Consider the following 103,959-nt stretch of genomic DNA (forward strand, 5'->3'; position numbering starts at 1 on the left):
CTGCCACAGGGAACGCGTGTCTTCAGAAGAAAAATCCTATTATGCTCTTATTTTTCTGGCACAATCCAAGCTATGTTCAGTGCTTGCAGCGTGACTGCTTTCTGCAGAGCACTTATCCACTTGCATGGGCAGAGCTTGGCTTTAAATTCTCTGCACTGGTTTTGCAATTATTCATTTTTCAGCTATGCACAGAGCCAACTGACACAGTTTCACTTTGAAAATCAATGAGACAGTGCTATGAGGGCAGAAACGTCTTCTCTGTGAACTTCATATTGTTCAGAGCTGCCGAACTGACAGCCCTGACTGACTTCTGTCTTCATGGAGCTAATCAGTGACGAGTGTCTGAACTCCCCTGTGGCCCTCCTCACCCACCAGGCTGTACCCTAACAGGAGCTTCTGAGCTAGTGCAGTCTGCAGCCAGAAGTAAGTTGCAGAAACACATCCTCCCCCATTTGGAATGGCCACTCTGCAGCCCCAGCCCTCCCCTAAGGGACTGCTCTGCCTGGGGGTAAGCGCTTCCATGGCAGTGACAATTAGAGCTGCTGGCTTGCTCTCAGCAGTGGAGAGGACAGAGGGGTTGGCATCAATAGGAAAAAGACAAGGGCTTTGTCTTAACTGGGCTGAATCCTGATAGTATTGGAAGGGGTGAACTTGACATTCCTGTTTGGTAATAGACTGTAAAAGTATAATGGAAGAAAAAATAGTTCTGTTAAAATGTGTTCGGAGTGTAAGTTAATTAATGAAAATTACAGCCATCCAGGTTATTAAATTAGCACGAGACTGCCAATAGAAGATACAGATTGCTCTGGAATAATTTTAAATAATTTAAAGCATGTTAATAACGAAAACCTCACAAAGTCTCCACAATGCAAAACATAGTTCTGATTTTGTTACTGAGTTGTTCTTTACATTTTCATTTCCACTCTCTGATCATTAAAGAAGGAGCTTTAAGGACCAGGAGCTGCAAAAGCTGCTAAGAGGGAGCAGCTCAGAGGTGTCTGGAGGTGAGCTGCAGTATTATCCATGGCCAGCTGAAATCAGGTAAAGCCAAGTGACTAACTGCAGTCCGTGTGTGCAGAATGATAGATCAAATCTTCAGGCCAGTGTTGGTGCCCAGATTACCCAGCTGGGTGTTCAGAATTAGCTTGCACTGCCTCGATTACTTGGGCCATTATTGACGATGCATCCCCTAAGTGAGGAGGATCAGTCCCCTGCCCCTTGGCACATGTGCTGGCACTCCTGGAAGTGCCAGTGCACACAAACAGAGCAGGAGTGATCCACCTCCCCGGCTGCAAATTTCAAACGAACTCATAACACAGCCCTGACTCAGCATATTCCTCAGGGCTGGAGCTTTTTGGAAGACCAAAGCTGTATGTACTTGCAGCATGGCCAGGTCCTTGATGAACTGGTTCTGCCTGTGGGTGCTGAGTGTCTAAGAGTCTTTAGACAATCTGCCCTCTTGGCTAAAAGGGGCAGAGGGGAAATACGTGGACTTAAGAGGAGAGATTCACGTTCTTCCTGGCAACTTCTGGGACTGGCTGATCTCTATAGAAGGATAGTATGTTCAGCATGGCAGAAAGCATTAGCTGGCTCAGCCCCAAAACCTCAGAACGTTGTGTATGCAACTTAAATCCAGTTTAGTCATTGCTAGAGGGTGGCAGGGCTGCCCTGCTAGAAAATAACCCTGACACACACCTGTGCTTTGCCAAACAAGAAGCACTGAATGATTTTTCTTTAACTATCTTCATCTCCTTTTCTTTCTTTTTTTGTCATTTCTTGCTGAAGTTGATATTTCCCTGCCTTGATTTCTTTCTGACTGGTCCTGGGTGAGTCACGCAGCTCCGCATGTCTGTACATCGATTGGGACTGTGGCAGGCAGACCTGATTAATGTCCCCTACAAGGAGAAAATGATAATTGATGCTTTTTAATTACAAGTTTGCTGCATTATGTTCTAGTTTTTCAGCTCATAATCATTAGCAGTATAATAGAGACTTAAGCAAATTGCTGCCTTTTCCTTTTGGTACTAGATATAGGTCAGATTTTCAAGTTTAGTGGTTATTAACTCTGACACACTAATTAGTGCACTGACTTGCTGACAGAGGTCACGTCTGTGTTTTCTCGGTTGGGTACAGACATGAATAAGGCCACATATTCACACCAACTGATTGTCCTAATTGCTGTGCTTCTGGAGCCATTTCCACCGGTGCAAGCCGCCCGCTGGGTAGCTGCTTTACACCCACTTGTACTTAAGGTAGTGAAGGGCAAAGGAGTGTCAGAGCTGTTATGTCCACAGCACACGTGCCCTGTTCTGCACTGCATACATCAAAGCAACCACACTTCATGCACCCTTCGCTTTCCAAGCTCTGTGCAGTTGCAGTCAAAAGGATAAAACTGCTGCTTTTCCATGAGGAAGTGAGTAGAGCTTTTATTCCCCGCTTTGACCAAAGCACTTAGATGGTTTTAGGCTCAGCAGATTGTTTCTAATAGCGGGCAAAATTGATCACTCAAGTACTTTGATGCGGCCTTTTTTATTTACAATGAAAGTACTAAATTCCGTTCCCTCGAACAAGAGCGGGAATCAGACAATAGGAGACACTTTTCTGCATGCAATTTCAATCCTTTCAGCCAGCACTTTATCCTGAAGCACTCCACCTGCCTGCTTTCTCAAGGTCGTTCTGGTAGAGTTTATCTGGTGCTGCCTGGTTTTGAGAGACGCCCAGGAGCACAGCTGCTCCAAGCTCTGCCCTCCCCACATCTGTAAAGTCCAACTTTTCAGCCCTTGAATGCATTGGCTTCTCCTCATGTCTGGCAACTACTTTCTTAGGATGACTGCTCCCACATCAGCTGCCTGCTTCTGAAGGACAACTTGTTTGCTTCTGATTCAGGATATTTCATGAAAGAACATTAAATCTGTTGTAGTCTGTGAGCATTTGCCTGAACACTGTGCCTGGGCTGTGTTAGGGCTGATACGTGTGTGTCTTTGTGTTAATGAAGAGAAATACGTTTACACACAGTGTCAGAGATGAGGAGTGACAACGTGCTGGCATAGGGGTGAGGTAAGATTCTCACTGCTCAAGTGAAGTTTTGCTAAGTGCTCTCCTTGCCACTACCGAGAAGTACCCTGCTGACCAATAAGCAAAATGGATTGCAAGTACTGGGCTGCTTTTCTCAGCATTTCTTACCTTACTCACATTTAACCTTGAATTTATTTGTAAAGAACTGCACAGAAAATCCTGTCTAAGACAGGAAGAAGCAGAAAGCAAGCCTGGACATCACGTGTTTTATTGCTGTATGGTCTTGGACAGCTTCCAATCTGTTAATGAATGAACACTGACATCTAAATCATCCTCAGGGGAGGTTCAAGATCCATGTGAGTTCAGTAAGAGATTCCTAAATAGCTGTAAGAAGCCCATACTTCAAAAGAAATACATTTTACTATTTTTAAAACATGAGAGTTTGGAAGGCTTTGATTATCAAGAATGTCTGTCTAAATGCAATGTAAGGCAGCACTGAGTAGTTGGGGCGTCTTGCTCAAATTCCTAAGTTGTTCATATTCTGAGATGTGATTTGATGCTCTGAAGAGTTAACATATGGCTGTGTTTAGTTTCCTTTTTTTCTGAGCAGACTGTGTATGTATTTATTAGACTCTTTAGTATGTCTCAGTGGATTAACGTGAAAAATATATTGTCAATGAGCACTTGAAACTGACTCAGGGATACTGGCTGGATAGATTACTGAGCAATGCTTAATTGAAAGACTTAATGATAATCTGAACAAGACATGACTCACTCTTGAACAGCAGGGAACAGCTCTTAAGGGTGAAAAAATAAGGTCATAGGTAGCCCTATGAAATCATACACACAACATGAAACTGTTTGCATTAGATAGCAACTTGAGGTGGCTGTGAAAGCTGAGCAGCAGGGACAGGCAGCTGGGCAGGTTTGCAGGCTGGGTTATGGACCAGGTCACTAAATGACAAAGTGAGTGGGGGTACCCTCACTGCCTCACAGCAGACATCTACCTTGGATGTCTGAGCTCAGAGGCTACCCTGCTCTCGAGTACCATCATGGAGAGTCTTGTTCTGAACTACCCTTTGGAGGACATTCACTGCCTATAAGAAGTAGTCTGGGAAGCACAGTGAGATATTATTTAATACGTCTCAGTGCTGAAGTTTTCATCCCAAACTGGTGTACAGATAATACTACTGGAGAGAAGGACAACGTGAAGTCCAGAACAAAAACCCAATTTTGGAAGCACTGAACATTTGGCTCTGGATGCTGGGTCCAAACCTGTCACAGAAGAGGACAGGACAGAGCTGTCACTGGTGTTTGGTTGGTTGTAGAGGGAGAAGGAAAGAATTGATTCTGGCTATAATCATTTTGAGTGAATGGGCAAGTACTGAACGGTCTGTCGGGGGAAGTTTAACATGGGAAAATATCAGTGCTGTGCTTGGTTACAAAGCAGTGCTCTTTTTTTTCCACAATCACATGTGGAATCATTTGTTTTCTCACTGTTATGGACCTAGCTTCTCTTGAATACTGGACAAGATGGTTTGGAGCTCTGAATCTTAAGGCCGATGCTCATTTTTATTTTATAGCCAATGCTCATTTCTCTCTATTAACCATTTCTATTAAGTGTAGAGCCTGAACATCTGTCCAGGCAAGAGCAGGAAGGCACTGCTGACTGCTGCTAAAGCCATGTGTGTGGAAAAGTTGCTGTGTATCTGCCTGGTTTAAACCTGTGACTTCAGCTGTTCTGTATCAGGAGCACTAAATTTAGTTGTAGATTTAAAATAGGTGAACAATTTGTCAGCTAAAAGGTCAGGATGCTTGCTGTTAATTTTGTGCCTCGCTTTTTCTGATTAATAGAAAATTGTATCATCTGCTGTTACTGCCAAGGACTTCTGGCTTGTGTCTGTGCAGGCAAATGTACAGAAGTGTCATTGTATCCTGCGTGCTTCCCCCCAGCTTTGTGTTTTATCACAGTTGCACTCCCAAGTGCTCCAGCACTCAGCCACTATACCCTAATTCACAGAGGTCTCTGCAGAGGGAGAGGTATTGACTTCTCCATCATGTACAGATCAGATTTCAGGCTTTTAGAGTTTTGTGCAATTGCCAGGTACACTGAAATCCAGATACCAGCTCCTGCAACCTTCATGTGACTTTGGCTGCATGGACATGGCTTTTCGAGTGCACATGGGTATTCACTGGAGCTCACGGACTCGCCTCTTCCCCGGAGATGGCTGGCACCACACAGGGCTGTACAGCAGCCTGTGTATCTCCACTTCTGTGGTCTCAAGCATGGCCAGTGTACCAACACACGAGCACTGTGGAAGAGGAGTGCTTGTTTGGGAAGCAGATGCTGCTCACAGCCGCAGTCAGAACCGGGTGAGGCCCAGCAGGAAGCCCTGGCCTTGCACCGAGTGGGCAGTGGCACTGCTTGTTTTTCTGTGTTATTTTTCTTCCCTCCATTGCTCTTCGTGCTGCACACATGAGCCACCAAAGTAACAGTAAAGCTGTTCTCATGCATACAAAAATGTCACAGTTCATGTATGCAGGCACAGCTGCTGCCTCGTTTGTTTTAAAGTTCTGCAGCACAAGACGTTGAGCAGGCCTTCCCTGGGAGCACACTGCCTGCACTGACCCTGCCCAAAACCCCCTGCAAAACCCAAAGCAGAACCCACCATGTTCTCTTCTCACAAAAGCACAAACTTCAAACTGTCCTGAGCTGCGAAATTCTGAGGGGAACGTTACAGAGAGCTGAACTGAGTCTCGCAGTAGCTCTGGGAAGGAAATATGACTTCTTTACAGCCTGCTCAAGCTCTGCTTTTAAAAGGCGTTTAAATGTCTCCCTCACATATTCTGAAAGATTGAAGTCATTATTTTCAAAAGCAGCTCCTGACTGGAGATGCCTATTTCCAGCACCTGCAGGCCTGTTGTTTCTCAAAGTGACTGCATATTTACATGCGGGATACGGAAATATTAAAAATACAAAGACATGACTTTATTCTCTCATCTTTTTATAGGATGTATGGAAAATAAATTATCCAACAAAAGGATTTATTCTCACAACACAGAATGACTGTAACTCTTCTTTTTGCCGTGTGACTGAGATTTGCCCTCAGAAAAGGATTCCCAGCTGAGATGCACCGTGGAGCTCCGGGGCAGGTAACAGCTCGTGTCTCAGCTCCCTGCTGCCCAGCTCACCCTTTGCTTGGGCTCTATCCCTCTCTGGAAGAAGCCTCTACCAAGTGCTCAACTTCAGATGGGATTCTTTTTCTCTTGTGGTCAGGCCTTTCAGGGCACGTGTTGCCTAAGTTAGGTGCTACGGAGGGTACAAAAAGCTTCAGGACTTCTCGTGGATTGCTCACAGTTTAACACAGCTGAAAACAAACCTTTGGTCAGTCTCAGCCCTAGCTTCTGTTCCTGCAGGGAAAACCTCCTATAAAGAAAACAACCATTATCTTATCTTCAAACTATGGAAACACTAATACCAGCTCTGTATAATGATTCAACGGCCTGCCTATTTACTATGAGAGCTGTAAAAACAAACCTAAGCTAGATGACTGAGTACATTTTTACATCTCTTTAAACAGAATGTTACATTTTTAACTGAAAAAAAAATGACTGCATCATAATGTGTGGAATGATGACCTCACAGCACAGTCTGATGGGTTCCTTCGGCTCAGGTGAGAGCCCACAGCTCGAGGATCTGCCCTCCATTTGGTGGGCTCGGCCCTCTCTGCACCACAACGTTGCACGTTGGCCAGCAAATAAATTACCTTTGGCTTCCTCACCACAAGATTGTGTAGGATTTTTCAAGTTTTTATTCAAACTTGAATTATTAAAGAGAAGCGGAGTGAGGAGAGCTGTCACAGCCCCATTAATCCACGGAACGGCTCCAGAAGCTGAGGGCAGCGTCAGTCCGACCCACTGAAGGTACTGTAATCTCGTTATTAACAGTTCCCAAAAGCGAGAGCGACAGTGTACGGGGAAGAAGCAGCGGCTGGGCTGCGGTGTTTTATTGCATGAGGCCGTTACAAGAACAAAACCCTTCGGCAAGAGGAATTAATTTTTTCTCCTCAGCCAGCTGCAGACCGAGAAACACGAAGCGCGCATGAAACGCGCTCAGCCACGGTGTGTTTCCCAAAGGCCGGTCGTTTGGATAGCGCATTGCGAGCGTCCGCATGCTGTTCTGACACAGAACTTCATTCTGCCTGCTTTCCCGCCGGCAGCAGCAGCAGCAACGAAACGACGCGCTCGGACAACACCGCGCCCGGCCCCGGCCCCGGCCCCGCTGCCGCCCTGCCAGGCCGCGGCCCGCCCCGCCCCGCCTCCCCCCGCCCCTCCGGCCGGCGCTGCGGCGGCTCCGGCAGGCCCGGCCCACCGCGGGGCCCGGATTGGCGGTGCCGGGCAGCTCCGCCGCTCCTCCTCCCCTCGCTGCCGCCCGGCGCGGCGCTGGAGGCGCGGGCCGCGGGACGCCGGGGCCGCGCCGGGCAGTGCCATGAGCCGCGGGTAAGGTAAGCGAGCGGGCCGGGCCGGGCCGGGCCCCGCAGCGCAGCGCAGCCTCGGCCCGCTCCGCTGCACCGCTCCGCTGCACCGCTCCGCACCGCCGGGCCGGGAAACGCCGCCGTAGCGCTCGGACTGAGAGCTCGTCGGGGTGCGGGCGGTGAGGGAAGGCCGGGCCCGGGGCAGGGCGGGGCTGAGCCGGGGCCGAGGGCGGCGGGGAGGGGCCGTGCCGATGGGCTCTCTTCCCCCTCCTCTCCCCGGGCTCGGGCCGCTCCCGGCTGCGGGCCGGTGCCTTTGGGTGAGCCGCTCCGGGCTGAGCGCGGTTATTTGTGCCGTTGTCGGGCGCGGGTCGGCGGGATGCGGTTACTGCCGGCGGTGGCTGAGGTAGAAGCGATACCTTAAAAGCGGGCGGCAAAGTAAGGCGTGTTCCTGGTGGGGATGGAGTGGAGAGAGTTTGTCTGTCTGTCACCTCGAATTGTTCCCTTTTCTTGTCCTTGGTGTCGGCGTTTCAGCTCCTGAGCCTCTTTTAATTGTCAGTGCGATTGTGTTTTAGCTCTCTGTTGCAGCTCAGTGTCATTTCGTCATGTGCTGAAGTTGCTTCTAGATGTCTGTGCTCAACTTTTTGATGGGAGTGTTTGTCAGTGAGTGTCTCAAGGAGCTGCTGCTGTCATTCGGGCAGTTCAGTGCGGCTGAAATGAAACTTCTGTAACTCTCCCATTGTAACTGTGAGGGAAATCGCGGTGAGTCTGGAATGCTGTTAAGATGCTTTGTCATACTCTGTCTTCGCACAACTGCTCTGTCAAGATGTTCTGGATTGCAGAACTCAGGGAAACATGGCAGTTTCACAATCTCAGGGCTCTGTTTGGAATTCATAGTTACTGTATTCCTAATCTGAATAAAATTCAGTACTTGCTTTCAGTTTTCTCTGAATTGGTGTTGAATTAGAGATAAAAGCACTTTAACTTAAGCAGAAGAAAGTAAGCTAACACTTCTGGTGTTAGAATTGGCTTTAAAGTCTCACGTTCATTTGTAATATATGAGAGGTTATTGTTGTGATGGCCTTTAAAGCTGATCCAACGCGCTGCCCTGCTGCGGGTGGCATGGTATTGACTCTCCTCGTTGGTGCTGAGGTGTGAGGTAGTGCTTCTGAGCAGGGGTGAGTAAGGAGCTTTGTCTTTTGAGCATAAGAACAAAAAGATAATCCTGTGCTCAAAGGCGTCTTTTGTTGGACCCTGTGTGTTGTGTCAGTGAGCTCAGTGCTCCTCTGGGAGACTTCGCTTTTGCTCTGTGCGAAGAATTTCTTTCAGTGACCTGTGTTAATTTTATTTTAGAAGAAAATCCATTAGTGAAATCCAAGTAGACATCTTGAGGAAGTTTATAGTGCTGTGAAGGATGTTTATTAGTTGCTTACTTCGTTTAGTTTGGATGATAACATTGTTTAGTAGCTTCAAGTATTGATGGCAAACAGTAATTCATAAGTAAATGAAGTCTAAGGTGCCTGTATTATAAACTAAGGGATGTGAAGCCAGAAACATAAGCAGAATGTTTAATGCAAGTAATTTCCCTTTTATGCCATAAGTGTAAATAAAGCATTGTGTGATAGTGAAAGTTGCCAGTAAAAATGGGCGAAGTAACAAGAATAACCTTAACATCACGTTGGTAGACACTGAGATTGTGCTGCTCTAAGCTCACCTCTCTGTGCTAAGTGAACCTGATCCGTTGGGTGAAATCAGAGTAAAGAAATCACTTGCAGCATGGCTGGGAGGCAACTGACGTTGTGTTGTGTGGGGTGGGCAGATGATCAGCTGGGAGTGCAGTGCTGGATGTACAATAAAGGCACTTTTCCTGTGATGGTGCTCCCCTGTCCTGTTCTGTACGGTGCTGAGGACCAAGCCTTAGCCTGCCATGGCCCAGGAGATCTGAACTTGTGGTATGGAGTGTAACTGGTGGGGTAGGCTATGGCTGCCCAGGAGCTGAAGGATGAAGCTTCTCAGTTAAGATTAGTCACAAGTTTCAAGGGAATGAAGAATAAGTTGAGTAAATTTGGTCCTATGTACATTTGTGTGGAGCTTGGAAAAATCTCTTATCTCTGTATTTTTCTTCTTTTCCGTTGGCAAGCTAGAAATGTTGATATCAGATACCCACAGTTAAGTGGTAGTGTTAATTCAGTGTGCTCTGAAACATTTATCTTTGAATAAAGGCATTATGTTCTGGAAATCCTTACTGCCCAAAGTGAATCAATTAGATGACAGTGTATGTTGGAAAAGGAGAGTGTAATGTAGGCTGAGAGATTAGTGAAGTAAAGATAAGAGTTAATGCTGTGAGCTTTCATGAGCACATACTAGGTACTGGAAGAGCCATAATATATTCCGAGTAGAAATGTACTCTAGAAATGCATAAGGATGCCATGTGTGGCCAATAAAGGGAATGAACAATGACTTTTCTTACTCTAGGTAATGTAAAGTGAATGCTAGAAAGAATGCCCTGTGATTTCAAGGGGACAGGTGATGGAACAGTAAAATACCAAGAACGATGCTGCGTGTAGGGGCTGATGAAGAATGTGGCACTTAAGGAGCAAATGGGGGAGTTAAGTAAGGCAGTGCTGGCTTTGTGCAGGGAGCAGTGAAAGACCTGTTCAAAGAAAAGCCTCTGTACAAAGTTGTCTGAACTTTCATGTACTCTCTCACAATGACACCCGAGAGCTCTGAAGGTCAGAGCCAGCCCTGCAACATTCCGCACAACTAACCTCTTTGTGGGGTCCTCCCCTTGATAGAGTTGGCCCTGTTGAGCAAGAGATTGGACCCGAATGACTCCAGACTTCCTTTTAAGCACAAATTATTCTGTGATTCTACAGAAGTGCTGTAGAGAAGAAATGACAAGCATAAATGTAACTTCCATGCTCTGTTGGGCAACATCTCTGCCAGATTTTAATATTTCAGGTAATAAGCAAGTTTATTGTATTTTAAGCTTTCACTTATGTTTCTGGAGGAAGCATCAATCTGCTTGCAGTGGCACATGGCATCAGCAAAGCCTATGCATAAAACACTTCATTTTTCCAAGGTGCTCTATGATGATTGAAAAAAGATACTTCTCTATAGAGCTTGTATTTCAAGAGACAGCAACGACTAAATGAAGGCAATAGTGAGAAAATATGGGCAGGCAGTGATTTTTAGTGTATTAATGGTACAACTATTAAGCTTTTTTAAGGCATTATGACAAAGGAGAGACTTCAAAAGAATTTGATGGAGGGCAATTTAGTGGCTCTATTGATTTTTAGTAGATTCAGTTCCTTTAGTCTAATTCTCCTATTCACTGCCTTTTTGTGTGTGGAAGGAGCTTATTTTCCAAAGGCCTTTTTGGCTATTAGTGCTTTCCAACTACTTCAACCTCTTCCTGGGTTTGACTGAGCTCAGTTGGTATGAGGGCTGCCTCCTGGGGAGCAGGCTCTTCTCTCTTGCCCAGTGACAATGCCTCCAGCCCAACAGCCAGAGAATTTGACTTAAGGGAGCAAAGGCAGGACTGCTAAGCAGTGTTGTCTGTCCCTCAGAAAGAGCAACAGTTACAGCTGTCAGAAGCACTGCTGAGGCCAGGCTCAGAATTTTGAAGTCAGAAAGTTAATTAATGGTCAAGATGCCATTATGACTTGAGGCAACAAAACATGAAGGTTTTGTACCACATGGCTATGCCTCTGTGTGCCCGTTCACACAGAGGTGATTGGGGATTTATAACCATCTGAAGAGTCAGCACTTGGATGTGGTGTTCCTCAGAGGTGGATGGAGCTGCCTGCGTTTGGGCCAAGCTCTGCATAGGTCCAAATGAGCCTGCTTAATTAACAAATGAAATGTAAAACCTTTTAAGGTGGCATTCAAGTTCTTTTGCACAGTTCATTTATTGAATAGCTCTGTACTAGAGGCTGCAATATGTTAACTTAATTTCCTGAATTTTGAGCATGCTTCTTGAGCAAAAAAGCCCTGCCTTTGGCGAGCACAGTAAGCAGACGTCCGTTGTAGCATGGCTTCCAGTTGGACCAGTTGTGTAATGCATGACTTGCCTGGGCTGCTGGTCCCACTGCCCTGGCTCTCTGCAGCTTCTGTGGTCTGTTGTCTTGCCTTCCTGCTCATCATAATTCATAGCTTTCTGTTTTTCACCTTTCTCCCCAGTCTGCTTTAACTCTGTCCTCTCCAAAAAGCAAGGTGTGCTGCTGTGCTGTGCAGAAACCAAATCTACCTGGCATGAGGGTTAGTGCTCAAGAAGAGAAGGTGACTGAGGCATGCGGGATGGCAGGATCAATAAAGCATAGTAAACAGTGGTGTTTTCCCATAAGAGCCAGGAGGGTAGCACAAATGAATTGTTGTATGAACTGGGCTTTAATATTCATTACCTAGTGGCTCTGTGGTTTGTAAACTGTTCTGCCCTCTGACCTTGATGGCGTTGGATGACAAGAACGTGGCAAAAGTGTCCCTTGGTGCTGGTGCAAGTATTGGGTATCTTGGACAGCTTGTTCCTGTCGGTGGTGGATTCTTACCCTGAAGCTGTGAGAAGATGGGACGGGCAAGCTCAAAAGAGGATCTCTGAAAAGAGTATTTAAAGGTTTATTCAGGATTTAGGACATGCTTCTAACAGATCTGAGTCCTAAAAATTGGTATATTGGGTTTAAGTAGCTTCTGTGGAAGACTGAGAGCTCTAAGACTGTAGGTCTTATTCTGGATTCCAAGTGCTGTGTTTAACGTCAGTTCTAGAATAGGACTGTGGAAATACTGGCACGGAGCAGGCTGCTGTCTGCCTTTGACACTGGAAGTTTCAGGGCAGAACATGGCAGACTGAAACATGTGAGCTGAAATGAAGTTATGGTCTGAAATTTAATAGCTGCAAAAATCATTTTGTGTCATTGGAAGTCAGGTTTAAGACAGAAGGAATAATAATGTTTTATGATCCCAAACACAGGCTGGAAGAATGAGGCTTCTGTGAGAGGAAGGGAGGTCGTCATGCTCAGCACTGTGGTAGTTTGGCTGGGAAACAGTGCCTGACATGTGATGCTGACAGCAGACAGTGGGAGCTGCTGGCTGGGTTTGGCTCACAGTATCCTCTAGTTGAGGCTGGAAATCGTGCAACCTATTTCACATTCTGTCCCAATACTCCTGTGTTATGTGTGGGGCTGAATGCGTACGTAAATGTGTTTAGGTAGTAAATAAAAAGATCCATGTACTACTCCTCTGGTTTGTAACTGCTGTGAAGTTTGATAAGGCTTATCGTTCTGAGACCTTCCCAGAGGCAGTTCTTGTCAAAGTGCTTCCACACATCCTCCTGTGTGACTTGGATTGAAGTATTAAATGAACTGGGAAAAGAGGAGAAGAAGAACAGGAGATGATCTGTCATCTCAAAAGTGAGTTGGTTAGTGATGGCTTGGCCAGGTCTTTAATAATAATCCTTCTGAGCAAATGCATGGCAACTCTTGCACTTTTAGGAAAATGGTAACACTACTGCTACTCATTTTATTACGTGTGTGAGTTGTGCAAGGTGTAGATGGAGAAAGGAGCAGTTGTACATAACAACCATCTCCTGTTCTGTGATTCCAGTTACTGTGCCCTTTACAACAGCAGGTCTCCTTTTCCAGGATGCTGTAACACTGCCCAGAGGTTGAAGACCTTGGTTTCTTTCATTGTGAAGCTTTGAGGATTGGTAGCTCTTCTTGAGTGTTGGATAGATGTTATATATGTATGATTTCTTTTGGGACCACTTTTCAGTGTCATTTCTGGTAGCCAGATATTTAAAATTCTAGCTAGGTGTTTTTATTTCTTTCTTTTTTAAAAGCTCAAAATTAAGATGATAAAGTGTAAATGGCTGCACTGCACTGTAGGTGTTGTTTTAGTACTTTACTTTCACGGTGTGTTTGTGTGTGTGTGTATATATACATATATATAATCTGCTTCTTGCATACAAGCAGTGTATTTACTACTTAAGCTTGAATTACTATTTACTACTTAAAGCTACGTGATGGAGAGGAGCTGGTCTCACTGTGTGGTGGCGGATGCAAGGTGAAAAGATTTCCTTTACACCTCTGGGTTTCCACTTGCACTGCTCTTCAGTTTCCCCCAAAAGAGCACCCAGGCTGCTCTCTGAACACTTAGCTATATATAGCAGGGCAGAGGCAGCCCTCATTACTCAGTTACTCAGCCATCAGCTGCTTGCCACCCCGACCTGGAAGGCTGGCACAGCTGACACCTGTGCTTGGCTTCCCTGACTTGACTGCTCACTAATTAAAAGCTCTCTTAAGTGACTTCACCCCTGCTGTATGGGGATGTGTGAGGAAGTGAGTACGTATGCACTTGCTGAATTATTAACATATGTAATGTAGAGTTTGTACAGCTGATTGACTCTGTTTAACAAAACAGTGTGGGGTAAATGTGTTAAGTGTATACAAACATTGCCCTGTGTCTGAAATGAGCACTGCCTGCACAACACCATGAGTGAAGAAGGCAGGATGTGGCTCAGAGACAGATATTTCCCTTTGCCTTTTGGAGTCCATCTGGTGGCTTTCTGTTCTTTTATCTTGCAGTAAATCGAGACCTTAATGCTGATGACCTAAAATTAATTTCCCTGCAGCTACTTGAATGGTGCTTTTTCTGTGAATGTGCACACACAAAATGTAATCCACGTACAGGGGAGAGCATTGGTTCTTAGTTTTTCTCGTGTAGGTGAGAAGATAGACATTATGCCTGCAGTAGCAGAAACTTCTATGTTGTTGAGGTCATTGGCAGCTTTTGTTAGATAAAAATAACTAGGGTAGTACCTGTTTATTGGATAGCAAATACAGGCTGAGAAAAGGATGATTGTAGTCCTTAAAAAAAAAAAAAGCTGTAAAGAAGAGTGAGGCTGCATGAGTACTAGCTGAATTTAAAGTAGAGCTGGGGCTCTTCTTGAAAATGATTAGTAAAAAAAGAAGCTATTTTCTCAATCTTGCGTTATTCGTCCTGCAGGCAGCCGTGGAATCTGAGCACGCGTGGCCCTGAGGCACTGTCTGTCTGCTCTTGCTGTTTTCAGCTGCTGGCTTTGTCACATGGGGACCTGGAGGCAGCTTCCTCCATTCCCACTTACGGAGGCAGGACCTGCAGCTCCATGTGCAGCAGGTCAGGGCTCCTGAGCACCTCTCTGAGATACAAAGGCATGGAGGACCTGATCTACCTGAGCTCTGACTGCCCCTTGGGAGAAGGGCCTGCATCTGCCTGTGTGTTTGATGGAGTGAAATACACCTGTAGGAACAAATAATTGCTGAAAGGAATGAGTAATGACTGTGTCATTTCCAAAGGTCAATAATGCAGAAAACTACTTTTCACCAGGGGGAGGGAGAGCACTTTGCAAACTTGAGAAAGTGGTAACTAACTTGAACCTTTTAGAAAGCTCTGATTTTTGCCCTAGGTTCAGGGCCACGTAGGTGCTGTGGAGAAGGAGGATGCTTCTGTATTCCTTCCAGGCTTGTTTTATTTACTTCTTTTGAGACTTAACATGACAGAGCATCTTTCTAAGGGTGTTACCAGTACTTAAAGTTCTGAGAGAGAAAATTGGAGTAGGAAGGATCTTCTCATGGTTTTGTTGTGTCAGGGTGTGAGCAGAAGGGCTCTGAGTACCAGTCTGTCATCACAGTATGCTGATTTTTTTCCTTATGACAAATGCAGTGCCTTTATATTGTCATTTCTGTGATAAGATTCTGTTAATTCAGATTACTTGCCAAGTTGTTTTTCTGTGATGTTTCTATCTGCCATAGTTTCTTAGCAATTAAGATTAAAAAAATATTTTGTGGGAGGTGCTCATCATTTTCTGACTCAGTTGATTTCAATGAGAATCAAGCTTGTGAAGCAGCTGTTACACTCAGGCAGTCTGTAATTGACCTATAATATACTGCAATTAAAATGTATCTCAGCTTTTGGAAATACAAATTACTCCAATCAGGCTTTGGGGCGGAAAGCTTAATACGTTAGGCTGATACATTAACTATTGCTGTGTTTTGGAGGGGAGTGCAAATCAAGGCAGAGGCCTTTGCTGTTCTGTCCTGGCTTTGGCAGTGGTTTCCTTCATGTTCTAGAGAGCAAAGTCCAGGGAAGATTCTTGCCAACTTGTGTCAATTAGTTCACGCCTTGAAATGTCTAGGGTTATGAATACTGTGTGACAAATAGGAAAGCATGCATTTAAATGAGAACACAGCTGTAAGTGCTCTTGCCCTCTGCTTCCTTTGCCTTAAATGCTTATGTGGAAGTTGTCACATACTGGGTGCCCGCAAGAGAATGGTGGGGAATGCTGTGGTGCCTTCTGAGCTTTGTGTTCTCTGTGTGCATCGCTCGCAATCTAGTATTGGGAAGCTGCAGTAGTGCTCAACTTCTGCATTTCAGTTTCCAAGTATTCAGATTGAATAGAAATGTGAATGAAGCAAAGTGAATGTTTCCTTACCAGAGAGAGGGGCCTGGTACTTGCTGCTTCTGTGCAGAGTTGGATGTGTTGCTTTCCTGCTCATTTTAAGGACAGGACTCGTCAGAGTTATCTTTACCCTCTGTTAATCTTCTACAGCTCTTTCTATGAACGAGAAGTCAGAAGAATTGGAAGTGTAGAGCTGTTACTGCTAGCTTTCTGCATACTGTGTGCTAGAATGAGATGGGCTGTCATCTTCAGCAGGTTAAGTCTGCTGTTGCCCTTTTCTAAGTTAGCAGATTCTGTATGATCTTATTAGTTTGAAGCACTGTGTGATCACTGATCTCCAGCGAGGTAACAAGAATTTTTCTTGCTCCCCTTACAACCTTAAAACTCCAAATAATGTGATTACCTGCACAGGTTCTTGAAAGAAGCCTGGAAATCTAGTCTGCAAACCATTTCCTTCCCAAATCGGATCATGCAGAGCTTTATTTGGTCACATGCTACTGATGTATGCTGCTTGTCTTTGCTGTTTCCAGGCAGCATGAGTTGCTGCAGATACCCTCACTGGCTTGTCCTCACACCCAGTGGGCAGGGCTGCTCAGGGGGTGGCTGAACAGGGCTGTTGGCCTCTCCTAGCTGAAGTACCTGAACTGGGAAGAACAATTTAAGAACTAAAACCAATCTTGCAGAACACGCTGGCTTTTGGTTTGAATTACTGCTGAATTCCTTTTGTTCCACCACTTCTCAAACCCTGAAAAATCACAGCTCTGAGATGACTAGATGTGAAGATGTGCTGTTAGTGACCTTTTTCTTTGGAGCCCTCCGGGGATTACATTTTCAGACTTCTGAGAAATTCTGGTCTGCCCTGTCTGGAAAGCATTTTTTTTCTTTCTTTTTTTTTTTTTTTGCATTCATCAAAGTCTGTTCTTGCTTCCCGTGGGAAGGTGAGCTGGAAGGAAGGAGGCCTGTGTAACCAGAACCCCCACTCTCTGTAGCCCTCTCTTTTAATGGCCATACCTTGCTATGTACTTCTGAGTGCTATAGGTTAATGAACTTCTCCATTTGAGTGCAACTTCCTTTGTACATTTGGACACCTCTTTATTTGTGTATTTCTAAGGCAGGTGCCGCCCTCTTCCTTCCCATGCAAAATGGGAACTTTCTGTATGAAGCCTGGCATTACTTACTTGTCCTTCTTTATTTTTTTCTGCCAAGTTGAAAAAATACCACTAGAGTTGGAGGATGAAAGATCAGAGAGCAGCCCATCCTCAGCTAAATGACAACGTTGTGCCTGGGGCATGCCGTGGTCCCGGGCACCTGAAGGCATCTGTGCTTCTTTTGAGAAGAGGAAGGAGGCAGTGAGGAAAGGGGAGAAGGTACCACACCACAGATCTTTCAAGAGATGCACCCTAACAATACATGAGTTTGTTTGGTTTGGTATAATAGACAATGTGAGATTTTTTATTTTTATTTTTTGTACGTTAGTGAAATGAATGTAAGTGCAAAGTTCTTGAGCACTCGCTTGTTACCTGTGTGCAATTCCTCCTGCGGATGCACATTTGGATTGTTGGGAAAGATGAGTGTAGCACAAACTGGTAAACCCTTTTTGATTGAGTATTCAGAGCAGCCTGTTTCTCTGTAAGTCACTTAGTGACGTTTCCCCCTACGTTTTTTATAGTGACCTTTGATTTAATCACTGATGTGGGCAGCATTCTTGACTGTGGACTAATCCAAAGGGGTTTTAGATAATCTTTCATCAGATTAATGAGGAGTGGATTCTTTGTTCTCCCCAGTGAGTTAAGGAGAGAGTTAGTGCTGCAAAAATTAATGCTATCCCTCAGCATTGCCCTCTCAAGATGTAATTTTTGGGGTGTAAATCTTTTTGAAGTTCTGTGTCTTTGAAGGAGCATGGTTTAGTGAGAGCTATTGGTGATAGGATGGTTGGACTGGATGATCTTGAGGTCTTTTCCAACCATTGTGATTCTACCATTCTAAAGATGTGCAGCTTCTGCTGTACTGATAGTTCAGATTTGTTCTCTCCTCCCTTTTAGAAAAGGTCAGATGCAGCGGTTCTGTGTTTAGTGCTCTGGACTGCATGCCCTCTTTTGGTGGGCTAGCTTTGTCTCATGCTGTGGTGGACTTGCTGCTGGCCCCGTGCTTCATCTAGAGCCAACGTGAGTTGCTGTGGCTGCTGGGGCTGAGGCTTGCTTCTGTTGTCTGGTAGCACAGGCATCTCTCTGTGAGTGGGACCCAAGGCCGTGGGCTGCAAGAAAACTGTGCTTTGGGTTAACCTTTCTTCTCTCATTTCAAATGTTCTGTTTCTTGTAAATGGTGTTTCGCATCAGATTTGAGAATAGCATTTAGCAGAGCAGAAGAAGATAATGTTTTCTGGGTTTTTGGGCAGCTTCAAACTGCTTCCTCTTCTGTTTGTTGAAGTTAAACTCTGGTGCAGCTTCATGAAGTTCTTGATGCGAGTGCTATGTCATGGAAGGAGGGTGTGGCAGAGGAGTAAGTAATCTTTTATTGGAGGTGGCAGAGAAGCTAACAGGGCAGCTGACCTTTCTTGAGTCTTTGGGGAGAATGTTAAGATAGAACAGACCCGCTTAGCTAAAATTAAGCAATTTTTCTCTGTTCATTTTTGAAATGTTGTAGATAGGAGCTTGTAGGAAGGGCCTTATTAGTATTGCCTGTCTGCAAAATTACTGGGACTTTTATCAGACTATTTATTTGCCACTGCAATTTGTATTTGACCTTTCTGTCCTAGATTTTGGTAAATAACTCATCTTGCATCTCTGATATATAGTTCTTATTAGAAGTATTCTCACTAGTGGTACCTCTATATGAAAGATCTTAAGCAAAATTTCAAGTATTCCTTGGTATATCTAAACCTGGATTTTACTAACCCTAAATGCATTTGCATGAAAGATAGTCCTTCCTCTGTGAGGCTCAGAAAGAGCTCCTCTTTAGTTGTGATAACCTGGCTGACCTCTGTTAGAGGTGTGCTATGGAAGGTTTCTATGTATGTATTATGACATGTGGAGGGTGACACCACCTCTTTTGGCTGTGCAGGCTATTTGCTGTCATCCTGGTGTTGACTCCTGTTGAACACTGTATTCTTCCAGTAGTACTTGAATGATATATTTCTGTTTCTTCCAAGCCTGTCTTTCTCTATTTGTAACTCCAGATTTCCTATATGAAAGTTATACCATTCTTTATTCCTCTGTTTTTCTTGTTTGCATCTTAAAATCAGTTGCATTTGACTTGAAAGGGGAAGCAAAATGTTCTTCTTACTTGTCTTGAATGCAAGCTTCAAAGTATTAACTTCAGGTAACTGAATCCCTGACACACATTTCACAGGCTGATCATGTGATGGTAATTACCAACAGCTTGTATGTACTTCATTTAAAAGTAATGACTTGAGGATGTTAAAGGTGTTAGCCATGGAATACATTAACACATGGAGATTCTAGAGGAATTTCTTTTGAGGGAATAGGTGATTTGAATGGTGAGTGATGGAAAGGATGTTTGAAATTCAGTTTTGTATCTTCTTTTGTCTCTGACGGTATAAATGTGTTCAATGAGGTGAAATTTAAATGGCAGATAATGTTCTGTGAGCTGTGATCTCTGCTTCGTTGAGACCATTCTGGACTAAGTACATTGGAATTGGCCACAGCGGCAGCCTAAGAAGCCAAGTGTCTAAATCAGGACTGTGACCAATAGGATCACTAATACTTATGTTGTATTTTATGTTGACTTGAAATGAGACTTGTAGTTCTTAACAGAAGGAATTTTGTGTGATGTTTCAGAATTTTCTGTTACTTATTTTAAGTGAGTATTGAAAAATAGCAGCTCCCATATCTCAGTGCTGGAAAAAATAACCTGTAGGGACTTCAGTTAACTTGGCAAGGAGGAAATTAATGTTTTATGTAAAGCACTTCTTTTCTGATCTGTGTTTAACATCAGTGAGCCCTGAAAATAGCCTAGCAAGCTTTTGAACCTTGCTACAGATTTTTCCAAGGGTATTTCTGAGGGGAGATGCCCTTTCCCTTGGTGCAGATGTTGCGTTAAGTCGTGGCAGTGTGACTGGCATTGTTGGCCTGTTGCAATGTGTGAATTCTGTTACCCAATTCGCACTGTTTGTACATGTGAATGATTACGAAAAGCACTGAGTTGCTCTGCTCAGTTTTTTGTCCTTAGTTAATAAAAGTGGCCGAACTGAGCTGTGTATGGGGTGGATAAAATAAGCGTGGTGCATGTGACTTTGATCTGTTTCTTTAAGTTGGTTCCAACTTCGTTGCTTTGTGCATTGGATTAACCTCTTTCTAAATTGTTAGTGTGAAAATGCTTTGTTTTGTCTATAAAGTTGACAGTAGAGCTGTCTAAAGTAGGCAGTGCAGTGCCTTTTAAGTATCAGTGCTCATAACAGAAAACTTCCTTTTGCTAATGCAAATATATGACTGACTTAAACTCGTGAGTTGTGAGAGGTTATACAAACAGAAGCCAATTCAACCTGTTTTCATCTCTAAGGTGAGAACACGGGTTCTGAATCATTCTTACCTTCCTTGTTTTGCCTTGCCTGTTTCTTCTGTGCTCTGCCTGTTTCTTTCCAGGTGGGTACAGCAAGCAGGTAACTGTCCTTGTTAGTCAGGGAGCTCAGTGTAGCTTGCAGAGTCCTCACTGTGCTTTTGAAGGCCAAATGTATGATTAGCAGAAGACATCTGTACACGTGAATTGTTTAAAGTGTTATTGCTAGCTTGGAAGTGCATCAAAGTTTGGTTTACATGATGAGGAAACATTCAGCTGTGCTTTGTGAATGATGGAGGAGGGAGAAAATGCTCAGTTAAGCAGTCTAGGTGAACCTGATTGCAGCCTAGTTTGCAGACAGGACAGAAGTAGACTTATTCTGAGCACTGCTGTATACAGTATCTCTCTTGTTTGTGTGTATATGTATATTCTGTGGTCCCCTGATTGCTGATATCCTTCAAATCAGCAGTGGAGGTCCAAAGCTTTAGTTGTCTCTTGCAAGTAATCTGCTTTGTGAGCCTCATCCCACTTCCCCTGCACGTATGAGCTGCCTACCTGCTGTGACTGCAGCCAGAGATGCACATCGTAGGTCAGAACTTAGCACTGCCCACTAATAATACAGAGTTAAGATTACTCAAAAGAATTGTATGATAAATTTCTACTGCCATAGCCAGAAGTCACATGCTAGGAAAAATTATTGCAATAACTTCATTCCTTTTGAGTTCTCCCTGCACTGTAGGTTGAGCTTTTCTGTGGTCTGCTGGAAAAGCTGTAGTCTCTAATTGTTTGCCTTTGGCTGCATTGCTTCTGCTGTACAATATCTGTGTTAGAGAGCGGAATGGATGTAGACAGTACGTTCTGGATGTTGTGCACAACAGTGAATATACAAGTAATTAAGGTAGACAAATGTGAGTGCTTGGATAACTCTATAGATGTTCTCCCCACCCTTCCACTCTCAAGCTCTTGAAGTAAAATCTGACTTTTTCCTCCTCCTCATCAAAGCTGATTCTCATGAGACCTTTCTGTGCTGTGAGGGCGGAGATATGAGACAAATACAGAAACCTTCCCTCATTAATAGGCATCCCAATTAGTCATCCTCTGTGTAGTAAGAGCACATGTAATAACTCTGCTAAAAAGTGTCATGGCCTGAGTCAGACACGTGCTGCCCAACACCTGGTCTCTCTCTAGGTGTTCCTGTTTGTCAGGAGGTGAATTGCAGTGTGGTGACAATGTCATCCAGGTGGAAAACACATCCTCAGCCACTGCACTGCAGCAGTAGTTGTGCAGCTCTCTCGTTCCGCCCTGCAAAAGCATCCAATGCTCCAGCTTTTGTGGGGAAAGGAGTTATTTTCATAGCAGCCTCCTTCCCTTGCAGGTAAAAGTTCACGTTTTGAGCTGTTTGAAGCCTGAGCATCTAAGATTTAGTACTGACTGTTGCATGAATAAAACCATCTCTTTACATATTTAGAATCAATGCTGAAAACTAAGGCAGTAGGGCAGATGGACACGGTGTAGCTTTTCCAGAGCAGGGTCAGTAGAAGACTGAATTTCTGGAAGTATCCATGTAATCTGTGAGTGGTTGGTGTGGAATTGTCCCTGCAGATGGGGCCATGAGGTCCTTGGGCAGCAGGCAGTGGTTCTCCACAGCTGGGAAAGGTAAGTGTGGGAAAATAAAACGTGGAAGTAATGAGGAACTGTTGAGAAAGTACCAGCAAGATGAAGCAAGACTGAAAAGTACTGATTTGCTCAAATGGAAATGGTCATTTCTGGAAATCAATCCCCTCCACTGGAATACCACTCGGACTCTTGGACGAGGTGCTGAGTGGTGGATATCACAAAGTTAGCCCATTTGTGTGTGGGTTGAGGCTGCCAAAGCACAGGTATCATTGGGTCACGTTGGTTTTCTGCTGCCCTATTGATAGTGCTGATTTAAGAGCGTGTTTTTGAGAGACATAATTCATGGTATGGAAACGTGGTCAAGGTTGGGGAAATACTGTCTGATTGAGAATTTCCTTCCTTTCTGTGATAACTAGTTAATCGTGGTGCTAATTATTTTTTACTTGTTCAGGAAGCAGCAAAGTCTTTTTCACTGTTTGCTGTATGGAAGTAGGCTTTATCTGTTTCAGGTAATTAGCACTGCATTAGCACAGCATGGCAACTGGTCTTTAAACAAAGGTAATTACTGTGCAGCGTAAACATATTGTTAAGGCTCTATGCAAAAATGTGAATTTCTAGCTGAATTAAAAACAACACAAGTGTGCACTGAACTGACTAGAAGTCGACGTTTTCAAAAAGGGCAGTGAGAGTTCAGTGAGAAGAACACTGCCTCTGCTGAATGTCCTTACACATTCCTACAGCAAAACTGCTAGCAGTAAAAAACGCTTTGTCTTGTGCTGTATGTTAACTGAGGGACGTCTCACGTGTCCTGTTTGCTGAAGTCTGACGTGCTTTTGACAGCAGTTAGTTTGATACTGTTCACTGTTGAGGTGTTCGGATCTAACTCATCTTGCTGTACTAGTTTCTGCTCAGATACATTTGTGAAGGATATTTAGTCCTAAAATTCTTTCATTTAAGTAGATAATTTTATGTTCGATCAAGTTTTACTTTTAGTCTGAAAATCAAAAATGTGAAAAGACCACCTGAACTGTTGTACGTGTTTCTGTCCTTGCTTTACTTTATTTAAGACATAAAAACCTGCATTTAATGTGGCTTTACGTTTTCTTTACAGACTCTGACACATCTCTGGGACCTGCAATGACAAGTCAGAACAGTAGCCATGCAGAGAAAACTGGTGAGATGTCCTCAAAGCAGTCAGCACCAAAAGTGCAGGTCCAACGATCTGTCTCCCGAGAAACCATCACTATTCATTTCTCTGCATTTGGGAAGGAGGAAGAAGAGGAGGAAGAGGAGTTTAAGGAATTTCTTGATGAGGAACTAGATGACCAAAGCATTGTAACAGCACTTGAAGCCAAGGAAGACCTCTGCTTTGAGCATACCGGCCATGATTTTTCTGGTCCAGCTACCTCGCTTAACATGGCCAACTCTGCTTCGCTGCTGTCCTCATCACCTGCAGTTCTGCCAACTGCAGACACCGTAAAGCTGTTGGATTCTCCTTCCACATCCCAAGTACTCAGTGCAGTGCCACTAGTCCTGTCTCCCTCGTCACACTCGTGTCATACGTGTAGCTTATCGGGTGCATCACTACCTGTGGAACAGAAGGCCAGCGTGTCGTCTTCCCCGTCCTCGTCTCCTTCCAGATCAGTTGTCTGCTCTAGTGCATCATCCGCCGTTTCAAGCTCCAAGCCTTTTAAGGGTTTGGTCAAGTCACTGTCAACAGATGTGGAACCAAAAGAACCAACCCCGCCGATGAGACATAGACAGTTAATGAAAACCTTAGTGAAGTCTCTGTCTACAGACACTTCTAAACAAGAATCTGAAGCCGTGTCATACAGACCACCGGACTCAAAACTGAACTTGCACCTATTCAAACAGTTCACTCAGCCTCGAGCTACAGGTGGCGATTCAAAAACTGCCCCCTCATCTCCATTAACATCTCCCTCTGACACTCGTTCCTTTTTTAAAGTACCTGAAATGGAGGCTAAAATTGAAGATACTAAAAGACGCCTTTCTGAAGTAATCTATGAGCCTTTTCAGCTGCTCAGTAAAATAATGGGTGATGAAAGTAGTAGCCACAGGCCCAAAGCCTTATCTTCAAGTGCTTCAGAACTCTCAAACCTTTCAAGTTTGAATGGCCATTTGGAAAGCAATAACAACTACAGCATTAAGGAAGAGGAATGTGATTCTGAAGGGGACTTGTATGGAAGTGACTCTAACGTGAGTAAGAACGATCAGTCAAAAACAGCAGAGGAAAATGCAAAAGAGATGGAGACCAAAAGCTCTCAGTCTGCAAGCACAAAGGACGTGAGTTCAAAAACCTCGCTTGTACTTGAAAAATGTTCATTGTCTGCACTAGCAAGCAGAGAGGATGAGGAGTTTTGTGAACTTTATTCTGAAGACTTTTCCTTGATAGAGGATGAAAGCAAAACCGATAAGCATACTGAAACTTTGCTTGATCTCGAGATGACTGATGAAAATGGCATTATGCTCAGTAGTGAAGAGGAAAATAACCTGTATGTGCAGCAGCCTAAAGTACCAGTGAAAACTTTGTACTTCTTAACACTGTTAGTCTATGCTTACTTTATTATTCCTCTCCCTGGCTACTTAAGTGGACTCTTCTTTGGGATGGCCCTTGGATTTATGACGGCTGTCTGTGTGATTTGGCTGCTTACTCCACGTACTCATGAATATCTCAAATTTCATAAAAGTACGAAAAAGCAATGGAATACAGGAGCTCTAGACATCAAAGAACCTGAGATACTGAAGGTGAGCTCATGGTATTTTGTCTGTGTGTCTTATTTTGAGGCAGAGCAGTAAACTGGATATTCTGAAGTTGCGAGTGATCTGAATAACCACCTTTTGTGTTTGCAGTGTTTCTGTGGGGTCAGTTGGCCTTGAGGGTTGGATGCTGTAATGGTTTAGTGTTCAAGAATGTAGGTGGCTTCAATGTCCTTAAGGATTAGATGATTGAACAGTTAGGAATGGAGTAGAAAAGACAATTTTTGCTGGCTACACACAGAAATTGCATGCCTACCTATCTTGTGTTCCTTATTTTTCTTGACTTATGTGAGTTGCAGTCTATAATTTGTTGTTTTGAATGCAGACTGAGTGCATCCGTCTACCCACTGGATATCCGCACTGCTTATGTGTACAAATCTTGGCAAACTTTCAATTTTGTCCTTCGTTAATTGGGTGCTGAGATCCTGCAGATGAATTTGCTTTGATATATGAAAGTCGATGGAGATCCTGGTAGTTGTTGTTGGCTGCTGTTTGTTTCACCTCTTGAAGGTGTTAGTTGTTAGTCAGGAACCTCAAATTTATTTTAATGCTTTTATTCAGGAGATCTATTTTAAGAGGGTAGCTTTAGGCAAGAAATGCTCTGTGCAGAGGGATTTGTATGCATGTAGATTAATGTTCTGTATGACCTAATGAGTACTACTTGTGCTCATTAACGTGCATGGTAATTGTCTTTAATATGTAAAAACCTATAAAGTGCTTTTTTAAAAGTGCTTTCTCCAAGTTTCATCTGTGAGTTCAGAGCAGCTGCTGACCTTCACAACTGGAGATCACAGGATCAGTGCAAATGGCAAGCAGCTGCAGAGCAGTGCGTGACTGTGGTCATTGTCCTCCCTGAATTACTAGATTTCTCATTTTAACAACTTCACTGGTATGAAAAAACCCGCCCTGCAAGACTCTCCTCTCCCGCACAAAGAAATCCATTGTTGCTTCAGTAGTATGGCAGAACTTAGTTGTTGCTGGTATCTTACACTAATGTAACTCCCCTGTTTAGATGCATTGCAAAGTGGTTTCCTTTGGTTGTGAATGTTCTATTTCAGTTTCTTTTTGCAAAGAGAGATGTGAAGGCCTCTGCCGAAATTACGGGGACTTGGAGTGAATTGGGGCTTTTGGAGAAGCTGAGAAATGTTTTTGGTTTATGGTTTACAGTATGACCATGAAAAATGTTGAAAATGAGCAGATGATGTCATCCCATCTCCTAATTCTGTTGGATTGATGGGAAAAATACCTCTGCACAGGGCACGTCTTTTCTGATTCATTAATGGAGTGAAGAGTCATCATTTGGGCACTTACTAGCTTTCCACTTGGAGCCATGTGGTCTTTGTTGCAAAATAACTTGAAATAGGAGTGTAAAAAGGCAAGAAATAAAGAAACTCAAAATTTATGTTTAGGGAGGAGGGCTCACGGAACACGGTGTCATTTTCATGATAAGCTTTTAAGGCAGTGAACTTTTGTCTGTGTACAGTTTGCCTGGCTGCAGGCCTCCAGACCTTGTTGTCTGAGCTAGAAATAGCCTGGAGACCTGATCTGGGGGCAGGTGGGAGCCTGTCCAGGGCCCTGTGAGCTGTATGGGTATTCCAGCTCTGCACCAAGAGGATGGATGGTGCGTAGTGACTCTGGGCAAGTCACTCGATGTCCTTGTGCTTCAGTAAGTCCAGCTGGAGTTCCTGGCTGCAAATTAATTGCTGTCTGCTCAAAGATGTCTTGACTTAATAGACACAATATAATAGCAAACAGGATATGCTCAAACAAACATCAGCCCTGCTGTGCTGCACCCTGATGGTTTATGGAGATCTTCTCCTTGAGCATTGTGTTCCTTATGCAGCAGTTGTATATAACCCCATGTAAGCAAACAGCCACACACAAAGCTGCTTCAAAGAGCACTGGTATTCCTGTTAACAACAAGGCCAGCACCTCAGAGCTGAGCAGAGATGAATGACTTAATCTTTCCTGAACATAAAAGGAATGCTAATTGATCCAGGTGGTTGTGGGTGTTTTTTTTTTTAGGATTTATGATGAAAATAGAACTAGATGTCAGAGTAAGCAAAAAATAGATGCCACTGTTACTATGGCATCTTAGAAGGGGTGTGATGTCTGTACGGTGCTGGAGCAAATGAGCATTAAACTTATTGACTAAGTGAAAATGTCACGGTGAGAGCTGGGATGTTTTGCAGGTAGTTAGAAGTTGTTTTGAGGAATCGTGGAGTGCTGGTTCAGCTCCTCACCCTGCAGTACTCCCATAAAGCTGCCACTTCCCCTTGAGCTCCAGAGAACCTCCCTGGAAGCCTCTCTTCCTCTGTCTATTGGTACTAATGAATATCTGCAAAATTAAGGTGTTGATGGGCAGGTACAAGTCATTATCCAAGTATGTTGTTTGGCAGGTTAAGAGAAGGAAAATTTGTCTGCTGTGGATGAGCATTCTGCCTCACTTGTCATCTTGTGTTTTCTGTAAGCAGATGTTAGTGCAGAGTGACGTCACCTCTGTGGTTGGAATCAGTACCTGCAGCCTGCTTACAACCACATTCATTCTTCTGTTTTCTGTAGCCTTTATTTTTTTAATCTCACTGCAGAGGAATGACTGAAGTTTAATCCCCATGTCTGACTTGCATTGCAACTGCACGGTTGCACGGCTCGTTAAACGATGTACAGCAGCAGTGGTGTGTTAAAGCAAACTCCAGCACGGTCCTCCATTGTTGGTGATGGCAGCATTGGCCCTGCTTGCACTGCCCTGATCGTGGGCGAGTAAGATGGCAGTGCTCTGTGGAAGTGGACAGGCTGCTGTGCACATGTCCTTCCCAGGTGGCTCATGGCTTTCCCAGCCAGCCTGTGTCTGCAGATCTGCAGGGGTGCAGTGAGATGAGCAGCTGCTCACACAAAACGTCTCACCAGGAAAACCAGATTGTGTGCTTGGATGTAGTCCTCACCTCTTGCTGTCACCTGGGTGCCACCTCACTTTGTGTGTTTACTGCTTTGTAGTTGTGTGGTGACGTGAGCTTGGCAAAAGCTTGGACAATTACTTAAAACTTTTAAACATACTGTATTTGGCATTCTGGCAGCTTAAAAGCCTGTTAACGATTATTTTCTTCTCTAGGGATGGATGAATGAAATTCATAATTACGATCCAGAAACATACCATGCTACGTTGACTCATTCTGTCTACGTGCGACTTGAAGGAAGCACCTTAAGGCTTTCAAAACCTAATAAAAATATTTCTAGAAGAGCTGTGTACAACGAGCCAAAGCCTGAAGTCACATATGTCAGCCAGAAAATTTATGAACTTACAGAGAGCAAGGTGATGTGCCTTACATATATCTGATTCTAACAGAGTGCTTTGAAACTTTGCTTTTTTTCATTACTCTAGTTACACGTGCTATCATTGTGTAAGCAAAACTGTTTCTGTAACTAACTTGCAAAAAATTGTGCCAGGGAGGAGGATTGAGCAGAATTTTGAATAAAAACAACAAAAAAACCCTACATATTGCACAGTAAATGAAAGGCATTTTTAACTTTGTCAGTGTGACAAAGGTAACACACGGGAAATTCTAAGTGACCCACCACAGACCTGGTGGATTGGACAGCAAGCAGCTACAGATTAAGAGTCAGTTAAACCCGGGAGGTCTGGTCTATCTGTCTCATGTTTTTATGTTATACATGTGACTTTTTGAAATGTAGAAGATGAAATGAAAAAAAAAGTGGATTTAACTCTGTCATTTGTTCTTCAGATTTCCCTGGTTCCCAAAAGTCTGGCACGAAAACGAATTTGGAATAAGAAGTACCCTATTTGCATTGAGCTTGCTAGACAGGATGACTTCATGGCTAAAACCCAGACTGATAAAGAGAATACAGAGGAAAAGCTGTCTTCTGAGAAAATGGACTTGAACAATGAGGAGTCCAAGAAAGCTCAGGATGGAGCCAAGTGCACTAGCCAAAAGGATCAAGTGCTTTATCTCTTTGGAAGGACAGGTAGGGAGAAGGAAGAGTGGTTCAGAAGGTTCCTTCTAGCATCCAAGCTGAAGTGCGAAGCCAAGAAGCCTTCCAGCAAGCCAGGTATTTATATCATATAATACACATTTCCCAATAAAGCTATCTATTTAAAGAAGCAAATCAAAGTTACGTTTTTACAGTGATAGTAATAGGAACTGTGGAGCTGTTGTGATCTCAGCAGGCAAGTAATACCAAGGCATCCTCCTGCTCTTTATCTTGGCCTCTCAATTCCCCGTTTGCTTTTCCTCTCTTGATTGCATATTGGGCAGTGTGTCCTCAACTTTTCTTACTATTTTTAGGCTATTTTATGTGCGTACACTGTTTTTCAGTGACTGTTGTTCCATCCTTTTTCCTTCTCATCTGCTGGAAGAAGTAACAACATTTGCAGTATTAGATTTAGTCCTATTACCTGATCTTCCACACCACTCTCCTGTAAATAATATAATCCTTTTTGTTGGGTTATTGTCATAGCTAAACACATTTTTGATTTTTTAAATTCAAAGACCTGTTCTAATATAAGTCCAAACCAATAAACAATCTGATAATGAGCAAATATTTGAAATGTTAATTTTAAGCCATCCTCTGATACGATTTTAAATCAGAATGACTCATGCTTTTCTTCATCTCTCTGAGAAGTTTTTTAAAGGTTAACGTCATTATTTGTGGCCTACAATTTCTTGGAATACAAATGCAAAATTAATGGATAATTAGAGTTCTGATAGTTATGTGCTTTTGACAGCCTTTTGAATTGTAACGGTCTATAATTAAACTTATAAATAAATTAGGTATTAAGTATGTTTTAATCACCCGACTTTTATTTTAGGCATTACCCAGCAGAATTGTAGGGAGTTCTGCTGTATGTTGTGCATATGTGTCAGTATTTAAATGTGGAATTGATCAGCTGAGTTTCCCAGTCACACATCCTCCTGAGTGCTGACTCATGCCTACAATATTGACTGTCTTAAGTCTGTGACCAGCTAAATGCAGAGTGTGGACTTGACTTCTGCACTGCAGAATGAGAAAGCTATGTTGGTCTTTTTTCGGAATAAATTAAATGTACATTCTTTTATTCCTTGAAATGTTTGATTGTACACTCTGCTATTTGTCAAATTCCTTTTCTGTTTAACAAGTACTGTTCCTTTTGATTTAGGGGTCTTGTCAGCACATGGTAAAACGGAGAGTCAGTCTGGAGTTCTTACACACAGTCGTAGTGGCAGCAAGGGGAGTGCAGAAGAAATTGCATCCCAGCCTAAACACAAGGAGCTGGCTGGCAATCTAAGGCAGAAAATGCTTCTGGACTACAATATTTATATGGCAAAGTGTGTTCCACAGGAAAAGAAGAGCCCCTCGGGTAGTCCTATCCTCAGTGCAGATAGCAGCCCTACAGCTGTGAAAAAGGTAATACTTTTTCCCCTAAGAGCTGCATCGGAGGTGGTGATGTATTTTGTCTTGTTAATTACCTCATTTAAAAGCGAGGTATGCAGGAGAGGGGAAAAAACAGAAACAAACTAGTGCGTTTATGAATCACTCTTTATAAAACCCTATTATAAAACAGAGACCTTGACAAAAAGTATGATCAACATTCTTTTCAAAGGGGTACTTTGTGTTCTGCATCTTTGACAGACTTTCATACAATGTTCAGAAAGGCATAGGAGGCCACAGTGTGGCACATGAAGAAAAATAACTGCAGCTCCCCCAGGTTAAAAACAACTCTAGCCCCTGACAACCCCAGAAACAGTGACAAATTCGCTGCTGGAACTGATCATCAGTCAAAAAATTATTCTATAAATAGATCAACAGGTGGGAAAATTGGGCACAGTGACTCACTGCAAAAGCTACTGCATGAGGTTGCAGCCATTGGAAGCAATCGTTGCCAAGAAATGATATTCAGAACTGTAGCATTTACATGATTGCTCTTAGAAAGCACTGCTTTTCTGTTGGCTTCTGACTTTCTACCTGTAATGATAAACTGTCATTTAATGTCTCAAAGACGTTAAATATCTTGTTTTGCCATCATGAAGTGCCAGCCTGCTGGTCCTAGTAAAGTACACAGTGTTATGTACACACCCCAAATTATTTCAGCTGTTTTTGCTTTCCTGTCTATACTCAGAGGGGGAACATCTGAATATGCAGTATCTGCATGCGTTTTGAGATGGTTTCTCCAATAAACCAACACGTAACTCTCTTGGACTGTAAACAAAACTTTGTGCAGCCAAAGGAACAAGATGGTTTCCTAAAATGTATATACAACCATTGGAAGGAGGAGTATGTTTTCTTGTAGTAGATTTGTCTTCAATTTGTGGCTTCTCAGAACTGCATTTTATACTGGGCTTTGCTTTTCTCTTTTTCTAAATAAAAAGAGTAGCATGGCTGTTGTAAGGTCTGTTGGGAAGGGAGAGCATCTCTACCACGGACATGTTTGTGGGTCTGCCCGCTCTGAGATGATCTGCTTTTTCTGCTAGAGGTTAAAATATGTACAGCATTCTCATTTCGTTGCCAGAGGTGAAGCCGTAGCAGCATAGTCTCATTTGCTCTGTTACATGTCAGGATGATGACAAGCAAGCTCCTGTCAGGCCAGCTGATGTGGCTGTAAAGCTGTCATCTGTGTTGAATGTTAGAGTTCTTAGCTGACCTCGGTTGTAATGCAGAACTTCCTGGTGTAAATGAGGCCTTTTTTGACCAGAGTAGAATTTTCACAGCTGAATAACCTGCTCTGTGTTTTCAGTTACCTGATGCCCACGTGGAAGATGAGGAGGAAGAGCAGGAGGTCTGGGTGAACGCTTTGCTTGGAAGAATATTTTGGGATTTTTTAGGAGAAAAATATTGGTCTGATCTGGTGTCCAAGAAGATCCAAATGAAGCTTAGTAAAATAAAGGTAACTAATCTGGAAACATATACTTCACGTTCCTTACAGAGGAAAAGAAATGTAGTTTTTGAGTTCAAAAACAGTAGAAGAAACTCTTTTACAGAAGTCTGGTTATCTAGGAAGGACTGGGGTAGATGAATGTGAGGCAGAGTTTTACGTAAGTTTCACTATCCATTTCACAGTGGGACTGTGACAAGCTGACGTTGATACTTCAGTCTCTAATCAGCTCTTTGTGTATGTAAAGTTTCTGTGTTAAAAACTAGGAATACTACTGTATTTACTTTAAAGGAACATAGAGCTAGCCATAAGTTATTAAGCTTACTGACTCAGGTTTCTATAGCCAGGATTACTATACTAGTGTTTGGGGTTTGTTTGCTTTTTTTCCCCACTGAATTTGAAGAGACATTTTAAGTGAAATCTGTTATGGGAAGCAGTATATTCCTATAGAGAAAGAGGTCAGAGAAACTGCCTTCAGATACACCACTTGCAGGAGAGGTTGGTGGGATTAGTAGTTGAGCTGTGAGGTGATGGGATAGAATTGTTTGACTGCACGCTCTGAAGGTGAAGGGAGAAGTGATGCTTTTGAGTGACTTCTGGGTCTTCCCTTTGCGTTCTGTAACTCTTCTGAGCATCAGCAGTTAATCATCAGCTTGTTCAGCTCCTGATGTTGGGGGAGGAGTTTGCCTGTTCCTGAAGGCAGGGAAGATGTAGGCTTGTTGACAAGAGCTCTGAAATTTAGCTGCCAGCACCAGCTGTGAGATAGTGTTGTTTGTGCTTTGGGAAATAAGCAGTAACCTCATTCTGCCCTGGCTGTTTCCACGTTTGTGACAGCAGGATATTCAAACAACTAATTGGAAACAGTTGAGTGGAAAGACTAAGTATGGGAGATGGATGTATTTTGATAGGCTAAAGCTTTATTTCTCATGAGACAGAAATTCTAACAGATAGAAATAGATGTTCAAATAATTGAAATACTCTCCTTTTAGTATTGTAATACTAACATTGAGATGTATTTAAAGTGTTATGAAATAATTTGCCTTTAATAAAGATACCTAAGACACTGATGTAACTTCAACTTTAAAATATCTGTTAGAATCTGAAAAAATCTTTGGTTTGTATACTTAGTAAAGTAGGAGTTAGACTGCTCTTGAGCTGCTGTCATGCTTTGATTACAAAGCATCCTGGAAACTTGAAATCAACATCCAAACTGAAACATAGCTTTAAAATCATTCTCTTAAGCTCAGATGCTCAATCTCTCCCTAAAGTAATGTTTTGAAACTAACAAATATGGAATCTTAGAATTTGAGGAAGTTTGTGTAGTCACACCTGTTTTCTTTCTCTGATGGCTCAGTCCATTCCTTAAATTTAATGACCTTCCTACTCTGAGGAAATGATGATCTATAGTTTCACAGTGGGAACTTGATTTAATGTTCTGTTTGTATAGCTGCCATACTTCATGAATGAGCTAACGCTGACTGAGCTTGACATGGGGATAGCAGTGCCGAAGATCCTTCAAGCCTTCAAACCCTCTATTGATTACAGAGGTAAAATACATGTTCTCATTCTGTATCTGCTGTGTTTGTGCATCCATGTCTGCAGAGAACTGAGTTTTGATCTGTTGCTCTCACAGGTGTTTCAATTTAAGGAAGGCATGCTTAGTAAATATTTCTTCTGCTGAGGTACTGAGAGATCTCTGTAGTATCATGCTTGGTATAAATGTAATTTTATAGATGCAGAAATTAATGAAATGTGAACATGTCTTTCCATTGGGAAAAATTATAGATTCAGTTTCATTACAGAACTAAACCAAAATTAGCATACAAGAGAGATGCATCTGCCACTCTGTTGTGGACTTCAGAGAACAATGCACATCTCATCAGGAAACAACTGATTCTGTACCACAGCAGAAAATAGATTTGGCTCTCCAGGAGAAGTTGCTCTGCTTTGAAAGCAGTGATTCAGAAAACACAATTGTAATAAATCAGAAAACAAAAATTGCAGTGTTGCTTTGGAAAAAAAAAAAAAAAAAAGGTGCTGTATCTTAAAGTGTCTATGTCCCTACTGTTAAAAATGAATTTTCTTTAAGCTGAATGACTTTCATTCTGATACTTTATGGAATAGAATTTGTGTTTCTTCTTTCCTGTTCTTCCTGGCTTGAGTTCGGTTGCAGGAGTATATTGGAGGATATTCTTGCCACCTAAGTACTTTCACAAAAGGAAAAATTTTGGTGAATACTTTTGAAGCTCAAAAAACATTAGTTTTTCTATGTTCTGAGGAGAACATTATCTTTCTTCTGAGGTGTGTAATCAGAGTAGTCTTTCATTTGAAATTGTTTTGGAGTTTATTAAGGGTTTCATAACTTGTCTGCTCTCTGTCCATTCTCTCCTTTACTTACTGTGTTGCTACTCTGAATAGGAGACGTGCAAGAGAATTATCTGACTTGAGGTGAAGCAGTTTTTAATTGGCCTAAAGGGAAATACTTCCTTGGAGGATGTGATATGATCCATCTTTGGATTATATGATGAACAACTTCCTTTTAAGCTCCCTTTCCATCTTTTATGTGAGGATATCAAGACTAAATCATTTCTGGATGGTGCTAAACCAGTCAACCAGTAGTGGGAATTAAATGAATTGATAACACTGCTTAAGAATATTGGAGACCTCTGGAGAGGCTGTTAATTATGGGCCAGAAAGAAGCCTAACTTCAGCAAATCTCTGCAGTACATTTAGAATAACAACAAACATAGCCCAGTTATCTGTTCCCACTTTGCTCTATTTACGGTTACCTTCTCTGCCTATTTGATTGTAACTGTTGCAAATTTACTCTGCTTCAGTTTTACAATATTTTTATATTGGAAATATTAAGAATATTTAATATTTGCCTTGAATATGTTACTGACAATGAACTAATGCTCGTTAAAGTTCAAGGACGTACCTGGGATGAGTTTAAGTGCTTGAAGTATCATTCTGTTTATTCTAGACCTCAGTTCCTCTCACTGCTCCTAAGAGTCAGAATTCAGATCACATAATCACGTAGATTGGATGTGTATTGAACTCTGTAGCTTTAATGCCTGGCACTCTCCCTACAGTGCTTTTCACTAGCTCTGGTGAACAGTTAACATCAGACCTTTGCAAGAGTAGAAGATGCTTGAAAATTTAGAAGAAAATAAATATAACCCTATCAGTAGTGTAAGACATGCTGCTCAAAGCACTGCTGAAAAGCATGAGGAGGTCAGCAAACTCTAACCCTTCCCTTGTAAAAGTGAGAACAAAACAGACTCGGGAGTTGTTAACCTTCTCTTGAAGGTTTAAAAAAGAAAAAACAAAACAACCCAAAGCTGCATGGGAGCAAACACCTGGTACGTATTGAACCCAGATGCTTTTGTTTGTTGGCTTCTCACTTGAGAGTCCCAACTCTGGGGAAAGCCTTATCAATCTCTGCAGCATAAGGTATGGTGCTCTGTCAGCTTCTTAGAGTTGAGCTTTATAGAAGACCTTGTTTGAAAAGAGCAACTTGTTTTATTGGCATGAGAAGCCAGCTATCTTTTGAGAGAAAAATAAAAACTTAATAGATGGAATAAGCTCATATCTCCACTGCCAGGGATGCAGAGGGCTCTGGAGGTAGATCAAAGGTGTACATTCAGTATTTTCTAAGAAGGAAAATTGTAAATCTTGATTGAAATAAATTGAAAATCAACAAAGCTGTATTAAATTCCTTAGTGTACCACGCTTTGTTTGGGTTAGTGTGATTGTTTTGTTCTGTTCTTTTAGAGGTTATCTGAGTGAAACAGATTTAAACATTTTTTGAATTCCTTTCTCTCTGTTCTAATAACTCCAGTTATGACCAAGGGCTGCCAGTCTTGGTCATGAGCTGGGGTTTAAGAGACTGAATATTTCTGGTTCTGTTAAATACTGACAACAGCAGTGAGAACTCTTTCAGTTTCTTGTTCAGTTGGTGACAAGCAAACATTTATTGGATAATTTGTAATGCTTTGTAATTTTTCACGTTGTTGGATGACATGTGAACTCTTAGTTGCTGAGTTTCTGAGAATTTGCAGTGAGCAATTATGGAAATAACCTGTTTTACTTTTGTACTTAAAAGGGCATAAAGGATGGTACTTGGAAAAGCTTGTTTTTGTAAGATTAAATGTATTGATGTAGGCTGTCAATTACCTGTCTTTGGGAGCCGTGTGTATTTTTGTAGATACAAACAGGTGGACCTGGGGACAGTAGCATTTTTATGGTGCTTTTGTGGAAAAGAAACCAGTCATTAATTAATTGACAAAGGGTATCTCTTTTACATCAGTCAAAGCTAAACAGTATTTGCCTTCAATTGCTTCCAAATAAAAGTAGGAGGCCCATCTGATGTGCTAGATACTGGTAAGGCATGTTGTGTGTAACTGTGATGTCTAGAAAAGAAAAAATAGTCATCTGTGCTTAGTGGCATCTGACTTCTAATCTCAGGATGGCAAATACCCTGTAGCTTTTTCACTCCGTAGGACTGCAGGTGTCATTTAAGAGGTGGGATGTAGTCTTGCAGTTATTCCTCAAGGTGATTTTTTGGGTGATTCTGTGAGTGAATGGTCTGCCCAGCCTATAGGATTTACTTTACACATCTAGAATTGTTCTCAGTAATGACCTGTGAGTCATAAAAAGTCCTACAGTTGAGTTACTGAGAGAACATTTTCATACTTCTTCAATAAGGCATTGTTGAAAGCAAAGCCAAACTGCATGTTGTGTAACAAAAGATGTTGTTCTGGGATTTCAGTTTCATTTGGATGGTGTAATACAAAGGGGTGTCCTGGTTGCAGTTTGGCTTGGAGCAGCACTGCAGATAGTATCTGAAGTGAATCCCTGATTGTATTCTATGTTCTTTATCTTGATTCAGATCTCTTAAGCGGTTTAGGTGTGTGCAAATCACATCACGCTCCTTTTATAGGTCATTAGCTGTACTAGACCAATCTGTCTTACACCCTGCCTTTGGTGGATATCCTAACCTTTAACTTTTTCTATTTCCAGTAAGCTTATAAAACTATTTGATAAGCTTTTAATTCATTCTGAATTGATGATATCATTAGTTGACAAAAAAAAGTATTTTTTTTCCTTTGGAAAAAGTGTGAGGAGTAGACTTGTTTATTTAAGTTATGTCTGACATTAAAATTATTATGACTAAAAATTACAGCCTGTTGTTAATTTTTTAGGGCTTTGGATTGATTTGGAAATGTCCTACAACGGATCTTTTCTAATGACACTGGAGACCAAGATGAACTTGACCAAACTTGGTAAAGAGCCTCTTGGTGAAGCACTGAAGGTCGGAGAGATTGGCAAGGAAGGGTAAGATAGGGTAGATTTCACCAGTGATGGTGAAACTTGGCATTTTCTAGTGAAAAAGTTGCAATTTCTTTGTGCATAAGCAGCTCAGGCTCTGTAATAGATTGAAAGGCGTTGGAGGGAGGTGTGTTTTGTATCTATCTCTAATAGTGAACACACGGATTTCATATTTAAAAATGGCCATGATTTCTAAGTGAGCAATAGCCTACAGCAAAGCAAATGTAAATGTCTGTAGCTAAGCAGCTGATAACTTTAAGATGGAGCCATTGACTAATGCTGTATTGTATGTTTCATGCTCCCTCTTCTGATTGAAGTGCTCAAGGCCAAATATTGAAATAAGCTTTACCAGAAGAGAAGTTGTGTTTGAATGAGATTTTTTTTCCCCGCTTGACTACAATGGATATTATTTGGAAAGAGAAACAATAAAAAAAGCAACAAAAAATACCCTCAAAGACTGAAGTAGAGGAAAGTTTCTCATCTGTGCTTTCCACTGTGTTAGTTCTTTCTACTGGCTTTTTAATTGTCTGTTCACAGTTGTTAAAGTAAACTGTTGTCACTGGGTTTGCATCTTACATTGCCTATAAATCCCACGTGTTGCTTATGCTCAGTTCTGTTATTTAAGAGCCTGGAACAAACAAAACACAGATAGGAAAGGCATCTATTTCTCCAGAAAGAGAGGAGTGGGGGGAGACTCAACACTGAGTTCTAACTGTCCTTTCACATTGTCAGTATGAAATGAGACAAATGGTTCTATATTGTCCATTTTATCATTGCTGCTGCATTTTGAAATGAAGTTAAGTGGGCTGCAATGCAGTTTAATAATTTTGTCATGCGTGTGCTGCCAGGAAAATGCATCTGTCACAAAGAAACACAAGAGAGGAGACTTTAATTGCTAATTTTATAACATAGATCCAGTAGCAGCTTCTAACAAACAAGAGGGTAAGCAAGCTCAGTCAGGCTAACCCAGTTACTGCAGTTTTGTACCTTTTAAGTCCTTTTTTGCTTTATTGTACTATGTAGGAGAAAAAACTGGCAAGTGATAATTCATAACATACTGGGCAGTCTGCTCAGGAACAATATTGCAGTTTCAAAGTGGTTTTCTGCCAAAGTCTGTCCTGTATAGACAGACCATTGTATGGATAGATGCCCTGAAATCTTACTAAAGCATATTTATTGTTGGTTTGTGTAAGGCAAGGAGATCTGGTCTCAGCCAGCAGCAGGTGTGTGCTTCTGGAGTCACTTCAGAGGATCCTATACTCAGGCAAATAAAGTGTCTCTTATAAGAGTGGTATGACACAGACAGGAAAGGGAAGTTGGGTCACACCCAAGTAGAAAATACATAATTTGAATCCAACCTAAAAACGTGAGATTCTTCCATCTCTGAGAAATCATTCCAGCATTGCTATGTGGGCCAGTGACAGGACTCTCCTTTTTTCCTTTTAAGTCCTTGTGGATGTGGTTCTGTTTGCTGTGCTGTTCCTCTTTTGCAGCTCCAAATGCATCTCAGGATAAGAAAAGGTTTATTTCATTCCAGTAGCCTAGGCAGCACATTCTGTGGTGTAGAGAGGTCATGGGATTGTTGCTGTCGTTCTTAAGTAGGGAGTTAGAAAGGAGTGCTGTGCACTGGTGGGCTGTGTTTGATCTGTCCTTTTACATTAGGACTTGATGCAGCAACAGTTCATTCTGTGTAAGGAATAGCAGACAGTTGCCTCAGTCCATGCATGCCCTGAGTGATTATTAAATGTTTCAAGTAAGTCTCCTAGAGCATTAAAAAAAAACCAACCCAAACACACACCAAAATATCCCCCAAAAGCAAAAAACAACCAGCAATAACTTGTATTCTGAACAGGTTGTAGAATATCAGAGGGCAGAGTATGGTCCTTAGGCTTTTGAAGCTTGTGTAACAGTTCCAAGCTTTTGCATTAGGTGGAGATCTGTGAATACTGAAGTGTATTCACTGTATCCTTCCTGGATTTTAATCCGTTTAAAAGATTTGAATTTGTGTGACTGTGTGCATAAATTCTTCCATAGTTGAAGCCCAGGCATTAGCTGCCACTGTGATGTTTTGTACCCTAGGAGCACAACTTTGGTATTATTCTTACTTTACTTCTTCTCAACGTGGCATTGATGGCCTTATTCCATCTTGGATTCTTTTCAAGAAAGGAAAAAAACCCAACAAAACAACCAAACAAAAAACAGCAATACATTAAAAAAAAATCCACCTTAAATGAATAATAAGGAGTAAAAAATGATCTGATCGGGTTGTGCTCTGCATGTGATACTATTGCTAGAGGTATGTCTACACTGCGGGAGCTGTGTGTGTGATGAGGCAAAATGGAACTGATGAGCCTGGGTTGAAGGTGCTGTGACAGTGAGATCTGTACATGAGCACCTCGGGTAAAGACTGAGAGATTCTGGGGATCGTTTGGTAAGCACTGGCATGGCAAGCCAGTTTTTTTTTGTGAGAGACAGGGTTACGTGTTTTCATCTTTCAGATTATGAACATCTGTCAGGTTAAAAACAACCTCCTAACAACCACAGCCTGTGACCTACATACTGCTCACCTCTCATGGAAAGGCACAGGCAGCTGCGATGGTTTCAGATGTACTGAAAACATTTAATTTGAATACGTAGAATAGATGCTCCCCTGACATTTTTTTAAATGCAGGATTATATTCTGCTGGAAAAAGACATTTTTTCTGTGTTGAAGCTAGTTAAGGCACTCCAGTTTCAGAGAGTTTTATAGAGAGAGGAGGTGGTGTTTCCGAATCTGAGTTTGTGCAACGGCAGTCAGAACTGTGCGTGATGAATAGCTATTTAGGAATGCTGGATTTGATGTGGCAATTGCATTCTTTCAGTTTCAGGCCAAGGGCATACTGTCTTGCAGACAGTGATGAGGAGTCCTCCAGTGCTGGGTCATCAGAAGAGGACGATGCTCCTGAATTGGCAGGAGAGAAGCAGGTGACTCCGGGAGCAGAAGGGTGAGCTTTCTACATAGTGTTTCTTGTTAATCCTTCTATTCCCCCAGCTGTTTCCAGGCTTTATCCTGTACCTGTTATCATGGTCCAGTCCCATAACATTCATTGTGACAGGATGTCAGACTGAGTATATCCAAGCAATGAAAGAAACAAAACTTGTTTCTGGAGTGAAGAGCAGCAGTCAATCCATATACCACATAATAAATGAAAGCTGCTCTGGTCATGTGTTTTATCCTGCTGGGAGCGTTGTTCACAATTCAGCACTTCTGCAGCGTGAACTGTGTGCTGTTCTGTCTGGCATCTCCTGATTCTGTCACTATTTGAATACAGAGAGATCCAAGTCTTTGGTTCAGAGATCCTACAGGAAACTTCCCCAGCCCGTCCTGCTTGGAAGCAGAGTCCAGAACAGAATTTTGTTTAACTTGAAACGCTGTATTCAGTGTTATATCCATGCAGATCTTGTTGATGCCTTGTTTCCAGTGTATCTTCTTAAAGAAGATATCAAACAACTGCTATTCAAGCCAGGCTTTCTTGTTCCCTCCCCCCTTCCCTCTTTTTTTTTTTCCTTTTTAAACCTTCTTGAGTAGCTTTGAGTATCTTGAGCTATGCAATGCTGCCCTCTGATGCTGCACAAGAGTCGTAAAGAAAATTCCTTCAAGGCAGTTTTGCCACGTCATTCCTGGATTTGGTTGCTATTCTAATTTGTTTTCTTTTCCTTTTCCATCTAATTAAAATAATGTATGCAGTGAGAAATTGGCAGTTTCCTGTGTCTGAATGCATCTCACTGATCTGTACAGCAAATATTCCAAGAGGTTCCATGATGTCTTCAGAATGATCCAAGCAGTGTTCTCCAAGTTTTGTTCATAAAACCTTCTGAAAAACGACATAAAAATGCATTTCATGGCTTTTAAAAATGTATAGATCATATGGAGAACTCCTTATCAAAAAGATAAAGGAGAACAAAAAAACTTAACTATGATGTTGAAGGAATTTCTTTACACATTTCAACACTCTGTATTATGACTGCTAGGGAATTTGGTGAGAGAACAGCCATTCCTGTTAGCTGGAGGAGTGTGATTTTTATTTTTATTTTTTGCAGGGCAAGGCAAGTTTCTCACTGCTATATAAGAGCCACAGTCAGGTATAATATAATATAGGAAAATACTATGTATGATACTCATACTAGGATGTGTTCCAGAAATGTGATAGGTATGAGAAAAGTCATACTCAGTCCTTAAAGCATCTGTTCTAAAAAAAACCTAGGTTGCTACGTGGCATTGCCAGGAAGAGTTGCAGGCATGGTTAACCACTTGTGGAATATCATTCTGCACACTGCCAGAATTGCCCTCCTCTTTTCTCCAGCACCTTTATACTCCAGTGATTTCATAGGAAATCCTTTGGGCTCTAGAAAACTAAGTTTAAGAAAACTACCATGGTGTAATTTTTTGGTTTTCTATCTAAAGGTATGTGGGAGGACATCGGACAAGTAAGATCATGAGAATTGTGGATAAAATCACCAAGTCAAAATACTTTCAAAAAGCAACAGAGACTGAGTTTATAAAGAAGAAGATTGAAGAGGTCTCAAATACTCCATTGCTGCTAACAGTTGAAGTACAAGAGTGCAGAGGAACACTAGTAATTAACATTCCACCTCCACCTACTGATAGAATATGGTAAGAGGAACTTAACTGCAAGATTGTGCTACCTATAGGTAGAAAGCAGCTGAAATGGGTTCTGGAAGATGTGCAGTACAAGCTAGTATGGATTGCTATTAGGGGGAACGTTGTGCAGTTAACTCTGTGAAGTGTGTTCTGTTGGTAATAAAACTTGTCCTGTGTACTGTCTCGAGGTATGGCTTTCGAAGACCTCCCTACCTGGAGTTAAAAGCTCGGCCAAAACTTGGTGAGAGAGAAGTCACTCTGGTTCATGTAACTGAATGGATAGAGAGGAAACTGGAACAAGAGTTTCAGGTGTGTTTCCTTAACATTTTCACTTTATTAATTACTGTTTTGGTGGGTTCTTAGTTTTTCCCACGTTCCCTATTTTGTTTGTGACTAGCAGGCATTCGCTACTGCTCCTTTTCAGTGGAATGCACTTCGTCTGATTTCTGGGATAGTCCTAAGATCCTATATAGACGTGGGTGGAAATCTGGTTAGCATTTGTCAGGATTATTTGAATCTGAAAATGACATTCCTGTGAAATAGATGGCTTGTCAGAATTAGCTGTATTTAAACACAAGCACAGTGCTAGTTCTTAGATGATGGGCAAACTGTTTAAAATTAATCTGAGGCAGTAAGGTCTCCCTTTACTACTCTCTTGTAAACAAAATACATTTCAAGTGGCATGCAAAATGTAACTTAATTCATCTCTTTCACAGAAAATCTTTGTCATGCCAAACATGGATGATGTTTATATTCCTTTAATGCACTCAGCCATGGATCCCCGCTCCTCTACGTACCCTCAAGATGTGCTCACGGAGGCCCCTGATCAGCCACGACGTGAAGACTTGCAGTTTACAGTATTATAAAGGTTATTCTCATGGTTTTATAAACTGTGCTGTAGTTCTCATGATCAGTTTGTGCCACTTTCCCCCTCCCCAGGGTCTGCCTATAACCATACCTTTGTGCTCACTTGCCTGGTTATTGTTCCTGTGTACTTCAGCGCCATGGTTTCATTCTTTTACGCCGCTGGTTTGTTTTTGTCCTGGCTACCATCAGGATTTTAACTTGGAGGCTGAGGTGACCTGCTCTTTGGGGGAGGGAGGGAGGGAGAACCTAACTACAACAGATCAAGGAGCTTGCTGACACAACTTATGTTTTCACGGGATGTTGGTGTGCGTTAACACATCGAAGGGTTGTTTGGCAGCAAAGAAACTGCGTGCCAAATGAAGAAAAAATCCTAAATAAGGAATGCATTTATAAAAACTGGAAGAATATTTTTCTTTCTCAGGCAGTTGGAGGTGTAGAATGAACTGTTTTATGTTCTTTCACTTCTGCAGTCAATAGCTTGTGTCAAGCAATCAAAATATGAAATGCTTTCAGGATAAAAGAATGTAAATTGGATGTATAGGTAATATTGTGATTCAGTGTGGTATATACATGTTACTTTTTTCATATAGGACTCGTGCTTTTTTGGGGAAGCAACTAGCCATAAAACACAGTTATCAGTGAAGGTGGGACTGTCATATTTTTGTAAATGAGGAGAAAAAAGTTGGTAAAGCCATGAGACCAAACTATAGCAAGCAGCCTTATAGTGAGTGAGGTACAATCACCTTGATTCATGATTAATTCTGAATGTTTATAAAGACATGAGCACACACAGGAAATGTTTAATACTGCACATTACCAGAAGTACTTAGTTACCCTACTGTGTATAGAGCCTCTTGCTATGATGAAACACAGTTTTTTCTTATAGGAGAATTTGTTGCTGTGACTCTTCCATTGCACTGTGTTTACATGCAAAGCATGGGACCAAATTCTCACATTACAGCTGTGCAAATCCAGGCATCGACCTCTTGATGTTTGTTGAAACAGCTGTAATGGAAAGATTTGACCCCTATGCATTTGTTCTTCTGGACTTTGTGAAATAGGAATTCAGGTTGATCGTGATATAAAAGACTGTTTCTGCTATTTAATGGCCAAAACTAAGCAGGTATGGGAAAATGCCTCCTATTTCTATCTAGTATGATGATTCAAGAGTAAACGTATGCAGTAAATTCGGTATTTCAACACTACATATCCACTACTCAACACACACAATACTTTTCTGATCCTCATTGTTGCCAACAGTTCATGGATGTCAGAAAACGTTTTAGTTTACAGAGGGTGAGTTCTGGCTCTCCTTTTATAACATGATTTGCTTTTTTTTTTTTAAAGTGATTTTTTAAAAACTTTTTTGTACTTTGTGTTGTCACATTTGATGTAGATCAAAATTTCCATGTGTAACTGATGATTTACCATCTTTAAATGAAGCTATTATATTGAAGGTTTTTTAAACAGCACCTTGCCTGAAACATAAAAGAAAACTAGCATTTAATATATTTAAAATTAATTCTATATTTGAACACCTATTTTGGTTACCTTTAATTGAAATATTAGTAGGTTATATTTGTTACCTGAACTACTCCTTGACCATTCCAGGCTGTGTATATTCTGGGTTCTGCTCTGGTTACGTAGGCACTGTCTGCCTTCCATGAAGTCTGCATGTGTTGTACGCAGGTCTTTTATATGATTTAATTTTTATGTGCAATAACTCAAGTCAAAGGACTAGATGCACTAATGTGTAAACAGATTTAGATTATTATACGAGATTGTCATATTGCACTTCATAAACTGTGGGTAACTACAGTCTGCTTGCTTTGTTTTATTAAATAGATTTATCTCGTCAGTTATTCGGTTGATTTCCCCACCGTGCTCACCCCTCGTCCTGCAGGCTGCTTCAGTCAGCAGAAAGCAATTTACGGCTGTGATGCGCTTTCAGTTCTTATACACCCACGGTGGGTTATCCCAGCAGGGGAACTACGTATGATTTTAGGGTTGACCCCCTCAGCCTGTTCTAGCTTTCAAAGGAACATCTTTTGTTTTCTCCTCTTGAGGAGAAATTCACCACACCTTGAGTCTCCTTCGCCACCCTTGCTGCGCTGCACTAGCTGCTGCTGAGCCATTTCTCACTACAGCTGTCAGCATCTGCACGAAAGCGGTACCTTTCCCATTCCATGCTGCCCTGAAACGAGGCGCAGAGACACAGAGCAGAGGGGGCACAGGGCGCGCCCCGCCCCCACCCGCGCATGCGCTGTGCGTTGCTCTTAAAAGCGCCGCGCGGGGCGCACCGCGCAGCACCAGTTATAGCAAAGCGCTTCGCTGTGGCACTGCAGCCCGGGCCGGCGGAGCTGTGAGTGCGCTCCGCCGGGACAAGGGCGGTGCGGGGAGGAACGGCGCACAAAGAACCATACGGGCACGTCCGCGGAGCCACACAGCTTTATTGACCGCGCCGTTTTATTGACCGCACCGCTCGGCGTCCGGACCCTGGAAGAAGCAGAGCGGAGAGGTTACGAAGCATTGCGACGCAAGCCGCCCCGCGGGACGCGCGGCCGCCTGGGCGCTCAGACATCGGTGTACTTCATCCGCATCAGAAGTCTAACACGCGTCTAGAGACATCACCGCCGCCCAGCCCCGGCCTTCCCCACCGCCGCCCACCCGCACCACTCACCCCCACGCGCTGCGCCGGCGGAAAGGCCGAGCTGCCGCCTCGCGCCTCCTTATAGTGCGCACGTTGCGCCACGCCTTGCCCATCTCAGCCAATAGGATTCAGAGCTCAGGTCACGTGCCGGGCCGGAGCGGAGGTGAGCGCCCAGTAGGATTCAAACCCGGGGTCACGTGCGCAGGCGTTGGCGCTGCGGCGGCGGGCGGGGTCGCGCTGCGCCACACGGCGGCGGAGGAGGTAAGGCCGTGAGGGAGCGTGCGCCGGGTGCGCTGCCCGCCGCGGCGTGACGTCCCGGAGGAGCGCGGCGCTCCCGCTGAACGGAGCCGCGCGGAGTTCCGTTGCTTCGGCTCCGGCTCCGGCTCCGGCTCAGCAGTAGCGATGTAGGCCCCGCCCGCAGCGCTTCGGCGGTTCCTCCGTCCCCGAGGGGCGGTGCGCGGGGACCCCGCGGTGCAGCTGCGCGTCCCATGGCCGCTAAGTGTACTCCGCACAGCGCGTATACAATGGGAGAACAGAACAACAAACACACAAACGAAGCACTGGGGGGGGAGGGGCGGCTCTGCATCGGCTCCGGCATCGCGCCGCCGTCAGCAGTGCCGGGGCCGGAGCTGTGCTCGGCTTCACGGCAGCCGCACAGCGCAGCGAGCCCGAGCAGCCCCGGCACCACCTGAGCGCGCCCGGCGCTGACGTCGGCGGCCCGGAGCGCGCGGCCCCGCCCCGCCGCGCGGGGTGCGCCGGACACACCGCGGCCGTCAGACGGCGCAGAGCGGGGGGAGCGGCAGCCATGGAGCCGCTGCGCCGCGTGCTGCTCGGCCTGGCCGCGCTGCTGCTGCTCCTCTCGCCGAGCCCCGGGGTAAGCTGGGGCCGACGCCGGGCCTGGGCAGGGGGGCGGGCACGGCTCGGCCCGGCCCGCTGCGGGGCCGGGGGAGGCCTCGTTCGGACAGAGAGGGCCCTTTCCCGGACGGGAGACGGAGCGCCCGGCCGGCAGGGCTGCGCCCGAAGTTGGCCGGAGCTGCCGTGGGTCGGGGCTTGGCCACTTTCGGGAAGGAGCTGTCGTTACGTCCTATGTCCGCGTCGGCCCCGCGGCGGTCGGCGCTGCCCGGTGCGCTGCGCTGCCCGGTGTGCTTTGCGGCGCCCACGCGCGACTCCGGACCTGAACGCACAGTGCGTGTAACCGCTCGAAACATCAAAATGCAGTTAATTTTCTGCAGTTACCGATGGCTGTAGGGTGAACGAACTTCGCGCCGAAGCTCTGTAGGCGGATAGTGGAACTTGTGGGAGCTCTCCGCGTTGTTGCTGAATGCCGTCTTTAAGCTCTGATGCTGTAACCGCACAGGAGGGCATTAATGAGCGGAGCCCACCTGTGCTCGCGTTCAGATGCAAATGCTGGGGGAGCGTGGCCGAACCCCATCGTAGGATACTTGGATTATTGTGCAGATTGCTCGCTGGAGATAATGATTTCTAACAGAGTACCTTAAAATGGGTTCTGTCACGTATCAGATGCGATGGTATCCCAAAGAACTGTTCTGAAAGACATTTTCCATTGTTAGTTCTTAGCATTGGGAAACAGAAAGTCCAGCTGGCATTTACTGCTTCCATTATATCTGAGTGCAGCCAAGCGTTAGACTGTGTTCCTTGATGGATTGCTTATTGTTACCTGAAAATTCAGGTGTAATACATGGGGTTACAGTTCTGGATAAGCGAAGCTGCAGGCTTTGTTTTTCATCTAGGAGCCCCACTCCCATTCTTTAAAAGTAAACACTTTTAGTAATGGAGCTGCTTAACAGAGTTGTTACTTGAGCGAGAAACTGGGAGGGAAAAAAAATGTCAGCAAAAACTACATTAAAATTGTTAGTGGAGAATGTTAATGGTTCTAGATCCCAATATTGGCAGGTTAGAGCAGGATCATCTAAAAGCTTTCTACCCTTCAGGAGTATTTTGTGACTGAGGTTGCTCAGAGTTGTAGGGGGAGCAGTGGTTCTTCAGAGGAGTAGAGGAAGGTCCTGTCACTTGTATTTGTCTTTATCTGGTCTGTGCTGGCAGGGTGTCCACAGATCTCTGAGTCCTGCTACTCTGCAGGTTCAGATCTTGGGAGGGAAACACTGGTATGCAATCCACAAAGTTTTAAAAACAGTACTCAGAGTACTAAAAAGTACTTTAAAACTAAAACTAATTTATGAATCAACAGATTAATACTAAGTTCTGTATAGCTTTTGTTTGCAGGGTCACAGAAGCCTAGCTTTGGGCCCGGGCAGAGCTCAGCACTCTTGTTCTTGTGTTTCCCTCCCCTTGGTGTCCCTCAGTCCGGTATCTGAACTGGAGTTCTCCGTTTGTTTCCTTTCTCAGCCCCTGGCCTGGTCTCCCTCTGCCAGCACGACTCCTTGCCTTCATTCCAAGCTGAAATCGATTTCTACCTTCAGTCCTTCATATACTTTCATTTCTTTGATTTTAGTCTCAGTTACAATTAATGCATTTCACTGTGAAGTTATGTTCGTGTCACGAGCGATAAATGCCCATTAGAAAGACTGATGTGATTCTTGGTACTGAGGGAGTGTGAAAAACACGGGTTTGCCGGAAGCTTTGTGCAGCTTGTGCTTCCTATAGACTTATTTCAAGGCTACAGATGATGGTTTGCTGCTGCGGATTTTCTTTGATAAATGTACTTCATATCCTGGCTTTAATAGTGCTTTCTTTTAACTTACGTGTTCCTTAGAGGACTTTCTTTCCTGTCTTTTCCTTACAATATGAAATCCCATCCCTTGTTATTTGACAGACTGAATAGCTCTTGGGATTGCCCTGGCAATGTATGGGAGCACATAAAAAGGTGACATTTCAGATTGAGCAACGAGGAATGCAGTAGAGCCATCTGATTTACAGCTCTCTGTAGTCTGAGAAAAAACCAAAACCTCTTAGTTTTGAGCCATGGAGTAATTATAATAGAAATGTTTACTCTTTCCTCGTGGGTTGTGTTGCAGCTGGACATCCCTTATTTTGCCCATTTCCCAACGTGGAGTTACTGCAACTCAGAAATGGTAAACTCTGGAACAAAACCATTGCTCGGGGCGCAGTGCTGCGCTGCCTGGCCGCCTCTGGGCTGGTGTCAGAGCTGCTAAAGGGGCTGTGCTCGACGTGGGAAAAGCCCCAGCCTTACCCAGGTGTCATTGGTCCTGTGTTCCTTATCTCAGCAGGAGATGTTTGATCAGTTAAGTGAAAGGTGTGAAAATACATGCAAGACTGCAGAGGATTTTATGGGGGACGTCTTCAAGAGCTACGTTAGTTGGCATTAATATGTGCTGAGTTGCAGGTCTCCTTGGTTGCTGAGTAAATCCATTCGTGTGCTAGGGTCATTGGTAGGTTGGTGAGGAATACGAACTCACTTTGCAGACCTAAATTACAGTGGCCAGCTCTGTCTTGAAGTGACAGAGATTCATATATTTATAACTGTTGTACTCATTCTGATTGCTAGCGTTCATGTGAAATTGAACTAAGCTTTGCTATTACTCTGTTTTTATAGAGTGGTTCTGGTCTGAGCTGGGAGCTTCCAGCACTGAGCACTGCTCAAGGTCCCATCAAGTCAGAGGATAGCTGGGAAGGATGTCCAGAGTTTTCCATTTCCTCTTGTAGTTTTTTGGCAGCTTTCTTTCATACGTTAACTATCACTTGTACTGAAGAACTTCCCCTGGCAGTTCACCAACCCTTTGGTCTTCTCCCTGTTGCTGTGCCTGCTGAGTTGCTGCCCATAGGCTGGCAGTGCTGGTACTGGGTAGCTGTCCAGGCTGGGCTGATAGGTCTTGGGCTGTCCGTGATCACTGTGCTGAGCCTTGAAAGGGATTTGCTGTGCCTCCATGCTGCTCTGTTTGCTGTGCTTCCAGTAGCATCTGTTCTGGTCCGCACCTTGTCGTGGAGAGGAAAGTATCTGGTGCTGCTCATGCTGAAGCTGTTTCTTTGCACTTTTTATTAGTAAGATGCAAATGCAGTGTGGTATATATTAAACTCATAATGTATTGAGGAATGTAAATGTTTTTTCATGAGGGCATATATATCATCAGCTCTTTTGTTGGGTAAGTCAGGAGTTAATGAGGAAGTTAGGAGAATTTAAATGATAGGTGGCAAGTCAATCCCTAATCTTCCATCAGAGCAGACAAATTACATGTGGTGCATATGTACTCCCTTTAAGACTCAGAAAAGGAGAATTACTGCCTGGTAACACCAAGCGCCGTGATTTGTTTACTGGCAAGCACTGAGAGGTTCCTGTGAAATCAGTGGCAGTTCTCAGAGTTAGAGCATCACACACCCACTGTTCATACGGTTTACATGAGCTCCATCCTGCTGTGGTGTCACCCCCAGAGCAGCACGTATTTCTGGGTTACAGAGATCAGCTCCAGGAGCAGAACGGCCTGCTTGTCTGTCTGCTTACCCACAGACTTCAGGAGGAGTTGTGCAAACCCAGTGGCCTGCATTTCACAAGGACTGCTTTAAGAAGATAAATTAATGGAAGGAATTACTCCTGTGGGGATCTGTTTTCTTCTCTCACAAAAGAACAAATTAGGGCACTGCTAAGCTTTAAAAACATCTGAAGTGCTGCGGTGAGTTCAGATAGGATCTCTGACACTGAGCTGTACCACAGGCATACAAACACAGCCAGACTTGTTCTGCAGCTTTCGCTGTCCTTCCTTTCACTCTTGGGTCATTCTGCATTGTTTGGAGTCATTTTCTTACTTTGATTTCTAAAGCATTTTATCTGAAGATGTGGTAGGATTGGAGAGAGGGGAAGGTTCTTAGTGCAGTCCTTAGCTGTTACTAGCTGGTATTTACAGATAAATGCTCTCTCTGGGCCCGTGCTTTGGGCTCTGACTGACTCTTAGCAAACAGCGTTGAGAATGTTTGTCAAAGTTTAACTCAGTGAGTGCTTGACGGTTATTGAAAATGTGCTTTGAATTAATTTATCTTAAAAAAAATCATTCAAAAGCAGAAAATAACTGTGAATCCTTCTCCTGATGTCATTGCTGCAGTGGAAGATTTTGGTGAACACAGAATACGGAGCGCTGGGACGCAGTGGATCCCAGGGAGGTTCCTCAGTGTGGTTTTCTCTCTGCTCAGTTTTCTCTGCCCTTTGAATTGAGCTCTTTTTGCTCAGTGGACTCACGGCTGCCGTGATCGTCCTGTATTATCTTCCAGCTCCTCAGCCTAAAGCAGTGGTGTGAGGTGCTCGTGCTCCAGGCCTTGCACTGCATCCCGAGCTGGACCCCATCCCACAGGGAGCACGGCCTCACAGTGCCCGCACAGCAGTGTTTGTACCAACACTCCATCCCAGGGCTGAGGGTATTATGGGCTTTTGGTTTTGGTTTGAAATAGTTCACACAAAAACGAGGGTTGCTTTGGCTTTTTGCATCAGATTTCTGTAGTTTTTGTAGTTTTCCATAATGCTGCTAAGTGCAGACTTTAATTAATCCATTAATCAATCAATTGCGAAACTGTGTGCTAAAAATAAAATCCATTCAGTGTTTGCAACCTCAGTACTGCAGTCTGATAAAGGAGAGCACGTTTCTGTTCCCAAGTGAAATGCAGGTAATTCCCTGTTCATTTTTATGAGTTTTGTTTTATGCCATTCAGGTGAGTTAAACTGTTTCCATGCTGTAATACAAATTCCCTACATCTTAAAGTGCCTCCTGGAGGTATTTGGCAGGACAGATCAGCAGCATCGTACTGAAAAGACCAAAAGCAGCCGTCGTAGTTTGTGATCTCAGTCAAACCTGGAAGGTTGCTGTGTTGCTCTGCCGTGGGCAGCACTCAGCTGCTGGTTTTGTTTTCTGCCAAAAGCAGCAGGGAGAGTTTTGTGGCTGCAGAGTGCTGGAGGGGATGCTCTGAATCCCAGGTACCAGCAGGCTGTTCAGGTGTTGGTCATCTGGAAGCCAGTACTGATTTCTGATGTTTTGATGGGAGTTGCAGAGCTTGCATTTCATTCCATCATCTCTATAACCTTGATTCTGCCACAGACAGCAGTTCAGATGCTCCCATGTTAAGTATTAAATCCACAGAGCTGCAGCAAGCAGTGTGCTGTGCACTGCATGTGAATAAATTTGATATCTAACTGCAGTCATTAGGATCTTCATTCTACAGATGCTTCGTTTTCGCATTCGTATTCAGTTCTTGAAAGAAGAAAGGAAGTGAAAATGCTGAGAATATACGGATTCAGTAAGATAAAACTTGTGCAGAGCAGGTTTTTTGCAGGTAGCTCTGCAGTGAAAGGTGTTGGTTGGGAATGAGGAAGGTGTGCCGTGTTTTGGCAGTTGCCCGATTAAAAAAAAAACATTTTCTTTCCTCCAAGTTTTGCAGTTCATTGTGATTTCTTGTTTGCACTCATGCAGGTCCGTTGTGAGTGCTCTGAACAGCGACCTTCTGTGTGCATTGGGCAGCATCTGGCTGCTGTGGATGATGGTTAATTAGCTGCAGTTAACCCGATGGGCCAATTCGTGCAAGTCATTAAAGCAGAGCTGGAATATTCCCGCAGTGGTTGTGGTTTTTGTTTCTTACGGTTCCCGTTTTCAGAGCAGACAGCTTTGCACAACTGCAGCTGTTCCGTTTATTACGAGGCCTCGCTGAAGAAGCTGAATGTTATCTAAACTGTGATAGTTCAGAAGCAAGCTGGCCTTACAGCCTTCTTGTGGACAGGATGAAGGAATCGCTGTCAGCAGTCGCTGTTCACTAGGATTGTTTGGGATTGTTTGTAAAATATATGGCAATCTTCGGCTGCAAATTAATACATGAGTACAAAATGTTACTGCACAAAGACTGATTTCAAATTAGTGCATCACAATGATGTTATCAACACATCTTGGAAGTTTTGCTCTTCATTAATTGCCAGAACCCAGAATGATTAGGAATGGTGGGCGTTTCCAGGGAAGCATTTAGCTTGCTTTCTTTCTGCCCTGTGTGTTTGGCAGCTGTGTGCTCCAGCCTTTGTGGCCAGGAAGAAGTGCATGTGACGTTTGTAGGTGTCCCTGATTCTTCTTTTAGTTCTGTGCTTTGCCCATCTCTAATGCTCGACTGCCTTGTGCTAAAACACACAGCTTCCCAAACCAGCTGTTGCTCCTGCACTCAGGAATCTTAATTTATATTTTCTTGGTGATAATTCTTGTGTGACTGGTAATCTTTAAGAGTGATTTAAGTCATCTAAGACATAGCTGATTGTGAAAAATGCACGTACTTTTGTTTCACGAGCTGTGGTGAGTTGAGTTATATTTAACAGTGAAACTTTCTGATGGTGGCAGGTGGCACACAGATGAGCAGTGCAGATGCAGTGCACAAATTGTCCCTTATTTGTGCAATAACCTGAGACTGGGTAAATGGGAATGGGTCGGCCTCAGGGTGTGTAAGATCATCTTTAGGCAGGAAATGTAAGCATGAGGTTGATGTTTGGTTTTTTTCTGCTTTGTGTACCGAAACACCTTGGAGTTGTCCTCACTGATCCCACAGCAGTTACAGAGCACTGAGTGATGTCCTTTTAATAAAACTACATGCAATAGCCAGGCTGAAAAGCTGCTGGTGTAGAAATAACAGCAGGCACCTGACAGCACTGTGCCTCCGTGGGAAAGGATGGAGTGGCATTTCCCCAGTGGCAAAGAGATTAGAAGTTAGGATTGAGTCCTATAGCGTGAGCTACTTTGTAGGGGCTGTGGATGTGGTCTTGCTTAAACAGTGCTGTTTGTTGCAGAAATGCATTAGTCAGAAACCTGAGGTACAGTAACACGTTTAAGAGCCCTTATGGTTTGAATCTCCTCATTCTTCTATGCTGCTTCAGTCCTGAGCACTCGGTCCTTGCTCAGGGGCTGTGTACATGTGTGCAGCTCCAGCTCATCCCTCAGCCTCCACCAGCTTTGAAGTTCCTTGCCCTAGGCCTCTTTTTGCATGGGCTTTGCATCAGATTATTTCCTAAATTGGCCCTATCTGGTTTCTCCACAGCTTAATACAAGAAGACTTGGATAGAGAATTGATTCTGGAGACTGAGCTGGGGATGGGTTACTGTAAGTTTGCCTGTGGGAGCTGGGAGCAGTTAGCAGTCCTGTGGCACAGAGCAACCACATCACTGAGTTCAGGACAGGATTGTCCAGCCCGTGTGATTAAAACAAAAGATGATGTTCTATGCAATTTACTGTCTGATGAAGATGGTGGTAAAAAAAAACCCATAGTAAACAGTGACATTCAGTGTATGGGTTTTTCTTTTCTAGAACACCAGCTCAGTAACTGTGCCTGAAACACTCTTGTTTGTTTCAACTCTTGATGGAAGTTTGCACGCTGTCAGCAAGCGGACGGGAGCGATCAAGTGGACTTTAAAAGAAGGTGAGGAGATGTCCTGGTGCTCTCTTCTCAGTACTAGCAATTGATAACTCAGACTGTTGTGGAGCCTGGTAAATACTTTTTGTTTGTTTGTTATTTCCCTTTTTTTGTTGCTGTTGCTCTTTCTCCAGACTCTGAATGATGCCAGTGTTTCTGGGGTCCTGTTGAGCTTCATATTTTCTCTTGCAGATCTATTTCCAGATTTGTGTTTTTTTTTCCCCCAGAGTGTTTTAGCTGTAGTGCTATAACTGAACAGGTGGGTGCACACTGTAGGAGAGTGAGTGCTGTGTAAGAATGTACAGAGGAGAGCAGATGTCAGATGGGAGTGTGCTGGTGGAACTGTTGGCAGAGGGTTTGTGGAAGCTTGACTTTATCCCCAGAGTACCCAGCATCCACGGGTGCAGTGCACACACCTCACATCTTTGTGTCTAGGAGCAGCACAGGTTTTTACACGAAGGAGCTGCACTTTCATACAGAAGTTTAACGTTGCTCAGTGGCTGGAGGTGATTCTGTAATTTCAGTTATTTTGTAGAGAGAACTCTTTTTGTCTCTGTGATAAATTCAGTATTTAATACAAATTTGTTTCAGTGGGAATCTGATTGCATTTAGTAGAAAGGGTAGCAGAACTTTCTTTTCACTTCTGGAAATAAAGGAGAAAGCAAAATGGAAAGCAGTCACAACGATTGCATGGTTGTGACCTCTGTTGAAACCTCAAGTCACTTCAGTAGGTGAGCTGGAATGGTGTGAATTGTGCACATCTGATGCTTGCAGTGCAAACCAATTATTCTTAGTTCTGGGACCATTTGTATTTGAATACAATGGGGAATACAGAAATACCATTTGTATTTGAATACAAATGAATACAAAGACTTCACCAAGGAGCCAAGAGTGGTTTTGTAGCTATTCTTGAGGTAAAAAGGGGTAAAGCAAATTCTTTATTGAAGGATCTTGGCTGCTGGATGTGATTACATTTTCTGCCTGCTCTGCCTCCCCCTTTAAATTTAGACCTTTCCTCCTCCTTTATTGTAGCTGTATCGGCTATGGTAGTTTTAAGAGAAGCTTTTACTTCTGGCTTGGATGTGCAGTACGTTGTCCTAAACCAGAAGGGTGTCGTAACTAGCATTTTTTTTTGTCAGACAGGCTTAGTAAGTGGCAGGAGATCTTTTGAGGAGGAAATAAAGGCACTTTCGTAATGAGAAGGACCTCGATCAAAGTGTGTTGCTCAGGGAACTTCTTTCTTTAGAAAAAAATAAGTGTTGCAATATATTGTTCATACAGTAGAATGGCCAGACTGGATGATCTCGTTTGATAGGACTGCCCCTGTCCCTGCTGAGACCTGCATGCTTCCTGCATGCGTTGTGCTGGGCTGCTTCCTCAGTCTGTACCATCTTGCAGCGTGAAGTCCCTAGAGAAATGGAGCAGTGCAGGATTTGGTCTCGATGTGTACACAGTCTTTGTGTACTCTGCCGACAGTAGCAGTGTTCTGTTGCATGGGACGAGCAGATGGGAAGCGGCCTGCACCGAGAGCAGTGCTCTTGCAGGTGTACCCAGGATGTCAGTGAGCCACGTGTGGTGCAGTTCACGTGTGCTGAGTTCTGGAGGTCACCTGCAGTGCTGCGGAGGCATTTGTCAGGAGGAGGTTTTATCACTGCACTTAGCAGCCAGTGTTTAACAAAGGGCAATTCATATGCATTTTGTTTTGATTGGGAGAAAAACCGAGGTGGTGCTCTTTATCAGAGGGCACTTAAACAAACACCACGATCTTTAATGTAATGCTGGAACTTATCTTAGGTATGCAGAGTAAATGAACCACTGGTTATCAGCACAATAATATGTTTGGATTTCCTGCCTTTGTGTAGTGCTGCCAAGGAAGGCAGTCTGAATGCTTGTGCTCCCCATAATGCAGGCAGAAAATGCAGTTAGTAGCTCAGAAATACAGCTGTTCCTTGCAGTGATACGTAGGGATATTTGGACTGTTGCTGACGGTACAGGTATTAATACCTTTGTTTTCTGTGGGTCTTGCAGTCTGTCAGCTGTAGGGGCTTAGAGGGCCACACAGCTAACTCATTCCCTGAGCTGTGGAAGGCTGATGTTTGGTTGGAAAGCTTGTGGAATGAAGGGCATGTTCTTCCCCCTGATGTCTTCTGGGAGGTACCTTTGCTCCTGTTGTGGGCATGGAAACACACGGTGTACTGGAAGGGCTTTCCAGGATGGGGCACTCATTTAAGATCTCAGACAAAGATATAAGAACTTTATCTGTTAATGATATCCAGTATGTAAATTTTGAAGGACTGCTCTGAGATCTGTAGGTCCTGCTCTAGTAGAAGTGGTTATTTCCAGCTGGGAAGAAATACCTTGTGTGTGACTGTCAAAGTGACTGTAGGCTGCTCTCATTCCAGCAGGTTTCTCTAACCTCATTTTCTGTAATTGCAGCAGCAAGCAGAGATGACATGATTCAGAATGGGCCCGTTAGCCCAAGTGTTATGGAAGGGCCTCAGGTCAGGAAACCGTTTCCTGCAGCTCATTCCAGTGGGGCAGGAGTTTACTCATTTGCTATTTCAGAATCTTCCACTTCTCCTTTTTCACTTATTGGTTTTGTATGCTCTATCTAGAGGCACATTACAGTGATGAAAAGGTGCAGCCCTGTACGTGCATCAAAACAAGACTTGTTCTTGACATGGTTGAGGGGCAGATTTTGTCTTAGCATGTGTTTGTGAAAAAAAGTCAACGGTGCTTTGTTTTGTGTTGTAGTTATAGTTTCAAAAATGGTATATATAATTTTTCTTCATATATGTATGCAAAATACGGTTAGAATTGCAAGCAAATAATAAATAATTCCTGCTCATAATGCAACCATGATTTTATAGGGACATCTGCTTGCCCAGGTCTGAGTGTTCAGTTCATTGGGGTATAGCTGAGCTGAGCCCAGCTGTTGCCAAAGTGACTGGACATAAATCACACTAACAGGTTTCCAGTAACTTTGAGTAGTCTTGTTGTTCTAGAACAAATCTTTACAATTTAGAATCAGTCCTTTCAATTCTTTTTTTTTTCATTAAAAGTTATTAACATGAAAAAATGGAAACTTGTCAGTTCCAAACGAATAATGACTTTGCAGTTTCACAGTGACACAGAGAAAGGTACCATCCATCTTAGCAGTATTTTTATTCTTGTGCCTCAGCTTCGTGTGCTTGGAGGTGCTAATTTGCTTTGCTAAATTAATTGGCTGAGCAGTACTCCTTGGTGATAACTTCACAAATGTGTGTGCTTACACACGTGTGTGTCACCAGGTCAGAACACCAAAGCTGGTGTGCACTGGTATGATGTTAATGCCAGAGCCATTAAGCTACCCTGCCCTAGTGGGGTCTGCAGGACAAAGCAGTTGGAAAAGCGTGGAGGTGTCTCTAGAAATGGCAGTGCTGCATTGAGCACTGGATGCAGGATGGTGTCCTGCTTACCAGCTCATGGTTCCATACCTCACTGTTGTTTTGGTAACTTGTTCTTGAAAAGCAGAAAGCTTTTGGACAAGTTGTCCCAAAAGATTTATGTAGACATTGCAAGAAATTTGGTTTTCCTCTTGCACAGGGAATGGAGGCTTAAGGGAGGGGCAGGTGGATTTTTATCAGAGCTTTATCGCATTTTCTCTGTAAAGTTTTTGTTCTCGTGTAGAATAGTTGCTGCTTTGTTCAGTGGTAATTATCTTTGTTGGTATTGGAACAAATCAGGGCCATTAGAATGACTTACCTAATTACAGGGAGCTGCTGCTGAGGGAAATCTGGAAAGCAGGGATATGTGATTCCAGTCCCAGCGTGTGGACACGCAGTTGCTGAGCTGCTCAAGTGAAAAGTCCTCTGAGTTCTGCAGGGATGTTTGACTCACTGTGACCTCAGTTCTGAGATGATCCAGCATGTTTTTTCACCAGTTGGAATTCAGCTGTGGGAAGGAGCACTCTGCCTCTCGGGATTCCCTGTCCTTGTTGGGGATTCCCTGAACCTCTCTGAAAAAGCTGAAATGCGGCCGTGTTTGGGGAGGCTGCAGTCTGTCCTCTTTTACTGTACAGTACATACTGTGTTTGTCAGTAACAGCACAAAACGTGGAGCTTCGTTCAGCCAGTACGAGCTGCATGTGCACAGGCAGTTGTGACAGGCTGCGTGCTGCTGGGATGGCTCCTTGCAGACTCAGTGCATCAGCCATCCAAACAGGAGCAAGTTGCAGCCTGATTGATTCTGGGTCTGGTGAGGTGGAGGAACCAAGCAGCCAGTGTGATGACTTTTCCTTCTTCTGTTCATGCAGATCCTGTACTGCAGGTGCCAGTACACGTGGAAGAGTAAGTGTTTCCTTTCTGTCATTTATTGCTTGTTGCTTTTCACTGCCATGTCGAAATTTGGTTTATTTTGAAACAAAATCACGTGTGTTCTTGGAAGGTGTCATGCCTTGCTTATGTGAAATTTAAGCTGTTTGAAGAGCTGATACTGAAAGAATGTGGTTAGTAACATACGTTTCTTGTAATGCAGAGATGAAACCTCCTGTCTGCAGATTGTTCTCTCTCAAGTCTTTGATCAGGTTTAGCAGTTATGTGTGATCACTGCCAGAACCTTAACTGAGCAGCTTTGAACGTGATGGAGACACCAGTGAGTGATCTCTGGGTTTGGCGGTTATTCTCCCCAAATAAAAGACCAAAGGTAGTGAAGCCTAGAAACCCAACCACGGCTGCCACCACAGTCTGCAGACAAAACCCTCATGCACTTCAGTCGCTGCTCCAGCACAGCTGTCTCACGTGTCACTAGAAAATCTGAGGCTTCAATTGTGTCTCTGCAGTGTGTGGTGAAATCTTTTGTGTGTGTGTGTGTATGGTTTAAGTTTATCTTTTTTGTGTTGTGGGTTTTTTTTTGCTGTTTGGGTGAGGAGTTGCATTTCCCTCTTCAAGTTACTGAGTTCTGACAACTGTTTTATTGTTCCTTATCTACGTTATGCTCCCTGGTTTTGTTTGATTCTGATTTTGTTTACTTCTAAGTTCTGTGACAATTTAAAAGCACACAGGTCTTGTTGAAGAGCTTTCAGCTGAGCAGTTGCCTGCCATGTGTGGAACTTTGAATTCTGAAATGCATTAGTAATCCTGTGTCAGTTCTGAGACCTGCTTCTGTTCATTTCCACAGCTAAGAAATGAAACTTCCCAAAATAGGTAATACAAAGTCAAAGCAGCATTAGAGTAAGTTAGGTGAACTTCTCTGGAAGTCTGATACTGACCATACTTGCTTATCTGTTCTCTGAGAAGCACAGTTCTTCTTTTAATCACTTATAATTGCTGCTTAAATCCTAGGCCAGCATTTCTCCCAGACCCAAACGATGGCAGTTTGTATACACTTGGTGGCAAGAACAACGAAGGCTTAACTGTAAGTGTCCTTTGGAGATCCTCACAGCTTTTAGATGAGTGCCCTGGTCAGACTCACACGGAGGATACGACTCCAAGGGAACTTTCTGCTTTCTTGACAGTGCAGGTTTTGTGTTGTTTGGTGGGATGGTAGCAGTTCTCTGGAAAAGCAGCAGAACCATATGCACCTGCTGAATGTGTGAGTTGTGAGAATGAAAATACTCTGATGTCCTTTTGCGATCACTTCTGCAGAACAGTAATGTACTTCCTAAGAATGGGATGTTCCCACCTTCCTTGTGGCTGTCAGGGAATCACTGTCTCCTGCAAACACCAACAGCAGATGTGTTTGTTTTGTTCATTGGTACTGAAACTTGCTGAAATAACGAAGATGACAAATAACATTTCTGTGATAGCATCCAAATAACATGCAGCCTCTGTACAGCCACATGGGAAAGGCGTGCCCAGATTAGTACAAACTGGGTATATCTCTTTCACCACAGTACTTCATTTTCTAGAACTCTCCAGCAGAAGATAGGATGAATGTATGTCCTTTGTGACACCCGCAGAGGACGCCTTTGTTTCAGTGGGTGGACAGAACCGCTGACCCTTTTCAGAGTGCTCTCCAGTCTGTGTAACCCACAGATGTTAGCTAACCTTGGACTTTCATTTTTAAATCTTGTGATGAAAGTCAGATAAAATGTTTGGCTTCGCAGAGTTTTCTTTTCTCTGGCAGCTGTTACAATTTCCTTTAAGAACTTCATATTGTTAAGTATTTCAGTATTTACTCGCTGCTCCACCTCCCCACATCACAGCCAAATCACAGCTTGCACAATGAGCCCCAGTTCTTTTCCTGGGTGAATCCAGGAAGCAGCAGTAACAACGTTCCCTTTATTCTGTTAATCTCCCTTCCTGAACCAAAGTAATCAAATCTCTGGAATCACTATTATAAGCAGTGTAAGCAAGAGTGGAGTAATTTCACGAGTAAGAAAGGGCTGATCTTTGTTGTTAGTGTAGCTTGTCCATTATTGTGGCCTCATCCTTATAGAAGTGTTAACAATAAGAATCTCCACACACCCTCTGCCTGCAGCGCAGCCGGGGCAGTATCTCAGGAGCTCTGTGTTCAGAGATTGCTGCTGCTCCCTGTCAGCAGCTTCACCTGCATGAAGTTAGCTGGCCTTTGTAATTGTTACTGCAAGGGAAACATCTTACACCCCTTACAGGTGAGGCAGTTAAACATGATGTGCTGAAGGCCACACAGCTGCCTTAAAAGCACAGTCTTTGCCTCTGCATCTCTGCTGCAGGTTGTCTTTTCTGTGTGTTTCTCTCAGGCCTCTGGCTGTCCTGAGTTTTCAGAGTTGGGCCTCATCCTGAACCTTTGTGTTATCAGCACTGCAGTATTACAAGCAAATAATTAAAAACTGTCATTTGAGACTTCCTAAATTTTCTGGCTACTCTTTTCTATGAACAAGAGCAAAGATGTATCACACCAAGGTAAATAAGCTCTTATTGCTCTTCTTTTCCCCAGAAACTTCCATTTACCATCCCAGAGCTGGTGCAGGCGTCTCCCTGCCGCAGTTCAGATGGGATCCTTTACATGGGTGAGCTCCACTTAAAGCTTCTTTTAAACTGTAACACATTCAGCAGCCATGAAGTCCCAGGCAGACTATGTGGAAATGTATTCCGGGTATTGATTGTAGTTCTTCACATGAGTTTTTCACTCATGAGCTTCCTAAAGAAAGACGAAGAATAAAAAACAAAGTGCACTGTTCCAACTGAATGGTAACGCTCAGATTATGATTTCAGGGAAGAAGCAGGATGTTTGGTATGTGATTGACCTCATGACTGGGGAGAAACAGCAGACCTTGACTTCTTCATTTGCAGAAAGTCTTTGCCCATCAACGTCGCTGCTGTACCTTGGCAGAACAGGTCATTTGCTGCTTATTTTTTTTGCAGCTTGTTTTCTGTGCTGCTGTTTTTGTTGTCATTTCCAAGATGAGGATGGTAACAGATGGCCTTGTGATCAGTTCACGTTGTCAAGTTTATGTCTTAGAATAACATCTGTGAGTTATACTTGTAGACTGTACACAGAAAAAAATACCTGCTCTTCATAGCAATTGGAAAGACACTGTACTTTTGTAAACTTTGGGAGTAGAAATGATCTGTTACTGTTGTTGGTGACTGCACGGCACGTATATATTTATATAGCAGCTGTGAAATGCTAAGTTTCCTGCATCACATTCAGTTTTCATAAAGAATATTTAAGGAAAATGAAGACACAGCATATTGACTGAAATTACAAGCACAGCATTGTAAATAACTTCAAATTAGACTGAGATCCAAAGCACAGATGTGGACTAGTAAAAAGGAGTCACATGGACATGTGTAATCACAAATACAGGGGTGAAAACGTTCCCAAGTGTGATAGTTCAGTTACAGGGCACAGTAAGTTACATTTTAGGACATGGGATTGAGAAACATCTAAGTAGAATAAAGCACATCAGAAGCTGTGTGGTGGGAACAGAGTGCTGGTGAGGTGGGCTGTGCAGCTGCAGAGCCTGAGTGTGTGAGTGGGGTGGGTGCTGTCCTCAGCTGCTGTGAAGCACTGATTTATCAGCAGCGTTGGGAAAGTGGAATGCAGAGCACAGTGAGCAGTGTCTCACGTTTGTGATTATTGCTCTGTACTCCCATGGGCTTTTCTGCTTCAGAGGCTGTGTATTTTTTAACAGAGTACACAATCACCATGTATGACACCAAGAAGAAGGAGCTGAGATGGAATGCCACCTATTTTGATTATGCAGCTACTCTGCCTGAGGAAGACGTGAAATACAGTAAGAATTTAATTGCAGTCCTTGTTTTTCTGTTTTCTTTTTCAGATATTCCCCATGGGCTTTGTGTACAGGCCAATATGTTCTGTTTTATTCTATAACAAATAAGTTGATCTAATGTTTTTGCACTTGATATCTATCAGATTTTAGCCTTTACTTGGCTTAGTACCTAAAGCCTGTTAGGTAGTTTCAGGTTAATGCAGTCTAGCAGGAAGGGGCCTGGAAGATACAACTCTTAAAATGTAGTGAAAAAGGCAGCAGAGGAAGCAACCTGAACTGCAGTGCACAAACTCTGGAACTGTCTGTTGCTTTTGCCCAGGGTGTGGGACACTTAAAGCTTATCTTCCTCCTTTGAGTTTACACTGAGGTTAATGAGGATGGAGTCTGCAAGGACTGCGTTTGCTCTCACAGGCACCGGGCACAGAGCAGCTCTGCAGGGCTCCTTCTGAACCCAGACACGGAACAGAGCATGGCAGAGCTGTCAGTCGTTCAGCAACAGACTCCTCAGTCACTTCTCAGCCATGGAAGCTCCCCTTTCAGCGTGTGCTGAAGGCATGATGTGTGTTACTGAACCTGTAGGTTTAGGGCAGCGAGGTGTGCAGTCCTGCATGCTGGAGAGGTGAGCTGAACGTGGCTTTCCTGCTCTCTGAACCCAGCTTTCATCAGTTTAACGCTGACAGCTTTTCATTTCTGGCATAAGACAGTGATCTCCACAGTTATGTGAGGCTTGTTAATTAATATGTATCACTACAATTGCATGCAAGCAGCAATCCAGATAATCTCCTATACATTTGTATATTGTAGAAATGTCCCACTTTGTGTCTAATGGAGACGGACTGGTGGTGACTGTAGACAGTGAGTCTGGGGACGTGCTGTGGATTCAGAATTACGCTTCTCCTGTGGTAGCTTTTTACATCTGGCAACGTGAAGGATTGCGGAAAGTTGTGCACACAAATGTGGGGATAGAAACTCTGCGGTATTTGACATTCATGTCTGGGGAGGTCGGACACATTACCAAGTGGAAATATCCTTTCCCAAAGGAAACAGAGACCAAGAGCAAATTAACGTGAGCATGAGTATTCCTGTTGTTCTTGCTATCTTTAGTCAGGGCTTTGTCAGCAGCAGTGATTGTATTTCATCTTGATCTTTTGCTGTCTAAAGGCAGAGACACAAAAATCATCTACGTAGTAAATACGTTTTCTTAATTTTTATCAGATTTGTATGTTGAGTTGGTACTTTTTAACATGGAGCCTTTCATTTAGATGCATGGCGTTTTGGCAAATACCATTTTGAGTAATTATGACAACAAATAAGAAATGGATGATTATGACAAATAACAGTGCTTTCATAAGTAAAAGGAATGGGCTGCTCATAGCACTTTTTGAATCCAGGGTTTTCAAGAAGTAAATACTGATGATTTTGGAAGTTGATGCATTGGTTGTGAATTAGGCTTCAGCTAACGTGGTAAAACATCCATTTGTTTGGTTCTAACACACTGCTTTCTTTCCAGACCGACTCTTTATGTAGGAAAATACTCCACGAGTTTGTATGCATCACCATCAATGGTGCACGAAGGAGTAACAGTCGTGGTAAGTTGGGGGCTGCAGGAGGTGCATGCACCTGCTGAAAACGGCCTGTACAGAATTAGCACTGCTCTAGGATTTAAAAAAACAATAATGGAAGTTGAAATTAAATGCTTTGAGTAGAAAGACACTGGAACATAATCTCAACAAAAGGTACAGAAGTATTTTAAAGTGCTTTTTTCTCATTTTAAATGAGAAATAGCCTCCGTGTATCTAAAACAAAGGTATGTTGAATCCATCCGGAATTGGGATTCCTTCCATTAAAGCATGAAGCACTTTCCTACATAAAATGGTTCTAGAAGTACACTGTTCTGCCCTGTAATGGAAAATGGGGACCTGTACTGATGGAGTTTGCTCCAATATTGAGAAGGGATCCTTATTAAAATAGAAAACAATACTGATGGTTGTACACTCACAGAAATTAGTTTTGAAATCACAAATTGGAATCAAAAAACACATGGCAAATGGAATGTTTAATGAAATGATTAACAGTAATAAGTGTTAGGCTGCATGACCATACCTCCAAAATAATTTCAGATGCTGTGGACTGTACTTGTTGGGCCAGGAGAGTTGGGCAGGAGTGAACCAGAGCTGCTGTGCAGCATTGTTGGTGCATTGTGGTGACTCTCAAAATTGTTGAAATTGTATTTTCTTCATCAAAATTCCTTCCTCTTGATAGGAAGCTGCTCACAATGTGTCTATCCAAACAGCAAATAAAGCTCCCATTCTCTTTTCTAAAAAGAGAGAGTAATCTCATCTCCTAGGCAATGTGTAGCTTGCAAGGTCTAACGTCCAAGGCTGCTGAAGCATGTGCTGAGGGCATAAAGGGCAGTGTTTGCTTACGGTGACTTTGTCACCAGTTTTTGCTTTCCCACCAATTCTGACCTTCCATTTTTCTTAATGTGCTTCCCTGCTGAAATAGTCTAGAGATCCAGTGCATTAATTATAATGATAATCTCTCTTTTTAGCCTCGTGGCAGTGCCATACCCTTACTAGAGGGTCCAAAAACTGAAGGAGTCACAATTGAAGACAACGGTGAATGTGTTATCACCCCCAGTACGGATCTGAAGTTCTCAGGCAGGCTGAAAGGGAAGAACAAACTCAGCTACTGGAACGACCTGCTGTTAATAGGTGCGTCCCGTGCTCGGCCGTGTCTGCCTTCCAGGCAGGATTGCACTGCCATCTGCTGGTGGCTGTCCTCAGTCCACACCTCAGAGCTGTCCTCGTGTCCTCAACTTCTGTGTATGTGTCACAATGAGACTAAACTGAGGCAATTACTGAATTGTAGTAATCATTGGTACTTTGTCCCCTTTAGAATACCCATGAATGTTTTTAAGTAGATGTCTGGTGGTGGTGTTTTTACAAGGCATCTGCTTCTTTCAGTCAAGAGAATGAGGAGTGACTGGAAAATTATTGTTTATTTGCCCCCTCATCCAGAGAGGGGTATAAGCAGTTTATTGTACTGTAAATGCTGTAAATACTGCATTCTGGTTCCTTCAGGTTTCTGTTTCATTGTGCACAGTATTACTTTGATTCTCATTGTAATGATCAGTGTTGTCTTTTCCCCATTTCACAAATGGAGGATTAAGATGTTGAAGATCATGATAATGAGGTGTCAGCCTGTTTCGTGTGTCCCTGATTACACAAGAGCAGAACTGATTTTTCAGGACCCTTAAGAATTTTGCTTCAAAAATAAACGGATCAGCAGAGGGCAGAACAGAGGGAAAAAAAGTTTTAATTTAAGCCCGTTTCATACTTTGATATTCTCAAGTCCTTTGTGTATCAGCTTTCATCTATGGTTTTCATCAAAGTCTGAACACATTTTATTTAAAGGGCACCATGAAACTCCGTTATCTGCCCCAACAAAGATCCTGGAGAAATTCCCAAGCAACTTACCTAAGAGACCTGAAAATGTGATTCCAGCTGACTCGGATAAAGTCACTATTGAAAAGGTTTGTGATGAGGATAATCATCTTACGTTGTGATTAGAGAATGCAGAGGAACAGAAGCTGTGGAGGGGTTCAGAAAAAATCCTCTCGGTGTCGCAGTGCCCGTGAAGACACTGAACTAAGAGAGCTTTCTGTACCTTGTAGGTTATTGACATAGTTGAAGGTTCTGCAGAAGTGCCTCCTGCTGTTCCAGGTGATATTGAGGAGAAGCTTGCTCGGCATATTGCTCGGCCAGAAGCTCCTGTGGACTCGATGCTGAAGGACATGGCCACCATCATTCTGAGCAGTTTCCTGCTCGTGGGCTGGGTGGCATTCATCATCACCTATCCCATGGTAATGCTGACTGGGTTTGATGCGGTTTTCTGTTTTGGGAGAATCAGAAGTGTTTGACAGCTTAACCCCATGAAGTGATGCAGGAGTTGGGAAATAATGCACTACAGTTTCTTTTTTCCCTTCTCATTTTTAGCTCCCAGATGTGCTGGGGGTTGCAGAGGCTATGCCTGTGGAACAGTATTTCTGCTGCCATATATGCCAATGCTGGAGATTCTTTTTTTCTGTTTCTTTCATCTGTAAACTCTTTTTTCACAGACATCATGTTAACATTGGTGGCTTTGCTCCCCATTGGCTCACCTGAACCACTGTCATGTTTTCTGACTTCCAACACCTTTATCATGCTGTGGTTTAAAGACACCTAGTTAGCCTGAGGCAGCTTCTGCCATATTAACCAACATGTTGTGATTACTCAGCTTTGCCATGAAAGTTGAGAATGAAAATGAAAACATGAGGAAAAGCCCTTTCAGTTCTCCAACCCACTTATCTGGCAGTATAATAAGAAAGTTTTCCCATCTTTTGGATGCGTCTTCTCTAGGAACTGTAGTGTTCCTTTTAAGTGAGCAGTTTCATTTATGAACTGAGATCCTCTTTCAGAGTATGCATCAGCAACAACAAAGACAGCATCAGCTGGAAGAGAAGATACAGCTCTTGCAGCAACAGAAGCTGCCCTTTCATGCTCCCAGTGATCTACCTCCAGAAGATTTCTTGGACACGTCCTGTGGACAGACAGACAGCTCTGCTACCAGCACACCAAATGTGTCACCCAAAGCCTCAAACCATTCTGCATATTCCAGCGTCTCCACATCTGATGTTGGGAGCTGCCTTTCTACAGAGCAGGAAGAGGGAGGTAATGTTCATCTTGTGCACTTGTCTGTGAACGTCTGTATGATGGCACAGCACAATTAAATCCTTGCTGATGGTACTTCAGATATCAAACAGATGAAAAAGACCATCATCCTCATTTAGTCTGGCAAAAACATCAGACAGGTGTCCCATGCTACGTCTTGGAGCAGAAATAGTTGCTTCAGAAAAACACCCAATAGAGTTGTCACTGGAGAGATTTTTGTTGTGCATGAGGATATATTCTTACAAGCTGTAGCCATGTCATCTGAATAAACATTATGTATGAACTAGAGTCAAGAAATAAGACTTGTGCAGCGTGGTCTGCCTCCCTGCCTGGTCTTTCTTTGCACTCTTTAGACCCTTTAGAGGCTATGCAGGGATACAGCTACTAAACCCACTTGAATTGTCACTCTGCAAATTCAACAGAACTTCCTAGGAAGGTTTTATCTGTTGTCTTTTGTATTGTCCAGAACACGAGACTTATATCAGGTGTTCTGTACTGAATATGTTTGAAACTGTGTGTTGAACAGTACAAAATGCAGCTGTTAATTTCTTTTTATCATCTGGGCTGTGAATTTAAGCATGAGTGAAATGATTTTTTCATTCTGTTCCGGAAGAACGCACAGGCAGGTTGGTCCATCCCTAAAACAGTTATTCTGTTTCTCGTTTTTGTTCAGATGATGATGCCAACAGAGTGATGGTTGGCAAGATTTCATTTAACCCAAAAGATGTGCTGGGGCACGGAGCTGAAGGAACAATTGTTTACAGGTAGGCAATGTGCATTCAGTGCTTAACAGATTGATTTCTTACTGCGTTACAGTTTTTAAGAAGTGAATGGATAAACCCAACACCTCAGATGAACAAAAGCACTTCTCTTAAATAAAATACTTTGTGTAGTGTATTTTCATGCAGTTTCTTCACTCTTAGAGATGTTCAGATGACCAAAGGTATCTGTTCCCAGCACAGAAGTACTTTATGCAGTGTCCTACATTGTGTTCTGTGCCTTGTCCGCATCGGCCTCTAACAGTGGGTTGATGTGGCTTTCCTGTCTGCAGGGGCACGTTTGATAACCGTGATGTTGCAGTGAAGAGAATTCTTCCCGAGTGCTTCAGCTTTGCAGACCGTGAAGTGCAGCTGCTACGAGAGTCCGATGAGCACCCAAACGTGATCCGCTATTTCTGCGCGGAGAAGGACCGGCAGTTCCAGTACATCGCCATCGAGCTGTGCGCGGCCACGCTGCAGGAGGTGCTGGCTCTCCTGCAACCCTCCGTCATCTTGGGCGTCCTTGGAAGGCCTTTTCAGTTCCCCTTAGCTTAAGTCCTGCAGCAGATGTTCTTGCCACTGTCTCTATGAAAGAGCAGGGATGTTCTTAGAGCTTCAGGAGTGTCCTCCAGCCCCGCGCTGACCTAAGGGCAGATGCTGTTCTCCTCTGATATTCCTGCAGATAACTCATACTTAGTCATCCTTCTCCTTCTGTTTTATCTATGCAGAAACTTAAAGTGATAAGCAATTTTACGGCCCTGCCTTCTATTTTTCTGTTGTCATGTACAGTATGTGGAACAAAAGGCCTTCAGTCACCACGGATTACAGCCTATCACCCTCCTGCAACAGACGACATCTGGTCTTGCCTACCTGCACTCCCTCAGCATTGGTAAGAGTGACTCTTCTCTCGGCAGTGGGCACAGTGGTACATTGTCTTAACCATAAAGAGGGAACTGCTCCGATGCCCCTGGCAATGACAGACAGCAGTGCAGCCTGTCCTAGCACTAACAGTGCTCTGACTTCAGCGTTGTGCTGCATTTAGGGTGGCTGTTAGCACTGTTCAGAGCACTGCAAGCTTTCTGGACAGCATACAGGTTCAGTGTGTCCCTGTAAAACGACGACTGGTGCGGCGATTAAAAAATATGCCAGTGACAGTGGTACTGTGCACCAAACAGTGTTTGTTACAGTCCACAGGGACCTGAAGCCCCATAACATCCTCATCTCGATGCCCAACGCCCACGGGAAAGTCAAAGCCATGATCTCAGACTTCGGCCTGTGCAAGAAGCTGGCAGTGGGCAGACACAGCTTCAGCCGGCGCTCGGGTGTGCCAGGGACCGAAGGGTGGATCGCCCCTGAGATGCTGAGTGAGGACTGCAAAGAGAACCCTGTAAGTGTTCACCTTCCCTGGGGGCAGGCTGCAGTGCTGCAGGCGTTGAGGGGTGCAGTGCTGGATGCCTCAGCACTTGTGCTGACTCACAGCCACACAAGCAGCAGCTCTTTAAATCTCCTTCTCACCGTACATCTCTATGTGTATGTATTCTTATGGCTGTATTTTTTTTTCAATTAGTTACAGCTCCTAAAGAGCAAAATGTGATTTAGTTTTATTCTGTGCTCAGATGCAAATAACCACCTCATGATGAAGCTCACATTCTCCACAGGAAAACCCCCGTTGCTATTAAGGGTCATTTATTTGCAGACATACACCGTGGACATCTTTTCAGCAGGCTGTGTCTTTTATTACGTGGTGTCTGAGGGCAGCCACCCCTTTGGCAAATCTCTGCAGCGCCAAGCCAACATTCTGCTGGGTGCATACAGCCTGGAGGCTCTGGACGCAGGGAGGCACGGTACGGAAAGCACGTGGACGGTGACTGCTCAGCTCTGAATTTCCAATGGGTGCTGAAATTGTCACAGAAAAGGCAAAACTGTGACAGCCACTGAAACCTACTTGGCAGTGGTGAAAGCTGTACTGCAGTACTCCTGCAGTAAACTGAAGTTGTTACTGTTCATCTCTGAAAGCACTGAGTTTCAGGGGTAGGGGAAAGCTCTGCAATTGCACTGCAGCCTTCTGTTGATGGCCCATGGTACCCGAGGGTGTAATGTGAGCTAGTGGTTGGGGCTGGATAGGAGGAAGTATGAAACAAATGCAGCCATTTTCACACAGAACATCAGCTTTCCCTGCAGCCTCTGACTAATCCGGGGAAGATTTAGATTAGACCTGAGGAAGCATTTCTTTTCTGAAAGAGTGGTCAGGCACTGGAATGGCCTGCCTAGGGAGGTGGTTGAGGCACCATCCCTAGCGCTGTTCAAGCAGCGTTTAGATGAGGTGCTAAAGGATTTAATTTAGTAGTTGGGTAGAGATAGTGATAGGAGGATGGTTGGACTAGATGATCTTATAGGTCCTTTCCAACCTTATGAACTTATGACTGCTCACCCTTTTCCTTGCAGAAGACGTCGTGGCTCGTGATTTAATAGAGCAGATGATAAACATGGACCCCCAGAAGCGCCCATCTGCCAGCTGCGTGCTGGAGCACCCCTTCTTCTGGAGTTTAGAGAAACAGCTCCAGTTTTTTCAGGTTTGTTTTGACCTTCAGATCTTGAATTCATTTTCTCCACACCTTCTGCATCTTTGAGCTGACACAGTGCAGTACAACATGCTGCCAAGCCAGTTTTTAAGAGCAGACTGCTGTGGTGAGTGTGTAGTTAGGCCCAGCGTGGGGTGGGAACCTGAGGTTCTTTCTTTTCAGTTCAGTGATTAAAGAGGAAAAGCTTTTGTCAAATAGAGAATCATCTGTGATTGTATTTCACCATTGTCATCCCAAGCATCATTCCTGGTACAGTGCTTTGTCCTGAAGTAGAATCACACCCGTACTATGAGGACAGGGTGTAACCAGCCAAAGTTTGCTATAAGTGGGAAAAGCATTTGGAATACAACTGACAGTAACTGGGATGTCTCTTCTGGGATGTCTCTTCCAGGACGTCAGTGACCGGATAGAGAAAGAAGCTCTGGATGGTCCAATAGTCAAACAGTTAGAGAGAGGAGGAAGAGAGGTGGTGAAAATGGACTGGAGAGAGCACATCACTGTTCCTCTTCAGACAGGTAACTGTGTCTGAGCGCAGGAGTTTGTTATCCCCAGTTTTCAGACAACAAGGTAAGGGCAGTGGCTCAGTTTTGGCACGTTTTTTACTTGTCACCAAATTATTTATTCAAATTAAGTGCTACGTTCATATAGTGAGTGAGACACACCTAACAGACATGGTCCTTTGGAGCCAACAACTGAAACTGTATCAGCATCAAAACACAAACCGTTATTTTTTTGGCAGATCTTCGGAAGTTCAGATCATATAAAGGAGGCTCAGTCCGGGACCTTCTGCGGGCAATGAGAAATAAGGTAAACAGCTTCTCTGTGGATTCTCTGTGGGTGTACTCAGGCTCCACCCCCTGCAAACTTAAGCCACTGCAATCCTCCTTCTTTACACCACTGTTTTAGTTTTGTTGTTGGGTGTCAGTGTCATTTCACCTCATCTGAAGTCTTAAAAAGAACCACAGACTGACAGGAGCTTACTTTCTCCCTGAAACGACACTGCCTCTCCTGTAAGAGACTGTTTAAGCACACACACTCCTCCTGAGCTTTCCCTGTTCTGTTTCTTGCAGAAGCACCATTACAGAGAACTGCCCCCTGAGGTGCAGGAGACGCTGGGCTCCATCCCAGATGGTTTTGTACGTTACTTCACAGCTCGCTTCCCTCGCCTGCTGCTCCACACCTACCGAGCCATGCGTATCTGCTGCCCAGAGAGACTGTTCCAGCATTACTATGATCAGGACTCTGCAGACATGAGCACTGCAGGAGACACTGTTTGAGAAGAGAGCAAGATCTCTTCTCTGGGACCAACATCCCAAGCACAGGGCTGGGAAACAGGCCTACCTTTCACAGGGAAAAGTGGGATCAAAGAGCTGAATTCTCTCTCTTTGAGGAAACCAAGCTTCCAAAAAGTGCCTTGTATTCTGCCTGCACTGACCAGGAGAGAGTAGGAGCCCAAGAAGCAATGAAGCTGCAAAAGCAATGAACTCTGGTGATGGAGTTATCCCAAGGAAGGTCTCAGGACAGTGGAGAGGGAGAGAAAGGCTGGATCTAACAGTCATCCAGTATCCCTGCACTGCACTTGATTTTGTAACTTGTCTTTTACTGCAGAGAATCAAAATACAGTGATTGAAATTGCAGCATTACCAGGGGGTGGAACCTGAGAAAGCCTTTTTCAGCTGCAGCAAATCAGAACCTGCCACTGCACAGCAGTGACTCTACAGGGAGTTGGTTTTAATTTCCCAGTGTTAACTCAGCATTACCCCGGAAAGACTGAGCCTCCTACTTGAGCAGATGAAGTTCTGAAGAAATACTGACTTGAAAAAGGTTGAAGGTTTTACCTACTTAGAAAACCTCATTGTTTGAATATCAGCCAGTATTCACAGGAGAGCAAAAATGGTACTTAAAAACCACAGCTCTGCACAAGTAACTTGAGGAAGATAAACTGACGTCAGCTCTGAACTGCTCCTGAAAGGGCAATAATGATTCACCACTGAGCACTCCTTCCCTTCTCATAAAGGAGTGCCAGCTGCAGAGCCAGAGGTAAGAAATGAGTCCTGGGTGAAGGAAGCTAAACAGAAATTGAAGGACAAGGAACGCAGAACACTAGGCAGTGCTGTTGTGGACAGGTGGAAGAAAGCTACAGAGTAACCTCATTTTCTGCTCTATGTCCATGGGAACTGTGTTTTTGAAGATGCAGTATTTCTTTTCTTTGGCCCTAAAGCTGTGACCAAGCATTAAATGTGTGGGAAGGATGAAGAAATGCTGAATTCTGATACGACAGAGGTGGGTGTGTTCTTCTACAATGTATTTATTTAACATATTTATATTTATTTAATAATTGTTTTGATACCACTTTCCTAGTAATTAGTGGTATGAGTACAAAGCATGCCAAATCTTTCTTAATCACTTTTGTATTTATATTTAATCGTATAACAATTGGAAAAGTTATACTGCATCTTTCAAAGAATTGATTAGTTAAAATGAAGTTTAAACTGTCTGATTGTGCCCTCGTCTTCAGGGAATGAACGATGGACTGTTCTACCTATGAGTGATTGGGTACTTACAGTGAAGTGTAAGTGTTCCCTCATTTTACAGTGTACTTAAGACATCGAGTGTGCAAATTATGTATTTCTACAGCTCAAAAGAAAAGAAGTTCTTTTACCTAAGGAGATGCAAAGCATCTTTCCTATTTTTGTACTTCTTATGTAAAGGTCTTTTGTAAGTCTGCAAAGTAAAGACTTGTACTCTCTTAAAAAAGACTTCAGAGAACATTTCTTACCTCACAGCAACCAGAGGGCTCGATTCAAACTACTTAAGGTATTACAAAGACAAGCCACTCTACCTGTGCCCCAAAACTAACAAACAGAAAAGCCAAAGTAAGAGAGAAAAAGCAGAAAGCTGCTTTACAAAACAAGGGGCAGATTAGCACAGGCTCATCCTTCTTACCCTTCATCCCATCACATCCAAATCCCCCAACAATCGGCCGAATCAAACCTGGGGGAGCTCAGGACATCCACCCTCCAGGACATCACTGTTCACTGTCTTCCAAATAAATACAGTCTCAGATTACCACACTGCTGCAATGGCCAGAGGACAAAGCATGTGTTATATAATGGAGTACTGAGAATCAAGAGTTAATCTTGCACTAAGGAATTAACTACCCTTGTACTCACAGATTAAACGAGACCGACCTAGCAGAGTTATCCATGCTCATCTTGTAGTCGTGAGGACACACATCTTCAAAGCTACCTCAATTCTCAGTACTTTGCTCTAAAGGGTTTAGAACAGACAAATCACTTCATGTCCCTTCTATTCGGTGTCACAGAAACCCCCAGCAATGCCCTACCTCTCCCACTTGGTCTCATTTCTCTGTTCCCTCAGTTCAGAACAAGGGCAGCACATTAACATCAACAATTAAATAGGAAAAAAGGTAAGGTCCACTTCTTGTCTGCAGGTATACAATGCCAAGTTCCCAAGCAGTTCACAGAGAGCTTCTCAAAATAAGAGAGGGAGGGTGGGTTTCATAAACACTCAGAAACAGCTAACAGCTGTTAATTTACGTAGGTCTCCAGATGAGAAAAAAATACACAGCAGCAGTGTTTCACTTACGTTTAATCAGAGATGTACACACGTATGCACAGTTATCTATTCCTGAAACACAGAGGGGTCCCAAGGGCTGCCAACGACGTTAGCTCCGTTTTTCTTTGAATCTTCTTTAAACTGAATGCTATAAAAATCAAGCTACAATTATTGGTACTTGCATGCACTGAAGCAATGCACATACTTACCAATCCTTCTGAAATCAAATTCAACATCAGTGCTTTGCCCTTGAGCACAGATCATCCCATCTCTTTCATACCATTACACAAGAGCTGGACCGAGTTACAAGAAAAACATTCCCGACAGATGAACATCTGTAGCTGTGCTACCACAGAAAGATGCATTCCCATGATGTGCTTTACCTGAGGAAGGAACTAAAAACAGGAGTCTGCGTTTGCTACACAGTGACTGAAGCCTCAGCAGGGGCAGTCTGGAGTCAGTAAGCAGAAGTCTGAAGAAAGCAGCGTGGCCTGGCTCCACGCACCTGCTCCACTCACCCTTCAGAACTGCGTCTCACTGGACAGCTGCTGAAACTGCAAACGAAGCTGAGCTACATCTTAAGGCTGCCCACATGGTTATGAAAGCTCAGACTGCTCCTGTTTTGTCCCACCTCAAAAGAAAATTAACTTAAGTTCTACCAAAAAATACTTTAACTGCTATAAAGTTTCACAGAATGAGAACATCCACCCATAGTTCACAGATCATCTGCCCCAAAGAAATACACTTTGTTGATGAGACAGCAGAAAACCTCATTCTTTGCCAAACTGAGGTACAAGCAGTGCAGGTCAGCATCCATTGGCAGAACTGAGACTTCAAATAGTAAACCAGCAGCCATAAGCAATTTGTTATTTATTTTTACTTATGATCATTATTACAGAGCTCAGTAAATGAGGATCAACCACAGAAGGCAGAGGGAAGAGGCAGTCTGTTAAGATAACAGCCTCACAGCAAGGAACTCCTTTTACACATGCCATGAGTTTGTAGGAGATAGAGGCAATGGTAAGCCATAAATTTTGTTATGCAACATTTCCTTTCCCCAAGGGAGAAACACCCAGGCAAAAGCATTAAGATTTATACATCACTTTTGCAAACAATTCACTGTGAACACCCAAAATCCAACAGAGAGATGCTGGGAGATGGGCTTTGTGTCTACTGTAAGCACTGAGAATCCCCCTGAAACCTGTCATCTCTCTGCTGAGATCTGCAGTGTCACAAGTTCAGAACCCCAAAGCAAGTGATACTGCTGTGGTGTCACAGCTCCTGTCACTACTGAAGAGCACTCCCGTGAGCTGGCAGCACTACCTTCCTGTCTCACTGCTACACTACGCCCTTGTGTGGTTACCCACGGATGGTTTCAGAATGCCCCTCAAATTCAGTGTGATGATTCACTTACCAAGCATAAGTTAAGGCACAGACTCACAGCTTATCCAGCAGTGAACCTCTATGTGCCACAGCACAGAGAACTTCCATCTCTCATGCTGATACATGAAGGATACAAAGCTTAAATAAAAGTGGGCTAGAAGCCAGAGAACAAGCAGCTCCTGGCACAGCAGCTGAACAAAGCAGCAATTCTGTTGGTAGCATACAGTAATTACCAACTAAAGAAAGGTTATGTTACAGCTAGGTACTCTTACAAACCAAAATGCTTCTTCCCCAGCACAACAATGAACACCCTGTAATTGTCTCACTGACAAAACCGCCCTCTGCAATGGGCGCAGTACTGAAGGACTTTCCATCTTCAGACACCAAAGGCAACTTGTTCTGGTTCTACATTAAACTGCCCTTAGAGTGCCTGCACACACCTCCTTATCCACAAGCATTTCTGAAGCCATTAGAGACCATCAGGTTATCTGAAACTCACTGCTGAGCACAGCAGTGGTAACAAAGATACAGTGACATTTCAGAGATCAAAATTCCCTTTGTATTTAAATGGTATCACGTGAACATATTATTTCAAGTAGGAACATTGGGTACTTACAGATTAAACTAACCTGTACTGGCAGTGCTGTGGGTATTTCTTCTCTATCAGTAAGTAGCAACTGCTGAAATTCTGCTGCTAGTTGACAAAAACACAAATTGTATTAAACCAAGGAGTTTAACCCATAATTTAGTTTTTCAATTAAAAAAGCTGCCAAACTTCAATTACTGTAATTTGTCACTTAGGAAAAGCATATGAAGTGAAGGAAACTGTAAAACTCACTTTTAATTTGCCCTTACATTTCTGTTGATACATGAGCCAGAAGTTTAACAAGGTAACCCCATTGCCTAACACGAACATAAAGGAAATTGTGATACTTACATTGCCAGGGTGCTTCATTACATACCCTCAAAGTGTTTCCTTATTCTAGACTTTACAAAATGAAAGAGTAAAATGCATTTTCTTTGACTAGATGCTAAAGAAGTCAGTGCTTGCAAGTATCACATGCTCCTACAGCACAGCAGGAGGACAAAAACAAAGAAAGGGGCTTTGTATGGCATCTTTATTTCAAAGCATTATATACTCCCCTACGTTGGGACACTAAAACAGTTTCTGTGGTTGTATGGCATAATGTGGGGTAATTCTAAGCCAAAACCACTGACAGACGTTGACTGCTTAAGGCAGTGGGAGCTGAAATTGGACACTTACCCTCTTTAAATGGACCTGGGAACGTGGATAAGATGTAGGAGAAGCTTTAAGATCGGAGACATCAGAAAGGTGAATGTGGCACACGGTGTTTACCCAACAGAGACACTGTGACTGCCAACACAAGGACAGTTTGTTTAAGGAAGCTCTCAGCCTCTCACCATCTGCTGTTCTTTCCTTTTGCTTAATATTCACTTGCACTCAAGTTCTACTGCTCTCAGAACGTTCTAACTTCCCTGAGGAACGTTCACAATTTATTTGTGGAGTTCAATCCATCGCTCCGTGGCACTGCTGACTGGCACTACTGCAGTGAGCCTGAGGCAATGGAGCAGTCAGTGCTCCCTGGTTCAGAAGGGAAAGGTGCATTGTTACTCACAACAGACTGCTGTCCTCACCGACAGTCACCAGGGACTCATCAGGATGCTGAGAACAAAGGAGCAGCTCAGAGGGATGAGGACGGCCCCTCACACCACAACAGAACCCATCACGACTCTACTAGGATTAGGATTGGACTTTTTTTTTTCCCCAGTAGAGACAATTAAAAATCTGCATTCTGTGATAATCACAAGATCACATAAAGCTGCTGTTTAAGAGGAGAATAGAAGAAAACGATCAGGAAGGTTTTTTTCACAACTCTATGCGCTCCACTTCAGCCACTCAGCGTGCACTGCTCCCCTCCAGGGCTCCTCCAGGAGCCTCCACTCCCACAGTCCCTTACCTTAAGCTTACCTTGCTCAGCTCTGACTGAAAATCGCAGATCACATTTCCAAAGCCGGCCAGAACTCCTGCTACACTATGTGCTTTTCTACATCTCTCCTCTTTTCAGGACCAGTGCATTAAAATTCACTCAGTTGAGCAGAATTTCAGTCATTCCTGAAGTTGAAGGGGAGCCATACACCTCCCTGCAATCTTAAATAAAACCAAGCTCTCCAAAACCTGCTTCCACTACTACTTATGAAAGTCAACTCACCAAAATGTGACAAAGAAAACCCACAAACAGTGCATCATACAGCTTTGTGACACTGCTGCAATGCTGGCAGCGTGCACTGGAGAGCCAATAAAAGCACTACCAACCCTCCAAATAAATAAACCCCACTGACAGTGTAAGTTTCTTTTGGAAATACCCTCCCCTCAGATCCACATGAGGGAGGGAGGAGGTCACTGACACAGCTGCACCAAAAGAACAGGGTGTGAACCCTTTGCAGTTGATGGGGACTTTTCAGGCTGTGCTAAAGAGAGGACAGGGCAGCTAGTCCAACAACTCAGCTGATACTTCCACCTCCTCAGCACAGAGCCATCACCCCATCCTCTGGACTAGAAAGACAGCACTACTCTGCACACGTACCTTTTAGGACGAGGCACAAAGCAAATGGAAAATGCACATCATTAGTTGCTGCAAATTTAAGCACAAACATTAGTCTGTGGGAACAGGTCAGGGTAACACGGATAAAACCTACAAAAGCCACCAACACCCAAACAGGGAACAGAAAAGGTCCTGTCCGGCCCCTAGAGACTTACAGAAAGGGACAGTGATGTAAAGGAGAGAAGCAAAGAATGTATGAACTGCAGGAAAAACCCAGAGCAAAAAGTCTTAATTCATGTGGTAGTACCATGGAATAAGAGCACTGACATGCAGTTACCCTGGAGTCAAATGCCATCTTTCAGAAGTAGTGTGAAATTCATTTTCTTGAATTTTTCCAAAATGCAGCTTTAAGAAAAAAAAAATCCACAGTACTGTGGTGCTATGAAGTGTCATGCACTGTGAGAAACCATGCATAATACCAAGAAATGGCTCCACTGCTCTAAGAATCACTACACAACCTGATCAACAAGGGAGACAGCACCTGCATCCCTGAGACATACTTCCCATGAACACATAAGCTTGCTTATCTCCAATAAAAACAAAAGTTTGTTTTCAGAACATCCAGCTCTCGCCAGAATATCAGCGTACTTGACATAGCCCCAGTGTGGATCTAAGTTGGGCACTTCATTACAGACAATGGAGCATTTGTGTGAATGTCAGCTACGTCTGTGATGAGCTAAATCCAAGTAGCTGCATAAAAACTACCCCGTGCTGCATCATTCTTAGATGCAAACTGATGACAAAATTCAACAGAATGCATCCAAAATTTGGCTTTTTTCATCTTGAGTCTTTCAGAGATTCAGATACTGAAAGAAGTACAAGTCATGCTGAACCCTTGGTTCTTATTTCCCTAGGCTACCTACAAGAAACCACTTAACTAGCAACTGAGTATGTGGAATAACCACCAGATGTGGCAGTGCATCTTAAAGCACTGTTCTCAAGTGTAGCACCACAATAAGGAAATCAGTAACTGCTCTGAACAGTGAGCAGAGGACATGTCAACTCTCCCATCAGAGGAGACTACCTGGGGACCCCCAAAGGCAAAACACAGAGTACAACAGGAATGGGAAATCCACTCTTTATCCCTTAATTCAACTCACTGAAAATCTCCAAGAGGGTCATTATTGATCACACTCTTGAAGAAATGAGATGCATACTGTGCTCCAAAAAAAAAAAAAACAACCAAAAACCTAAGAGCTTCCCTGGACAAAACCTGCTCTCCTGGAGCTACCTCGAGCATTCAAAACCAGTGTACTCCAAGCAAGCAGCTATAGTAAAGCTCATTTTTCTTCACAGAGGGTGGAACTTTTTGCCAGCTGTTCTACCATAACAGTAAATTCAGACAGCCATAACCTTAAGTAAATTTTGGATATGCAACAAACCCACAAGGTTTCCAAAAAATAAGATGGTTTTTTTTCAGTACAGGATTACAATGAATTACTGTAAAGTTCAGAGTACTTAAGTGATCAATGAAAAGGTTCTCCTGAAACTGATGCACTGGAAGAACTTCAGCTTTCATTTCTCATTCCTCTATCGACTGCAATCTCCAGTCCTTCACAGGGCTCTACATTAATATTTGTTGTGCAGCTTACAGCAGTCAGTGTCCTCCTCCACAGCAACTGTAATTTAGGCTGCAACTCCGCATGACGAGGAATGCCACTTCTCAGTTAGAGCTTAAGAATGTTAAGCAGTTTGTTAAACACGTCTTCCCAGAAGAAAAATTAGTAATTCATCTGTAGTTCTTGAACTAATGGCATGGAAAAAGTCACATTACCAAGAGCAGAACAAATACAGCACAAATAAAACACAGGGGAATGGGGGCAGGGGGACAGTGTGGCTGAGGGACTCCCTGACCAGTCACGAAGGAAACACGTTCTGTATGAGAAACAGCACCCAAACCTCTCACAACACGTTCCCTCCCCCTAAGACTCTTCAAAACACAGCAATAATAAAAAGTTAAATATTAATATAGAGCCCATCTACCAAAAGAGAATTAAAAACCTAAATTAAAATAAATGTAGGGGCCTTCACCAAACTTGCTGCAAGTTTGGGGACATAAATATCCAACAGCCATAAAGCTGTGAAAGCCCCCAGAACGAATAAAATAAATCCCACTTGCCTCAGACTGAACAGGGCAACACTGAGACTCTGCCTCAGCCTGTCCTATGGCAGGGCTAGAGGAAGAAGAAAAATGGGAGTTTTAGAAAAAACATGACCCAATTAAGTGAAAGACATGCATTCAAAGTTAACAAAATTCCAGTGATCAAGCAAACCAAAGGAAATGACTGCTATATCACCTGGTTTGGTAGGCCCACACAAACTGTTTGTAGTCAGCAGCTATTTCTGAATTGGACAGTTTGTTCTGCTTTGTAACCTCACCAGTGGAACAAATGCCAATTGCTTTGGGGCAGTTTTCCCCTAACTGACAGTACTCAGTTCACCAAACGTAGAGGTAAAAGATTCCATCAGCCACTGACCATGTTCACACTCACCTTAACGTTTACGTAGAAGCTAGACCAGTACAATTATTAAGACATTTACTATTATGTTAAAATGCTATTAGTTTTTAAATTGCAGCCCCAGCTCACGGACTGGTGTATCAGTCTCAGTTTAACTGAAGAGTCATAATGCCCTTCTTACTGTTTAGAAAACTGAAGTACTTCATTTTTTAATCTCATATTCAGAATGCTTTGATTCCTGTAAAATAACTCCAGGTTATATATTTAATTTTATCCTAGCTTTAAGAAAGCATGTGACATAGCTGTATTTAGGTATCATTCAAGAAGTCCATATGGTAGAACAATAGCAGAAACCACAGAAGGCAGGTGCAGCTGATGTCTTTCTAGAAGCTTGCTTTTGTTCTCTCATGCATGCACAGAGCAAGGAGCAGTAATCCACTGAAATTATTACATATACATCCCAGCCTCAAATGTATTATCAGCACCTAAAAATCTCTTCTCTGGAAGAAAAAAAAAAACAAACTCCAAACATTTTAGAAGATAAGGACTTTTTGATCCATATAAACAAGATAAATTTTCAAGATTTTATTTAAAGCAGACTTTGCCAAAGTAGAAAGATAACCTAAAGACAGAACAAACAATCCCAGCAAGCCTTCTGATCAACTAGCCCGGGCTGTTCTGTCATTTCCTCACCTGTCTCTGACATCTAGCTCTAAAAAAAAACCAGCAAATGGACAAGATAAGCCTCTCCTTCATAATGGTATTTAGAGACCATGCATGAACAGTTCAGAACTTCAAGATGTTATGTTAGTATCTTGCTTCAACATCTCTTCCCCACTTGTGTCTGAGCTATTTTTTTTTTAATTCAACACTGGCATTGTGTTCAAATTTAAATGAAGGTTCTGATCAAAACGCAACGTCTCACTTTACTGTGAGAGCTGCCACAACAAATTCAGACTGATAAAACAAAGCTTCTGCCTGTCTTTCCATCATAACAGTTCTGTGACACATATACAGAATAAAGTCCTGAATGCTTCTGCAACCTCTTCCCAGGGAAAGATTAACTACAGCAAAAAAACTTGTATGCCTGCACTGTATCAGCATTTTGCATGCACAACTATGCTGACCAAACTTTGTACTGTAAAGAGTTTTTATACAATTACTCAATTCGAAGTTGTTTTACCCTTTTTGGGAAGTGCACCATAAATCCAACTCTCTGAATGTTAAGAAGCAGTATCCAATGAAATGAAGGCAGGGACCAACAGACAACATATGCACAGAAGTACCTGCCTGCTTTCAAAGAGTACACGAGAGACACGAGAGTAACTACAGCCAGTACAGCCACACAGCAGCTCTCAGAGCACAGAAACGACAGCAGCAGCACAGGCAGCATCCATGGGAAACATCACAGAAAAAACTGTTCAACTGCTCGTGGCATATGATTAGGGTAAGTGAACAATACGTGGCAGAGCTTAGCTGAGGGTTTCTAACAACATTACTACGAAGGAAAGCTCCATTTTAAGACGTGTCCACACTCGAAGCCTCTTGTACTTTTAGCTACAAAATGATGCTATTACTGGAAAAATCACACATTTATTATTTGGGATAACTCCTGGTGAAGACAACGTGCAGAATATGCTAAGTTAACAATGTGTGTAGTACTCTTCTCAAGTACCTTCCCAGGATAAGTAGGAATCTGAAAATAACATACCAGCGAGTTACAGAAAGACACCAAAGGGAGAAGGCATTTGCATTACTAGGGGCAGCAGGGCTGAGCATTCTTACAACAGTAATATCACCTTCAGAAGAAGCAAGGATCTGCATAGTTCTAAAAGCAGAAATCAAGATCAATCCGTAACATAAGAACTGTATGCATAATTATTCAAAAAGGGATATATAAAAGACACTAAAGATCTCCCTAGTGCTTTGCTTCAGTTTTCCTTATTAGATAAAGAGAAGAAAAGCAAAGAAGTAAACTAGAACACAAAAGTATTGCCTAAGCTAAGTTCTATCTGGCAGACTTGTGTACAAAGCAAGGTGGGGAGCTAACAGAAGATCAGACATCAAGGCCCACTCAGCACATCTGCAAGCCAAGTGCTGCACAGCTGACAGGTGAGCAGCAGCAGCGATCAGAGAGAACTGCTTCTCAACAGAGGCTTGGAGTTACAGGCTTAAAGCAACTGCACAGCTCTTCATGGTCACACAAAGGCGACTGGCTGGCACCAGGACGTACTGGATGTGTCAGTGCCTTTGTGATGTATTCCCTTTACCCAACAAGTTTGATGCTGAGAGACAAGGTAGCATTTTAACCACACTGTATCCTGAATGGCCACAGGAAGCACTAATTAAAGCTGCATGGAGTACTTCAGTTTAGATAAAAAACCCTCATGACTTTCAAGTAAAAGAGCCACAATGCTCAGTACTGAGTGGAAAAAAAAATCCATCATCAACAAAAACACTATGCAACTTCAACTGACACAAAAATGCTGATATTCTTTCTGGCATACCCTAAAAAAAATGAGATATCTCACAAACTAAACTGCAAAGATAAGGCTTGAGGCTGGAACATGTATTTAAAGTTGACCTGCAAATGAAAAACTCAGCACTCTGCTACCTGTTGTAAAGAGACCAGAAATGCTCTTCTCACTTCTCCACCCTCCAGGATATCTCCTTCTGCATAACCCTTCTCACCAGAAATACAAACCACTAACACAGCCATCAGACACACGGACAACTGCAATCTGGGTATTCATCTATAATCTCACTCAAACAGATAAATAATCTTTATGGTAAGACCTCTCTTGTAACTGTTATTAGCAGCACTGATGAAGAGGTCACTCTCTACACCATTAATTGCCTCAGGAAACTTGTCGTGTATCTGATCAGAGCACGGAATGGACGGTTCATCCCAAAGGATGATGAGATTTGAACTTCTGAACACTCTGGAAGAGAAATACAGCACAAAACATTGCTCTAGGCCCCTCTGTCTCTTTCACATACCCTGACGTTCTTTTTTTCTCTTTTGCAGGTCAACTTCAATACCAAAACTGGAAGTCACTCACCCATGTGACATGCACCTAAGCTTCTAGAAATCTCCACCTAAAAGGCCCTTGAAATATCCTTTTGCACATTAGAAAGAATCAGATGAAGAGTGAACTAACGGGACACGTCTGGCACTAGGATGCACCTTGCAGCAACTGCTTTTCACATCCTACAAATAAGTGCCAGGGCTAGAAATCATTTAAAATTTACTGAGGATAAGAAAGCACAACTAAAGAAACAGATGCCACTGGGAGACATTACAATCAAGAGCTAAGATGTGCCTCCTGCACCCTCATTTTTCAAGAGTCAGTTAATAAGTGTACAGGTCTTGCCCACTCAGACGTGCAGCTAAGGAATACTTAAGTTTTATAATAACAAATTCAGCTTTTATCAAAACAACACCAGTAAGTGTGCTCAGTACACCAACAGCTACCATGCATGCATCTGTACAAACCTTTCAGGCAGTTGTCCGCAGCTGGTCATGAATAAAAAGGCATATAAATTTTTATCTTCTTTTATTACAATGAAGTTTATAACGGTACAGAAAAGTCACACGACCTTAGTGGGTCAGTTTACTTAAACCCTGGAACAGGAGGAATTCTAAATACATTAAATATCGTTACATGTTCAGACTTAAATGTACAGGTAGTTGGGAACAGTTACAGCCCTCACCAAACTATGTTGGGGACACGAAGTCCAACAGCACTCGAAGTGCTGTGAAGGCATCATTTCACAAATAGCAACGTAATGTTACAGAACTTGCCTTTAAGGTGGTATGTTCATGTAATTCCAGCGCCTTCACAATTTAACGAACCATATTTACTATACTTCACTTCTAAAAACCTAGATGAAACATGAAAAAGAAGCCATACAGTATAAATTGCAACATCAGGAAAAGTTCCTGTCAATATTCCAAATAAATTTTCCCATGTAAAATAAGAATGTCCAATAGCTCCTAGTTGCCTTGCATGTGGGGAAGATTTTTTTTTTTTTTAAAGTCACAATGAAGCCTTAATTGACGGAAGCTTGGCTATATTAACAGCACAAGATGAGAAAAGGTTTAATCTCCAAACCTATTAGAGCGTGTGTAGTAGCATCAGTAGCGGCCACCTTGCGACATGACAGGAGGTCTCATTCCCATTGGAGGTCGAGGAGGTCCACTTTGGTACGGGGGCACCATCGGAGGTCCCTGACCATAAGGAGGCATGGCTCCAGGAAGATAGCCTGGCATGCCCTGGTGATGAGCACCATACTGACCTACAAACAAAACATTCAAGATGGAAAGAATTCATTTTTTTTTTTAAATAGGCATGGCTGCATTTGTCAAAAGCTGTTTTACATAATACATGACACTTCAGATTATAAAAAAAAAAAAAGACAACAAACCAATCCTTTAAAGAGAAGCAAATCTGGAGATGTAATTACCATGTGGTGGCATTGGAGGTCTCATTCCTTGCTGCTGCGGAGGAATTCCAGGCTGTGGTGGCATCATACCTCCAATTGGTCCAACAGGTGGATTACCCAAGGAAGCTTGTCCAGGACGAGGAAGATTACGCTGATACTTTGGCAACTGTGCCCTTCTCTCTTCCTAAAAAGAGGAAGAGACAACCACAACACACTCTAAGACTAAAACTCTGCAAAAACAAAGTGAAAAAAAATGTAATCAAGTAGATTACAGGTACTGAATTATTATTTTAGAAATTTAAGATTGCTACTAGTAAACATTTCACATTAACATCTGGATTTTTTCTCCCTTCAAAGTTACTGTACTAACACTGATCAACCTAGTACACAACACAAATTCTCTGAGGAATGTCTCTTCCTCACACGTAAGACAAAAGCAAATCTAAAGACATCTGAACCAAAATGAAGGTTTGCTTGTTTCATCCATAAGTCTTGATTTCTGACTGCTGTAACAGCACCAAGATAGCTTCAAGCTGTTAAGTCTTTTGTTTGACACTAACCCTAACTAGTTAAACTCAAGCTCAGGTCACATGCAGAAATGAACTGCAAATTAGATTTTGGGTTGATTGATTCCCAAACACCACAAGGTAAGACTCAGATCTGAAGCAGGATCAATGCAATATACCAGTCACCACCTTCAAACAAGGATGTTTCCTCAACGCGAAATTCTTTTAGTTCTGCACTCCCACCTTTCTTAAAGCACTGTTACACACAGCACAGAATACATTCTAACTGTCAGCCATATCAGCAGAAACAGCATTTTCAGCAAGATAATGAAAATACATTAACTTACCAGTGATATATCCTCATCTGGATGGATCAACTTACTGGTTGCACTGGTTGTGGTAAGGGTAGCAGGCTTACTTGTTATAGATGTAGCTGGTTTAGCTGCAGTACTGTTTGTCGTGCTAGTGGTTGAGGTTGTAGACTGTGTGTAAGCAGGGAATGTAGGTTTGGGGGGTTCTGTTGTTGTTGCAGCTGTAGAATTCAAAGGTTTGAAATCAGTACCAACCGGACCTTGAACAGCTGCTGCAGCCTGTGAAGCACAGAGACAGATCAATATTTATTTCCTAAAGAATAAGAAAACTTAAATTACATCTGTCAGACCTTTGAAACCTTCCAGTGATAATACATAATTAAAATAAGCTTGACAAAAGTAAAGTTCAGCCTTATCACATACTAAAGCAACTGAAAACAAGACAAAATAAAACCCAGTATATACATACATACAAACACACACGCACAGGAAGGTTTAAAATTTGCAGTTCAAAAGCCACAACTAGAAAAAAGGAACAACAACAAAAAATCCTATCGAAGTTTCACCTCAAATACAGAGGTTGGTAAATGTCTAAATCCTCCCTGTATTGCAATTTTATTAACAGCCTATAAACATAAATCACAATTTTCTCAATAAAATAGTATACTTCAGCAACCATTAGTTTAGAGTACAGCTCAAAGTGTTAGCATTCATTAAAATCAGGTATTTAAAAACACTGTTATTGCACGTTAAGAAAACTACTGTGTCAGGTCTTTTGCTGTAAGCATTCTCTGAAAGTACTGCAGTGTTTTTTAAAGAGCTACATCTCTCTACAGATCTTCAGCACCATTTCTGAGTGAAGAAACAAGGCACATGAGGTCCACTAAGATGACAGCATCTCATCTTTCCTACTTTGATCTCAACTGAAAGTTTTAGAAGTTGGCTTTATCAGGCTGAAGATGCAACAATCTTCAAAGCGAGCCTTAGTTATGAGAGAATGCTTTTGTTTCTGGTCACTGTATGCTTACAATTCTTTGCTGAACTTCTCTGCTGTTTCTAATCAAAACAGTTCACATTTTTTGCACGTAACGCGTATTACAAAATCCCCTATATTCCGACGTACTGTATTAAACACCAAACTAAAAAGCCTTCACCATGCATCAAGCTAACCACTGCCACTAAAATGCATTTAACTGCTTTCATGCTTTTTTAACCCTTTAGAACCAGTACATAGCATTTCATACTTGCACGCTGTCTAAGAAAAATTGGGCACTTTAACATTTCTACTACGATGCAACTCACAGTTAAGGACTCTGCAGTTTTACCAGCTAAACATAATCAGGAATGCAACAAATTGTCTGAAGATGTTTAGTCAATTTTAGATTTTACAGAACGGTCCAAAGGGTTAAGTTGCAAAGCAATTTGTTTTTAACTGTGACTTCCTGCGTACTTGTGCTGTGCTAGGAAACAGAGCGTTAGAAGACGCTGACAGACTTTCTGAATTGGAGGAAGCTGCACTTGAGCTTGTGACAGGTGTCCCCATCTGTAGCATAAAAGAAAGGAAACAGTGAAAAGTCTCCAAACAAATGGGAGGAAAGTATCCAGATGAAAGGATTTCTTATGCTAGGGGCTGTATTTTTGTAAACGATTATCTTCCCTGCAGAAGTCCAAAATGCAAATAGGACACCGTGAAGGTTAAAAACTTAAGAACTTACACACAGCAAGCAAAATCAAAATACAGTGGTCACAAGCCATTCTACCAGCTCCCATTTCCCTTCCCAAAACATCATAAACTATATTTAACCCAGTCTGAACAGAATTATAGAATTAATTAGGCATTCTGCTGGTAAGTAGCGCCTTATTAAGAGAATAAAAGAGAACAAGTTTTGTCAAGATTTACACTTAGGCAGTTTTAGGTTAAGTTCTATGCAATCAGACTCCTGCAGCTGACTGGCACCTCCCTTCACCCACCCAAAGTGCCCTTCCAAAATGCAAACTAAAGAGATTATTGAAAGAACTGTTTTCCCTGCTACTTTCTTCCCCGCTGCTTACAGAACTTCTGTCTGGTTTCATAGCTGTTTTAAGACAAACAAAAACAATCTTTTAAAATTTATTCAAACACTACCCTGAATTAAACTTAACAATCAACACAAGCAAGTAGTATAGCCAGTCATTTTTCTTGTCTCCTAATAACAGAGGCAGCTGACAGAAGGTAAATGGAAAACTATACCAATAGATTCCAGGCTGATACCTTACCTGCCCTGCACTTGGGAAGAGTGGTTTAGTAACCGGAGGCTGAGGGGTAGGTGCTGATGCAGCAGGAGCTGGAGGTCTGTTAAGAATGCCTGGTGCTGTAGCAGGCTGTGCTTGTGTCATAGGAGGCATCCCAGGACGTGGACCCACAGGCGGTGGCATACCTACAAACCACAGAGAACCTGTAACGTCTCAGGCTCAAGAACAGGAGTGTTCCTTGACAGGATTCTGTTCCCAGTAACCTCTATAACAAAGCCTTCCCTATGGGAGATATATTTTAAAGGCAATAGTAAGAACTAGTAATTTAAAAACCATGGCAAAGGGTATAGCCAGCAGTGAGCCACCATACACAGCAACCGTGAGGGTCACAGGTCACAAGCTCATTAATTCTATTAATTCTCCATGTCCCTCTCTAAAACATCTTAAGTTTTACTACCTTAATTTACTGCTCACCAACAGAGGTCCATGCACAGGCAGTTAAACACTTCAGAACAATACTGAATGAAGTTGTATGTTTCCATTACAGCTCCAACTATAAAAGCTTACTCTCAAATAAACAAAGCAATCAACTCAGTATCTCTTCCAGAACACTGGCGCTGTGCTGTCACAACTGCAGATATGACTGTTACAAAACCTAAAGGAGGGACCTGCTATGAATGGTAAGGTACTCTGAAACACACCACTGGGGACCTTCAGCACAGTGGATAGTGACAGAAGAATTAACATTTCTCATTATTCTAAAGAAAAGGCCCTCAAGCTAGCATGCAAGTTAGCTGAAAATAAGTCATAAATCATCACAAAACATGTCCAGAACAGCTCACAAAGGGTCCATCACACACTGTGCAGCAGAACCAGAGTATGGCTGTCCCACTAGCTCATCTCCTTCAGTGAGAAACTCAGGCAAACCAGTGACTCTCGAGCCATTGCCCCCAGGGCTGGGCTGGCCAACAACTTGAGAAGATCAAGAAATAGCTCTCTCCCAGCTACATACATTGTGACTCCCATCTTCAAGAAAGGCCGTAAGGAAGACCCGGGGAACTACAGGCCTGTCAGCCTGACCTCGGTATCAGGGAAAGTTATGGAACAGATGATATTGAGGGAGATCACACGACACGTGCATGGCAATAAAGGGATCAGACCCAGCCAGCACGGGTTCACCAGGGGCAGGTCGTGCTTGTCCAACCTCATCTCCTTCTATGACTGGGTGACCAGACAGGTAGATGAGGGAAAGGCTGTTGATGTAGTCTACCTGGACTTCAGCAAGGCCTTTGACACGGTCTCCCACAGTATTCTCCTAAGGAAACTGGCAGCCCGTGGTGTGGACAGGTTCACTCTTCTCTGGGTGGAGAACTGGCTGGAGGGCCGTGCCCAGAGGGTAGTGGTTAATGGAGTTAAGTCCAGCTGGCGTCCTGTAACGAGTGGTGTCCCCCAAGGGTCAGTTTTGGGGCCCATCTTGTTTAATATCTTTATTGATGACCTAGATGAGGGAATTGAGTGTACCCTCAGTAAGTTTGCAGATGACACAAAGCTGGGAGGATGTGTCAAACTGCCTGAGGGTAGGGAGGCCCTTCAGAGGGATTTGGATAGGCTGAACAGCTGGGCTGAGCAAAATGGGATGAGGTTCAATAAGACCAAGTGCCGGGTCCTGCACTTTGGCCACAATAACCCCATGCAATGCTATAGGCTTGGGGCAGAATGGCTTGAAGAATGTAGAGAGGAAAAGGACCTGGGGGTGTTGGTTGATGCTCGGCTCAACATGAGCCGGCAGTGTGCACAGGTGGCTAAGAAGGCCAACAGCATCCTGGCCTGTATTAGAAATAGTGTAGCCAGCAGGAGCAGGGAGGTGATCATCCCCCTGTACTCAGCTCTGGTACGGCCGCACCTCGAGTACTGTGTTCAGTTTTGGGCCCCTCACTACAAGAAGGACATTGAGGCCCTGGAGCGTGTTCAGAGAAGGGCAACAAAACTGGTGAGGGGCCTGGAGCACAAGTCTTATGAGGAGCGGCTGAGGGAGCTGGGATTGTTTAGTCTGGAGAAGAGGAGGCTCAGAGGAGACCTTATAGCACTCTACCACTTCCTGAAGGGGGGTTGTGGTGAGGAGGGGGTAGGCCTCTTCTCCCTGATAAGTAATGACAGGACGAGAGGGAATGGCCACAAGTTGCGCCAGGGAAGATTTAGATTAGACCTCAGGAAGCATTTCTTTTCTGAAAGAGTGGTCAGGCACTGGAATGGCCTGCCTAGGGAGGTGGTTGAGGCACCATCCCTAGCGCTGTTCAAGAAGCGTTTAGATGAGGTGCTTAAGGACTTAATTTAGTAGTTGGGTAGAGATAGTGATAGGAGGATGGTTGGACTAGATGATCTTATAGGTCCTTTCCAACCTTATGAACTTATGAACTTATGAACTTATAAGCAACCAGAATTCAAGTCACTTTCTTTACCACAATATGTCACTGAGACTGTCTCTCATCCTCCACGATACATTTTTCTATTTAAAACAGACACTAGGAAAAGTGGATGAAGATGGACTAGGCAACACAGAAGCCAGATAAATAGCAATAGGAAGAATAAAGTTACACGCAAAATTGTACCTGCACAGCAGTACCAAACACAAGTACTTATCTGCAGTCAAAAGCCATAGATAACCACCTCTGCACGAGTGCCTTCTGCAGCAAACAAACTGCAAAAAGCTGGCATTGTATATCTGTACACTCTTTATATAAAAAATCCTAATTCTCAGCATAAGTAAACATAATTTAGCTCTTACCACAATATGTGTCTGATAACCCTGACTTACCTGGTGGCATACCAGGCATAAGAGGTGGTATTCCTGGCCCAGGAGGCATCATTCCACCCATTGGCATCATCCTATTGAGTAAAGTAATCATTAGAACAAAGACAAACAGTAAACTACTACAACATCGGCACATTACCTGTATTAGATAAATAACAGCAAATAATTTCAGGAAGCAATCAATTACCAGCTGACTCCAGTTACATGTGTTTTTCAACAAGGGATAAAAAAGCCATACAAACTCCAAACACTTCCTCATTTCAACTTTCATTCCCCAAGCTTTTACTTCCTCTATTACCAGATTCCAGAACTAGTGTCCCTCTTGATATATACTTCAGATTACTTCCAGACACTTGAATCTGGATTATAGGAAGCAGAATGAAGGAATGCCTACTATCTTATTTAGGACACTGAACAGTTACATAGCAGCCAATGCGTGCCAAATCATCACTATGAGGCAACTTCTATTTTATGTAACAAAGTAAAAAACATTTTGTACCCACTTGAAAATCAAAATGAATCACGAGGACGTGAGCATTCATTCTCTAAAGCAGCTTGTAACCCAGCCATGCTATCTTCCCAACGTGCCTACTACAGGGAACAACAGTGCAGATGCACTAACTGGGAACTCACTACTACAACCCCTTTTCCTGCATTTAAGTTTGGCCAAGGCAGTCGGTCTTGCTACCTATTATGACAATGTCAGACCAAAAAAGGGGCTGCTGCTGCCACCACAAAGGTAACTGCCTGAAAAACTGCAGGGATTGTGAGCTGCCAGCAAAATAATTTGCTTATTTTACTAGAAAACATATTACGTTCATCTGAAATCAACTAAGAGTTTAAGGAGAACTAAACACCAGCAAGCTTGATAAATTCTGTTCAGTTTCCACCCAGAAAAGCAGCAATCACAAACATCCACAAAGATGTCTGATTAAGACGTATTTTTATATTTAAAGACTGTTAAAAGAATGTTTCAGAAGAAAACAGCCTATCACCTCAGTGAATTTTAAACAGAAACCAATCTCCTGCATTAATGTCCTACAGGGAAAGGACTAAGCACATGGAGCTGTAGGTACTCTGATTCAAGAAAGGTTATAAATCCCCGTGCCTATTTAATTAATACTCTGCAGGATGTGCTTCCTGCAACATGTAGTTTTGTTAGCACTCATTTAGATAAAGAATAAAAAACTTCATCATACAACAATAAAACATAGCTAGACATTTTCCCCAAATGCTTCAGCAAAGAACAGATGTTTTCAGTAAGACAACTTTCAATCTTATCAAATATACAACATAAAATGGCATAATGAATGTACCTATAATTACATTAATGAGATGCTTACATGTTTCCACCACAAAATGACTGCATGTATTTTCTTTGTTGATGTAATCTGTGAAAATTTATGACAAAATCAAAAATCTAACTGTGATTTTTCCAAACACATTATGATAGGGTACGGTGTAAATCCCAAACAAACATCAATACCAACAACTTACTCTTGCCCAAAATACAAGAATTTTATTCTCATATTTAATGAAGAAATTTAAACTATCTGGTATTTTTTCCAGATAGGTTGGATGACTGACAACCAGGCAGCATGACATGTGCCATACACAAAGCAGAGCTCCACATAAGGCTTTAAACCAACACAACACAATTTAAAACCGTTATGAAATTACAAACTATGATCAGGAGAAAGGCAACATACTTTACACATAAACACACAGTTAGGCCATATTTTTAATGTTGGTTTATAGCCATCCAGATTTTTGCTGCATCTTAACATTAAAGCTACAGAGTTCACAGGATCCTACATATTATTTCTAATCATCTTTACTCTTTCTGTGACAGTTTAAAACACACAGCATGGAAATGTCATTGTAAATCTTTCTAGCTACTCACCCAGGTGGCATTCCAGGCATAACTGGAGGCATTCCAGGCATCATAGGTGGGACACCTGCCATTAATGGTGGTATACCTTAAGAAAAGAAAAATGAATTTTAAACAACACCAACAACATACATTCATCACCAAATCTAATAAAGACAGGAAACTGAAATACTTGTTCGTGAAATAATGCAGCTTACAAATATTGGGATTATCTACAAATCTGACTTTCATCCATGGTTCCCAGTCCTGCAAGACACCCAACCCTTTTTAGTGTCATCTCTAAAGAGTATGCCTCAACACTGCAGAAAATATCAGAAAGGTCAGCTTTCACTGTTATTAATTGAAACCCTTTTCTGCAAATTAACTGTATCCTGTGCATAAACTCTGCTCTATGCCAGCAGGATCCCAGGGCACCCCTCCTGTGGAAGTATTTCCAAAATCTTATTACAAAGTGTCACAAAAGTAGCTCTATGTTTGAGCTAATAAGCTGTTTCACTATCATACTGACAGTTTTTCATTCTACATGCAAATACTAGCTATTTTAATCTGCTTAACAGGGGAAGATGTGCACAACCTTACAACAGGGGCAGGAAGAACCTGAAGAAACTGCTCACACACACCTCACTGAACTATTTTGAGACCACAAACACACTGTGTTGGAAAATACCAATTATCAGATTACTACTTCAATACAAGTAGAGATTTGTATTCCCACTCAGCTTCTCAATAACTAGCTCAAAAACTGCATCCTTACCAGGAGGCATCCCTGGTGCACCTGGCACAGGAGGCAAACCTGGTTGTGCCATTGGGGGAATGTACCCCTGCTGCGGCTGAACTTGTTGGGGCTGAAATGAAGTTGAAGCTGCAGATTCATCATCTTCATATTCATCAGAATCATCTTGTTGCTTCTTCTTCTGGCTTTCTGATGAATTATACAATGCATATGGTCAGAGGAAAGTAAACAATCTTATATGGAATTTGTTTTTATCTAGAGGATTCTAGTTGGAATGACAGTAATTTCAAATCTTATCAGCATTTTCAAAAACTCACACAATTAGAGATGAAAAACCACGTGAATCTACTATCCTGTGTCAAAAAATAAAGGGAACGGAAGTGACTTGCACTATAGCAACCCTCAGTGTAAATGGGGTATACCTTCATGTCAGCCTCTGGCTGTAGAAAATAAACCAGAACACCTTGAAGGCATACTCACAGAACAAAGACGATTTAGTATTCCTACGCCAACAGGCTAAAATAATTCCTGGCCTTTCCAAAACAAACAAACAGAAAAAAAAAACACCTAAAATTCATAATCCCCATAGGTTGAACATTCTAATTCTAAACAGGAAAAAAAAAAAGTATCATCACTCATCTTTCCACATTATTGCCCATATCAAGGGTTACAGTTAGGGCAACGCACTAATCCAAGTGCTACTCTCTTGAGGAGGGAGACCTGTATCACACAGGGCCAAAACATAACAGATTGATTTTCACATCTAAAAACAGACCAGGGAAACACCCCTACCTCTCAAAAAAAAGCACCCATCCCAAAATATCTAAGTTTTCTACCCAACATGCGGAGAGGTAGGGACTATGTGTCAGAACATTAAAAATCTCTGACCACTATGATTTCAAGACAGAGCAACACTGCCTGCTGTATGCTGAACGTGCACTATTCAACGTGGATATGCACTCAGAATACGGACCAAACAATTTCAGTGGCATGGAGACAACAGATAAACAGCAAGATCACACTTTACCCTGAGTTTTTTGTTCAAGTAACCTCCTCCGCTCCTCCATATCTTTTTCTGGAATGCCCTCCATGCCATAGATTTCCAGTTCAATGTCTGTTCTTCCAGGAATAGCATTTGGAACAGCATCTATTGTTTCTTTATGTACCTGAAAAGGGAAGGAAAAAAATCCTCCTGATCAAAACTCAGGTTAGAGTCAGATTTTTCGGCACTAGTTCAATTTCAAAAGACAACTGGAACATCCTTATTGGGAAGGTATCCCTAGCCAACCATTCTCTGGATACGTGCTCCTCCATTTGCTGTAACTGCTATTAACTTCTAAAACAAATCTATAAACTGATCACCAAGACACTGCAATTCATTCACTCCTACATTCAAAGACTAACCACAGATACCTCCACTGCATACCCACCATACAAACTGCTGAGGCAGCAGGAGAACTGCTCTTGAAACTTAACACTACTGACTCTCTCTCATGATTTTTCAGGACTGTGGAGCCTCAAGTGAATGCACTTTGTAAGGTGATTATTAATTCCAACTGTAGATACTGTCGGTTTTTCTGCAAACCTAAAACTTCTTACCTGCATGCAATGTATAGCTAAACCAGGTCCTGTATACAATTTCTTATGACATATATGGCATTTAAAGTGCTTTGCTTTTTGATGCTGTATGAGGATTTTTTCATCATCAAAATCCCTGTTACAATACCTATTGAAGACTGTTAAGGAAATATTTGATGCTAAAAGTGAACTAATTAGTGTTGTTTTTTTTTTTTTCTCAAGGAAATCAAAAGCATTGAAAGCAACACTGAGCTTTCAGATCACAAGGATGTCATCAATGTCTGAAACAAAACCTCTCTTCTCCTCCCACCTCCGAGTAACATAGATCAGAGCAGCACGATGCATCCATGCAACCATAATCACGTTTTGACAGATGCTTTTTTAAGTCATTGTTATTTCTAAGTGGACTCTCCTTCATTCTCTGCATGCTCTTAGATTTAAAAAAAAAGTAGTAAACAAGAAAGATGAGAAAACCACAGACAGGAAGAAACATCAAATACTCTGTCGTGCCTGTTTAACAACACGGATTGGCAGTTAACATGTACGGAAAAGAAAAATAGGGTTTTAGTTGAGAACTCCCTTTTCAACCATTCAATTGACCAATATCTTAAGTTCACCTCAATCATAACAGAACTTTATGCTTCAAAACCTAAACGTTAAAAGCACTTTCTTGAGTTGTTGCGTAATGAGAGGCAAATGGCTGTTCCTTTTGTGCAGCTCAGCGCTGAGGCCTCAGCAGAGGCTCCAGACGCCGCGCTAAGCAGGATGCACGCTCTGTACTGGCACCTTCTTGTTAAGCGTACCCTTCACTTTCAAGAAAACCTGGTAAATAAGCTGAAGGTTCACCTCGTGGGGGACAACGGCCGCTCCCGCCGGGCCCAGCGCAGGACGAGCGGGCGGGCCAGGCCGCGGGGGGGAGGGATTAGAGGGGAAGGACACGGGGCAGGCCGCGTGCCGGGGTGAGGGCACAGGCGGGGAGCCAGCACGAAGCCAAACCGCAACCGGGAAAGCACAAAAAGAGCGGCGGGAGCTCCGCAGACACCGAGAAGATATCGGGAAGATATCGAGAGGAGATCGGGAGGGGAACGCGCAGTGCTCACCCCGCGCCCCTCCCCCACCCCGCGCCCCACACAGCGCACACTGAAGGATACCAGCACCACGGCTTCAGCTGCTTCTTCTTCTTACGGCCCATGGCGACAGAACGCGCGACCTACGCAGGGAAAAAATAAAAATAAAAAGAATAACAATAAAACAACAACCAGGCGACCTCCGAGCCCCACCGCCGCGCACAGCGAGGCAGCACAAAATGGCCGCCAAGCTCCTCCTGGCGCCGCCGCCCCCGAGCTCCCAACGCGCACCGCGCGGCGGCGGGAAGGGGGGGCTGTCCACGTGACCGGTGCCGTCCCGGCATGCTTGTGGGCGGGGCCGCCATTTTGTGTGACCCACAGGGGCGGGCGGGGGTTTTGCGTGTGTGTGTGAGGCACATCCGTTGTGTCCCTCCCCGCGGCGGAGTGGGCCGGGATGCTGCCGGCACTACCGGACGGCGACGAACGGGAGCTGGAGAGCAGCGAGGAGGGCGGTAGCGGTGCGGGAGATGAGCGACGGCCGGAGCGACACGGCAGCACCTACCACAGCCTGTACGGCTACCAGAGCCGCAGGTGAGGGGCCTCGCGCGATGCCGGCCGCTTCAATCTGCTTTTCCTTTCCTCTCCGCTAAGGTTTCTGTTGTGTTTCCTCCCGTTATAGAGCTCCTGCTCTGTAACACTTCCATCTAAGAGCTCCTTTCCCTTCAGGTCCTCGCGGCGGGGAGCGGATGGCGGCGCGGAGCCTGAGAGCCCCCACGGCCGGGACTTCAGGTAAAGCCCGACCCGACCCGACCCGTCCTCTTGTTTTTCTTCAGTGATGACAGCTGACGGTTTCTATCATATGACTTCATGTAGATCATTTAAAATGTCAGCCAGTTTCAAGTCCATGAGTTACCTTTCTAAGGGCTCTGCGGTACAGCTGTTGCTCTGTATCACGACTCTGGAAACAAGGCAATGGAAAGGGGTGATGGATTTGTTGTAGATGCACAGGAGTCAGCTGACAGCGCAGCTGCATGAAGGCACGGAGAGGGTTCTCCTCCTCCTGGAGGATGATGGCACACAGGAGCTTCTGCTCTTGTTCAGAGAAACAAAACAGCATTTGCTTTTTGCTGATGATTTCCTGTTTCTTTTTAAAGCCTCTCTTTGCTGGACACAAACTTACCAGCTGAAGCAGAAACTGAGTTGCGTGGCTTTATTGCTAAACGTCTGGCTAAAGGAGCTGTTTTTGAAGGGATGGGGAATGTAGCAACTGTGGATTTGAGGTAAGATACGCTTTTAATAATTGCTTGTGAATGAGAAGGTCTAAGAAGTATTGGTAGCATTGCACACCTTGCCATCATTTACCTTTAAACTTACGTTTAACTGTGACCGCATGCTCCCAGTCTCTTGCTGCTTTTAATAACACTGTATGTGAATGACACTTTCCACATTAATTTATAGCAGTATCTTTAACAACTTTTTTCTTTCTTGCACAGTATACCAGAATGTAAAGTTGGTTGTTATTACTGTCTTTTCCAACAAGAAAGTCTTCTAGAAACAGCAACACTGGAATCGGATATCAATGCTCCAGAATATGTAGTTTGTTTCCTAGGTGGCTCAGAGAAAGGTCTGGAACTATATCCTTACCTTTACCTTTCTATATCTGTATGGAGAGGGAGATGATGGAAAAATGGTGTTCTCTTTTTGTCCACGTCCTCTTTGAAATCAGCCCAGTTATCTTCCAGTACATATATTACTGAAAACGTCAAAACCAGGCATATACTGACGGTGCAAAATGCAGATCTTAACTGATGCATCTTATTTTCCTTAAGAAGATACTTTCAGACTTGAATTGGACAAATACATTCAAAGTCTGAAGCTAAGCCTTGACTTGGAGGTAAGGTCTAACTTTTCATATTTTTTTAAGTGGTGAAAACAACTTTTTAAACAAACTTATGACTCATGCGAACCCGAAGATTTAGTGTGTAGAAAACAAACACTCTGAGAGTTGCATACTGGCATCACTGTAGAGACAGTGAAGGTCTAGATTACTGTTAACCACGAAAGTCAAAGGGAATAAAAAGAGGGACTTCTTTGTGCCAGGCATAAATCTCTTAGAGGTTACTTGCAGTTAGCTTCAAAGGGAAGAATGACTAAGAAAATGTAATACCCTGCAGGAAGGGTCTCCACATCCACCTGGAGTCCTACCAGTTCTGAATGCCAAGGAGCAGTTTTTAAGCTGGTGGTCTTCTCTAATGGAAACTGCATTTTGAGTTTCTGTTTCATCTTGTCCTCTGGTACGTGCTCTTGGCTCAGTATCATAAATTGTTACAGTTCTTTGTAGCTTCCATTGCAAAAAGCATGGCTTTAAACACTGAACTGTTTTCATCTAGCGTGGTTTGAAATGAAAAGTTTGTGACGTCTGAATATTTTAGGTTATTAACAGGCTGCTGTTTCTGTAGAAATCTAATTCGTGGTTAAAAAATTTTGATGTTTTTAATATTTTACAGCAGAAAACATTGGAGGCTTGTGTTAACCCCTATTTAAGAAGCTGGTTTGAGAATTCCATATGCCCAATTCAGAGAGTAGTACAGCTCTTCCAGGAGAAACTGGCTTTCTTGTTACATGCTGTAAGTGTATTTTAAACTAAAAAACAGTAGTTCAGCAGATATCTCTGTAACTGCAATACATGTAAAATGTTTCTTCCGTTTCCTTTCTCAAACAGGAGTACATTAGGAACATCTTCAGTGTTATTTCCATTTGTTTTTACTTTGGCTGGAATAGCTAGTAAAGTACAATCACTGTATTCTGAATGCAGAGCCAGCTGCAATGACTATCATGTGGAATGTTCCCTTAGCTTCCTCTCTTACTCTGAAAAGAGCAAAATTAAAGTAATACACCACATATGTCTTGCCAGTAACTACAGTACAGCAGTAACAGTAATATCCAAGTTGTGTCTAACTTCTAAATTTTTTCTTGTTTTAAGGCATTGAGTTATACTCCTGTGGAAGTGAAAAATGCAGATGAAAGGACAGAAAAAGACATTAGCAGGTAAGGATGCTTTGAGGCGAAGGAACTTGTGAATAACTTTGCTTTCATGTGTGATACCTCCCTCTTCTCACTCAGAAACTATGTAGAAACAGCAGCTCACAGGAGTTTTCATGCTAGGTTTCTGGCAGCTGCCAGCCTCCAAGGCCTCGTTCAGGAAGGCACAATGACCTCCTTGTGCATTGCCATGACTGAGGAACAGCACAAGTCAATGGTTGTAGACTGTATTGGAGCCCAGCCTCAGCTGCACAATGCAGGTGAGATTACAGCTGATGACACCCTTGTATTCCTCAGGGCTGCTGGGAGTCCTTGATGTTAGAGGTAGTTGAGGATATTCTGCAGCTCACAGCTTCATGCCCCTCCATGCTTGTTTTCCTATCAGGTAGTAATTTGTTTTACCAGTTGTAGTTTGCAGACTGTGAAGCTATAACGCTTCAGGGAGGCTGATATTTTTTATTTTTATTATTTTTTTTGTTTGTTTTCCTTAGTTGGATTTTTGACAACTGTGAATTCAGTGATCAGAGCAGAATTTCACATAATCACTGTAGCTGTGTTTGCTTTTCCATCTGAGTTTTTTTTCCTTTACACTTAATTCCTGGCCCAGATATTAGCAGTTGTATTAAACAAGGTGAACGTAGCTGGAATCTCTATCCATTTTTTTACCTTTTGCTCATGTCTTCTCTTTGTTCCTGGACACTTAACAGGAAGCAACAGATTCTGTGAGGACTGGATGCATGCTTTTGTAAATGGTGCTGAAGGTGGAAATCCTTTTCTCTTCCGGCAAATTTTGGAAAACTTTAAATTGAAGGTAATGGTTCATGTGTGTTAAAGACACATTACTCACTTCTTGCATCAATTTATTTCTCTGTACTGCTGTTCTTCCTTCACTTTTCTACATTATAGTTCATTTTCTTTCCATGTAGAAGGATAAGAAAATGTTCTGTAACTGTCTTCCCAGGCTATCCAAGACATTAACAACCTGAAGAGGTTTATTCGACAGGCTGAAATGAACCACTATGCCTTGTTCAAGTGTTACATGTTTTTAAAGAACTGTGGCAGTGGAGACATCCTTTTGAAGATTGTAAAAGTAGAACATGCAGAAATGCCAGAAGCCAGAAATGTAGTGACTGTCCTTGAGGAATTCATGAGAGAAACAGCAGTGGCTTAAAATTATCTTAATTATTCTACACTTGTTGGAAGATATTGTATAAATCATTAATTTCTTCTGTGCAGCAGAGTTTCACTGTTGCTGAAATCTTATTTTTAAAAGCACTACTGAAGTCAAACCTAAGTTGCAATTTCAGCTACTTTTCTCCCTTTTTTAGAGAGAAAGCAGCATGAGCTTTTTTAATGTGCAAGTATCAGATCTTAAAAAAAAAAGTGCATCTTTTTCAGTGCTCAACAGATTCTCCAAATGACTTGCTCATTTTGTGAGAAAATCGTGATGGTTGTGGGCTTTTTTACAATATTGGCATGAAAAAGAGAAGTCTCTTAGCTCTCAACTATTCCAGTGTTTTAAATATTTTTAAAATATTTAAGGTTACCATGTCTATAATTAAGATCCAGTTACTTGTGTTTTAGTAGAAAAAGAAGCACGCTCATTTAGATAAATGAGTAAATGAGATCATCTCTTTTCTCGTGAGAGAATGTAAATACAGGTCTGTAGCTAGTTTCTGCACTCTACTTTTAAATCAGTTTGTTTTGTTACCAAAGAAACAACTTGCTTATTGACAGGAGAGAGACTGAACAGGGTTTTAGGACTCAGTTCCTATGCTCTTCTCTCTGTTTGTATGTATCCTGGTCAGGCACATTAAATTCCCACCCTAGATTATGAATCCAGTTCGTTAGTTTATATTTTGGGACCAAGATCACCCCTGTGCATTCCAGGTATCCCGTTTGTATAATTGAAAATAACTGTGCATTTTCCAGCAGTGAAGAATTAATCGTGAAGATTTTCCAAGGTGTGTGTTGGGATACCAGCCAGAAGCTGTGGCTGTGTCCTTGTTTAACTCCTGGAGAAATAAAGCAGCAATTCGTTTTCCCCTTTATCAGACAGCTTTAGAAACAGAAAAATGAATTATCAATGTCATTATTAAATGATAACATTTCAGAGCTCAAAACCCAACTTCCCTTGGATTTAATACTGTAATTGTAGACAAACTTCACAAAACAGTCTGGGAGTTTTGCCTTGGTTCATTCTTGTTAATGGAGACAGCTCTATTTGATTAAAAATAAAGTAAAAATCCACCAACAAAAAAAATTTAATGGACTCTGCGCTCAAATAATACTGTTACAACAAAAATATACAGAATGTGCACAGTACAGAAATATTTGAAACGTACCATAGAGTTACCTTGCAAATGGATGGATTAAAAATGCCTTTTGCTTTAGCAGCCCTTAAAGGGAAAGTAGCATTTGTTCAGTAATTTAAGGCAGAAAATTACATGGTTTAGTGCTTTGTGCTGAACATTTGGATGTGTTGTTGGGATTAGTAGTGTAAGCAAAAGAAAAGCTGTAAGTAGCTTTATTTGCCAACTAATCAGACGTGGGGGGAGTCAGGAGACACTGACTAACACATCTATTAAGCTCATTAGAAATAAAGGTGTTTGCTACTGAAATCAGGCCTGGGGAATAGTCTGTGCTCTGTATTGTCAAGTACCCTGGAGCATATGTTTTCAGAACTACTACTGGCATTTCAGGAATATCTCATCAGAAAACTTTTTCCAATGAAGAACTGTTGATGGATGATGACATTAAAAATACATTTAGCTTTAAAGGAGCTCGGTTTCTGTCTTATGTACAGCTCTTCCTTAGAGAGCTGCAAAATATGCTGCTTTCCTTCACAGTCAGCTCTCAGCATCAGTGACTGCAGGAGGAACCTTTGAGTGACATTACAGAGCAGTGATATTCAGAGAGGCTGAAATCCCAGGGGTGCTTCTGTTCTCTGGATCCCAGTTTGCTTCCAGAGGTTGCTGGTGTTGAACTGCATTTGTATTTTCTAGTCCCACTTCAGGTAAAGCCAGTGGGGTCTCCAAAGCTGCTGAGCTGAACTCAAGTTGTTTTTACTCAGTGCTGTGTGAAGCCCCTGCTTGTGATCCTGTAAGAACAAATGTTGGCACAAAGCAGCAGCTGCCACGTAAGGTCAGCAGAGAGCTGTTTTCTGTATCAGCTCTACGTGTGTCAGATTCCATCCTTCACACCCAGTTCAAACTGAAGCTGTAGAACTGACTTAAAAAACCAAGGGCAGTGTAATCCAGCAGAAGGCTCCTGGCCCTGGGGATGTGGGGTCCTTAAGCTTTATATCCAGTCTGCCTTCAGACTAATTTCTCCGTTATCCTGTGCTCCCATTGATCAGATGCTTCCTGCTGCTAAAAGCGCAAGCAGTGTAGAAACACAAAAGTGCTGAGCTGCCCCACTGACGAATGGGCCAAAAAAATGACATTAAAAATTTAGCAACTGAATTCTTCAGCATTTTACCTCTGCCTCACTCAGAGATGGATTCTGGCAAGCGCTGCTCCCACCCGTCCTCTCCTCCCTGTCTTTTTACTTGTACAAAATTGATCTCTACCTGCATCCGAGCATCGAGGAGTAACGGCTGGATCCTGAGAGCCGCGTGGACTTTGCCAGGTTCTCCTCCGCCTCTTCCACAGCTCCGAGCTGCGCTCCCACCCGAGCTGCGTGCCCGCGGCCGGCAGGTGTCCCTGCAGCGCTCCGGATGGGAATCCCGAGCGGGAACGGCTGCTTTCCCGGGGCTGTGTCCTCGCTCAAGGACGCGAGCATAAAATAAATCCCTCTACCATGCACTACTCCAAACCTGTGCGCTGGCAGCAGACCTGCTCTGTTGTTCTGCCACTGCGCACACATAGGAAAGATTCACTTTTTATCGGTGTGAAATCTTGGCAGCATCTGAAATAAAACTAAAGCAGTCACCAAACCCAGTCCTCAGCGGACGGCTCCTTCAGCAGCACATAGCTGGCTGTGATCAGTTGCAACCACAAATGAGCAGGATGGAGAATATTAAAGCTCTGCTGCAGGCCAGCAGCATCAAGGACATCTGGAGGTAAAAGAAAAGCCTGTTTGCTGTTCGCTCTCTGGCACTGCAGCACTGTGGCACTTCTGGGTGCATTAAGAAAACAATGTAACTGGCCTTCCCGATACTCTGTAAAATATAACAAGGTTTCACAATATAGTTTTAGTGATATAAGTATAAAAACTCAGCACTTCACAATGCTCCTGACTCCATAAGCTGATATTAGTAGACAGCAGGCTCTGCATATGACCTGCCCTATACATGGGGAGAAATTTCAGCTCTGCTGAGCAGGAATGGAAGAGGCTTTCACTTCTTCACCCATAAAAATCTAGTACTGCTCGTCTGAACCTTCTGATCCCCAGGGTTGCTTCAGATCTGCTCAGACAGTGGATGGGAACACAGGAATGGAATGCAGAAAGATGAATAAGTCACAAGTTCAGTGGGAGGTTGTTTTTTTGTTTTTTTTAATTACTTCGTGTTCACTATGTTCATTTATGGATGAAGGACCAAAGAAGGGCACCTGGACGGCTCAGTGCAGCTCCCTCCTGCTCCTGAGCAGAAGCCAAGGTTTTATATTGGGCAGGGCCAGTCAGACTGATCAATAAACTTGGGCCCTTGAACCTGTAGCTTGCTGCTTTGCCACAGAGCACATCACTGGCAGGCACAGAAAGCTTTCCTGGGAAGAAACTGATGGACATGAAGTAGATTTTGGCTGAGAAAACAAAACTAAAATTCAGTCAGTGCGTATGTGCGCCGATAAATAATAGGCAAAATGATCTGAGCTTTGCTGTGGTTGATGCTTTCTACCTACGATTTCAAAGTCTTAGGAAAACTTCCAGGGCAATTCCCATTTCCTGCTGCCCTCAGGCTTAAAGGCATCTGAATTCAGAAAGGCTTAACAGTAGGTGAAGAAAGATTGGCATTAGCTGTGCTTTCCTCTGCATTCTAGTTCCCTCCTGCCTGCCCATGGCTCCCCTGGGAGACAGTCTCCACCAGCAAGGAACTCACTGGCCAGCTCGTGACCTGAAGCAATGCACGTACAGTCTGCTGACTGCTCTGACCTGGACCCAGTCAGCAGAGAGGGAACAGCACAGAGTGTGAGCCCGTTTCTCCATCAAGCAGAGCTCTGAGCCTTGTCCCTCAATCTGAGAGCCCACAAACGTCAGCCATGCAGAAAGGTGCCCTCAGAGATTGCATTTCTGTGCTCAAACATGATAAAACTTGGTTCTTTTGCAGATAAAACTTATTCCCAGCTGTAGAAACACTTTTCCTTCCATTCCTTCTCTTTCCCTGAGGCAACAGGATTTTCAGTAGCAGACACTACGGCAGCAGAACGTCCACCTTCAAAGGCAAATAAGGGAACTACAGATGATGACTTCTTGTGAACCTCCCCTCTAAAAAGATAGGCTCCCACCAGTTTGTAGTTTCACCTGGCAGCACCAATTACACAGCTGAGAGAATAAAGCCTGTGATACAA

At 43.1% G+C, this 103,959-nt stretch overlaps 4 protein-coding genes and 2 non-coding genes across 12 annotated transcripts; 3 read left to right on the forward strand and 3 right to left on the reverse strand.

The window, feature by feature from the left end:
• The first annotated feature begins 7,405 nt into the window (after positions 1–7,405).
• TEX2 (testis expressed 2) lies at positions 7,406–44,379 on the forward strand. The gene is made up of 12 exons (XM_065735522.1): positions 7,406–7,515; positions 23,162–24,816; positions 27,938–28,138; positions 28,569–28,893; positions 29,981–30,228; positions 31,556–31,705; positions 33,141–33,240; positions 36,898–37,030; positions 39,886–40,008; positions 41,469–41,678; positions 41,855–41,975; positions 42,383–44,379. Exons 2-12 carry the CDS (start codon positions 23,188–23,190, stop codon positions 42,530–42,532), a joined length of 3,390 nt encoding a protein of 1,129 aa, XP_065591594.1. The 5' UTR covers positions 7,406–7,515; positions 23,162–23,187; the 3' UTR covers positions 42,533–44,379.
• Positions 44,380–44,794: 415 nt separating this feature from the next.
• LOC136048153 (small nucleolar RNA SNORA76) lies at positions 44,795–44,927 on the reverse strand. The gene has a single exon (XR_010622155.1). It is a non-coding gene; the product is annotated as a small nucleolar RNA SNORA76 (small nucleolar RNA).
• A 177-nt stretch (positions 44,928–45,104) lies between these two features.
• LOC136048151 (small nucleolar RNA SNORD104) lies at positions 45,105–45,167 on the reverse strand. Its single transcript, XR_010622153.1, has one exon. It is a non-coding gene; the product is annotated as a small nucleolar RNA SNORD104 (small nucleolar RNA).
• A 793-nt stretch (positions 45,168–45,960) lies between these two features.
• Positions 45,961–71,103, forward strand: ERN1 (endoplasmic reticulum to nucleus signaling 1). Its single transcript, XM_065735576.1, has 22 exons — positions 45,961–46,057; positions 53,433–53,544; positions 57,832–57,865; positions 58,859–58,931; positions 60,435–60,507; positions 60,713–60,835; positions 61,636–61,737; positions 62,539–62,800; positions 63,245–63,323; positions 64,286–64,448; positions 65,151–65,269; positions 65,411–65,599; positions 66,194–66,446; positions 67,120–67,210; positions 67,498–67,687; positions 67,994–68,093; positions 68,392–68,591; positions 68,901–69,048; positions 69,650–69,777; positions 70,178–70,301; positions 70,526–70,593; positions 70,857–71,103. The coding sequence occupies exons 1-22, from the start codon at positions 45,989–45,991 to the stop codon at positions 71,061–71,063; spliced, it is 2,907 nt and encodes a 968-aa protein (XP_065591648.1). The 5' UTR covers positions 45,961–45,988; the 3' UTR covers positions 71,064–71,103.
• Positions 71,104–83,371: 12,268 nt separating this feature from the next.
• Positions 83,372–95,589, reverse strand: ZNF207 (zinc finger protein 207). Of its 6 annotated transcripts, XM_065735461.1 has the most exons (12): positions 95,492–95,589; positions 94,362–94,488; positions 93,790–93,928; positions 92,784–92,951; positions 92,042–92,117; positions 91,482–91,529; positions 90,142–90,212; positions 87,351–87,511; positions 86,545–86,637; positions 85,131–85,373; positions 84,299–84,461; positions 83,372–84,130 (listed from the first exon to the last, which is right to left on the reverse strand). In XM_065735461.1, the coding sequence occupies exons 1-12, from the start codon at positions 95,530–95,532 to the stop codon at positions 83,970–83,972; spliced, it is 1,491 nt and encodes a 496-aa protein (XP_065591533.1). In that variant the 5' UTR covers positions 95,533–95,589; the 3' UTR covers positions 83,372–83,969. The 6 variants fall into 6 exon arrangements, with proteins under 6 accessions (XP_065591533.1, XP_065591534.1, XP_065591529.1 ...); XM_065735462.1 differs by lacking the exon at positions 91,482–91,529; XM_065735457.1 differs by lacking the exon at positions 86,545–86,637.
• Positions 95,590–95,849: 260 nt separating this feature from the next.
• CUNH17orf75 (chromosome unknown C17orf75 homolog) lies at positions 95,850–99,826 on the forward strand. Of its 2 annotated transcripts, none has more exons than XM_065735463.1 (10): positions 95,850–95,998; positions 96,134–96,196; positions 96,562–96,687; positions 96,901–97,041; positions 97,244–97,301; positions 97,915–98,034; positions 98,391–98,455; positions 98,573–98,709; positions 99,157–99,260; positions 99,411–99,826. In XM_065735463.1, exons 1-10 carry the CDS (start codon positions 95,862–95,864, stop codon positions 99,618–99,620), a joined length of 1,161 nt encoding a protein of 386 aa, XP_065591535.1. In that variant the 5' UTR covers positions 95,850–95,861; the 3' UTR covers positions 99,621–99,826. The 2 variants fall into 2 exon arrangements, with proteins under 2 accessions (XP_065591535.1, XP_065591536.1); XM_065735464.1 differs by having other exon boundaries at positions 97,918–98,034.
• Positions 99,827–103,959: the final 4,133 nt, after the last annotated feature.

Source organism: Cyrtonyx montezumae, unplaced genomic scaffold (genome assembly GCF_038088225.1).
Source record: "Cyrtonyx montezumae isolate F1298 unplaced genomic scaffold, pur_monq_1.0 scaffold_19, whole genome shotgun sequence".
NCBI lineage: Eukaryota > Metazoa > Chordata > Aves > Galliformes > Odontophoridae > Cyrtonyx > Cyrtonyx montezumae.

Bases quoted from the DNA above. Each gene is read 5' to 3' on its own strand.
- TEX2 (XM_065735522.1), top strand. From the start codon at position 23,188: ATGACAAGTCAGAACAGTAGCCATGCAGAGAAAACTGGTGAGATGTCC. The intron at 24,817-27,937 runs GTGAGCTCATGG...TTTCTTCTCTAG, and splicing joins AAGAACCTGAGATACTGAAG to GGATGGATGAATGAAATTCA. The intron at 40,009-41,468 runs GTGAGCTTTCTA...TTCTATCTAAAG, and splicing joins GTGACTCCGGGAGCAGAAGG to GTATGTGGGAGGACATCGGA.
- ERN1 (XM_065735576.1), top strand. From the start codon at position 45,989: ATGGAGCCGCTGCGCCGCGTGCTGCTCGGCCTGGCCGCGCTGCTGCTG. The intron at 53,545-57,831 runs GTGAGGAGATGT...CTGTTCATGCAG, and splicing joins CAAGTGGACTTTAAAAGAAG to ATCCTGTACTGCAGGTGCCA. The intron at 66,447-67,119 runs GTAATGTTCATC...GTTTTTGTTCAG, and splicing joins TACAGAGCAGGAAGAGGGAG to ATGATGATGCCAACAGAGTG.
- ZNF207 (XM_065735461.1), bottom strand. From the start codon at position 95,532: ATGGGCCGTAAGAAGAAGAAGCAGCTGAAGCCGTGGTGCTG. The intron at 90,213-91,481 runs GTAAGCATCTCA...TTTACTCAATAG, and splicing joins TCATTTTGTGGTGGAAACAT to GATGATGCCAATGGGTGGAA. The intron at 84,462-85,130 runs GTAAGTTAATGT...TCCTCTTTTTAG, and splicing joins CAGATGAGGATATATCACTG to GAAGAGAGAAGGGCACAGTT.
- CUNH17orf75 (XM_065735463.1), top strand. From the start codon at position 95,862: ATGCTGCCGGCACTACCGGACGGCGACGAACGGGAGCTGGAGAGCAGC. The intron at 96,197-96,561 runs GTAAAGCCCGAC...TTCTTTTTAAAG, and splicing joins CCCCACGGCCGGGACTTCAG to CCTCTCTTTGCTGGACACAA. The intron at 97,302-97,914 runs GTAAGGTCTAAC...AATATTTTACAG, and splicing joins AGCTAAGCCTTGACTTGGAG to CAGAAAACATTGGAGGCTTG.